This window comes from Megalops cyprinoides, chromosome 5 (assembly GCF_013368585.1).
Source record: "Megalops cyprinoides isolate fMegCyp1 chromosome 5, fMegCyp1.pri, whole genome shotgun sequence".
Lineage (NCBI taxonomy): Eukaryota > Metazoa > Chordata > Actinopteri > Elopiformes > Megalopidae > Megalops > Megalops cyprinoides.
Window position 1 is genome coordinate 31,166,633 of NC_050587.1, and position 126,063 is coordinate 31,292,695.

At 45.6% G+C, this 126,063-nt stretch overlaps 5 protein-coding genes across 9 annotated transcripts; 2 read left to right on the forward strand and 3 right to left on the reverse strand.

Annotated features, from left to right (window-relative positions):
• Positions 1-4,578: 4,578 nt before the first annotated feature.
• mcc (MCC regulator of WNT signaling pathway) lies at positions 4,579-81,631 on the reverse strand. Of its 4 annotated transcripts, none has more exons than XM_036529521.1 (19): positions 81,310-81,631; positions 77,775-78,019; positions 76,282-76,517; positions 41,952-42,065; positions 35,761-35,903; positions 33,513-33,655; positions 32,098-32,261; positions 29,427-29,633; positions 25,508-25,654; positions 24,728-24,817; positions 23,407-23,555; positions 22,040-22,180; positions 18,853-18,953; positions 17,528-17,711; positions 12,101-12,335; positions 10,422-10,628; positions 6,791-6,888; positions 6,471-6,593; positions 4,579-4,764 (listed from the first exon to the last, which is right to left on the reverse strand). In XM_036529521.1, exons 1-19 carry the CDS (start codon positions 81,435-81,437, stop codon positions 4,584-4,586), a joined length of 3,036 nt encoding a protein of 1,011 aa, XP_036385414.1. In that variant the 5' UTR covers positions 81,438-81,631; the 3' UTR covers positions 4,579-4,583. The 4 variants fall into 4 exon arrangements, with proteins under 4 accessions (XP_036385414.1, XP_036385412.1, XP_036385415.1 ...); XM_036529519.1 differs by having other exon boundaries at positions 25,508-25,657; XM_036529522.1 differs by lacking the exons at positions 76,282-76,517; positions 77,775-78,019; positions 81,310-81,631 and adding an exon at positions 60,025-60,516 and having other exon boundaries at positions 25,508-25,657.
• Positions 81,632-84,134: 2,503 nt separating this feature from the next.
• On the forward strand, positions 84,135-88,712 carry LOC118778432 (3'-5' RNA helicase YTHDC2-like). The gene is made up of 6 exons (XM_036529960.1): positions 84,135-84,192; positions 85,132-85,297; positions 85,647-85,737; positions 85,868-86,064; positions 87,482-87,684; positions 88,524-88,712. Exons 2-6 carry the CDS (start codon positions 85,138-85,140, stop codon positions 88,710-88,712), a joined length of 840 nt encoding a protein of 279 aa, XP_036385853.1. The 5' UTR covers positions 84,135-84,192; positions 85,132-85,137.
• Positions 88,524-103,372, forward strand: LOC118777491 (3'-5' RNA helicase YTHDC2). Its single transcript, XM_036528472.1, has 26 exons — positions 88,524-88,690; positions 88,894-88,996; positions 89,481-89,637; positions 89,987-90,094; positions 90,214-90,362; positions 90,675-90,810; positions 91,219-91,345; positions 91,569-91,634; positions 91,812-91,990; positions 92,761-92,857; positions 93,153-93,240; positions 93,329-93,409; positions 93,540-93,622; positions 93,921-94,026; positions 94,401-94,520; positions 94,826-95,098; positions 96,219-96,345; positions 96,935-97,140; positions 97,972-98,167; positions 98,687-98,793; positions 99,577-99,869; positions 100,448-100,619; positions 101,231-101,434; positions 101,949-102,131; positions 102,556-102,630; positions 103,296-103,372. Exons 2-26 carry the CDS (start codon positions 88,952-88,954, stop codon positions 103,326-103,328), a joined length of 3,411 nt encoding a protein of 1,136 aa, XP_036384365.1. The 5' UTR covers positions 88,524-88,690; positions 88,894-88,951; the 3' UTR covers positions 103,329-103,372.
• Positions 103,373-105,212: 1,840 nt separating this feature from the next.
• Positions 105,213-107,856, reverse strand: LOC118777490 (vasotocin-neurophysin VT 1-like). Its single transcript, XM_036528471.1, has 3 exons — positions 107,731-107,856; positions 106,056-106,260; positions 105,213-105,429 (listed from the first exon to the last, which is right to left on the reverse strand). The coding sequence occupies exons 1-3, from the start codon at positions 107,854-107,856 to the stop codon at positions 105,287-105,289; spliced, it is 474 nt and encodes a 157-aa protein (XP_036384364.1). The 3' UTR covers positions 105,213-105,286.
• Positions 107,857-120,769: 12,913 nt separating this feature from the next.
• Positions 120,770-125,065, reverse strand: LOC118777482 (FAST kinase domain-containing protein 5, mitochondrial). 2 transcript variants are annotated; one of them, XM_036528459.1, is made up of 2 exons: positions 124,987-125,065; positions 120,770-123,744 (listed from the first exon to the last, which is right to left on the reverse strand). In XM_036528459.1, exon 2 carries the CDS (start codon positions 123,730-123,732, stop codon positions 121,312-121,314), a length of 2,421 nt encoding a protein of 806 aa, XP_036384352.1. In that variant the 5' UTR covers positions 123,733-123,744; positions 124,987-125,065; the 3' UTR covers positions 120,770-121,311. The 2 variants fall into 2 exon arrangements, with proteins under 2 accessions (XP_036384352.1, XP_036384351.1); XM_036528458.1 differs by lacking the exon at positions 124,987-125,065 and adding an exon at positions 124,100-124,164.
• Between the last annotated feature and the right edge of the window lie 998 nt (positions 125,066-126,063).

Consider the following 126,063-nt stretch of genomic DNA (forward strand, 5'->3'; position numbering starts at 1 on the left):
TCCGAGGCGAGATGATCTTTTCAGTCTGTATCTAACGTTACGCAGCGGGCAGTGCCGGTATTTTGAGATGTCTGGGGCTCTGTAATTAAGTCATTCGGGTAAGACGAGCAAGACAATCCACAACAAGTCAACACCTTCTCTCTAGTACTCACAGATTAGATGACAGACTTCCCTCAAAGTCTGTAGCCTATGCATATGGGCATAGGCTTCCGTTTGAACTTCTTTTCGGTGAATGTGCATATTAATTCCCCCCCCCCGAAAGTGACCTCTTTTCCGTTGAATTCTGTAATGTGGTAGAACAATTACTCATGAGCTTCCACAATGATATTCTCCCAAAACCCACATTTTGTCATATACATTACTTCTCTCTCCTATCTAGCCTTACATCAGCATTGAGTAATAAATGTCCTATTCCTAAACATGTACCTTTATGAGAAATGTTAGCATTTAATCTGAAGCTGCAATGTCTGAACAACCTTGCCTATATGTACTTTTTTTAGATCAGGTTTTTAATTCGCCCTGTGCAAAGAAAAACACACGTCCGTGTTTCATGAAACACGAAGGCTGCCAATATATAGCACATATGTATGCATAGACACGAACAATCCAACAGAAAAAAAAGCCCTAGTATCACTTGACTTCTAGATTCGGCAACCTGAAGACAATTACAGAGACATTAACTAGCATTGCTGCCAAAGCTGCCAAATCACCATGGCAACCTCATACAGCAAAAACGACCAATATAAATACAACCCAAAGGTATCTTAAGTTACTGAGAGATTTCTCTAAAACATCCATTTTCAACAAATACTCATTAAAATGTATGAATACTAGATATACAGATGATGATGATGATGACCGATAACGGTCAGCACAATTACAAAAATATGGCCCACAGTATGTATGCACAAGGTTGTATCTGCTGGAGAGTGACAGAAGGGAGTATGGTATGTCTTGTCATGTGGCTAGAACACTGAGATGCACACTAATTTAGCCAACCATTTCTTTTGAAATCAGTTTATTTCCATATTATATAAACAAATACATTCTGTATTAAAATCAAAAAAATGATTGCAAAGATTTGATTCCAAAACAGATCTGTGCAAATTAGGTAAAGTCAACAACCCCCCACCCTCCCCTTTTCAAAACCATGTTCTTGTGTCATGTTCACTGAAGGATCATGGGAACTGAAATGACACGCAACACCAGTGGCACATCAAAGACACGCCATACACTTACTCGCATCCAGATGAGTGTATGACAAGTAAGGTGTGTGCCTTGGAAGCCATTCGAAAACCATTAGCACAACCGCGTGCACCTAACTGTAAGACATGCGAGTGATGCTAAGCACAGCTCGAGACTTGTCAAAGGGTCTCGTTTTGGTGAGATGAAGTCTCTGTATTCATCAACCACGATATTGGCATGCTCCTTAAGAGTGACGGATACTTTAAAAATTCTTAAAAGCTTCTACATCTTACATGGAAGGCAGTATTGCAATGGTTGATGAACAGCATGGTTCATAGCACACTCCATTATTTGCAACTCTGAATGAAAAGAACATGAAAAGAACATTCCTTTAAGAATTTTCACAACTGTAGAATGCAACAGTTTTAAAACTCTAGGAAACAGCCTCGGAACACCCAAATGTGTGTGTGCTAGATGGACAAGTTTTTTTTCAGTTTTTAAAGTGTGGATGCATTGCACATTCCTAACTAGAAACTGAAGCTTCAGTTGTAAGCATCAAACCATTAAATGCAGCTCTAACTGGAAAGAGGTGATTTTATCCTGTAATAATCCTGTTAGAATTATTAGGTGCTGATTCAGACTTAGACTTAAACCGGCAAACTTTCCGATCTCGCTTACAAGGTTGACTTCATTGATACACACTTTCACAAATTCAGTGAATAAAGGCAAACAACAAAGTATATTAAGAGAACTTAGGAGAAAAATCAAAATAATTACATCTCTGGAAAAAAGAGAGACAAGAGCAGCTATTGGTGCAGCATCTCAGATTGTAATGGTATTTTAGCGCAAGGTTGCATGTAACTTAGAACTGCAGAAGCCACGTCTGATAGCAGATTCAGGTTAATGTCTTGCAGCAAAAAAAAAGACCAGGCAGTGAGTTGTTCACCTCCATGTCCTCCATATTACGTGAATATAGATGGCAACTGGTTTGTGCATGAAGGTTCGGTTATGCAGCATAAAGGGTCAAAATAAAGTGCCCCTTAATGCGGGAGGCATACTGGGGCTTTCCCAAAATCGAACGCCTTCTCCAGGTCCAGGTCCCTGCTTTGGTGAAGACAACAGAGGCATAGAGCTGTCTATCTGAAATCGGTCCTGAAATTCATCATGTCCATCTGTTCAAGAGTGATCCTACGCTCCATAGAACCTGCGCATGTGACTATCACTTCATAATAGTTATGCCACTGTTATGGACATTGGCATTTTTCCTAGAGGACCCACCAGGCCCACCAAGGTTTCATCTCTCAGACTTTCTGTTTCTAATGCAAAAGCTTGCGTCCTGGCTCATTAAGTTGCTACATACAGCCAAATAATTTTCTGGTAGGATCCTGAAGGTAGATGTCAGAAGCTAAGAACTCTGGTGGAGCTGAAGGCCTTGTGGATTTTGTAAGCTTTTGTCCCTTGGGATGTCATTTTATTTACATGGTAATTAAACTCTTTGTTTAGTATGTCCATGTATATCATAAGCACATACTGTAGGTAAATATGACTTTGCAAAACACAGCATACCTAATTGCTTCAGTATAAAATACCCGAGTATTATTGATTTGCAGTTATTCATCATAGCAGTGAAGTATAATTGTGCTTTGTTGAAAATACAATCCCGCTCCAGTCTGGGTAAATGTATTTACATGTTTATGCATAAGCTTCAAAAATAACCAAGTATGCACAGTGATAATTGCTTTTGCATATTTCTTCATCTGAAAAATAAACTGATTGATGCTACATTCAAAACATATTTACACTGTTGGTTTGGAGCTTTCTTGTACACCGACATAACAGATTGACTGTTTATATAACATTATATGAATTATTCTAATTTGTTTATGTGCAAAGCTGAAGCAGAATTGTATTGAATTTTTTTGATGCAAATCATCAAACTTGGATTAATCTGACTGCTCTTCAGGCCTGGGAGGCGGTTAGCATGCTGTATTGCCACGTTTGCTGAAAGCAAAACTAACACTTGCAGAAAGACTTCTTTTCCAAGTGCACAGCTGACACATGCTTTGGTTAATGCATTGAAAACGGGGTTCAGGAGAGCTCGATGTGAAATGAAGGTAAGATGGAAAATGGAGAATACGGGGCCAAAAATAAAAGGAAATGCACACAGCTCCTGCTAGGATGCTAGGAACCGAGGGCGCCTCAGCCAGCTGACGCCTGAAAATGAGACCATTTCTGCGAGGCCAGGTTTTGCTCCCTGTGGCGGTGAATTGGTGCTGTTTGGGAAAGCCCCACTGGGCTGCCCCACCCCTTCATGCATACCAACTGATTCGACTACTTGATTCTGACTAGGAGGCTCAGATATTAAGCTCAACAATAACTGAAAATAAGATAAACAAAGGAAAAATACGAGGTACGGATGCTATTCCGTTAGGTTTGTTAGGCACTGTGTAAAAAAAAATCTCAAAACCATCACATCCAGAGTTACTTGTCCCATTGCTGTGTAGAGTAAAGACAGACTGCAGCCAGTTTATTGGAGTGACAGACCCTGTATATGGAACTGAGGATATTGCAGATGCTGATACGGCACTCATTTGTGAACAGGAGTGAAATAAAAAGTGTTTAAGGATATTTTGCAGTCAATACTTCAAATGCAAAGAAAAGAAGTTCAATTAAGCATATTAACATGGTATTGATAAGTATTGAAAGTAATGGAAAAAGTGGGGCACATTACATTTGATAATTACCAATACTAATAAGGTCAATTCACCAGGCAGCGCTTTCTACAATATGAAAATACTCTACCCACAGTCTTCAGTGAAACGGAAAGAGATGAGTACATAAAGTTAATATATTTAGTCTCCAGCAATGGTTTGGCAGCTGTAAAACGGCACTGCTGCCATGGATATGTGCAACCAAACTTGCTCTGCCCCTACCAGGAAGTGATGTAGAACATTCAGCCAGGCCTATGCGCCGAGAAGAGGCGTGCTGCAGTGGCAGCTTCCGAACTGCAGGGGTCAGTCTTGTGTGTATGTGCCCTGAAGGACTGCAGGGTGTCCTGGGAGTGGGGGGGAAGGTCCACAGCGTCACAGCAGGGGGGGAAGGGAGGGGACCGTCAGAACGTAGTCCCCTGGCGTGTGTGGTGGTCATGGTGATATGGTGATGCTCGATCTGTCCACCTCGTGGTGGACTAATACAGGATGAGGCTCCAGAGGAAGAGAGGTGCTTCCCAAAGCTGAGTTCACTTCCTGTAGTCAGGCGTGGGAGCTTTGCGCCGCCCCCCCTCCCCCTCCCCGCCCCACCCCTGTCCGTCCGTGTCACTGTTCTGTAAATAAGGGAACTGCTGTGCTGGAGGGCGGGTCTTCCCCCTGCCCCCCCTGCCCCCCCTGCCCCCCGGGCACTCAGAGTGAGGTCTCGTTGGTGTGGGGCCGCGAGTTCTCCTCCTCCAGCAGGGCGATGCGCTGCTTCAGCATTCGCACCTGCGTCTCGTGGCGCTCCACCATGGCCATCATCTGCGACTCCAGCTTCTTCAGCTTGTTCTGGTGCTTCTTCTTGGCCTTCTCGTAGGCTGCCACCAGGTTACTGCGGAGGGGAAATGCAGATTCACAGCATTACATTACATGCATTTAGCAGGTGCTCTTACCCAGAGCGACTTCCAGCGCAACATGTTTGTATCCATTCAGGTTGAATGAGCAAAGGTGGCAGAGTAGGCTAACAACACTCCCAGACCAACGTAAAGACAGGGTGTGTGACGTTATGCACCACAATGGGGGTTCAGGAATTTACAGCTGGTCACAATGCCAGCCTGAAAGTAACCAGATCCAGGATAACCTCTCACCACAGTGAGATCTGACAGGTTCCCAGCGGTCAATGCACGCTGTTCATCCCACTGAGTGAACACCAGATTCACAGCAGTTAGACACACAGACAGACTGAGCTCCAGACATCCCCTAGACCTCGGGCTTACAACAAGGATGGGCAGGGTTTATTGATGAGTACCCAATCTAGATTTAAAATCAAATGTGATCTGGACGCTGATCCAAAATAAGGATTGTAACTTGATAAAGGGGGACTTAATGAAACCAGAGTGATGGTGGCCCTCAGAGGCCAGAGCCGCCCGTCCCGGCCAGGGGAAAGATCGATGGGATTAAGATCAGATTCAATCAGGCTGACGAGGCCGTTCGTCTTTCTGGTTTATGTGTGGCAGTCATCTGCAAGTGCACTCAGCTAATCACAGTGCTGCCCCATCCCTTCAGCTTCCCTGGGGCAGGCCATAAATTAACATGGAAAGCCCTGCCTGGAGGGGGGAAAAAACAACTGTGGCTGGTAAAGAGGAAAGCATCCATCAAATGCTGCATTCCAATGATTAGGAAAATAAAGTCCATTACATAGTGCTGTTTAAAAGGCCGTATAATTCATAAGGGGAGTCTTCCCACGAGATGCCGATGACACCGCAGTACCATCAGCCTGCCAGTAGAGGGCTGGATTGCATAACTCACACATACGCATTCTCAAATTAAGGTGTTTTTGGTAAGTTCTGGTGCTTTGCAGAATGATGTTTTCCCATGTGCTGCAGTTGTGTTGGGTAAGCACCTTGGTGCACTCTCTACGTTTCGCCCTGCTGCTTGCCTTAACAGCACACAGCTATCACTCTGCGGGTGATAAATGGCTCAAACCATCAGTTCTGACAAAGTGTAATGATCTAACACCATTTGTGAGAATGGAGACTCTGGGGAGAAGGGGGTGGGGGCCGTCATCAAAACGGTGTGGACGATACAATCGCGCAGCCTGTCTGTGCATTTATAATAAAGATCTTCGGGTAAGGTAAGAAACGAAGCAGCTTTGACGAGGAGGGGGTGTAACAGCCGATAGCCGAGGCTCTACAAATAGCCCCATTTCAAGAATCTGCTTTGATTGTCGTTTGCAGATTGCATGTTCATAGCAACGGAGGATTAGGGCTTTATCGCGCCTCTTCTGTTGGGAAACATTTTGAAAAAGAAAAACGTTACTGCGCTCCTGATCAAGGGTGCTCAGTGAGGGGGCTGCTCTTATCTGTGACATCAAAGAGGGGGAAACACAGAGAGATGCAGTGGTCACGTCAGACGGATTAACGGGGTCGGTTTCTGCTGATCGCACGGCACACTGCTGGAACCACCGAGGGGGCTTCGCACGGGATCTGTCAGCCTGAAGCTTTGCAAAATGACGGCCATACGCGTTACCTGGTGAGAAAACCAGGGGCGAGTGTAGCACCGTTGGCCTCTCATGTTATAAAACGGGACTGCCCTTACCTGTTTGCTCTCTTCAGGTCGTTGACGAACTCGGCAGACTGCTGGTGCCTGACCTCACTGCTCTTGGTCAGTCTCTCCAGGGCGGCCACCAGCTCCTGCACCCGACTCTTCAGCTTCTTCTCCCTGAGGCCCACAAATGAGTCAGGTAAGAAGAAACACACACACACACACACACACACACAGACACACAGAGGAGTATAACAGACAACAAGACATTCATAGTCACAGAACGCAATCCTACATGCACACTTGTCAGGTAGTGAGAAACATTAACAGGTGGTGAGATATAGGCAAAAACACAGATCAGTCAGGGTCCTTACCGTCTAAGTGCGTTCGTGAGCTCTGCCGCCAGGTCGCTGTCACTGAGCGTCCTCAGATCAGCCAGCGTGATAGCAGGTGAGCCCCCATCCCCGCATTCCTGGTGAATAAAACAACACAGCGATGAAACGGCGCAAGTGTTCTCTAATCAGCCAATGCTAATTCAGGCAACAAACCCTGTAACCGCTGGCCTGGTGAATAAAACTACACTAAGAATGTGGCGGATGCACCGAACAGCCAATTACAGGACGCAGGCTGAGGTTAAAACACTCACAGGGCAGAGCCAGATTATACAGGGCAGTGCTACATGTGTCACAGTGTCGCAGCAGCAACTTCCTGAAACCACTTACCACGCAGAGGCCTCTGTGAACTCTGACCACCATAAAGACATGGGGCGTGATGTTATGTGCCACAATGGGGGTTCAGGAATTTACAGCTGGTTTCAGTCACAATGCCAGCCTGAGAGTAGCCAGATCCGGGATAACCTCTCACCACAGTGACATTTTACAGGTTCCCAGCGGTCAGTGCACACTATCTTTCCCACTGAGTGAATACCAAAACAGAAAACAGTACTGGGCAAAACTGCAAAGAGCGGTCACAAATCAACCCCATCATCCAGTGCAGAAACCATAAATGCGGAGCACAACATGTGCAATGGCACATCTCTTCCATGAGGTGGCACTGTGTAGCTAATTTTGTATGCTCGGAGCAGTTTATAAATGTGTACAAAATTCTAAGTGGTACTTTCAAATAATTAACTTTAGGATATTACAATCCCTATGGAGTTGTCCTTATCTATGTTCAAATTCCACTGAGGTATTATGGAATTCATTTAATGACAATACCCCACCACTGCTCAACCCATCTGCAGGAGGGCCCCAGTGCTGGTACACTTTTGTTTTTGCCAGGCACTTAACCACCTCATTCAGCTGATCACTCTCTTTATTTGGGACTTCTAACTTCTCTCCTCAGTTCTACTCCAGCGTCACTGGATTAAATGCAGCTGCTGGATTACCTCCCTGGAAGTGAAGTAAGTAAACCCGAACAGTGGATTTCAAAGTTTACAAATGTAGCTCACAGCGAGGAGCAAATGACTTTTTACAATGAGTCAAGGTAAAAGTGTGCGGCATGTTGTCCACATGTGCTGCAGTTGTGTTGGGTAAGCACCTTGGTGCACTCTCCACGTTTCGCCCTGCTGCTTGCCTTAACAGCACACAGCTATCACTCTGCGGGTGATAAATGGCTCAAACCATCAGCTCTGACAAAGTGTAATGATCTAACACCATTTGTGAGAATGGAGACTCTGGGGAGAAGGGGGTGGGGGCTATTATCAAAAAGGTGTGGACAATACAATCTCTACAATAAAGATCTACGGGTAAGGTAAGAAACGAAGCAGCTTTGACGAGGAGCGGGTGTAACAGCCGATAGCCGAGGCTCTACAAATAGCCCCATTTCAAGAATCTGCTTTGATTGTCGTTTGCAGATTGCGTGCTCATAGCAACGGAGGATTAGGGCTTTATCGCGCCTCTTCTGTTGGGAAACATTTTGAAAAAGAAAAATGTTACTGCGCTCCTGATCAAGGGTGCTCAGTGAGGGGGCTGCTCTTATCTGTGACATCAAAGAGGGGGAAACACAGAGAGATGCAGTGGTCACGTCAGCCGGATTAACGGGGTCGGTTTCTGCCAACCGTGCGGCACACTGCTGGAACCACCGGAGGGGCTTCGCATGGGAGCGTATCGAATTGCAGCCTGCCATAAAATATTCACTGAAAAGTGAGTGCAAAAATGCCTCCCAAATAAAAGAAAAAAGAAAAAAAGACAAGTCTTACTTCAGCACGTGCTCGACAGCACTGGCCACAAAGGAGGCGTCTGGACTGTGTGGTCTACATTCCGGCTTCCCAGATCCCCAAAATATACAGATAACCTGGCCAGCCATGGTCAGCACCTCTAGGGTTTAACCCTGGTGGGTTGACACAGGGTGATGCACTGCAGGCAGGACACACGAGTCCCTCCCCTTCTCGGAGGCTTCAAAGCAGCGGCCTCCCCGCCTTGAGGCCGCAGTCTCGGGGGGGCATCATATGCCTCTCCGACAGCTCCTCTAATTTTAAGGATGGGGAAGTGGCGTTACGGAGCAGCGCGGATGGGGGCACAGCGGGTCGGCCGGCCTGGGACCGGAGCCTCGTCAATGATTCATTTCAGCCGGTCGGATGCAGAGAGGCGCTTGGGAAGAGAGGAGGAGGAGGAAGACGAGGACAAGGAGGATGAGGACGAGGAGGACGTTTCGGATTTCTGAAATAGGAGCACAGCTTTTCCTGAGTCACTCTGCTACCATCCACTTGTGTGCATTTGTAAATGTGCGAGAGTGTGTGTGTGTGTGTGTGTGTCTGGATAGAGAGGGCAGTCCATAAACAGGGAACAAATAGCTTACTCTTCAATACTTATTTATCAAAATGTAAAAAATGAGAAAACAAAACATGGCTTTGTAATAACAAACCTTGGATATAACTCTTACTTTCACATTAAGACTATATTTGAAGAGCTCTGGGGTGACGGGAAGGAAAATCCTTTGTAATGGAGCACGTTTGTGAGGCATTAGGCTGAGAAACGATGCAATCGAACAGAACCTGAAGGCTGCGCATGCTGAGAATATTTATGGCGGGACAGATGAGCCACTTTGTCAGGGGTTTGAGCCATCTGGATCCTTTGTTATAATTCGCATGTTTACATTACGCTCATGACAGATGAATAACAATAACGGGGGAATCAATACCTCAGCGCTCGGCGTCAATCAGCATTAGCTTCACGGGACGTGTGATTGACGGCTAGCACTTTATCAGTCGAACAAACTCTCTCATTAGAATTCTGAGGATGGAGCCTGACAGCGCGTAATCCGCACCGGCCTGTCCTGTCACACAGTTCGCCAGAGCATATTTAGCCCTGGACGCGGAATGCTTTCACGGTCAGCTTTATATTGAATGCCCTTGGGTATGCACAGAACCCACAGCTTGACAGGTACGCAAAAGGCTTCGGGGACAAAAGTTCTTTTTCTAAATGGTTGTGATTCTGGCTGAATGGTCAAGTCGGTTTTGACTGGTTTGAGGGAAATGGCACTGTTTCCTGAAGCAGGACAGCCCAAGCAAATCCATAGCTCGATGCAGAGGTGACTGGATCCCCAAATCACTTGGATATGCATTTCCCAGCCCATTCCCTGGTCTGTTTACCTTCCAAACCAGTGGGCTAGTGAGGCTTCCAAAACCACTTACCGGGTGGCACTTCCCTGTGCTGTTGATCACTGAACGATCCGATCGAAACAACTCAGACTGGCTCAAATTAGCGAGTCACTGAAAATGCACGAAAGCTCACCCCCCCATCAAGGGCTTCCAAAGGCCTTACTCAACACACCCAAAAAGCAGGACTGGAAACACACATCTTAGTGAGCTTTCAAACTTCAGCAAATTAACAGATAAAGATAAGTAGCGGGAGGGTGGAGCAGAGGATGCAGGGAGAGTCCAGCAGCAGAATTAGGAAGAAGACTGAAGGGGGTAACACACAGCCCTGCTCTTGGCCTCCCTCCTTGAGGGGAGGGGCCTCTGCTGTATGGGAGGGGCCTCCGTGGTGTGGGGGCGGGGCTTACCTTGCCGCTCTTGTCCTTGCCGCTGGAGCCGGTGGAGCTAAGCGACCGCATGCGCTGCTCCTGGTGCTCCTCCACCTCGGACTTGAGGTGCTCGATATGCACCAGGTAGGCCTGCTCCTGTGCCTCGCGCGTGCTCAGCTTCAACTCCAGGGCCTTCTTCTCCTTCTCCAGCAGGTACAGCTGCGCCTTCAGCTCCGCCATCTCCTCCTGTCCAACAGGGGGCGCCGTGTCACTGGACAGATCTCACTGCTTTCTCGCGCACCGCAAAGGCGCCGTCACAACGGGCGCTCTCAGTACAAGGCAGCAAAGCTAAATGACTGCTTTTATGCTACATTGCAGGCACAGAAGCTAAATGAAAGGCCTCACAATATACCGAGCACGCATCGTTTAAATGACACCTCTCACTGTACACCACAAACACATGGGCCGCTCACAGTGCTCAGTGCCATTGCTGTTTAAATGGGTTCTCTCAAAATATACAGCAAAGACAACACCCAGAGCTGGGTTATGACACGCACAGCTCAAAAACAAACTCCAAACATCTGCATTCACAGCACACGCAGAGCATGTACCACTGCAACATACACGTGTGCTTTAACACACGGCCCAGAGCGACTCAGTGCACATTCATACACAACAGAGTCATCAATATCCCCACAGCCCACACGCTAAGGCATTGCTTTCTCCTGAGCTGAGTGATCTCGGCCGTGTATGTTCTCTAACCTTAAGAGTTTTAGTATTCCATATAGGAAGTTAATCTAATTCCTGACTGTGGGTCTCGGCACATGCGGTCTGCACAATCATTACAGAGGGGCGATCTTATCTCCTCCAGCGAAGCAGGGTAAATATTGAATACGCTGTCTCCGAGGTCATCTAGCAGTAGTAGACTTTAAAGTTTTGATTAAAAGAGAAGCATGGCATTAAAAAAAATAAATTGTCTCGCTCCCGCATCTACAACCCGAATATAATCTGCACCCTCTCTCTAGCGCTGAACGGAGCGATAAAAGGTTAGCGATAATGAAGAGGGAGTGGCGGGTGAAAAGCAGTAAACGAATTGCAGTGCGGCACCGCGTTCCTTGCTCGGATGAATCACTGCGGCCTTTCTGCCGAAAGGAACCGCGGCTCCCTTTTCCCAAGGAAATTCATCAGCCCCGTGTTCGGTCGCGGTGCCCGAACCTGTGGAGAAACGCTCCTTCTAAAAGTGGGACGGAGTCTTAATCGCTCAAAACGCACTTTAGGCCTCCTCACCCGGGCTTCCTTGTCGCTGCAGTATTCATAAGTCATGACTTTGCCTTTGCACTCAGGCCTCTCTTGTACGTTTCTTTGAGGTCTAGCAGGCACAAAACCCTGTGAGAATGCCTGTTCTGTAGCGCATCTATTATAAATGCTTGAGGATCCCATAGCCTACAGAAATTCAGTTACTGGATTCATTCTAGTCAACCGTTGTTCAAATTCATATGTTATTTTATAATGTATGAGAGCCTGATCCTTCATCCATGACAGATGCCTTTTGTGACTGTAGAATATTACATAGGTATCCCTGCTGTGTTCATCCATTCAACACTACATATTGGATGTAGCCTTATGATGCATATCAAATAGACTCCAACAACTGATCTATTGATCTATTATCTACAGCTTAGGAGTGCTTGGTATCCCACGATGCCCTGGGGCCTTGCCTTCATAGCCATGAGCTCCTGCATGAGCACAGCATTCTCCAGGTCCAGCCGCTGCGAGTCTCCGCGCGGCTTGACATCGTAGCTGAGCGGGTCGATGTGGATGCTCTCCAGCTCCAGCATGGTCAGCTTGACCGCCGCACGGTCGTTCTTCAGCTGCTGGATGTAGTCCTTCAGCCGCTGCTCATCTTCCTTGCTGAAGTCCGTGTCGCAGCTGCTGGCCGTGGAGCTGGTGGTGCTATGGAGACACACACACACACACACACACACACACACACACACACACACACACACACACACACACACACGTTAGGGTGATATGCTTCGTCAACCCACGGAGTGACATGTTTCTGTCTTTCCCCCCCATCTCTCTTACACATTTACACACATTACATTACATTACATGCATTTAGCAGACGCTCTTATCCAGAGCAACTTCCAGCACAAAAGGACATAAGTGTATCCATTCAGGCTGAATGAGCAATAGCATCAGGTAAACAACTTTTGCAGACCAAGTGGACTACCATACATCAGTCGCTAGATCACAGAACCCAAAACACATTGCGATGCTACATGTAAAGTAAACAGCAAGTAATACAATTAATACAAGTAGCAGTACAACAAGTAACACATATACATGTGCATGCATCAGTCAGGACGACGTGCTTGGTGAAACACATGACATGTAGCTGAAGCTGGTCTGAGTCCCTGATCAAAGCTTCAGCCTTGATACTTTTTTAAGGAGCCTGGTGTGTCCAGGAATGAACCTCACTGTCACGGTTTCAACGAGTCGACCCCAAGAAACCGACACTTTAAGCCCCAACCTCATCCCATCTGGTCTCAAGACATCAGCTTCAAATGACATGATTGTAACAGTAATATTGCTCACCACCACAGTTTGCATCGGTCCAAAGAATGTCAAGGACATTTTAATTGTCCTTGATTGTGATCCTTGATTGTGCAGTGAGAATGGCACTCAAAGGTACAATGTCCTGGTATTAAAGCAGTGTTTTGTGGAAACTGACCTTCATTTTGACATCATCCAGCTACTCTAGAGAAACTAATTCAGCAATACAAGCCAGGTTCTGTTTGCATTCTTTGGTGAAATAAATAACTGAATACAGTGAATATTCTGCTTTGTGGAAATCAGTCACAAATTAGACCAAACATCATGGCCACATGCTTTCAGAGGCCCTTAGTGTGCTGAATACCTAATTCAGCACACAGTTTGTTCTTCTAGACCTTGTTATTTGACATCAGATTTGTGTGAAAAGGGTAATGAATGGAGATGGCTGCCATGTTTTCACAAACAAAATGGAAGGGGGGGGGGGGGCGTCAGGGGGGTTTGGGTGGGTTACGCTGTTCCCTCCGGTGCATTAGGAGACCTTCCAGTCAGCAATCAGTGTGATGAGCAGCTGTGTGTGACCTAAGCCCTCTGTCATTACACCCAGGGCCCAACGCGGCAGAGAGCGAGGGGTTAAGTGCTTCCTGGGACTGAGTGTTTCGGGAAGAGTATGTAATCTCCCGGAGACACTGGGGAGGGGGATGGGGGGACTGGGAGGGGTGTTGGGGTTACAGATGTGCCTAATGTATCACGTCAGCCCCTCTCGCCTCACGCCGATACTAACTCACACACACATCAGCCCTGTACACACACCACCAAATGTAACGTATACAAAACATTGCTGTAATATTTCAGGAATCACAGCAGTGACCACATGATGGTATGTGTTAGATTAACACTGCCTCATAGTTTGACTAGTAAGCTCTCCCAGAGGTCTATACAGTTGAAGGAAATTTTGTTTCTGGGTGTGGAAGTGTTCCCAATTGTTGCCAATTCGTCACTTTATTCGGACAAAGAAGGTGGCCCTCACAAGATTGGATGATAAATGCTTAGCATGTCCCACCAAACACTTAACCTCAGCACCCATTTTTATTCCCTAGAGAACAGCCCTGGTTCCCGGGTACTCTGGGGAACCATTTTGGGAAAAAAAGACGAGTAGTTTATGATTATTTAACACATGCATCTAGAATGTGTTTGACAGTTGACAGTAATTTTGATTTTAGCAGAAGGAAAAAAAATCCAACATTTGCAAATGAACCCCAGAGAAATAAGCCAGATGGATGTAACAAGCGCAAACCAAGTCAACAGCCCCAAGGAAAGCAAGCAACTAAGCACTTCCCCAGGGTGTTATTTTAGCCTCAACAAACATGTCCATCTTTGCTTCTCCTTAAGACAACTGACAGACTGAGAATATTACTGCACTGAAGACGGACCTCTAATGTTCAGGAGAAAAAGCACAGAGGACGACCTTCAGAGCTTGCGAGAAAGCGCTGACGAGTAGATGCTCAATTATGCGCGGCACAAACGATGTGACTGCACGGTTGCTTTGTTTATGCACCCGAGGCCATATATCTCCGTTACCGTGAAGAACAGTATGCTGGTGGATGAGATGCAACTTTGATTTCCTGCGTTATCTAACAGAGGCATTCGAGTGATTAACTTAATCCCAGCCAGTTTCTGATCGCAGTGTGAGTGCTGTGTCCACGTTTTGGTGTGCGTGCTCCCTCTCTGTGACACACACACACACACACACACACACACACACACACACACACACACACACACACAAACACACAAACACACAAACACACACACACACACACACACACACTCACACACACACTCACACACACACTCACACTCACACTCACACTCACACTCACACACACTCACACACGCATGCGCACACACACACCTGCACGTGCACACACACAAACACATACATCACATGCTTGTACACCTGAATGCACACACACACACACCTACACACACAAATATATGTGTACACACACACACACACACACACACACACACACACACACACACACACAAAAACGAGGCAGTGTGACGTGGCCTGAGGAGAGCCGGCTTGCTGCAGGTTACGCATAGGGAGAGAGGGAGCATGAACAAATTAAACCGACCTCCTTTCAATTGGCAGACTAATCACAGCGCCAATTTCCCGAGATCCGTCCAACCAAACAAATGAAGAGCGACGTTTCTGACTGTGAGATGCTGCCTCCCAGAAGAAGCTGCTGATATTACACACACTGCGATGACTGACAATTGGAAATTAATGTTCTCCAAAATGCTAGGCAATCTATGAAATAAATCCGGGAGAGAGACTGAAAAAGATATTGCTTTCCACCATTGTCTGAAAAGAGGCTTGTATTTGACAGTGCTGCAAAAAGTACAAACACACACACAAAGAAATGGGAGGCACTACAAAGGCCAACAACGGAACAGAAGATAACGACCTTGGAAGAAATGACATTATTGTGACAAACGCTATACCTATACGTCAAATGCATTTACCAAGCAGGCCTCGTTAGAAAAGCTTGTTAAATTCCCCACCATCCAATTCTGAAACCTGTTGAGATGCACGGCAAGTAATTCAGAACCTGTTAAAGAGCGGGCGCGCATGCAATTCATTTCGGCCTCCTTTGTTACGTGAGGCCAATCTAATCCGAAGGACGCATTCGGCCTCCCCGGAATGGCATAGATTCTCCTAGGGGAAAAGAATTACTAAGTGCCTCTGACGGTAATATCTCGGCTGTCCATCGTCTCCGTTTCCAATCTCGCTTTCAGACAGTGCCTCGCTCTCCACGGCGTGCACCGGCCTGCCTTTCTTAACTGCCACCGTGGGCGAGACGGGAGGTCCCGTCACTGCCTCCGCTCAACGTCAGCCGATAACCGCGCTTCTGTATTTTAATGCAATTCCTGTCTCAACGAATGACAAAAATATGACAAATATAAAAATAGCAGCTGGACTCGGCAGTTATATTCATTTAGGGCTGAGCAATATCACACAGGCAGGCCACATTTTACAACAATCTGCTTTTGTCGGGTTTTACAATACCAAATCATGATTTACAAGGAGATGGACTGGGGAGGGAGAGTGAGAGCAGGAGAAAGAGCTCGAATGCTAAAGCTAAATGAAAAACAAATACCGAAAAGACAAAGGCTTTCTCTTTCCACCCCCGTTGGGAGCCTTTATTTTATTTTGCTGTTTCAAATCAGTGAACTCACGCAGCTGCAGAAGATCTACTTATTTTATTCTTTGAGTGCACATGCTGTTTTTTTCTCCCTCTGGACTAAACAAGCACCTGTTCCAGGGCTTTCTGTTCTCTGCGGCATGTCTATCCCAAATATCATGCAGTGCCTCTGACAATATTTATATTGTACCTCATGTATACGTTTACCTTGATGTACAAATATTAATAAAAGCTATTCATGTGTACGTTCATCTTGTGAATGTGAATAAAATAGTAATAGTAATGAATTTATAATGGACAGTTGACTTAATCCCACATTCATCTAGTTTGTTTGGTGTGAAACATTTCATTAGCCTATCTTGAAAGCTGTGCTTATAATATTACATCTGTGAGGAAATAGGGTTTGAATTCCCAATGATGCAGCTTATAAAGGGGTTTTCAGGAATGTACCGTGCAGTGAAACGCGTGAGCGTTGAGAGAAGCACACGGAAGCCGGGTTTCATGTGCTAATAACGGATGCTCAATGCCATGCCATGCCATGCTGCGTTTGGAAGCCGATGAGCAGGCTGTCATGCGTGACGAGCCGGCTAACTGGATTCCGATGAAATAAACATCGGAACCCACACATGGTTTTGGTTCTGTAACATGATTTATTACATAGACAATATTTCAATCTACATGCATCTCCCTCGTGTCACTTATGTGGTTAGAGACATAAGTAAATGATCCTTTTGGAAATAGTTTTAGAGCACGCAGCCCCCACTGTTTCATTCATTGACACCCCTGGGTTCTGCTCCTAAACAAATCTGTGATGCATATTTAAATATCTTCCTATCTTGAGTGCATTGTCAAATAGCAGAGCTCTACAGGGAAATTAAAAGAGCTGAATGCATAACAGAAACCTGAATACCCAACAAAGAATGAACTGAACACGGAACATCTTACAAGGCCAACATGCAGCATGGCCAACACTCCCAACATGCAGCACACCCAACAGAAAGAACACTCAACACATGCCCTTCACGAAGCATTTTTGACCTCACATTAAAAAAACATTTGTATGCTCATCACCAAATGCAAAGTGCACCAAACACTTGTACACATACTGCAGCCCTACGCACACACAAACACGCACGCACACACAGGCCTGACCTGATGCAGCTGTTGGGGGAGAGGCTCTCCCAGGGCTACACACACACACACACGCGTGCATCAACACACGCACACACACGTGCACACACACACGCACACGCAGGCCTGACCTGGTGTGGCTGTTGGAGGAGAGGCTCTCCCAGGGCTACACACACACACACACACATGCACAAACACACGCGCACACACACGTGCATACATGCACGCACACACAGGCCTGACCTGGTGTGGCTGTTGGAGGAGAGGCTCTCCCAGGGTTGCACGCTGCAGCCCGTCACAGCGAACGCCGCCCCACAGCTCCCATCTAAGCGCGTCAACAGGTCCTTGGCCGCGTTCTCAGCCGTTTTGCGGCAGTCGTGGGCCCGCTTCAGGATCTGAGTGATGCTCTCGTCGCCCGCCTGGTCACCTGGGACGAGTGTGAACAAGAAGGGGGTTACAAACATTCCTAACACGACAGAGGACAGCAGGTGTGGTGATAAGCGGAAGGGCTTAAAGCCCCAAGTTCTATCCCAGGGGGGGCACTACTGTAGTACCCCTGGGCATCATAGCTATTAAAACCGAGCTGCTTCATCCAACAGTATCAAAGGGCAAAACAGAAGCTATGCAAGTTGCTTTGGATGAGAAAACAATGTAAGGTAATCAAACAGACATGGGGCAGTGCGGAATGTTAGCAGGGGTTTTCTAAGGTTACCAGCCAGTGAGAGAGTGAGAACTGAGCTGGAAACATCTTGAACAGAAAAAGCTACTTAAAGGGGCGGGAGCTCACTGCGCTGCGGAAACACGATGACGCTGCACGGCAGGGTCAGCGGCCCATTAACGCAGAGCGGGGCTCAACACTGGGGCGGAGAGCTGGAGTTACGACACTGTCACAGTGTTCAGCTTGCAGACGGTCCCGAGTCCCTACGCTACAGGCTCAACGCAGCGATAAGGCAGAGGTTTACATCTCCCGCTACTGGGGACTCCAACTGTGCCTCTTACAACACACCTATAATAAACATGTTGTAAAACATCAATAGAGAAGTCAGCGTGAGAAATGTCTGACTTGGTTTTACATAAACCTCAAAGCTCATTACTTTTTAAGGCTTTGTCATCCATTACAATGAAATGAATCACCAACTGCTGCACGTAAGGAATTAGTACAGGGAAAGAAAGTCTTAAAAGTCTAGGAGAAGTTCACCTTGAGTCTGCAGACATTACCCATGGAAAAGTTCACCTCTGGAAAATGAAGGTGTCTGAAAACAAGGACCACTGGAGTGTGAAATGCTGCTCTCCATACTTCAAATAACTCTCAGTGCCTCGGTGCGTCAGGGAATAGTTTGTGTGGAAAATAAGACAGCAGCTGAATTCTAACACAGGGGTGCAGATAGTTCTTCAAAGTTTGAGATATGTTTTTTCCTACGCCACTGTTCCCCTTTGATCACTGTTATCCTGATGCAGGTTCACCCGCCGGTTACGCTGTTCCGAGACAAGCCAGCGCTGATTAAAAGGAGCCGGCCTGGGCAGTGGGCGTGCCGGCAGGGCTCGGGAGGGAAGGGGCAGGCACTCACCTACGGTCCCCACGCCCGCCGCCCGGAACTGGCCTAGTACCAGGCCCTGCTCGCTCTCCGCCAGGGCGAGCAGCAGCTCGTAGGCCTCGATGCACTGCTCGCTGTAAAACAAGACGGGAAACATCACTTCAGAGGGTGGAAACTTGCACAAAACTTCTGTACACACGTTCGCACACATTTGCACACGTCCGCGTGCTCACATGCTCACACACACACACATCCACACGGACACACACACACATCCACACGGACACACACACACACACACACACACACACACACACACACACACAGGAACTCAGGGGCCTCCTGTGCCCACTTAGCCGGCCCGAGCCCTGTGCTTTCATCAGGCATTCAAAAGCACCACAGTTGGAAGGTGCTGATGTACGCTGAATCAAAGTCGTGATGGCCTAAAACAAGCTGGGGCAAATAAGAAAGAAAGGGGAAAAAAAACAACAGAAAAACGCCACATTCTGTTAGTTTTAGTGGATGTGGCTTTGTTTAATCAATCTTTGATTATGCTTCTCCTAGGCCTCCGTGCAAAAAAATAAAGCCAATTAGCGCAGTCGCCAGACTACAAAGAACATGGCCCCCAGCTCCAGAGGAACATGCCTTCGGGAGGTGCAGGGGGCGCGAGGGGGAAACGTTTTATCTGACTGCCGCCCCCCCTGTCCGCGTCTGAAAGCCGACTGAAGTTTGGACTCTATTAAATATGTGTGATTTGTTTGGAGGCTGCCGCTACGGTTCGCAACAAGCTGAGACCAGCAGACCAGGTAACAAACACGGTGTAATGACTATTTACACCACTTGTCACAGCATTATTCACACTCCGTTGTGAACTGTACAAACTATTGTGGTCCCAGACAGAAAATAACCCCGCACGATTAAACTTGCGCCCGATTTTTTTTTCCTTTATAACGTGACTGTGATTTTCTCCGCTCTGCTCTGACCTGAACGGCCTCTTTCGCAGATGAATTTGTTGTTTGTTTCCCAAGCCTGGCGCCACCTCTCCCTCTTTAGCAAGTCTTGCGTAGGCTAAAGGGCGTCTTTAAAAGAAAGCCAATCTTTCCCCCAAGCCCAATCCAACAATCTTCCCTGACATCATATTCACTCGGGATGAAATTCAATCAAACGTTTGACCTTACCGCTTATTGCGGACGACAAACCAAACACAGATGCCGGTACCTGCATATGTGTGAGAGAGACGGGACTCTCAGCCCGGCAAACGAATAACTACATGAATAAATCATTATGAGGCAATCAAAGCTCTACTTAAAGTCACAGCATTGTTGTGACAAAGCAGAAGCATGACACAGTTACTGCAGCATCAGGAAGCTTGTGACAATGTTATCTGTTGTTAGGAGACAGTCGGCTGACTTCTGTCTGAATGAGATGTGGTAAATGTCATTAGTTTTATGTGTAGATTTTACGAGGCCGTTTAGCAAATGCCGATGAACCCGGTTTGCTCCCTTTAAAGATCGTTGTTAACATTGCAGTTCATAGCATGGCGATAGCTGATGAAAACAGTGTTGACTGCAAAGGCCCTTCCTTTTTAAATTCGCCAGATATTTATTTTGATTCAAAACATTTGCTGGATCTTGGAGCCATCTTATCACAGAAGAGCAAAAGCAGTTTCTTCTGATAAGATGGATTATGTTAATGGCATGCAAATCATTTCCAAAGCATGCATCTCACAAAGAGTCTTTGACCTTAGTGAATACAACCTAATTATAATTATAGGCTGCATTGGCATGCATCTTATTGCTACCTTTGAGGGAATTCGGCTGCCGAGGCTCAAAGGGCAATAACTCGGTTAAGGCTGTTTTGGGGAATGCAATCTCTGTAAAAATTGAGATTCTGACAGAGAGAGAGACAAAAACAATCCTCAGAAGATTATGAGTTTTGCCAGGTTTTTCCATCACGAAACACTGCACTCTGGAGACCCAAGTAATTGAAGAAAAGAAGGGGGTGAGAAGAAAAAAAAAAAACAGAACCAAAAGAAAAAAAAAACCTAAGGTGAAAGGATCGAACAGAGACGTCTATCCCTGTCACGTTCGTTGAAATGTGTGACATTTCGTTGCCGTGCTACCCAGGGAATCCTCATCTTGGGGCCTTTCCTGGAAGATGCGAGGTTAGTTGGTATGCACGGAGTGCCTTCACCTCTTCTTGCTAAGACGCAGAGACCTGTTTGAATAATATGCTGTGGCATGGGCTGGGCGGGGCTGTGTGGAGTGGCTTTAAATAAACCCATCGATAATACAGATTGGATCTCAGTCTTTCTGTCATAACCTCCCCTGATCTGAGATCAGAGGGGACCCATCTGACTGCCTCATGACTTGTTGACACCCCAGGAAAGAGATTTACAATTCAAACTCCATCAGTGATTCCCCCCTTCACCTCCACATCAACAACATGGAGGCAACATGGAGAACAACATGGAGGCAGTGTTAGGCCTATGTCACTGATGTGCCACTGTAGGCTCTTTGTGAGTGAAAGGTATGATACTAGTATGTCTTTTTATGTTTATAATCTCTCACTGGATCAAATGCATATTCAAGCACATTTAAAATTTGAGGAAGTCAAGGTGGAATCAAAGTTAGACACTCCAGGAAAAGTAGTGCACAATTAGCAGCTAAAATATCAGCCTTCTTTTTTGTTAGTTTAACAGAGCATACTGCCACAAAGAATGCTGGGAGCTGGAGTAAAAGCCCACGTGAGACTAAAACGGGACTCCGGAATCCACACTAAGGAGGGCAGGGTTCTAGATCTCTTTGACAAGCAAACATTCTCAGACCAGAAAGAGACTGGTTCAGTTGCTTCAATCCAAGTAAATACCAGCTGAACCTCATGAACAACAGGCACTCAGCTCTGGAAGAAAATAATACCCAAAGGAAAGAGTTTGGTTGGCCATACCGTGTCTTTAGCTGGTACATAAAAGCCAACTAAAGACTCTCCTTGGGGTTCATTTTTTTAACAGCAGGCATCTTTTCCCCAGTAAACCAGAACTGTTTTCAAGCTCTGATCCTTTATAGCAGTTAATAATAACTGTGAGGGAAACTGATGTTCTTTTTTCTGGAGCAGGGCACAGTCCTCAGGGGCCTTTCAGCCCCCCGAGGAGCGGGGTGCTGGGGGACGGGCGGGGGACCTCGGGAGATGAGGGAGTTCGGAACGGGCGGGCAGCTCTGACCTGTACTGCAGGGCGAGGCGGAGGGCGGTGGCGTTGGACTCGTACTTCCCCACCAGCATGCTCATCCTCTCCGCGTTGCTCTTGCACTCCTCCAGCGTGATCGTCAGCAGGTCATTCTGGGACTTCAAGTGCTCGATGCGACTGGAACAGATTAAAAACGGGCCGAGGCGCTGACGTCAACAACAGCGAGCGGGGAAGACCTAAAGAGCCGAACCAACACGAGAGCCACGCGTCGCGGCTCAGTCCAGGTTTCCTGCGGGGGGGGGGGGGGGGGGCTTGAACCATGCGCACTACAGCTCTGTGGAAATGAAGCTTTGAACAGTTGCATTTAAATCTGGTGTAGGAAACCTTACAAATCTGCACGTCCAATTTCTGCTCTGTGGTTATCCAGGAAACGGCATATCAAACATCCCAGATACCCCTGCTGAGGACTTAAATCCCCATGTAAGTCAGCGATTAGCAGCAGACACGCTAATTTTCTCGACTCAGTTCTTGCTTCAAACAAATTTCCAGAAAAGCAAACATTAATTGCAAACACACAAAAAAAGAAAACATAAAAATCACCTGCGTTCACCGCATAAATATTTCACCTCTGAATAAATACACTAGAGAAGAAAGACTGAGGGCCTCATTCATCAAACCACGGCCGGATGCTGCACGGAAGAACAAAACTGGGAAACTCTGTGCTGCTTAAAGCCGCATTCATGAAGCGCAGCTCATGGAAAAGTACCACAGGCCAGGCCTGCACTGTGAGCACGCATGTGGCTGAAGTTACAGCACAGCACTCCGTGTTTATTCAGGAGCTGAGTCCACGCCAGGTAATTAGCCTGCCCACACAAATGCATGCCTGTCAGAATGGTAAAAAACGAATGGCAATGCGTAACACTTCAAAAGACATCGGCACCTTGGCACCGAGTTTCTACACCACCGAGGCATTTGTAAAGTAAAATTAAAAAAATTTAATGATAGTAAGCAGGGGGGTGAGGGTAAGTCCATTCCCTGACTTGGCAGGTGGAAGTCTACCTGCAAATCAGGACCTGCACATCATTTAACCTACTGTAACACTACTGTTGTTGTAACGCTGCTGTTGTTTGGTATTAATTGCTGTCACTGTTATGCTGTATATAAGCACTATGAGAGACACTGGCACTGGAATCAAATTCCCTGTATGTGTAGAAGCATTCTTGACTAATAAAGTCTGATTCTGATTCTGATACTGTGTGCACTTTCAACTTTTTTTTTTTTTGAAAAGTCTGGGTGCCAGAGTCACGGCTGCACTGTTGTGTACACACTCCCTCACTACACAGTGCTGAGTGATACCGCAGTGGGCAGTGTTAAACTCATCAGCGCTCTCAGATGGGCCCCACCTGTTCAGCCGCTCCGTCTCCACCTCGAACTCCCGGATTTTGTTCTCTGAGATGGCGGAGCCGTGCGAGTAAAGTGTCTGGAAGATTTCCTGGATGTTAGAGCAGTCCTGCAAGGAGTGCGCCAAGTGCTCGGCCACGTTGCTGGAGACCTGTGGGAGCGAGCGCAGCAGTTAACAGGCTGAACGGGACAGTGCTGGAGGCACATCTTGACTCACACATACACATGCACACACGCACGCACAAATGCACATATACACAGGTACACACACACACACACGCATGCACACACACACGTACACGTGCAGGCGCGCACACACACACACACACACACACACACACACACACACACACACACACACACACACACGCATGCACAAGTGCACACACGCATGCGCGCACACACACACACACACACACACACACACATGTGCAGGCGCGTACACACACACACACACACACACACACACACACTTCAGATGATTCAGTGTCCCCAGTAGCGCATGCTGGGATGCTGGAAAAATAATACAAGTGAGGAGAGATCCAAGGAATGGCTTTGTTACTGTGACCCGACACTAATTCAGCGGACTGTGCATGCAGTGGGGGAGTTATATTGAACGCAATTACTTTTCAGTTCTTTACATAAGCAGCCGTCGGTGAGTCTCTGTGGAATTTCAACTGTCTGGCTCTCTTTTAAAATTTCTTCCCCTTTCTAAATGTGTAACGGATAAGCAGCGAGCGGCCGCCATCGTCAGCCGTGCTTTCGGTAAGAAAACAGCCCCGCAATCATTAGGATTGATTTTCTTTCACGCTCAGACAGTCAATTCGGCTGCCGCTGTGAACCGCTGGCCTTGGATAACATTCAGCTCATCAAAGAAACAAAGAGAGAGAGAGAGGGAGAGAGGCAGGGAGAAAGGAAGAGGGAGAGAATGTTATTTTCCGACAAGCGGTGCGAGCTGACCGACAGAGACGGCCGCTGCACCTGCTGCTGATCATCTTTTCCACCTTTGAGAGGGCCCTTTTTTTCCCCATCGGCCACGAAGGATTTTTTTCCCCCCTACAACCGAAGGTGGAGGTCACCTTTTGTGTCAAAGATGTCCGTCTGTTGGATCGCGGCCAAGAGTGGGATCGCTGCCGCTTGAGTGACAAGCCTGTGCCCTGTTCCTGAAATCCTTCTCCGCTGGAGAGATACTGAGCTATTAATATCCACCCGCTTGAGGGAGAAGTACTGCTCTTGCTGTGGCTTTGTCTCTCCCTCTCCCCCACTTCCTTTCTGTCTCTCACTGGCTCCTCTGGGACCTCTGCGGTATCTGCGGATCCTTACCCCGATGCTGCTGATCTCCGAGCCCAGGACCGGCCTCTCGGTCGAGGACGACTCGGACCGCGTTTTGGAGAGCTTAACTCGTTCAGCCACCTGTCACAACAGAGAAAGGAGGAAACTGAAGGGCCGCTTAGTGCACATCTGCGCACCTTTACCACAGATTATCTAGGCTTCATAGTGCAATATCCAGTGCAGCACAGTGGCAAGGCTTGTAACTGAAAGGTTGCTGGTTTGATTAAGTGCTGGGGCACTGTGGCTGCACCTTTGGGCAAGGTACTTAACCCACAATTGCCTCAGTAAATATCCAGCTATATAAATGGACAACATGTAAAAATTGCAACGTATGTAAGTCACACTGGATAAGAACATATGCTAAGTGATGATAATAATGCATAATGCAACAATAATGCATAATGTAATATCCCTCTTCAAATGTCCATGCATTGTCACCGTGTGAATGGTGAATCGTGAAAGTTTGCCAGGGCTTGAAGTCCTGTTACCAATCAGCAGAGCACACTCAAGAACATTTTGCTGTGTGTGTGTCTGCCTTTGTCGTGTCAGTGTGTTTCAGTATGACGCATATGACGCACTGTGAGTGTGTGAGAACGACTGTGTGTGTGTGTGTGTGTGTGTGTGTGTGTGTGTGTGTGTGTGTGTGTGTGTGTGTGTGCACACGTGTGTGCACGCATGGATGAGAAGGCATGCGGGCATGTGCGTGCGTGTCACCCAACTGACAGCAGCAGATGCGTGTGCCCCCGAGCTCGGCCAGCGGGACGCCCTCACCTTGGCGACGGGGATGTCATTGCTGCTGCTGCTGGTGCTGAGCTCGCCGGTGCTGGGGTTGATGGGCCGGCTGGCCGGGGTCAGTCGGCCAGGGCTGGAGGGGCCCGTGGCCTGGACGCTCTGGAGGCGGGTCTGCAGCTCTCGGACCTGCTGAGAAAGGGCCCTGATTACCAGGGATACACATGGAGCACCACTGGGAGCGCACATCCGGCAGCTCTGCCAGGTGCTGGCAAGGGCACACAGCGTACGGATACTTACTCTGCCACTGATGCACCTGGCCTGGAACCCACATCTCTAATTTCCCAACCCTTATATAACCCCTATATATAAACTCTAACTGTAAACCTATAAGTTCTGTGAAAACAGCAGGCGGTACAGAACGCGGTCATCTGGTAAAAAGCCACATCGCTGGGTACGCAGAGGCCTCTGAGAAGCTAGGCCGCAAAGCTACTAACAGGCATCATCCCTCGTCTCTAAAATAAGCATCCTGTCTCATAAGGCGGACCAAGAGGCAGTCTATGCATTTTGTGCTCAGGGTTGCGAGGGTTATGTTAAACTCAAAACAGACACAACTACCAGCTGCACTGCTTAGACTTAGGGGAGTAGATGGATGATAGGTTTAAACAGAATTAACGGGTCGCCGTACCTAAAGCCCTGCGTGAGATTCTTTATGAGTACACCCTGAGGGCTTTTTCTGCTTGTTGAGAGTGTCTCATCTCTTCTTTCTCATCCAACAACTCTTCAGTGTGCAGATTTTTAAATCGGCAGTCACTGAGGGATATTATGTTGTGGAGGGTTGAATTTCCTGCACTTGAAAAGAACGGCACAGTTAATTAGTTCTTTTTATCAGATATAAATTTTGCCGTCAAGTCGGAACAGCAGTTTAACCATTAGCTGGGACAGCTAGTTCGCTTGAGAAAAACCCGATCCTTGAAGAGCTGGTGGCTTACAAGCATATGCTCTGCGAGAAAACGCAAGGTGCACGGGTCCAAACATTTGATACACATATTCCAGGAGAGCGTCAGATCTCGTTTCAAAGGCAGAACCGTTCGGCTGGAAAAACACTGACGCAAGAGGCTTCTGCAGGGGAACCAGGTTGCGCGAACAGATTTCGCCACCGATATTTCCCCGTGGGCCAGAGCAAAAAAAAAAAAAATTTTAAAAAGCGAAGGATTCATTTCAGAAAGAGAGCTTTGGCAGCCACTTCACAACCGCTTATGTTCCAGGCATACACAACACTCCTGCCAAAGGCGCTGAGGCTGCCTGCTTGGCAGAGCGATTGGTTTTGAAAGGACAAAGAAAAGGCTGCCACTTTGCCATCACAAACCACGCACAGGGCCCGTGGTCCAACAGCCGAACGAAAACAAAAAAAGGAAATCATAGGTTCTGTACAGGAGAGTTGGCTCTGGTCAGTAATTACACAATTTAGGCTTTCCCTGTAATTTCCTCATTTCAAAGGGAAACTCTGCAAGCTACGGTATAACATTCTACTTACCATGTTTTCCTTTTGGATTAATGTACAATGCATGGTTTTGTTTAACTGTTAGACATCCACTCTCACTGATAAAACCACAGCTGCTGGGACACACCCACTGTAGACAGTGTTAATCAGGGCTGGGAAGTGGCAGCGAGAAGGTTGTGGGCACGAATCCCTGAGGGTTGATATACCCCAGGATGAGGTCCTTTACCTCAGTAAAATTCACCCCCATAAATGGGTTAAAGGGTAAAACTGTGCAAGCTTATATAAGCACACTGTATGTTGCCCTGAATGAGGGTGTGAGCTGAAGCAAAACAAATGGATACAGTTTAAAATATTTAAAAAAAAGGAGTTACGGATTTGCCATCTCCCTCTCTCTCAAAAACTTTTTCATGAGGGAAATCAGTTTATATGATGGCACAACTGGTTTGATAATTAAACGTGACAAGAAGAGAGATGAGAATTTGTACAGCATTTGTTACCAAATGGAGCAAGCATTATGTTATTACAGCTAAGGAGCATACAGGCACTGCAGAGCACCATGACCATCAGGCCCTTAGGCCAGGTCAATAGATCACATAACAGACAGCCTTCTGAGGTCAACTATTTATCAGTGAGAGCAAGACTTACGTCATCAGTGTGGCCATGTCTGATTATTACCATATTAATTATCTATATAGTAATAATCATGGTTTTTAATTTTAACGATACATTTAAAATACATTAAATACTTAATTAATGAATTAAAATGATTAGTTGCTCTACTCTTATTGGTTACTGTTAATTACTCTTTCAAACAAAGATTAAGTGACTGCAGCTTGAGAAAACTTGATAACCAAAAACGATTTTTACTGAATCCTGTTTTGACATCAAAGGACAAGCAACAACCAACTTCAGACAGTTTTACTGGCCTGTCTTGTCTACAAAGGATTCAATTAATCGTGATCAATCTGTCAAGGACATCACTTAATCATCCTACCATATATTCATTATGAACAGAAAGACTTGTATTGGGGATGCAGTTTTCATATTGGACATCCATGTTAAACCACAGCAACACATGTGCACAGAGCAGATCTTTTTCAAGGACAGATGATTATTCTCTGTAAAGCTATCAATTTCACCTTACTGTGAAAAAAAATTAATTTGGAACTTGAGCTCATTCTGACAGTTTCTGGAAAAAAAGGCATCAAGTCTTTGAAAATCAAACCTAGGAAAAATCCTACAGTTTAATTGGATGTACCATGCACATATCAAATCGATATCCTGAACAAAGCTGATTAACAGATACCGGGTTATGACCAACCAGTTACTTTCCTTGAATTTTTTTTTCTTTTCAAAGAACGACCTGTGGTTCCCTTTAGGGAGGAACCCTTGCCTGGGTAATTTAGTCTGCAAACATCAAGACTTTATTAATGGAAACTAGTGGTGGAGTGAAGCAGGACGACTTCCGGGGGTGACCAAACTTCTCTCTGCAGATGTTCTCATCAGTCGTCTCAATCTTAAAGGCCAGTCAGCAGCAGGGCCCACAGTCTAACTCTGAACTCTAATTCTATTATGGCACTAACCAGCTTCTGAGAGCCTATGCAGAACACAAGATTTGATTATGTGTCTAAAAGTGGCAGACGTATTGATTTGGTCCAGTTGATCTTATTTTACGCTAACAACAGAATACAATTCCAAAAAGGATCCAGAGGACATTCTTACAGCCTGTACATACAAATGACAGCAATGGTGGTGTTTGTTCTGGTAGCTGAAATAAACGCCTTGCAATTATGAATCCCATTCGGATCTGTCAGTGGTGGAGTGACACACCAAAGCGCATGTCTATATTTGAACCTGCTGACCACAAACTCAAAGTCTGACATCCCTGTGAAGTACTAATTACAGCCCGATCTTGCTCTGTGGTCTTTTTGATTTGGTCTTGGCCCAGGCTGGTTGGGTCGGTTCCTGGAGAAACCTTGATGCAGCATGTTTTACCGCCTTCTCTAAGTCACGTGGTCGTCTGGACCAATGAACCGATGCCACTGGGTTATTAAGAACTGGGCTGAAGAAGAAAGCAGTGTGATAAGTTGTGTTCAGTTTCACTGAATGGCTCTGATCCACAGCTGACCCCTTTCCCTCCTTGTGAACTGAAATTACTGTAATTGCTGAAAGTGACACCCAAAATAAGGACATTAGGGAGGCTTGGCCTACGCCTTCTCAGCTCTAATCCACGAGGGCTGCGGTCCAACAGGTTTTACTGCTCCCTTTTATACACCTAAAACGCTCAGAAAACAGAGAGGAGGGGTGATTTATTTTCGATCAAGACGATGATGACTCGAGTCAGGTGGTTAAGAGCCTGACTGGAATGGGAACCGGCAGGTACCGCGGCAGCACCGGGCCATGCTCCCGCGGGGGGTGGGGGTGGGTAAAGGGCGGCGTGGGCGGGGTCTGGCTCACCCGTCGCCGCAGGCGGTCGCGCTCCTCGCGGATGGCGTTCATGGTGGCCTTGGTGCGGTTCAGGTCCTCCTCCTTGCTGCACAGCATGGCGGTCAGGCTCTCGTTCTCTTCCCTCAGCCCCGCCAGCTCCTTCTCCCAGCGTAGGCGCTCCTCCGACAGGCTGGGGTAGAAGTCCCGGCCCAGGGCGCCCTCGATCTCCTCCACGGTCTGCGGGGGCAGGGGGGGAACCAGGGGTAAGACTCCAAACAACACCACGGACAACGGTGTGGGACGAGAGGTAAGACTGGCAAACGCACAGACTAGACAAGAGTGGCACGAATAATAAGATAAGGCAGCAGTGCAGCATTGTGGTAAGGAGCAGGAATTGTAACCAAAAGGTCACAGGTTTGATTCCCTGCTAGGGCACTACTGGTGTATCCTTGGGCAAGGCACTTAACCCATACTTGCCTCAGTAAATATCCAGCTGTATAAATGCATTACATGTAAAGACTGTAACCTATGTAAGTCGCTCTGGATAACAGCGTCTGCTAAATGATAATGTAATGTAATGTAAGATGGTAGCTATGTTTGTGGAGTGCAGAGTGCCAAGTTCTCAACTGCTCATTTCATGACCTGTCTAAGACCATCATGAAAATTCCACATTTTATTGGCGCCACAGGAACAGATTTGGCAACACCCATGAGAGGTCCGCTGTCTATCTTTATCACAAACCTTTTGATTTCTTTTCATTCCCCTGTGGCCACTTGCCCACATCCCTCTGTCTGAGAAAGGTACAATTATAACAGTGATTAACGCATTTAAGACAAGGCCTTTTGATCAGGGATATAAGTGTGTCAGTTTTCCGAGACTGAATTTAATGAATTGCTAATCGTGCAAAATCCCCATCTTTTCTGCAAAACATGTCAATTTGGGTGCGATCTGGCTAAGCAATAGGTCCTTTGGGAAGCCATTTTAAAACCCTATCTGTTTGGAAATGTAATCTATTGGATTTTAGTGAGCTTGAACACAGGTATATATCCCCCCCAAGACTTAGGGTCGTTATTATCTACATCCATCTCTCCTAATGCCTTGGACACTCTGGATAAAAAATTGACACTGCTTAAACACCTATTTAAAGGGGAAAAAAGAAAATCAAAGTCTGTGGCTTTTGCTGAAGATCAACCACCAGTGATCTCCAATTTAAACGCAAACTGAATTGATAAGTATCCCCTCACAGCAATGGAAAGCTCTCCCACAAGAATTGTTGAAATACGCTTATCTTGTCTAGTGAGCCAGTTAGCCTGGAAACCATACTTTCCTCCCCAAAATAGATTACAGTCACTGCAGAAACTCCAGACAGCAGGACCAGGTGTGGTGGGGGCTCGTCCGGGATATCAGACTTCAGATGCAGTATTCTTCACTTTTTTTATAGGCTGCCATGTTTGGATGTGCCGCAGAATGTAGGAATTGCTTTGGCTGTGAATGACAGCCATATGAATGCCTCATAATAAGAATGCCTCTCCTCTTCATGCATGGGTTAAAATGCTTCAGTCTGCCATGTTGCTTTTTTTAGGGGATCAGCACTGCTTTGCAGCCAACTTGCTCCTCAAAAATCTGCTCCTCAGAGGTGCCCGGACTCTCATTTCCTCACCACAAAACGTTAATTGGATTAGGATTAAGCACAGCCTGGGAGATGATCCCAGTTGCAAAAGATTCAAATATTAACAAAAAAGGCAGCAACACTTAGCCCCCTTGTTTGCCCAGAAGCAAGGTCTCTCCCATGTCATTGATTAGGCCTGCCCACATCCACAGGGGAATAAGCAAGTAAAGCAGGGAGAGTGAGGGGGAACCGAGAAAAGAGTGAATTCAGCAGAATCGGCACAGAGCCTGCGCTGGCCTCATTAGCATTTCTATAAGAGGTACACAGGTATGTGCTTAATGCATTAAAATTATTCAGCAGCATGAAGTAATGGGCTTTTTTCCCCCCATTCTTTTTCCTCTTGAACTTTGGTTTCATTCTTCTCAGTGCAGTCAGCAGAGCACACGCACACACACACACACACTTTGGATTTAAAATTGCTCAGAAGTCATCTGCTCACAGTCTTCTGCGAGACAATTACTCGTGAGGTGATGAGCAATCCACTCCCCCCCCCCCCGTGTATCAAGTGTTTGTCTTTCAGAAAGGGGGATATTGAGCTGCTCTACCGCCCGCCGCTGTGACGGACGTGACTTGCCGCCGCCTGGCTGCAGCGCTGCAGACAGATGAGATTTCCATCACCGGCAGAGCAAGGGCCCCATTATGACAGCGGCGTCGACACGGTCAGACGGCGCAATCTTTAATCCATCTCCGACGCGTGCATCTCACATATTTCAGCCGGCCTGGGCTGATCTGACTTAAAGCTTGCCGTGAATGACTTAGTGCATTTGCTGCACAGAGGAGCGTGGAGAGGGTGTGGGAAGGTGCCTGAAGAAATGGAGGGTGCGGTGAGTGGGCGTGGCTTACTTTGCCTCAATACTGAATCGTACGGTGGGAGGTGGGAGCAGTGGGGACAGTGATGATAGTCGTAACTTTTATAGTACATTTCATAACAATACATTGCATTCATTTAGCAGACACTTTTATCCAAATTGACTTCCAGCACAAAAGAACAGAAGTGTATCCATTCGAGCTGACCGGGCGGCAGTGTCAGACCTTGATGGCCAAGTCGCAGTGCTCGCTGGCGGTGGTCAGCTGCTCAATGTGGCGGTCGACCTCTGCAACGGACAGGCTGCAGGTGCTCTTCTTGCGGCCGCACACCACGCTCTCCAGCCCCGTCAGGACCCGCTGCAGCTCCGAGTTCAGGTCACTGCAGTTATCTGTTGAAGGTAAGGGAGGGGGGGCTTTAATGAACCGCTCAATGTTTGAATGCACCGGCATGGAAACCCCATTAAATGCACATCTCATTTCACAGCTGGGAAGGTGACTATTAATGTCTAACCACGATCTCCAAGGGGTTCGCTTCTCTGATTAAAAAGTTTTATCAGAATAATTGGGTGCAATTGCATGTATCGCCATTTCTGTGCGCAGGTTCAATTTCCTATAAGCAATCAACAACAGCTAAAGTAAGTGTAAGTCAGCAGACGAAAGTCAGTCTTAGTAGCTAAGAGGCTAAGAGGCGATAAGCCACTTGTATCTTTTCTTGCTAGGACTGTGACCTCTAACCCCTGATCTCTGCCAAGGTCACACACTTATGAGCTATGTTACAGGGAGTATTTGGGATTCTCACAGGGATGTGAATTGGCTGATGGCTGATGGCTGTCTTTTTTTCCTAAATCTTGATATGTTTAGGAATCCAACATGGCCTGTGTTCTGATTCATCAGATATTTAAAGGTCTGAAGTCAATTAATTGATGCTACATTCAATAAGGTCATTGATTTTCTGAGCTCATAAGCCTTATCACAGCATATTGAAATGCAAATTTTTTGTGGCAGATTTTTAAAAAGCTCCTCTTCTCACATTTGGAAAAAAAGAAGATGTATTTTCCAAACAATGTAAATGCAAATGCAATTAAGATTGTGAGTGGATGTGGTAATTAAAGAACTCCGCTCGCTGCTGTGAACACAATTCCTGTTCCTGGTCTAAGCTGACATCCTTTGTGTAGGAAGAATGCTGTTTGAGCATAAAGGATCTTGGACTACTGAGCGGTACTGCAGATGAAAAAGATATTAACCGCAGATAATGAAAAAAAGATAAGCCACCTTTTCACTCTGTTAGCAATTCTGCAGTGCAGGCACAGGAAAAAGTTCCAAATAGGCTACAGGCGAAGAGCAGTTTGAATAGTTTACTTGAAGTTTCTATGAACAACACCATTGTCTGCTGTGACACTGCTATTCAGATAAAACTCACATATAAACAAACAGCCCACCCTCACAGCTTCTCAACATGGGCAATGGAATGCAGATGTAATTGTGTCTGCTGCCTTTTCAGCAGCTAATCTCTCCCTCCCTGTCCTTTTTGTGGGCGGCAGTGTAGCATAGTGGTTTAAGATCAGGTCTTGTAACTGAAAGGTTGCAGGTTCTATTCCCCACTGCTGCTGTACCCCTGGGCAAGGGGGCCCCTTTCTCACCCATGTCTGCGGTAACCATTGTGGACTGGTTCTCAGGCATTGATACAGAGTTCTGGTCCTGGTCCACGCTGCGCCCGTCCTCGTTGGCCTCCTGCTGGCTGTGGCTGAGCTCGGAGCGAAGTTCGGAGAACTCATCCTCCTCTCTGAGGAACAGGCAACAGGCCAAAGGTCAAAGGTCAAAGGTCACAAGACAGCTCTCTAAAAGCTCTACAGATGATTTAGGTGTAACTATTAACAAGCATAAGTTATTTCACATCAAATCCAATACCCATTCAACAGAACAATCTATGATTACACCGTGGATCTGACAACCATCCAAAGCAACACGGCAGTTAAGATATTAAAAATTATGCCTCAAGGTACAATACAGTATAAGGTTTTGAATTGCTGCAGCAGTGTCCAATATGAACAGATTAATTGGTATATTAATCACCTAATGCCAATGAACAAATCAAGTAGAAGTGCATAAATCACTGTAATCAGCTGACAGCCCTTGATGTTGTACTCTACAAAGTAATTACAGCGCTTTAAAAACCCAAGCTTCAATTTATTGAACAAATTCATCAGCTGCCATCTATTCTCATTCAAAGTTACTCTCACTGAAGCTGCCGTTCCCTCCCTCTTGGCTGTAAACAAGACACACACAGACACACACACAATAAAAAAAGTGATGAGGTGCCAGAAATTAAATATAAAAAAAGCACACTTCATAAAATTTTGGATACCACATAATAAACCCTCTGAAACATCAGTTTAAAATTCTCTGAAGAGGTAGGCACATTTTTGGTTGCCACGCATGAGTTAACAATAATTAGGGATTTTTTTTTTTTTTAAGGTACTTGGCACTCAAAGCAGCGCGCGTCTGTCAAAAGAGCAATTTTCGGTGCTCATTGGCGTGTCAGGCGTCTGTGGAGAAAGCACTTTGACATGCAAAACAAATTGCGACGCCAGGGCACTTAGGACCCCTTTCTTATCGACCGTTTTTATTTCTTGGTAAACAATTAACTCCGTGCTCACTCACTCCGGGTCCCTTCATTTAAATATCTCACTCATGCAAAGACCCCGGGGAGGGGAGGGGAGGGGAGGGGAGGGTGAGCAGCTCCTCTGGTTTTTTTTCTGCGTGGACGACACAGCCTCGTACTGCCGCCTTTTAGGGGAGCACATAAATCAGAGCCCACTGCCCCTTATCCCGGTGCGAGAAATCCAAAGTCAATATTTGTAATTGAAGAAGGGGAGAAATTATTACGCTCCATCCCAAGTTATGAATGCCAATTCGCTGAATTTGTTACCCTAGCCATCAATCATGCCGCCATAAACAGGAGCCAGGCGTGATGCGGGACAGGGTGAGTATTAACCCGGCCCGCCATGCTAGCGCTGGTCTCACCACTGACCCGACCAGGTGCGAAAAAAAACAGGAATACATCATATCGTTGACACGTGTTCCTTACCACAGAGTGGTGTTTAGTATGCATGATGCCCCTCTGCTTGGGAGCTACTAATTAAAAGCTAGAGATAGCAACGTGCACGGCGACCTGCCGGGCCCCTGCTGAGAAGCAATGCTGATGCCGTTTTAATAAACACACAGTCTGCACCGCCTCCCTCCCGACTGCATTAATGACCCCCTCTTTAGACCGGATCCTCAAGAGGAGAAAATCCGCTGTGTGCCCTTTCCTGGGTGTTGTGCCCATTTGCAAATTTGCCAAATGTCTGCCAAAACTAAGCTCTTAAGCTCCCTGTATCTAAAATAACTAGAAAAAAGAAAAAAAATATATACTGCAGCAAAAGGTGAGAAAGCAGAGATGACTCCAAAACTGGTTTTAACAAAAGCGCATCAAAATTAATCTCATTGTTATTGTGTGCTTTTTTTTTAATATGCTATTATTACTGCTGCACCCAAAGAGGAATCCAATTTTGCCAACGTGATGAGATTCTTGAAAGCCATCGATCTTTTTAAGTGGGCAATTTATTTGTGTTTATTGTTTTGTCCCTATGACTGGCTATAGCAAGCATTTTATTCAATCACCAGTATTTTCATCAGTGCAGAACAAGCTGTACTATAATTAGCATCAGTACAGTCACCACATATGGTGCAATTTCTATCCAAAAATGCTATTGGAAGGGGGGGAAAAAAAATCTCTCTCCAGGTAATGAACTGGACACAGATCTTGCCCACAGGCGCGGAGACACAGACAGGCCCCTTGCCTCCGCCCCACGGCTCTCCCAGCTGTCTCCCGTGGCCGGGACAGACCTGATGGTGGTGCCCTGCAGCAGGTCTATCTTCTTGTTGAGCTCGGCGATGATGCTGTGCAGCTCCGTGATCCTCTCCTCGTAGCGCAGCGTGGTCCGCTCCTGTACCTCCTCATGCTCGCGCATCAGGTGGGACTGTTCGCACTGCGGGGACAGAGCACACACACACACACACATATAGCGGGGCTGCTGGCACTGCAGGTACTCAGTATAAATGCATGCACACAGTGACCTCTCATATTGCAGACACGCAACACATACAAATTATGACTGCTCAACAATCACACACAAATGCACAACAATCTCTCTCTCTCTCTCTCTCACACACACACACACACACACACACACACACACATTATGCACAGCAGACTGCTCCATCAGGTACACTCATGTGAGCCAAATGGCGATAATGACTGATCAAACAGTGTTGCTGTACCTGCCAATGGCTACAAACGGGACTATGCTACATTCCATAGCTCCCTCACAATGCCTCTATGCTACAATCCTGTTAGGTTCTGGCTGTCAGTACACATCATGACATGTTAACATTTACATTCAGCAGACACTCAGAGCAACTAACAAAAGTGCATTCGATAAAGTTAGGCGATTAGCTGCACAGATCCTCAAACATTGATGAAACTGTGAAATTCGGCACCATTTTGGGAAACATTGCCACAATGACATTAAGTACTGTCAGAGGGAGACCAACCTTAAACTTGACCTGCACAACATTAAATGCCACAGGTTTGTGGCATCACAAAGCATGTAAAACTGAAAATAAGCTGCTACAAAAGTCTGTGTGTCACCAGGCTTTCATCTTTGATCTTCTCTACATTCCAGCTCCTTCTGTCCAGCCAAATGACACAAACGTTCGTCAGCCCAAATCCATCACGGCTTCGACCGTGACAGCAAATCGGGATCTCTTACATTCGGTCACTGAACCCACAGCGGCTCACCCCAAAAACATCACTGAGCTACATTTACCTCATTACACGCAACAACCCCGCTACAGGACAGAGGAGCCCGCAAAGCGGCGCCGGGGCGCTGTGAAACCATCTCAAACTGCTGCCTGTGCCTGGAATCTCTGCAGAAGCTAAGCCGGGATCAGCGAGTCGCCGCGGAGACGGAGGAGCCTCACAGATGCAGCTCGTGGACTTTGGCTCAGATTAATGACTACATTAGTTACAGCAATTTGCTGCTATTGAATTACAGTGCACTTTGAATTAATTTACCAAGAGGATCGATCACACACACAAAAAAACAAGAAACAAAAAAAAAAAAAAAAAAAAAAACAACGGTGAAATAAATCAAAGGACATCGCACATGGCTGGAGTATACCATATGGAACTCAGCATTTCACAATGAATCAAACATGAAATACTTTTCCATTAATGTATTTTGTTTCATTTTGGAACTAAAAGCAGGACTGAATCAAAACATGCTTCCCAGCCACTAGTCGCAAATTATAAATCAATTCATGAGAGAAATTTGCGGTTTGTTTTGGAATCTGCATTTTTGTCCACTAAAATGTGAATAAGCCTATTTATGTCGGTTAGTATAAATATTTGATTAAATGATTTGATTGAATCCAGGTCTCTATTCTATGAAACAAAGGCCGAGTTCATCATAAGTTCCCTTCTACGTGAGTCTGTTGAAAGAAGTCAGAGAAATGAAGAATATTATATTGCACAAATTTCTTTGCTTGAAGCTAACGAGAAAGCAGACTGAACAGCGATATCTGAGACTGATATCGGATCAATATTCACCGCTGGCCTTTCAACTGTATTTTACTTGTAAGAGGCAAAAGAGTCAAAAGAGCAACTAAACTACCAAAACGGCACAGAGTAAAACAATACAACTACAACTAAGCCTTCTGCTTCATTCAGTGTGTTTCAAGGAGAGGAAGAGCAATCCTTTGACCATTTCAGGGAAGTCAAATCCACATCTCTCACACAGGCGTCGCTTTAGTGAGGAAGGAGTAAACGACCAAGGGATACAACTTTCAGTGTTATAAAGACGCCGTCCTGGTTGTCTGGACATTTCTGAAACACCCGTCCAAACAGCTGTGTAACAGGAGCCGGCAGGGGCCTGTGCGTGATTATCTCCAGCAGACCTCCGGCTGGGTGGGGGTGCCTCCACAGGACATGTATTGGAACCTTTGGTATCGACTTTCCCTGCAGTGCACTGTGGGTGTTTCAGGGGAGGGGGAGGGTGGGGGGGAGAGAGAGAGAACATTTGAAAAAAAAAAAAAAAAAAAAGGAAAAAAAAAAAAAAACATGCTTCCTGGAATGACCTTGTGCGGTCGGTATGTCTGCCAGTGTGCCGAGCGGGAGGTTCGATGTGAAAATGAGACAATGGCATACCGGGGGCAGGCCCGGCACCGTTCGATAATTGCGTGTAAATAGCGTGCGAGAGCCCAAATGAGCAAGCAACCAGCGGGTTTTTCCCTCTCCATCCGGAGACAGGGCGAAACACAATGGCCCTCATTCATGGAGCCTTTAACGTCACCTTTCATTTACCTCCCCTCTTCTCCGAAAAAGGGAGAAATTGGGTCACAGCTCAGCTGAATAGAAAATGGAGGCCTCCTGTTATTCTAATGAAGGATAAACGCGTATCCTGAACATCCTGTGTTCAAACAAATTGTACTTTCAAAAAAAATAAACCCACTGTACACTTTCTCTCTTCCCTCATTTTTTGGGTTCACAGAGATCAGGTGATGGTAAATTCAGACGGCGCGTGTTCAAGCAGGAGACAGCGCTGTGTGGTCAGGATCCGAACAACAGAAGCTTTGTCCCCACTCTCTTACACAAAGGGGACGATGGGATTGCTTGCCTGCCGCTGCTGCAGTGGCGTGGAGGGTAGCCATATGGGCACGCAGCCTGTCTGCCCCCTCAAGGGCTGCATTCCACACAGGTGGGCATAGCGTCACCGCCGCCAGTCATGAGGTCAGCCGTGCCCTATGACTCACGCAGGCTCCCATTCATGCCAACCTGCCCGGGTCTGGCATTATGCCCCTCCTCCTCTCAACCACAGTATTTTAGACAACAAAAGGTCAGAGTCACAGGAAGTGTATCTGTTGCTTGTAAACACGCCCATCCGACACACGGTGTCCTGTGACGTGAGCACATTGTTGTACCCTCTCGGGGGATGAAGGGAAAAAAAAAAGCCTGTTGCTCTACGCTGAGTCAAGGCAGCCTGGAGCAAAATGCCTGTGAGTGGTGATTAGAAAGGCTGACTGGCTTAACATGGTGTCAAAGGCGGGGCTGCCAGGAACCAGCAATTAGCACTAAGCTGTTTAGGAGAATTGCAGTATTTAACATGTCCATCACGCTCCCATCAAGCAGAAATCCTACACCACTCTGACAAAGTAGCGATAATATGGAAACAATGGTATTTAATGGTGATTTACAGGGGACGTTTGCACACCTGATTTATTTACAGGCAGGCGAGGTTCAAATATGACACACTGTATGTTTGGAGTTAAAGACTGTGACTTTTCCACTTTACTGTTTCAACTACCTACCTTGTAAAAACCCGCAGGACACTGATATGTTTGCATAAAGCTGCATGTTTGCTGTAGATGGACAGCCTGGCTGGAATTTCTCATTTTCCAGGAAAGGTCTTTCTACTGGGCTACAAAGTAATGCAAGTGTGCAATAGATCTGTGAGCCAGTTTGGCGTTTAGCCTCATGACGAGGTCAAGGGTCACAGACAAGCGCATTAATGGCGGCGTGTGTAACGTTTCATGTATATGATCCACGGATCCAACTGCCGCGTTTGCATCCTGAATGGAGTTAAAAGCCAGTTTTGCTTATAACCTGCTCGACCCTAATGAACTCAGTTGCTGGCCTCTTTAATAGTTGCCTGGGCAATTACTCTCACCCCAACAACTAATGGCCATGCAACTGGAATGAAGTGGCACTGAGCCCTGAAATGGATTCTGGGTAGTCTAGCTGGATGGGGATTTCTTTCAAGTTGCTCCTCAGTCAGTTGTCAGTTATCGCCAGCAAGATGCCCCGTGCCAGCGCTGCCGGGGGGTGGAAGTTTTAATTAATATTAAGGGACTGTAAGCAAAAATAAACAATTACATGCGCTCTTAGAGCCGCGCCGCTGTTGTCACTTGGAATCGCACGAAAGACCTCAACGTGGCCTGAGGGAACGCGGTTTCCAAAGTCTCCTCTCTTCAACCAACACGAGGGAAGTGTGGACCGAGCCCAAGCAGCTTGCTTCATGCATGTATAATGCATATCTCCACGAGCTGTCAAGGAGCATGGTACAGATTTCAGTGTGCGCCACCAGCCAGGGTGCACAAACACATACACACACACACACACACACACACACACACACATACACACACCACACACCCCATCACACAGACACACACACACTTGCAGCTGTGCCAAATCTAGCGTCACAGAGGCAGAAGCCACCCTGCTACAAAGCCGATACATTCCACATGGTTGGCATGGATACTGACGATTCCCATTACGCATGACATATGGGACACGCTTGTTCATGCCAAATATTCCACAGATCAATCTTGCCTTTTTTATTCGGAGCAGTCAGGCTCTGGGTGCCGGATTGGCGAGGTCTGCCATGTGAAAACGCCCCCACCCCCCCCCCCCCCCCCCCCCCCTTTGGACAGAGAGGAACACGGCGTCCTCTCTGTCCAAATCAAGGACGCCGCGGATCCAGAGTTATCCAGAGTTATCCAGACGATAACGGATCACAGACCACAGGAAATAACACTTCACAGCAGCGCTACGTTTCGCAGATGAATATTCAGCTGCACGACAGGAGTGGCGTTAAATATGCTCCTTCCTGTTCCCCTGTCGGCTCCCTCGGATAAAAATGCGAAGCACTTTTTTTTTGGCGGACAGGGAAAATCCATCAGAGTGATTAAAAGCACTGCTGCCAGGCGCTGATGCTGTAATGAAGAGTCCAGCCCCTCTGGTCAAACATGTCCCCTTGTCCCAGGACTGATAGCATATGGCAGCACTCATTAAGAGGGCCTCAGCTTTTGGAAGCATCCCCGGAAGGAGGGCTTCGTTAGCACTACATCCATGTGCCAGTGAAAATGACTGAGAGCATCTTAAAACACACAAGTGCTAAAAATTTCTGATGAGCACTGCACAGCTCTTTACAACACCTTCGAGTAATCTCTACCGAGAGAACAGTTTGCACGCGGGGAGGCCACGTCCTTTGACGTCAGCCAAAAAATGTCAAAAATCTATTATTTAATAAAGTTTCTCAAATACAAGTACAAAGTTTCCTCCATGGAAAAAGGCCAAGACAAAGAACTTTTTTATGTGATAAAGGCACATGCTTTACAGGAGGGGTGTGTTTGAAAAGTTATGTAATTGATTACTGGGACATGCGCCAACTAAACAAAGACTTGCATTATCTTATTAAAACTAAGGCTTTGTGTCATTAACGCTCAAGCTATTTCAATAACCTCAAATAAACCCCATCTGACAACAGAAGAGGCTAATAACTTATTTGTGCTAAAAAAAAAAAAAAAAAAAAACTAATCTTGGGTTCTAGGAGGAAAGGAAAATAAAGTCACAGGGCCAAAAAGCCAGACAAGTTCCATGACCTGCCGAGAGGCAAGAAATACATTTTAATGCATTTTAAATTTTTATACAAAGAACCAACCCCCCCAACTCCCTCCAAAGTCAAGGTTTTCTGACAAGCCAAGTTTCCACTTGAGTCCCACGTCTACGACTACCACATTAGCTTGCCATAAGCACATCTTCACTCCCACTGATATTCTCAAATCTGGTTTACGTGTTCAGAACAGGCTTGTGAATCTAATGCTGAACGTTGAGCTTCCATTGCCTTAAAATGCTATACTAGCATGACAATCAAAGAATTCATAAAAGTTAAAAATTACTTTCATGAAGTAAAACAAACAGCAATTTGTAGTTGGTTTTTGATGCTCAGACTTTCAATTTTGATATAAAGGTGATTTAAAAAGACGCACGTGCAAGTAAAAATTAGCTAGGAATGTTATCTAGCTACAGTGATCATCATTAATAACACACTGGTGATGACCACACATGATCAGGACAGTTAACGAATACATGAGAGTCGCACGGAAGCAATTTCAGGAACAGGTGGGTAAGTGGAAGTTCCCACGATGCCGAGTGGCCCTGGGGGGGGCGTGGTTTAAAGTGAGGGCTGTCTCACCTGCGCCTTGGCCAGCCTCTTCTCCAGCAGGTCCCGCTCCCTCTCGCTCTGCAGCAAGCGCTTGTTCAGCTCGACCACGTCCCCCTTCAGCGATGCCAGGGCTGCCAGGTGGAGCTGGGGGGACAAGAGAGTGGGGTCAGAGCTGCCACACATGTAGAGTACCACACACACACCCCCACCCCCCACCCCGCCACACACACACACACACACACACACACACACACACACACACACACACACACACACACACAGAGTACCACACACACCCCCATACACACACACACACACACACACACACACCCCCACACACACACACGGAGAGTACCACACACACACCCCCACACACACACATACACACACACACACACACACGGAGAGTACCACACCCACCCACACCCACCCACACACACCCACACCCACCCACACACACCCACACACACACAGACGTACCTGCATCCACACTCGACAAGAACACACACCCACCCACACAGACACTTGGTGGCTTGGCTCTGATGCACACACACGAGGCCAAAGCCTGCCCTGTGCAGCCGGTGCACTCGAGCAGGCCGACCCAAATCTAGCCTGCACAGATGGGCATGTGTGTGCAGGCACTCACATGGATACCACTCTCACACACACACACACACACACACACACACACACACACACACACACGTGCACTGAGGACAGCCACGCTGGCCGCGCTCTGGGAGGGGGAAACCCAGCCAGAGAGACTCAACATGTGGTGCACCGAAAGCTTCCCGCTGGGGCGTGCAGTCGAGATCTCTCGCTTGGATGCCTTTCAGCCATCTCTGTCATACAGATCTGGGACTTACTGCGCTGTTATCCTTCGGATGCGGGCTTAAATCAAGTTCCTACCTGCCACTGGGAACAAGCTGGACAAGGTGGAGTGCATCTGACTCATACAGTTAAGCAGACCAGGCCAACCCTCCATACACTACATATCGGCATTCAAAATCTGATCAGCAAATACAGCTGCAATCATTACCCACAAATTACGAGGGCAACACAAACAATATGAAGTTTGCGCTTCAATTTAACGTTATCAAATCATCAAGGAAAAGTACAAAAGGATGAACACCGTGAAAAATGACTGATGAAACATAAAGGGTCAATGACATTGAGCGCAACCTTCCAGCACCAAACTTTTGCCTCTCAGTGTGTTGCACTGGCTGTCTATACAGCTCACTGCTCAGGATATTCCGCTCAACACAAAGCCAAGGGGTCTTTAAAGGACTCACCGCATTCCTCTCTCCTTCATTAGCTGCATAGTCTTGTGTAGGGGGGAAAAAAAAAAAAACAAGCGGTGGAAACAAAATAAGAGTTTCAGCGTCTGCAGCAGGAACGTCAAGAGCTGAAATGCGGCTGGAGCTCCCAGCCAGAGACAAAGTGGAGTCACATGACGAAGGGCCCTGGCTAAACCGTGAGGAAATCATGAATAGAGGCTCACTTCCTCTTTGGGCAAACACAAGGCAGCCCTCGTGTAGAAGCCAGCTAATTTTCTTGGGGGGGGGTGGGGTGGGTGGGGCCAACGTCCAAAAATACCCAACCCTCCAACCAGAGGGCTCTTAACTTAGCCCATCGTGTAACTTCAGCCTACCCCTGCAGATATTAATGATATCCCAATCTGAATTATTTATTAAGGGAACGTCTTATTATAGACGTTCTCTGAGAGGATTTTTCGCATTGGCCATGATGTAAAATAATTAATGCTGATCGAAGGTTTTCCTAGCTCCATCCCGCTTTTAGCCCTGGGAACCACTTGGCATTAAAAAACACAGTAGCGTACTCAACAATAAATTCAACTCTGAATGATGAAAAATGTAAGACTGTTGTTCTTATGACCGCCAGCATTAACGAACCGGTCTACGTTGTGGGCCGTGACAAAGTCCACTGGGATTTTCAACCTATTTATTCTTTTATTTTTTCTTGCCCCTGTTCAAAAAAAAAAAAGAAAATAAGAAAGAGACATCAAAGAGGAGGAAAAAAAAAAGATGAAAATTTGTTCCCAACTTGAAATGTGCATAATCGCGACGACCGCGGCATGGAAGTGACAGTTTCATTTCACAGGTAGTAAACTGCAAAGAGAGCCCAACAAATGAAAAATAACGAGTTTGCCGTTGTGGGCTTCGGCGGCACCAGCTGAAAAAAATATGGAAATTGTTTTCTGGAGGACAACGAGCTAGGACAGGGCGGAAAACAACAGAAGCAAACTGACAAGCACACGCTAATGGCGGGCGGGCGGGGGGGGGGTAGGCCGTGGGGGAACGGCCTGCACAGCCCAGACAGTGTCAATTAGCGGTAGCATTCACACGCGTGACCTCTGACCTCATTAGCATGGCCAATGGGTGCATCACGGATAAGCCCTGACAGGGATAGGCCATTTTCCCCTCCCTCCATTAGGTCTTCATTTAGAGTCCCTGCATCTACTGGTCATGTGAAATGACAACACGAGATGAGATTTTCCCCCGAGCCACGCGATCCTATAAGCCGCAAATTGGGCACTCTGAACAGTTACATCAATGCCAGCCTCAGGTCTGTGACAGAATACCTGTGCTGCATCTCAATTTAATTAAGCATGCAAAGGCCTCCAACTGCATAAGCAAATATTTCATTTTGCTTTGTAGAATATTCATACTTATCTGCGTGTGCATTTCATTTGGTTTTCATGAATGGGTTAACCATCCATTCCACTTCAGTCATTGTAATAAAGACTCGCCTTACCTATTACGTCACAATTATATTAAACATGAATCCGTAACATCCAACACATCAAACATAAAATGTGAACATATACGACTACATTTCTGTGCTCACATAAGTATATAAGCAAACAATTAATATGCTTTCATTAAAAATGGCAAGCTTTCATACCACTCCACAGCAGAGTAGAGAAGAGAGGTGCTTAAGGTTCTACCACAGGTCTGACCATTAACCTTTTCCCACAGGGCCTTGATTAATACCATCTTTGTAGTGTAATAATGAGAGCCCTGTGGTGGCCCTTTCATTAGAGATGCATCTCAGATCTTACTTAAATGAGGCAGTGAAGAAACACATTTGCAGAGATGCTTCTCTTATTATTAACCTGAAAATGAATGTAAAAAAATACAGCCGTCCACATTCAGAACTTTGAAACCGAATGCAGTGAATGCAGTTTTTCCTTCCCCTCCTTTAATCCAACCCCTGCGCTATGCCAGACAGCAGTCAATAAGTATCTGAAAGTGATGTCCTGAGTTCATTAGCCAGCTGCATTCAGCGGGACGTGGCCTGCAGTGACTGCCAGCAGAGAGAGGAGGAGACAGTGAGCTTCAGAGGCCTGTTTTTTTTTGTTTCCACGGGACCCCTTAAATCTCCTCCACAACCAGCTTTGTGATGTCTGCTAAGGAACATAAACCACCCTGAGAAGGCTGGTGGGCTCGGGGCACGGGGCACGCTCTGACACAAGCCCCCCTACTCCCTTCAGCAAATAAATCTCCTGCCTGCCTGATGCATTCTCTCCCGGGATTGCTTCTCTCTCTGGGAGAATGATATTACAGGCCTGTAATGCACTTCCATTATCTGTTTGGGGGCGGGGGCCGGGACGTATTTTTACAGATGTTTCGCGGGCTTGCGGGAATTGCGGGAGGGTCTGTTTTTGGAAGAGTGACCCTCAGCCTCCTCCATCGCAGTTTCTGTCTGGCCTTCTGGGGACCTTCCGCTTCACATGAAGGAGCGACAGATTGCATCACCCAGAGAGGATGGGTGAAACCCTTCGAGGCTAACAATAGATGCGTTTCTTTTTTTGGGGGGGGGGGGGGGGGGGGGGGGGGGGGGGGGGGGGGGTAAGGGGAGTAAAGGTGGAAATAATATCATCTGACTGCTCTCTGACAGCGTCTTATGTTTTAGGAAACTAAAAATGCATGCTGAAGGCAACTGTTATTATTACAAATTCATATCCCGTGTTGTAGGGGAAGGGCAGAGGAGTGTGCCCAAACAGACTGCATCATGGGATATGCTTGGAGCAAACAGAGCAGTCCTGGCCTAGAAATGCAACTGCAAGCGCTGGCTCTCTCTGGCACTGTTTGAATAAAGCCATCAGCACGGAAAAAAAAACGAGAAACACAGCCCAGATGATTCTGCACACTGCTCAAAAACACTCTCATTCCTCACGTTTCCTGTTTCTGAAGACTTGGATTGATTTTCTGAATAGAAACATCATGCCTGAACGGCAGTGTGGTAGAGTGGTTCGGCTTAGCCCTCCGCTATTGTACCCTTGTGTGAGGTGCTTGACACAAATTGCCTAGTAAATATCCAGCTGAATAAATGGAGGTTGAAAATGGAGGCCATTTCAGTCCCCTCGGAAAAGGGTTTTTGTTATAGTATAAATAATGTAATGCTGACCAAGACTGGATCCTAACTGGAGTGTAATATAATGTTATACTTGGCCAAAAAAAGGCCACACTGACCCCTGAAAGATAACAACAGATGTGCATCAGGCCATAAATCGCTCCGCAAACATCATCACTAATTCGCTTCTATGGCAGATAATGTTCAGGCGGCCAAAGGCGCGGTTTTAAAGACCAGCAAACTCTGTTTTCCACTGCCAGCTGGAAGTGGCCTCACCAGCCCATAAAAACGATCTCTGCTGATGGCATTATGTGCTCATCGGCTCCCTAACCCAGGGACACTCGCAGTTAAAGCGTGGACATTCTATAACTGAAACGCAGACAGATTTTAAACGCGGCACCTGAGGTATGGTGCCTTGCTCCAGGCTACAACAGCACCAAATCACCAGGGATAACTTCCAGCGCCCTAACAAGTGCTCAACACAGCTGCTGCTGAAGCAAAAACAAACAAAAGCACAGTTATTTTATATATTACACACATACACACACGCTAAATAAACTGACCAATTATTTATGCCTTCAGTTCCTTCTAAAGAAAGATTCAAGAAAGTGGGATGCAATTGTTTCAACCTCACAGGCACTAAAAATAGTTTACTGCTCCAGGTAGAATGACACGACTCATTTATCTAATTCTGCTATGGCCAAAAGACTGTCAGAGATGAATGCGTCACATGGGAACCATTCAATACCAGGCTAATTGAATGCATTAGAGGCAACACTGCTCCTCCTTGTCTGATAAATTGTTTTTGAGGCAGCAGCGTTCCTGCCCTTCTTCCAGCACATTAAAACTGTTTTTTTTTTTTTTCCAGGCCACTTTTCACAGCTCTCTGCCTGCAAACACTGAGTCACAAGCTCTGCCGTTTGTCTGTGAGCGCAGGGCCCTTTCTTCAGATGGAAAATGGGGCCAGGGAACGGCCTGCTCTCACGCTGCCGCCGAAAGGTTAAACGCTGCGTCACTCATACAGCGGCCGCGACGTTAAAAAAAAGGGTTTCACGACGCCCCGCGGCGAAGGAGGAGACCCGTCAATACGCGCTCCTTCGCTTTAATGAAATGCGCTCCCTCGGTGTGCGGTGGCCTAACCGATGGGGCGTGCCCCTCTTGGCGTGCTTCAGCCATACGTCACCGTCATCTCCCGGCGGAATCATAATTATGTTAAAAGCTTCTTGGAAAGACTCTGCCCCCCCCCATATATCGTGCTTAGTCGTTCTCACACCCTGACCCCTCCCCTTACTCATAGAGTAATTCCTCCCAGCGTTCTACAGATGACTGACACCTGGCCTGTGTGTGGCCCAGCGAGGGAGGGAGGCGCGGCTTTGGCCACGGACACCTCTGCTGGGGCGGGGGGACGTGGTGCTGACGCCGTTCGAAATACGCAGAGGCCAGCACTTCTCTTTCCGTACCATTAACCCAGTGTGGAGGCCGTATCGACAATGAGGACGGATTCAGGGCCCCAGTGCTAACGCCACTGGAAAGAAAGCAATGACGTACCTTGACACAGCAGTAAGAGAGAAGTGGGGCTTTACCCACACTACAGCCCTACAGACAGCTCCCCTGACCTTGTGGGATGGAGCCTGCGCTTACATGACTAATTATGCAAACAAGTTCACTATTTTTAAAACAGACTAAAAACGAGAATGCCAAACGCCTCCGCTTTTGCCTGGACTTCTCCAGCCTTTTCTTCCTTTTATCATTTATACTTCTACTGGGCTTCGGGGGACATTCAATTTAATGGGCTTCTCCTTAACTCTAAGCAACGGCTTCATGTGTTACTATTTTTTGAGACTCGCACGTCATTTTAAGTTCAGCGGTCACTGAAATGACTGCAAATTACTGTGCACTGCTTAAATACTTGCTTTAAGTCAGAATTAACTCAGACTTAAGGGCACTGTAGCTTGAATGCACCCCCTCAGTGGAACACAATTAATTCATGAACACTCTTATGAACTCATGTTCTTGTAGGACTTTTTGCAATAGTTTTTAGTCTGTGAAAGACAAAGAAGGGTAACTTAAAAACTACGTTGTACTAAGCATTATTAAAAACATTAAAGAAGCCTGAAAACAGAGCAAAACTATGCAAACTAACCTATATCAACACAAACTCAAAGGAAGTGTGAGAGAGAGAGCGAGAGAGAGAGAGAGAGAGAGAGAGAGAGAGAGACAAGAAAGCCAGTACACATCCCTTTAAAGCAATTAAGCGCTGTGACACAAAGGAGCACTAATATACATGCTTACACAAGCAAGTTGGTGGTGCTCGTAAAATCAAATGGAATGTCAGGAAAAATGTGTCCGGATCCCCCCCCCTCCCCCCCCACCCCCCACCCCCCCCCCCCTCCGCAGCGTACATCCCTCCCACAGCATATTTCTCTCAGCTTTGTGTCTCCGGGTTACCCACATGACTGCCCCAAGCAGGAACAGACTCACCTTTCAGCAGAACACACTCAGGCCCCTGTGGAAGAGCCCCTGTCTCTCGTCTCCTGGACCGAACCCCCCCCCACCCTCCCCCAACCCCACACCACCACCCTGCCAAGCAATGTCCCCTTTGTTCCGATGCCAGGCACTTGTCCTTGACTGGAGTACGGTCACAGGAAAACAGACCGGCCCAGAGTAAAAAGTCTGTATTCACCCGGCGCAAGACCAAACAACCGGATAGACCTCTCGCTCCCTCTTCACTGCGAGTTAGAGCGTCCGACTGCCGTTTCTTCTATTTGCCAGACGGTTTTGAGGCTAGCCGCGTGGCGGCTTCTGTTTTTTTGTTCTCCTCCCCACCCCCATCGCCCTTTTCCTTCCTGTGGGGTCGGAGGAGGCCGGTCGCGGAGTGGGACGGTCTCCACAGAGCGCTCGGCTGCCTGCAGGGGCCTGGCTCTGCCTGGAGAGTTTGGCCTGCATTGGGACGTACCCCCTCCCCCCCCCCCCCCCCACGCGCACAGAGACGACAACACAAACACGGTAACCTGACCCCTGCAGCAGGCGCAGGAATGCAGGATCGGAGCTCATGGGGGGGGCGCGGGCCCGGAGGAAAAGCGCAGGCTGGGGATGGCGGGAAGGCCCCGGCAGGGACGGGACGGGGGGGAAGGCAAGCACCGGCGAACGGGACCACCTGCTGACACGAGATGCGTGGTCCGGTCTGAGCATTCACATCAGGTACTCCAGAATCCTGCCCAGAACAGGGGCTACCGAACCTCTGAACACAGCTGGCAATGACGACGTACTTCACAGCATCACAACGCAGCGTGATATTAAAGCATAGCGACTTTCACAATACACCATCCCACAAAACAAGTAAAAGACACCACTTATACAAGTCACTGCATGCACACTTTACCATTTACATAAGGCTTATTTCCAGCATAATAGGTACATCTACACTGTTGTACCACCACACCTTGGCCTCCACAATGGAGCTCTCACACAAACAAAGACGGCAAGAACTATAGCTCTCTCAACAGTACACAGCAGTACATCTGGTTTGAACCAGCTCCAAACAGAAGAGATCATAACAGATGTCCTTCAAGCCTTGAGTGGGCACAAAACACACCCAAGTTTCCATAATCAAGACCAAATACAAAAGGCAGATTGGTAGGCAAAGGTAGATAGGTCTGTGGCAGACATACTACATTCTTCTGTGTAAACATATTTTCCTGTGGGTGTAGAGGTGCCATGTATAGACACACAGTCAACATCCTAACATAATCTCGAAATAAGCACAAAACAACACAATTCCAAAATAAGCACAAAACTCTAATTACTGCTTTAAAACTCAGGAGACTTACCTAAATAAGCTACAAAAAAACGTAGGTTTTGGGTGGTATTTAACCCGCAACTCGGACAGACGGCATTTCTGTTGGAAGTAAACAGTTGGAAGGGAACGGCAGTCCTCCTTCCCGAAGACTTCCTGCAGGAAGCAGAACCCCACCCAGTGAGCACGAAGCCGCGCTCAGGGTCAAAGGCCTGGCAGATCCGCTCCCAGACGCAGGAAACTCCACTTTCTGCCCAACAATGGCTCCTGCGGCCATCCCGCCAGAGAACGCCAAGGTGCACGCTCTGTTCAAACAACGTTCCGCAAATACAAATAATACACGCCTGTGGCTAGGAGAACAAAATGAGGAAATTAAATGTACCAAGTGCCACAATTGAAAACATCCTGGTTTTCGCTCAGGCTCTAGTCACTCTACTTTGGTCTACAGATAACAAAGGTTTTGTAAAGTCTATAGATACACACACACAAATATAAGAACATGCACCTGTATGTGTGTAATATTTAAATATACCGTTACAAATCCTGAGCGCAGAATGAACAGTAGGAAGAGTTTTCACCATTTATGTGTTACTTAATTTATATTTAATTCTAAGATCGTGTTTCATTTTATTTTATTAGGCCGTCGCCTCAAATTAAGTTTTTGCAGCAAATTTTCCCTATTGTTGTGGAATACTGTGCCATGCTTTTCTCCGCTCTTAAATGACATAAATCCTAACTGAACAAAGCTGGAAATGGAAGATGTGAGTATGTCTAAACAAAAAAAGGCATGCCTTCTTGCTTTTTGCTGTTGATGGCACGGATTGAATAAATCAATCAATGCAAACCATGGATCCTATGATTACATTAAACATTGGAGCTTCCATACTGATTCCTCACACATTTTGTGATGTTTGAATTTATAATGCTAATATTTGCCTTCAGCTAGTGCTTTCTGAAAATGTTAAGTACTGGACGTGAGCATTATCTGATGACAGGCTATTCTGAAGGCAAAAGTAGACCTTGAAACAATATTCTTTCAATCATACAAAGCATCTATTGAAGCACTGTCATGTATCTAAGTTTCCGAGATGCTACCGCATACAAACTTCTAGGTGCTCATTCCCACTCCTGTCAAAAATCCAGCAATTACCAGACCTGTAGGACCCTAGGATTACTCTGTGAGGCAACAGCATCAATGTCAACACCAACCAGTCTGTCAGCTATGCTATTGAGATAAGAGCCCATTACCCCTTTTGGGAAAATCCACCCACATGCAGCCATCATGTTTCCCTCTTCTACTAATCTTTTACTGGATGCCTTTTTTAAGGCTTTATTATTTAAATACAGTTCTATAAATAGTCATAGTTCATTTTCGCTGGAGGAGAGGGGCAAAATTTGGACCCACTGAACCTCTCGTTTTCCAAATTAATGGACTGTGAAAGGTGAATTATCTTCCTGCGCTCTTTCAAGCCCTATTCCAAGGGTTTAATGTTCTGGCCCCATGTACACACTGACAGCTGATGCAGTCCTTCGTGACGTTTACCTTCACTGGCAGAGAGAGAGAGAGAGCAAGCGAGAGAAAGACAGACAGAAAAAGAGAGAAGCCAGCCAAATGATCAGATATTATTCTCCTGCTGTATCAGTGCCGCGGTACAGGTATTCCTCACTAATTATTCACCAAAGACCTGTGGAGACGCTAACGAGCTTCACTTCGGGTAAATTAATGATTTCAATTCAGGGTTTTCTAGTAGAGTCACTCTAACACAGGAGTCCTGCGGCTTCAGGATAAAGCCCTGCAACAGGGTTTATTAGTCAAGAGCAGGCTGGCCGAGTCTCGTATTTAAGATTATTAGAGAGTGCACTCGACTGCTAGCGGCCAGGTCATTTCTCTAACCATAGGTAGAATTCTTAGTTGGACCAACTCTCAGCAGAAAGCAGTCGGAGACAGAGAGGCAGTCGACACCCGGGTCTGGTTTTCCGTGTTCAAACCGAACTTGCACAATGGAGAATGGACTTCACTCCACGTGGAAGATGTGCAGCAAAGTCGTCCTCACAGTGTACGTACCACGGCAGAGGATAACGACATCTTTCAATATCATACGCCCTTCTCCTGGCAGAGCCTTGAGCTGGTTTGAAAAGGCAGTCAAGATGTACTGCAAATGAATACAGGGCGCTTTTACACTATAATGACACACTCTGTCATGGAAAAGCTCCTCACCCTTTCCTCTTCAGGCTGAGAGCACCCATTTCCGAGTCAATGCTCGGTATAATGGATCTCAAAAACAATTTTGAGATGGTGAAAGATTAGAGAGGTTATTTATAGAGGTCATATAAAAAATAATAACCATCTCTCAACATGAGATCAAAAAAAAGAGCATGCTCAATAGCACCTTTCTTACAATTCTCTCACATTTTGTCAGGCAACAGAATAAAAAGAACTAACACGGGTTTTTCCAATAATCTTCTTCTGGTCTTGTCTTCCTTTCAAAACATATTAAATTAAGGATTTGTTCTTTCAAGGTTAGCATTCTTATTTCGTACTGACATATTTTTAATAATGTAATTTTGTTTTAGGAATCATCAGTGATCAACAGTAATAAAAAAATCAACTAAGCACTTATATATGTGCAGTAAAAACTGGAAAAAAAATGACCTAAATAAAGGCAAGAAGAAGGAGCAAGCACAAACAATCCCATGACCCCTGCTGTCTTGTTAAGGGTCATTTCGATGTAGCCATATGACTGTCAATGAGTAGTTAAGGATGAAGAATCTTGTGAATTCACTTCACGCTCGACGCTAACAGAAACTGGTGTCCTGAAATTCCCGGGGACATGTGATACATCCATGCCTGTTATTCTAACCAGCGGCCACTCATCTTAAGAATGAGGAGTTTGTGCTTGCACTGTTATAGGGTCAACAGAGTACAACACGTTGCAATGTGACCTAACATGGAAGGACTGGAGTCTTTCGAAAAACACACTGATATTCCCTTTTTTTTTTGTCTGCACATTTTAGGGGAAAAAAAATCTGGAGCCCTGGAATGGCAAATGCACACTAATCTTACCTCTTATTTAGTCTGTAGCTATAAAATTGTGTTTTCCCTTAAACTTTCACAGTTTAAAGGAAACAGTAGACAGTGCTACAAGTGAACTGCTTATGTCGTCTGCTGTCTCCCACAGCACTAAAGTCAAATCTACACAGTCAAATCTAATTTGTTATATATATGGGTTAAGTACCTTGCCTTACCCAAAATAAAGTTTTGTCTTGTTCAGCCCACCAGGTCTGTTGATCTTATTTGGATGCTGAGTTGTCTCACACACTGCACTGGGTTGCCCAAGCTGCACACTACGTGGGAGCTGCTGTAACAGAGCGTAAGAGCTAAGAACCTATGATGACAAAGTGTCTACGAAGCCAGCGTTCTACTGATCCTGATTGGTTGTGCTCTAAATGGACATCTGTGGCTTCTTTTTTTCTTTCCCCCGGCCCAGGAAAACCGTTTTGTAATGACGGCAAACCGGACCGCATCGTTACCAGTGCAGCTACGCTGGCAAAATGTGGACGCTCCCCATAAATTGTCAATAAGCGCAGCCCAAGGGCAGAGAATCATTTGCGCAGTTCATCACGTTATTAATATCACCGCACGGAAAGGAAATCCACTCATGAGCCATTCTCTCCGGCCGCATGCAGATGTTATGATGGGCATTTGTCAATGTTGGTCAACCAGTAAAAAACTTCCACAAGTGCCGACCGCGATGCCAAAAACCACGTATTTCAAGAGCAAATGTTTATCTGTAATGCCCTGAAGGAGCTGCTCTCAAATCTTTCAGCAAGATTTCAATAGCAGCCATAAAACAGAGAGGTCAAAGAGCTGCTGGGAGATTAAATGCTCAACAGGGGACCCTAGGAGCAGGAAGTCTGACAGACAGATGACAGATTTTATTGGGAGGAGGAGAATTCTTCAGATTCCATCAGACGTGAACTCAAAAAAAAAAAAAATCAGACCTCTCCCTACCCAAACTGTGGCACCCCCAAGGCACTGCGACTCAAACCCTGAACAAGATCCCCACAACAATAGCTTGGCCTAAATCCTCAGAGTCCACAGCTTGTGGGTGGGGAAAGGGGAGCATCTGTCAAACGAATTAATGTAAAATGTAAATGTAAAATAATATCACAGGTTGTGTCCTTTGGCAGAACAGAAGCCTGTGAGTTTACCACATAAAACAAACAGCCCAGAGAGCTCTCCCCCATGAGCAACAACCCAAGCCAGGCCCCAAACGCCACGCTCTGAGTCACTGTTCCTGCTACGGTTTTGAAATTAGCATTTTATGTACTCATTTCCTGAAAAGCAAAAGTGCTCTGCACTCTCATCATACTTAAGAGCAGAACAAAATAAATTCCACATCAAGAAAATGGGGGATAAATCGTTCCCTGAAGAGGCAATAAATCATTCGGTGAATTTGGGCCGAACAACCGTGAGCGCCCCCGCGTTGATGTGAAACCGTGCGCCGAAAACTTAACCGACGACGCCAACAAATATACACGGGTGAGCACACCTGCAAGGCCCCATCCGCTTAAGCTACTCATTCTGAAAATGAGGCGAACCCTGGCACTACGCTTGCCCCCCAGGGGGACACGAGAGGGGCTGCCTGCGGCTCTTGTGATAAGAATGGCAATGGCACTTGCAATACCTCCCTCCGTCTTCAACGCTGCCCGCTTGTTTATGCATGACGGGTCGGATGAAAGTGTAACGGAATCATTTGCGCTGGTAATTACAAACAACCGCATGAATATCAAAGCGGTTGAGAAGTGGCACATTATGTATGCAGCCTGAGCATCAACAGCTAACCCCCCACCCACCCGCCCCCACGCCACCTCCCAACCCAACCACCTCTGTCAGGTTTCCAGGGGGACCGCGCAGGACCCGTGCTTCGGAAACAGGATTTGCTCGCTGTGGCCTCAGAGAGACCACGGCAACGAATTTAATTTTCAGGGCTGTGGTGACGCCGGTTGTTGGCTGACCTCCTCGAGATGAAAAGCTTTTCGCTATGTTCGTTTGGAACCCTGCGCTGCACCTGTGCGGCCCCACTCCAATATGCGGACTGTCGACTTACTCCCCCCTCTGCCCGATACCCTGGCTCCACAGGTCCAAACCGTACGCAACACACCATTCAAAATTGCCACTTGATATTCAGCAGATCCCAAAACACTTAGTGGTTTTTATGAAACCGTTTTATATGGAATCTAAGTAGTACCATGTAATATGCTCTTTGAGGTGGATTTTTAAGATGTCTTGTATTGCTCATGGTGTAAGAGAATCTATTGTCCTCCAGGGCAAAGAGGTAAACTTCCTTCTGAAAAATAAGTAATGGCTCTGTCAAATATTTAGACGGAACCAAACTTTCGATTTACTAGATGGCTCCATGAGGAAAAAAAGTAGGGGGGGAAGTAATAAAAAGATATGCTGTAAAAATCGTGATGGTCACTTCTTATATCAGGACCAAAGAGCCATTTTAAAAGCCACCTACAAGATGAACTCTACCATGAGACCACATTCCAAAATATTGGAATTCAAAATGTGATGTAAGAAGATAGTGAAATGTTATTTGAGTGTGGAAGATTGCGCTTATTTTTGTGGCGATATCGATCAATGTTTCTGCCCTCTGCTCCATGGTAGTCTTCCTCGCTTTATTTCAGTGAGCAAAGCAATGAATGGACTTTGCAACGTAAAACACAGAACTGAAGAGACCCTGGAGCTTACAGAACAGACCAATAAATACTTTTAGGAGAAAAATGAAATGCCTTATTTGGAGTCACATTGACAGAGGGCCGTTGTTTTAAGCTGGGCAAGCAGAAGCCAGTAAATTCTACTTCAAATCCACTTCTTTCTTTTCCACCTCAGTAGGTTTGAGTTTACCCCTCGGAGAGGTCGTAAATCAAGGTGCCACCCTGCACCAGTGTGGAAAATACAGCCAGTCATCTTCGGCATAATGCAATCTTTTCAGATCTTCCCCACATCGATCTCTCAGTGTTGTTTATGAACCAAACTCCTCACTGGCGGTATATCAGCGGGTCCAACGATGACTGAGCTCCAGAGCCCGCCCGTCTTCTGACTGCTCGGTTGGTCTGATGTATTCAGCCTGCTTATCATAACAATAAATCTGAACGTTAGGGCTCCACACATCTGCACGAGGAAAACATTTCTGCAGATAAGAAAAATCCCTTTGTAGTGCGAGCTAGCAGCTTTACATTTTGATAAGAGGGAGGGAGGAAGAGGGGGAGTGGGGAAAGGGGGAGGGGACCAAAAAACGGCAAGCTCTTCTTGACATTCCTGAGAGCCAAATCGGAAAGAATGCGCTTCCCAGGTCAGTTTTGATCCAGGTTTGCAATCTCTGATGCATGCAGGAATGAGCTGGGATCAGGTACCACACGCCACACCAAAAATAAGTCCTCGCTTTATGCTGCTTGCTGGGGGCTGTTGTGAAATTGAAGTCCTGAAAGTTTCCAGTTTAACAAGGCTCCGAGTTCCTGAACTTTGAGCAACGGTGGTTTTTGTTCCAGACAAAACAAATTGAACAAAGAGAAAGTTTACAGTCTTAATGCAACCTTTCCCCCTCAACCCCATGTTGAAATGGTCTCAGATCAATATATATGTAAGATTGAAGATGGTTGCTGGAGGGGTAAGCAACATTCTCACAGGAGGCTTAAACTCATAAGGGCATCAGGGGCATTTTGTATTAGGTCTGGATCCTACCTCACCACCACAATCACTCAGTGAACCTCATATTGTACACATAAGGCTGAAGAGATGCAGGTGCTTACAGACCAATAAATACTTTTAGGAGAAAAATAACAAGCACATTCCTGAAGTCACATCATAGGTTATCATCTAAAGACCAAAAAAAATTTTACTAGATCGAAAGACCTACATCTTTTCTTCCCTCCACTTGAGTAGGTCTGAGCAGTGATGAAGTGAGCAGTCAGTCAGATAAATCAAGTAAACGTTAAAGAGGTAACTAATCCTTTGAAAGGAATCGATTGATTGGGTTTGACCCTGAGGTGTACATTCTATAAAACAATGTCAGGAGGGTCTCCGCTCAACTGTCTGTTTGGACAGACAGACAGTGACCTCAACTGACACTGATGATGGTGTGTGATTTAAATAGCTTACAAAAGGGACACTGTTGGTTCACTTGCAATAACTCCACAGAAAAAATGTCATATGTCAATACGTAGATCCAAATCCCCCAAATCCAGGGTCATGAGCAAGCAAGCTTTTCTGCAAGTAGTTTTTTCCCATGTCAGTGCATAGATGACTGGCTTGCCGTATCATTTACCTATGGGTAAGACTAGTCACATAGAAAAATTAAGCGCTGGCATGAAAAACAGGCAATACCACTGCCTTTGTACAATTCTGCCAACCTGATTTCAAAATCTCAAAGCCAAGAAATAAAACCCAGTCTCTCAAAATTTTTTTTTTGTAAATTGTATATTTATATATATATATTATATATAGAATAAATACATAAACACTGTACACTGTTTGTATATTTATTTATATACATATCCTGCCAGCTGGCTTCAAACTATGAGTTAGTCACTACGGAAACACAAATAAGACTATTTCTGCTCAGAAACGAGCTGTTAGTACTGTTGACTCAAAATGCGTGTTTTTGTTCAGTTGCTGTGATTATAGGAAAAAAGCCAGAAAAAGCCAAAATGCCAGCTGGCTTTTCAATCCCACAAGTCAGTGCAAAATCAGCGGCAATTCAGTCAATTTGGCTGAAAAAGCCAAGCAGGCAGCCCTGCTCATGCGTCAAGTCAAAGAAGCCTTGAGAACAAGATAACAAAAAGCCCTCCCTGCTGCAATTGATATCTGGGCTGCGTCAAGCAGTCCAACAACCTCCAATTATTTTTGCTGACAGCAATGTGTTGCAGACATATCAGTCTCCACTCCCATAGTGCCTCCCACAAAAGACGTTTTCAGTATGTTCACCTACACAGCAAAGAGAGGTTTTATTCATATAATGACTAGTCAATGAATTGGGGAAAAAAGGGTTATCAACTGTTTTTGATTGAATGACAGCCCAAATACTCCCACATGAGACTAAGACACAGTATCACAACATCTGATACCGGGTCTGGTCTCCACCCAGCTACCCCCAACAGCTTCCCCTATGACAGAATCTCTCACCAGCAGAACAGAGCTGTCAAACCAGACAGATGAGCAGCGTGGGTGGGCTGCTATCCGCCAGGTTCTGGCTGCAAGTAGAGGAGGAAGATCTGCACAACAAGGCAACCCTGCCCAAAGCAAACACGTCCACAAAAGTGATGCCCTTCTAACTCCAGCTGACGCAAGGTTTAGGGTAGGGGGTTGGGGTTACGTACGTCACACCTGTGGGCAAGACTGCCCGCAGCCAAGCTCCTCACATGCAGCCATCACTTAGATGGCATGAACCGGACACACGCTCCAGCCTGCAGCTGGACCCCTTGCATGCAGCAATCACTCAGCTACCATGAGCAGGAGACCCGCTCCACCGCTGGCCCCACTGCATAAACCCAGCGCGTGGATCCGCCCTCTGGGCATCTCCGCCTACCACACGCAGCGCAGAGTCTCCTCCGCTCAGCCCCTAACAGGCTGACGCAGTCGCTCATTTCTCAAGCGATAATGACTCCGCTGACTAAAGCACACGTGGCTGTCTGAGTGTGACGGGACACTTTTACAGGCCCGGCAGTGGCGGTACCCCCCCGACCCTCCCCCCACCGTGATTCAGGCTCCCCTCTCCCTGACTCTCTACTCTATGACCCCAGTTCACTGGGATCAATGCCAATACCAGGGTTTTACAGGAACTGCTCATGATGACTATGATGATGATAATGGTGGAGATGATCACAGAGATGAAAGTCACGGTAGTGACAATAAAGACCGAAAGTGGTGAGCATAGAGATGAAGGTAAATATGCTAACAAGCAGGAACAGTGGTGATAATGACAAAGAAAAAAAAATATGGCATTGACGGTCGCTATGTAAAGGTCAATTCAGGTCATCATTTCCACTTCAAACTATTTTTCCTTTTGTGAAGATTTTAAAACAGCTTAAACTTAACTATGACAAAGCAAGGTGGAGGACAAGGAAAAGGGGAGACATGCAACTACAACAAATAAGGTGGACCACCTGGTGAGAAATGGAGAGATATGAAAAATCTTGTGACCAGAATGGAAGACTCCCTTCAGCAAACAAATACCACCCCTGCCCTCTGTCCAGCAGAGAGATGGTTAAAAGCACGACCATGACAAGTAACTCTACGGCCAAGGTCTCAAAACACGACAACTGGAGGTCGTACCTCTTCCCCCCTCAGGGTTTCTTAAAGAGCCACGAGCACCAGGACACACGCTAATGAAATGAAACGCATATATGGGGGCACGCGAAGCGTGAGCCATTCAACAATGCTCCGCTATTCAGTGCCGGCTTCCTGTGTCTCCTCACCGCACGGTTATGGAAGCCCAGAGTGTAAAGTGCTCTCATCTGTGAGGATGCAGCTAGGAGCCCCTAAGGCACAGACCCGCCTCCCCTCCCACAAAAGCGCATGTACAAGCACTCCAGCGGGCTCCAGCGTCTATCAAACTCATTTTTACAAACTTTACTTGGCCGACCCGTCTCGGCGCAGCTCAGGCGCGAGAGAGGATTTTGCCGGAACAGCCCGTGTCTCTCTGGCTTTCTGCAAGTTCACTCCACATGCAGAGGTGCTTCACCTCAACCCCACCTCCTCCACCACCACAACCACCTTGACTTAATACAAAAACTGAGAAAGGGTGGAGAGGGAATAAAGACACAGTGATTAACATGCCTTCCAGGACTAAGCAAGCCATGAACCTGACTCCCAGAAGGTAGCTATAAAACCAGCCTGTCTCCAATGCCTGTCTGTCACCTTACCTCACTAACTTCTGCTGGGGGGTCGCTCCCAAATTTCATAGCTGCTCCAGAGTTCATGGTTACAGCTCAATGTTTGAATTTAGATTCCAAGTGCCCCTCCCCACAAAAAAGGTGGAAAGGGGAGGCAAAGAAAGAGGGTGGGGGAAAAAAAAGCAAACGGTCTTCTCTTAAGCTTCGGCTATCCTTCAGCCTCCAGCTCTGTCCACATGGTGCGGTGGCCGGCCATTTTCATCCTGAAAACACCCCCCCCCGGTCTCCTTTTCCCTGAACCCCCCGGAGCGGAGCAGGCGGTGCTCAGATGCGCCCGGCCGTCAGCGCGGATCCCATGCTCTCTAATCCGGAGAGGCTGATTAGTGTCGGAGCGGGGGGCTGCGCGGACGTCTGGCGGGCGATCCCGTGGCGGCGGGGGGAGAAAACTGCCAGAGTCTCCAGGATGCGTCCGGAGTCTCCGCTCCCCTCGGCGCTGCCCCTCTCATCCCCGCACGCCGCCGGAGTGTGTGTGTGTGTGTGTGTGTTTTGGGGGGGGGGGGGGGGGGGGGGGGGGATCGCTGCTGCTGCTGTTGGAGGCGTGGGGCGTGTGGCGTGGGGTTTGTGGAGTCCTTCCTCTTGCGCTCGCTGGCGTGTCAGCCTCTCCGCTGCCTGGCGGATTCCTGCCTGAGGGAGGCTGTCTGTGTCACACACACACATACGCGCGCACACACGCGCACACACACACACACACACACACACACACGCACACACAGCCCCCCCCTCACACCCCCGGCTGAAGTTTTGTGTTGCTCTCTCTGGCTCTCGCCGTTCCTCTCTCAATCTCAAATCACCTCTCTATTTCTCTCTCTCACACATACACACACACACACAGACACACACAGCCACTCTCCTGGTCTGTCCCTCCCTCCCTCTCTATCGCTCTCTCGCTCGCCGTTCTTCTCTCGATTCCTCTCTCTTGCACACTGTCTCTCACTTCTCTTGTCCTCTCCTTCTCTACCCTTCTCTCTCTCTCTCTTTCTCTCTCTCTCTCTCTCTCTCTCTCGCCCTATCCCCTCTTCTCCCACAGCTGTCTGGCTGCTGGCTACAGACAGCACGCTCAGTGGGCGGGGCCACGGTGCTGGTGGTATGTGCAACAGAGTTAGCCCTGTCTTTCTGCCTCAACTCAGAAAAATCACATCTCCCTCACAATCCCCCCCAGGCCTCTCCTGCTTTTGATCAACCTTTAGGAACTGCTTTCTTCCAGCACTTTCCTGTCTCGCCCTCATGAAGGCAGTCCAACTATTACAGCGCTCTTCCAGCACTGTGGTTCACTAAACTGCCTTAATTATAGGGGCTGTATGCACCATGACAGTGCTTTTCATTAACAAGTCTTTCAGACTTCATTAAATATGCATTACAGCTGATCTCTTGATTAACAGATTTATGACCCTTACTTACTGCAATCGGGTAAGAATATTTCGAAAACATCCTGCCAACATTGACTTAGTACTCAGCTTATGTTTTCATGAAACTAACAGAAATGCAGTAAAACACAAAGGTATTTGTTTCTAATTACAGCGGAGGAACAATTAAGCCTACTGGCCCTCCTTTTTGTGAACACATAATAACATCAACAGCACCCTCTATTGACACCGGCAGTTTATTTCATAACCATTTAACCATTTTCAGAGATCTGGTACTTTACCTTAAAACACACTTACATAGAGCAATGTTACGCATTTATTGTTATTGTGATGTCCCATTTATATGGTCAGCTATGCAAGGTCAGTTAAGATTTTCAAACCAGAGATGTCCATTCACCTTAAGCCACCTTAAGAAAGTTAATGCTAATTTAACAGCTTCAAATGCCTCTTCATCATCATCATCATCATCATCATCATCATCATCATCATCACCACCACCACCACCTTCTTATTCTTACTCCGAAACGAACCAAGACCAGACAGAAGGAGCAAAGCTGGGTTTTATCTGCTGTGTCACGAGGCAATAAAACGTGTGACAACGCTTCAGTGCAGGGCCTGATTTAGAGCTCCTGTGCATATTAATAAATCATAGCCTGTCTACAGGAGGGCAGCCAGACTCCACAAAGTGCTTAGCAAACTTTGCGGTGAGAGGGAATCTAACTTTTAGGGCCCATTATGCTGATCCCACAGGAGGACAGAAGAGAGCAGTGTTCCGAGTTTCTCTGAACCGTACAACAGTGCTGGTCCTGCCCTGGCAAAGGCTGAGAACAATATTAAATGACCCGCAGTACAGCGTGGTAAGTGTCTGGTTCTCCTGACGGTCTCCCTGTGGTCACTCCCTCGTTCCCCCGATGCAGAGAGGTCAGCGCAGCAGAATTCAAGACGATGACTCAGCCGGGATTACCGAAAATGACAACACTCTCCCCTGGACCGCTGTGAAGACGTGCAGTGTTGAGTCTCCTTCTCCCATTTTAATTCGCTGTGGGAACGTATTGCTATGGCCAGGTTTTATTATTATTATTATATGTTTTTTATTCGTTCACACACACACACACACACTGCATGTCATATGATTTCAGTTGTTATTAATAAACCCATCACATTTGAAAGACTACTACTCAAAGCCCCCAGGCAGTCACGCTACTGGAGGATCTCATTAGATCTGCTAACCGACATGCCACAAGCCCTGTTTGTATATTCTTTTCAGAATTTAATCTTTCATTCATCAAATAAAAAAAAAAATATATATTTATATGGCTCGATTCCATTTTCCCTTAACTGACTACACAAGGGCTTATTAAATGGATATTAATGAAAAAGTTCCCACTCTCACTATAAAAATGTCACCAACACATCAGATTATGCGGAAAGTGAAGCAGGGTACAAATTGATATGTAGTCTGAAAGGTGCTGCATGCAGCCTATGCCACTAGGAAACTATGAAGCTCATTTTGCTCTGCATTCAAGCTCATCAGCCTTGGGCAAATCAGTGCAGAGACACATTTCCCGGTCCCTGCTGCCGTTCAGATCCTGCGCTGATTGAGGCTGATTACAGGTGAGCTCGGGATGACGGCTCGGTGTCTGTGTGACACCGTGGGTGGGGGCGGCTATCGGAGAGAGCGATGCCGGAGGGCCAGCCAGCGGTGACGGGCACCCGTGTCACACGATCTGCCTCCTGTCGAAAACGTTGGCCGCGTTTCCCCGCCTGTCTCCTGACCCCGATGGTTTTGGCCGAGCTGCAGGGCACGCTGATAGCCCTACGTTACCACCATGCATCATCAACAAGTGCAATTAAAGCAATCACTGGTAATTTAACGGCACACACATACACACACAGACACACACACACAGACACACACACACACACACTACAGCCCATGTAATTTAATGACCCATCTCTCCTTTCAGTGATGCCAAACAGGAACAGAATAATAAACAAGGACACAAGCTCAGGACGTGATGTTTGCATCTTTTCAGCATGAACTTCTCTATCATGCCAGCAACGAAACCTGTAGCCGGCAAAGCTGTTTACAAATCGACTGCTGCAGAACAAACAAGGCTTACTCTGCAAATGTTTGACCAGGCTAGCGCATACAGTGAAAAGCTCAAACAATACGATCGGTGGTCGGTCTTAGACCTGGGGCCGACATCTCAAATTAATCAACCTCTTCTCAGAGGGAAAAAAAAAAAAAAAAAAAAAAACACTTTGGGCATTCCAAGCTGACTTCCACAATCCAACTCAGATCATTCTGAGGAATCTTTCTATCTCATTCACAAAGGCTGAAATCTGATCCCGAGGCGCCTCAGGAGGTGGCGCTGCATGTGGGAGGTACAGCTCAGCGGCGCTGGCCTGCACATGCACCATAAATAATTAATGGAGAGGAAAACAACTGTGAAAGCACAGCTGCACCACTGCTTTGATGACATGCGATTTTAATACTGCAAGGGCAAAAAAAAAAAAAGAGAGTAAAATATCTGCACAAATTTTACAAACATATCTGTGCAGCTGAGCTATGGCACTGCACCAGTTTTGCTGTGTTCAGAGAACTTGGCAATTAAGTGGGAGGAGAAAATCACTGACCAACAACTGAGGTCTGAAATACAGAGCGCAAACTAATCTAGTCTGAAGGTGCAAAGTCATGAAAATGGCTGATGCATCTGGGGTGAAAAATAGAGGAAAAACACAGGATTACATTGACAGATAACTATTCACCACCATCTCTTTCAGTTCAGCAAGTACAAACTTATTATGATACTATTATTTGAGACTTCTGAAGGCAATGCATGCATTAAACAACCAAATACACATAGCAGTGAATACATTACTTGTGTTAAAAGCATACTAATATCAGTAGTACCAAGAGTGCCTATTGCTATATCCACATCTTTTTTTACTGCATTGAGACTAGATATATATTTGACATTAACATCCCAAGAGAGAATTAAGATTTTGAAACAAGGAGTATCAAACCATAAAGGAATACATACAAAGTTCTCCTGCTCTTGTAGAAAGCACCTGGTTAGTTTCCTACTTTCCAACTTTTCAGAAGGAGAACATCAGAAGCCACGGGTTTTGAGAGACAGAGACATTATACCGGAGCGGCTCTGCTCCAACGCCGGGCCCTCATAAATGATTCATGAAGGTGGCATACACTGGGAGTTGGCGCACACTTTAATTGAAAGCCACTGAAATCGTATAGTCTCTTTCCAGCACACTGTGCAGACCACATGTGAAAAGTGATCTGATGGTTTGGGAGGGTGTGGTCTTCCCCCCAATCCCAAGCCTCCTTTTGCCCCAACTATGCCTAGCTTTCCTACATGGACATGCCATCGACCACCCCCCGCCCCCCCCCCCCCCCACCGCCCCATCCCAAGCCTCCTTTTGCCCCAACTATGCCTAGCTTTCCTACATGGACATGCCCCCCATCCCCAAGGCGGAGCTGTGACCCCAGCAGCATGAGTGGAGGGCAGCAGTGAGATGAGTCCTCTGCTCTCCAGCACCTATGAATCATCCACAGCAGCAGCCCGCACTGACTGGCATACAGCTCCGTGCTCACACAGCAGTGAAACAGAGCAGGTCTATAAAAAATTGCTACATGCTGTCACGTCTATCGTATAAAGCGGAGCCGCTACAAAAAAAGAATACAGTTAATTGTGCAAAATAATTAATCTGCAGGACCCCCCGACCAGACATCAAGCGATTAAACAGCACTAGAAATCCCGAGACAGAACTCATTTTTCAGCCCTTCACAGATAATCCAATCGTGGACTTCTCCTCGTTTTATCTTGGTGCACAATGAAAACCCATAATTACAAAGCACAGTGAGCACCCATCATTAGCGCGCAACAATGAGACTTTTTTTTCCCCCACATGGGCAGAAGAAGAGAATATTTGGAATGTAAAGCAGCCTGTGATGATTTCATGGAAAGCAGTTCCATGAAATCAGGGCTCAAATTCCTATGGGTTCTGTAATTCTTTCCTCAGAAAGTCCACAGTGATTTCTGTTGTGGCAAATGGACGTTGACACAAGTAATTTTCAATGCTCCACTAGGGTGACAGACAGAGGTGGATGACAAGTGAAATGAAAAGGCCACACAAAGAGGCTCAAACACCAACAGCTGATCCCCCCCCCCACTTTAAAAGGGCAAAAATCCCCCAAACGGAGCAGAAAGCAAGTGAACATGTAGTAGTTGACAGCAGCAGCTCAGCTCTGCTGTATGAACTAAGGGATTTAGGGGGGAGGGGGGGTGGGCGGTGGGATCAGGGAGTCGGTTGGGGATGTTGCCTAACTCTAACCCCAAGGGCCAACAACAATGCCCACCACACACACCGGTAAAATTACATTACCATGTTCACAGCAGTGATATTTTGACAGGCTGCATCGACGTAGCCCTTTCGGAACCAAAAAAAAAAAAAAAATGGCCGGCTTTGCAGGGACCCGGGAGTGATGCTTGTATTCTCATTAGTATGCTGCTAAAAGGAGCTCATCCCCAGCTTGGTGCAAAATGAACTCCATCGGCAGCGGGAAAAGGTGCACCTCAGAGCTTTAGGCAGGCTAGGGGCACCCTGCCAATGGTGCGCTAATCCGATAATAAGAATGCCATTTTGTTTATGGCAGCCGAGAGGGGAAAAGCGGAGGCTGCTTGAATCCCAGCTCGTTAATAGATGGTTGGTAGCATTTGCAACAAAGTTCAAAGGGGAAATGCCATCTGAAGGGAAAATAGTATTCTGTATAATGAAAATATAGTATTCCAAACCGTGTCCCATCGGAGGCCTTCTAGCCAGAGTTTGTCATTAAAGTGAGCAGACAGATACAAAAGTCTGTTGAAAAAGCTTTTTTTTTTCCAGTGGATAGCTCTCTGATCACTTCAAAACAAACCATGAAGAATCATGCAGATAATCTTTTGCTAGCTTATTCATGTGCAGTTCGTGTACAGAGACTATTTCATGGGTAAGAAATTCAGTAAAAATTGAACTATAGGAGAGAGGAAACCAGGGGAGAAGAAATAAAGGCCCTAAAACATTGAATGGCTCCACCTTCTACTGCAGACGGCTTGTCTCATGTTGTGGTCACCTGAACTATATAACATTGCCTCTGCACAAATCCATTTACTCACAAAGTTTCAGTGTTGAGCTTTGTAAGACATACAGAGCAACGGCATGTTTCAACTGATCAACTGAACAGCGGGGTTGACACAGATTTTAAATTCAGATACAACCCTGGGTCATTTCACTCTCACTTGACAATGCCTGAAATATGAAAAATCACAAGTGTCACAACACACTTCAGTTTGTTTACTTCAAAATGCATCAAGTTGGTAGTTGCTGAAAAAAAAAAAAAAAAAAACTTAGGAGAATGTAAAAAAAAAGAGAACATTTAAGATTCTGTGATACAGATTCTTTAAAAGCAATGTCTTCATTTAGTCATTGTCCCTATATTACATTCAGTCAGTGCCTCTTTTGCTCAATAACTCGCTTGCTTGCACTATGCCAGTAGATTCAAGCTTTTCCCTTTTGAGTTTAAATTAAAGTAGCTGTTCTCTATAATCTCTGCCTTGGGTGGATTTTGTTATAACTCTTCCGAGTACAATGTGCTGCTATAGCGAAAACGAAATGAAGCCACTGGGGGGAAATGTAAACTTTCACTGCGTTAGAACCAAACGTCCTGCGACATCAGAATTGTCAGATGCAGTTTGTCTGCATGCGAGCATCGGAAGCCAGAATAGCCCTGGCACCCTTGCTCTAAGCTTCGCAGGGGATCAGCATTCTGATGGCTGATATCCCTCCGCCGTCGCCATTTGAGAGGAGCACGCTGTTGACGGTCTGATAAAGAAACGTAACGAGCGTGGGGCGTACCAATGAGACACTTGGCAAAGAGCCAATGGCTGCACACATTTCAGTCTGTCCCCGGGCCTTAGGGATCCAAATACGATCAAAACGCAGAACAGTAATATTGACATTTGAAAGATTTAATGTAGAAAGGGCATATGCAATTTGTGGGTCGCCAACTATGGAAGACACGCACTTTTGAAGAGAGATGCACGCATCAGAAATAACCACGTGACTTTTGACCAGCATGGATTAAATGATCTACTTTGACTTACAGAATCCTTCTATTACCATGCTTGGGCCTACTCATTTCTAAGAAGGCCACAGATTGCATTTCTTGGTATTGTGAGATCACACCATCACACAAACATTTTGCTGATTTTAATATTTTGATATAAGAAAACAATAACTGACTAACTGAACAGTATACAAATTTACTCTGAGGGCTATCAGTTTCTTCACAGTACTTGTGAATCTAACACACCACTGCCTGAGTGGCGAGTGTTATTCTTCACGCAATCCCTTAGCACCAAGAGGCTAATCTGAACACTCACTGCTTTGCAAAATTCTACACCTAATCTCCAGGTTTGCTCTGGTAGGTGCTTATGCCTATGGCCGGATATGGAACAGACATTATTACAACTCTGGAATCAAGAGAGGCTGAAGTTCCGTAACAGAATGCCAAGGGAACATGGTTCCTGAGCTGGTCTCATCAAAAAGTTATGGATGGACCAACATGTCTGATTTCACTCCATATAATGCCTTCACTTTCTCCCTACAGTGAACACGCGGCAGTCGCCGTTCTCGTTTCGTGGGCCGCAAAACAAAGTGACGATCAAGATGGACAAAGTCGAGACGAGTTACCCTGCCGTTCAGTGCGGTCCGCTCCTCCTACGTCACTGGTGCTTGCCCCAATGTCTTCTGCTGCAGTGACCAGGGAGTAACTGCAGAGGCAGGTTCCGAAACCATCCCTTACCCCTCGTTCGTTTGAGACCTAAAGCTCCGGTTGTCCCAGCACACGTTGAATGTGCAGAGGTAAGCAAATGCCTCTTGGTTGGGGGCCGTGGAGCTTCATTAATGCTCTTCTGGGCGCTTTTCCAGGGTAAACAGAGAGACTGCCGGGATGGGAACCTCAGATAAACCCACCAGTGTAATTTTGAATCTGTCATTGTGCAGACAACTCTTGCGCAAGCACCAGGCTCATGAGAGGGTGTGTGTGTGTGCGTGTTTTTTTTTTTTTTGTTAATGGCAAGCAGCCCGCGGTGCGACCAAACTGGAATCGTCACATTTGTTTCTAATTTAGAGTCATTTATAACCAGCACTTATGGGCCCTTTTTGGTCAAATTGCCTCTGACAGGACATCACTGTTGAGAAATTTACATGACAGTCAAAGTGCAAGCCATTATCTGCCTGCTTTTTTCTAGGTTTACGTTATTGGCAGGGTTAGTCCTTTTGTTCTCAGTGTCAAATTTAACCCTCTCATGCAGTGTGTACAGATTTGTGAATAAATAATCAAGTATTATTTAAGAAAAAAAAGATTTTTTATTTCTATATATTTTCCGGTTTGTTTTATTGTTATGAAAATATGACAGCTTATTGTGCTCAGTGAGTTTATCAGATTTTCCCAACAGACTATTTGTTATGTCAGTGGTTGCTATTTCCGTGCAAGCCCTTGAGCGGCAATTTTGAAAAATGTAAACAAATAGGGAACAGCACATTCATTTAATTCGTTAACCACATGAGGTAAAAACAAAATTCCCTTTTGTGAAATCCTGTTTAGACCCAACAAGATATAAAAGCCAGACTGATTATTCTTTAATTACTTTTTAGGGTGAGCGTGAAAAGATTAAAGTGATTGGAATTTACCCATAATCTCATTCACATGAAAGAAGCTTCAATTCAAATTCACCACTGATCAGAGAGATTAATCCAGTATTAGCCCATTCATGGTCACTCACAAAAACCATTACAACTCGCTCAACTTGAGCTATAAGCTGTAAGTACTGAGACATACTGCACCAAATTAAATTCCTTCCTTCAGTCTGATTTTCCATCTTCTATAATTTTAACCGGTGATAATAAACGCGCTATGGAGCCGAGGAGATTCAGCCACTGGTCAGCTTGGAGACTGACCTCTGAACTGTGGAGCACCACCGAAATGCCTCAAATTGCATTATCCTCCACATGTAATGGAACAACATCTGTCATCAGATGCGGAGCTGCGCCGTCTGCTTCTGTTTGGCTAACACGAAATGGAGCACATTAAATGGAGCACATTGAGGAACGCAGGCAGAGCTCAAAGGAATTTTCAAACAAGTGTGACATGCTCTTGTAACTACAGCAAGTAATGAGTAAAAAAAAATACACCAAACTACTCCCCAACAACGTGCTGGTCAGGCATTTCACCCTGAAAGAGTGACTTCTTGTAACTGGGAACGGCAGAGACTCAGTGAATACTGTTGCTGTGTGTGTGTGTGTCTGTGTGTGTGTGTGTGTGTGTGTGTGTGTCTGTGTGTGTCTGTGTGTGTCTGTGTGTGTCTGGCCTGGGGCAGGACAGGAAACAGGAGGTGCTGAATGCACATTCCTATTCTGGATCACTCCCCGGGTGGCTGCATTCCCCTCTCCGCTCGGTCTCTCCCTCTAACGGGAACACGTGGCAATACTGATCAGCCGTGCATCCAGTCCTTCCGCGCCGCGTCTCCCCTCCCCCTCGGAGCACCCCTGCTTCCCTACGCAGTACCGCCACTCTTCGTCACTGCATCACCACACTCATCGCAGGAGCGCGGTCTTCCTCCATGAATCGCCGCTCTCCCTGCTAACATCAACTATCCCCTCACCACGTGCTGTGGCTCCCCAACAGCTAGTCTCTCTCCTCCACCCTGCAAGCACCCCGTGCAACTTTCACCTGGAATTTTCACTAATCAAAGACATTCTGCAAGATACAGTGTTCACCGTTCCCACCCGTCTCTGAGGTCAGGCGAAAAAGAGGTCGCCATCTCTGCGCTCATCAGTATTCACGACGATGTAGGCCTGGAATACTTTTGATCGCGAGCATAAATTAGAAACAATTCTACACATATAGTGATTACAATCAGACTTAAACAAGAATCCTAACAGCCTCGCTAATGAATATTCATATACACCTGCATTCACCTGAGCTATTTAAGTTCAGAACTGTGGGGACAGGATGTTCAGTGTAATGTACAGAGAGAGCAATAGCTTGCTTGCGAATAGAATGGCTTTGATTTAATATTTCACCAGCCTGAATTAAGCCTGGCAGGGAGAAATTGTTTCTTATGCATTTTGTGGCACATCTGAAACATTTATTTCAAAAAAAAAAACCAAAGGGGAAAAAAGTTCTGTGAAAATGAAAAACAATTCAGCATCCCCGTCATCACAAACAAGACCATCCTGCATAAGCATCCTACCAAACGTTGAGATAGCGTATAAGTACACAAATAATGAATATACAAATCTATACAAAATCAGGTTTGGGGGGGAAAAAAAAATCATTGTCCTTGTTCTTAATTGTTTTTGTGGGCAGCAGTGTGGTGTAGAGGCAAGGAACAGAACAGGTAATGAAAAGGTTGCTGGTTTGATTCCCCAATGGGGGACTGCTGTTGTAGCCTTGGGACAAGGTACTCAACCCACAACTGTCTCATTACATATCCAGCTGTATAAGCGGATGAAACTGTAACCTGTGCAAGTTGCTCTGGATGACAGCATTTGCTAATTGACAATAATGTAATGCAACACATCTGTTTTTTCTGTTTTCAGCAGTACCATTAACAATATCATTACAGTGAATGTCATTAAACTACCAGCAGAGGTTTCGTAATTCCCACACTCTGACTTGAATTTAGTATAGTGGCACTGCAGAGCCCAAGTGGGAGTTGACCAAAGGGGTAACATCTGGGTAGGGGATCTTTCATTTCACGAGCACGGCCCCCACATGGAGAAGTGGGCCGAAGCCCGAGCAAGTGGTAAACAGCTCTACGGTTCTGTGATCGAGGAAACCACACTTGTATACTCAGAGGAATCCTGCACATCCATAATCTAGCAGAGACGGGGGTAAAAAAAAAAGTTTCTGACCGCTTCTAAAAGACTGAGCAGCAAGTCCATCCGAATGTTTTTAGAACAGCAGCTTGTCGGAAGGGGAACCAATCTTAAGCGGTATGTTTTTAATTAGAGCTTCCAGAAAACCCTCACCAACGTGAACTATACATCATTTCCTCACATACGAGGTCTTTTTTCACCATCCAATCTGTGGTCTCTGGATATTTATATTTATATAAACTACACACGGCCTCTCAAGAAAACCAGACAAGCCAAAGGACCAGGGTCTTCCATCACAAGAACTGGGCTTTTTTCCACAAAAAGCTAATGGTCTTAAAGACTCTATTCTGTGGAAGCGCCTTATCTGTACTAATCAGTCTGCCCACAACAGACCCTCTTAGGAGAATGAGAGTAATAACGAAATTGCACTGGAGTCCCAGACGTGTATAAATCAGAGGAGCGATCAAAGGGAAGATACACAAATGTCATTAACGAGATTATCCTCATCTGATTTTTTTAAAACACATGCATCGGTCCTAAATCAAACAATCTTTCGCATTGTCGTTTCAAACCGTTTCGTTCATGCCTCCCTTTTAGCTCACCCAAGTGAAAATTTCCTAAGAAATTCAGAACAAGACAGACCCAGCTGGACTGAAAAAGAAGTACTGCATGACACATTAGCATGAGAAAGCTTTCATTCCAGGAATAAAATTACCAGTACAATGCAGAGCAAAATATAAAAAAAAAATGAATGCATAAATGAAAAAACCAGAATATAGACTCATTTAATCCTGAGGTGCAATTCTAGACTCAATGTAATACATTCAACATTATCATTAACATATACATTACGTGCTTGCCTTTTACGTTTTACAACATTTTCATCCTTGAATAGAATGTTAACCTCCGAGCACAGCTGCTGCTGGATATTAGCCATGGCAACAGGGTTGCCGCATTCCAGCAAGATCCCCTTCACTGCTCAGTGAGATGGAGCCAAATGAACTGTGCTGCGAATCAAACTGCTGAAGCACATCATCAGCAAATACAGGCACTTTTTTTGGTCTTTGAAAAGCAAAACATATAGATGTACTCCTTAAGTCATGCTTAACAAGGAAACCCACTCACCACACCACACGTTTGGACAAGGACTAAAAATACAATCCCTCTTTCGCAAAGACTGAATAAGGTAGCTCACAGCAACTGTTAATTGCCAGTTTTCTTCACAATAGGCCACTCAGACTCAGCAATATTATAAGTAGGCAAAGGCAGCTGGGTAGCAAGACGCAAGGTTGAAATATTAGTTGTATGTTTGAAACACAGAAATGTGCCATCTAGCTGGCTACCTAAACAAACATTAACTAGATGGTCACAGGAAATACAGCCACATCATACATTTGCCTTATTCTTTAGTTTGTTGGAGAGCACTTAAGCTACAGAGGCAGAATGCAAAACAAATGTCCTCTTGTTTGAAGACTCTAGCAAGTGAACATTATTTATCTGAACATTAATATGAACATTATTTATTTGAGAGCATATATTTGCCGTTATGAGTTGTCAGTGGGTCTGTACAGCCAACAGCTAGCTAATCTGAATAATTTTTAACGTTTTCATGATATCTTTTTCAAGCAAGTCTCACATGAAAAATAAATCTACACTAATAAAATAAGTCTTCCTACACACTGGTGTAAAATAGCATTTGGCAATTGGAATAAATGAATACAACCTCTCACTGTAAATTCAGTATCTGTATGTTTTAACAAGTACTATTTAATATTTCCCCCACGTAAATTTCAGTCAAAGGTAGGTCATGCCTTTAATAAGATTATCCTTAAGGCAAGAAACCTGTGGTGTTTCAAAAGCAAGTGAATTTAAAGAACAAGAGAGATTTAGAACATAAACACACATCTTCTCAAGTTTAGACATTCATAATGTCAACTGCGCATTAAAAACAGACAGACAATTAAGCCTGGCTGGTATACATTTTAAGTGCATGAACAAACACTGCCATGTAGTATTGGGTAATTTTACATATATTGTTTCAGTGTGATTAATAAGCTTATACCACAGCATATTAAAACTCCCTTTTAATTTCTCAGAGAGGTCTCCTTGGTTCATTCCTGACTGCTCTGGTCTCGTCAGATTGCTGTCTGACTGCGAATCAGATCATCAACAAGCTTCCTCTTTTCAATCTTGGCCTTTGATTTCTCAAGAGTAAACAGCAGCAAGCAAACCACAGCCAGCCCAGGATTCTGACACCAAATCCACAGGAGCCGCTCAACCCGTCTCTGCCTTTTTGAAAAGCAAGGCAACCATCAATCTGTCTACTCGCAGGAAAAATCCCTCCGGAATGAGGCAGCGGGGTCAAGGCCTGCGCAGGTGACGGTGTGGCTTTGCGACCTGTGCTGGAAAAGCAGGGAAGTCTACCTGCTGTGTAATGAAGGCCGTACCAGGGGTAAAGGGCTGCCCCGACATGGCCTCAAACAGCACTCAGAGTGAGAATCTCAGGCGCCTGTAATGGATGAGGCCGATGACTACAGTTAAAGAGCGGGACAAAGGCATCCGTCTCTGTCGGGGCCCATATCACTTAACCTCAGGCCTGCCAGTGCCCGTGGTAATTGGCAGATGGAATTTGTCACAATGATAATGATAATAAACCACTCAATGATTTATGGAGTCCATAAAAGCGCAGGCCGACTAAGTGTGCCCTTGAAACTTGATAGGGAGACATGACAACACATTAGATATCCAGGCGATAAATAATAAATATGGATGAGTTAATGAATGTGTGTGATCGATGCTTGGAGATGGGGGGGAAGGGTTGGCCGGCATGGGTATGGCAGGGGGCTTGAGAACCCCAAGAGAATTTTGTTGAATCACTCAAGAAACTGATGGACCATACAAGTCAAAAACATAACAAAATCCTGTTAGTGTTATTTAAAACATAATACAGAAGAAAACATAAAACATCTTGGTTTTGATTCGCAACAGTGGCCTATGAGCAACTAGGACACAGGATTTAAATCATTCTTGAAAATCAAAATGCATTATGGTCAAACTGTATAGTTTATGGTCTAAAGCCCACAGATGTTTAGCGAGGATTTAGTATCATAAAAAATGTTCCAAGTTTGGTTGGGAAAATGCAATGTCAAGAGTAAATATGCCAGACCAAGTGCTTCCTACATAATATGTTATGATGAAGAAGTATTATGACAATTTCTTGCCTTTCTTTACATACCATAACAGGATCAACCACAACAGCAGTTTCTAGGATTTTTCACATATGAGTTGTCATGTATTTAATTCTCTTTGTGTACATAGTTTTTAATCAACACTCATTTCAGAAAGGCATCAGCGATAGAGATATGCGGCACTCCATAGAAATGTAAAATGTGAGAACCTGGTGGCCACCACTCTGACAAATACTGCCCTCCTCAGCACAGAGGCACACATTACATCTTTACCAAAACTCTCGCAATCCTCTTACTACCTCTTCCTGCAAAATAGCAAACTGAACTTCATTTTTGACATTCTGACCAGGGCATCTGATTTTTCCCTGTTATGCCTCTTCAAGATAAATTGCCCCTGAGGTAGTTTAAGATGATGAATTCACTCTGAGACAGTGTTTCATAACCCTGACCCCAGGATTCTCTGTATATGCCGTTTTCTCCTCAAACAGAGCACAAGTAGCATTTGAATCAGTTCTTAATTGAATACTGATTGGGATTTGACTGCCGTTTGATCCTGTTTGACAATTAACTTGTTCATATGCTTCTGTACCAAACTGGTAAAGCAGATTAGCATTCAAGTGATTAGATTTCCATCAACTTTTTACAGTTTGTTCAGAAATAAACAAATAATACTTAAATGGGACAGAGGCCAAAGGATTATTTTTGTTAAAATCTACCCCTTTTAACAAATTGAAGGAAATGCCTTTCTGTATTTTTAACACAATTACACATAACTCACTGGCTCCCTGGGAGCAGGATTGGAAAACACTGCTCTGGGTATCTGAGCAGGCCCTCCCCACAGTTGATAAAGAGCAGCCCCGACACAGAGCTCATTCATCAATGACTGAGACAACACATACACATGTGAGCACACATACACACACATATACATACATTCACACGGACGTACATTCCCACTACACACACACACACACACACACACACACACACACACACACACGCTTATTTGAGTTAAGGAGAAAAGCCATGCCTCCCTCTTCCATTGCTAACATTACCTCCAAAGTCATCAAAACAGAATTAAGACCATTGCCTCAAGCAGGGTCACAAGAGGAAATTTCAACAGGGCTTTCTTTCTTTTTCCAAGAAGCCAATTCCCGTTAGGCCAAAGAAATTGGCCCATCCTTGCAATATTTCTATATCCTGAACAGAACATTTGAGCAAAACTGCACACCACTCAATTCCATACACAAATTAGCAGATTGATTTTCCCATTTAATGTAAGTGAAAGTAGAGTGGTCAGCTGGGAATGCCACAAAATCGCTGAATTACAGCACATAAAGAGCTAAGTCAAACTTTCGCTGAAGAAACTGCCAATTCACGGAACCATTTGGTTTGAGCCGAAGCAAACACATGAATGTATAAACATTTCCAACCACAGGCTGCACTTTGGCATTCCCTCAAGACAAAATGTAAAAAAAAAAAAAAAGTAAATCCCCCTACTGATGACAGAGGTAGACCTAGAGATGTCACACAGCACACCTGCCATTTCACATCCAGAGCTGAATTCAACTGACGCACAACAAATTTAATTCACCGACATGAAACGGCGCAGGGTCCAGCACAACTCAGGAACCTTCCTGCACAGGCATACAGGCATAATCCACCTTTTTCCACCGCTGCATAACCAGCGTTGCTGAGCTGTTAGAGGCGCAGTGAGAGGAGTGACTCACAGTGTTGGCCAGCTCCAGGTAGTTTCCTCCCAGCGGGGCGCAGCGGGTGCCGGTCTGAGACATGAGCTTCTGGAGGGCGGCCTGCTGCTCCAGCGAGGTCCCCCGCTGCTCCAGCAGCTTCTGCAGGGCCGGCTGCTGCTGCTGCTGGGGCGGGGGCTGCTGCTGGAGGTCGGGGCTCTGCAGGTCTCGCGCTCCGGAGTCGTACTCCCAGCTCTCCCTGGCCCCCGACAGAGCGCCTGCAGAGCAGGGACATGGGACAGGAAGGAGAGCTCAAACCAGCTGAGACGGACACAGACAGGCGGGCACGCTCGCAAACACACGCAGACGGGGCTGCGCAAAAAAGGCATGAAACCCCCCTCGCCCCCCCATCTTGGACTCGTTACGCGTTAATTCTTTGGGCCTGTGATGTTAACGATAGACACTGGGAATGAGGTCTCAACAGCATCCTTTCAATGTCATAATGCACTTACACTGACACCTAGTGGCAAATTGATGGAATTATTGAAATATCAGCCCATTAAAAAGTTGCAGTGTCACGCAAGTCCTTCCTATGGCATTTAAACATCAATGGATTGACTGATTGATTCATTCATACCTGTTTTACAAACATGCAGCCCTTAACTGTGAATCATAAACATTTTACTGTGCACCTTTTAATGCATGCATATTTTGGCACTGGTACTGGTTGTGCAACCCATCGGCAGCAACAATGAAAGAATGTCTTGAGAAACTTTGCCGCAAGCACAAAAACAATTTTGGAATATTTTCAATTTGCAAATTGTGTAGAAGACCCTTGAGAGAAAGATGACTGTGATGAGAACTACAGAATAAGGCTTCTAATGAGGCAAGATCAGAAAGGGTTCAATGGTAAATATTTGTTATCTACCCTGTTTTTCTGTCACAAAGCATGAGGTTTATGTTTAAGGGATATGCTTGTAGCTTATTTTGACATCAGTACAGATTTTATAACTGTGATCTTCCTGACATCATTGTTGTGTTCAAGGGACAGAAACGCCGCCTGCGTTACTTGTGTGCAAAGTTCTGAATCTATCGGTTTAAGGCTTTAAGGTCACAGTCTCCTCTCCTTTTCTTTGCCATAACGGTGTGACACTTTTGTCTGTAACTTCTCTCTGTAAAAGCTCCTCTGCTTCTACTTAGAGCTGTGTCCTTACTCACCTTTCTATGCTACTGAAACAAGGACAAGGACATGTCCTGTATCAAGTGCGCGCTTTTCAGTTCAGTGTAGCAAGATAGTCGCTATAAACCAGCAAAACATGTTGCGCAAGCATGAATACACCCCTTGTCATCAGCTGTCCGTTAAATAAAACAAGCAGCATACTGTTTGGTGATTGGATGGTCCTAAAGAGACAGCTTAATAAAACATGGAGGTCACATAAAGAACATTGATGTAGATTTCACAACTTTGCATACTAAACATATTAAATCTTAGACAAGTGGTCTCCTCCCGTGGCCTCGTCTGGCCTCCCACTCACCCAGGCTGTTTTCGCTGCTCGTGGGCCAGGAGGTGATGCGTTCCCGGAGCTTCTTCTTGTCCGAGTCGTCGGACCGGAGCGACAGCGCCCCCTCCTCCTTGCGGATCTCGTTGACCAGCTGCATGCGGCAGCGTGTGAAGTCCTCGAAGGAGATCTTGCCCCGCTCGTCCGCGCCCAGCTGGTCCATGATCTCCGCCACGGACTCTTCCATGTTTAGCTGCCTGCACACCATCAGCAGATCATTCCTGGATGGGGGGGGGGGGGACAACATGAGAATACAATAAAGCAAGCCATCTACCTCAGCGCTCAGTACGACCAGACATATCTTTGGCTGTGGATGTATGTTCAAGATACAGTGGACTGCAGGAACTACACAAAAATGTTAACACACATTTTGTCTGTGGCATAAAATCAAACTGATGTATTTGTAATTCACCTTCTTTTAACATTGTGGTGTAAACAGCAAAACAACCCCCACTTCATAATCACTGTCAACATCATCATTATCATTACTACTACAACATTACCCCTATCAGGCCCAATTATTCATACCTTAAGCCAAATGTACTGATTACCGGTGCAGAATCAAACAAGATGTTAAGGGTACATCAGCAGTGTCCACATGGGATTCAAACTTTCTACCCCATCACCCAACAACTACACTCTTAAGCAACATAATGCTGGGAAAGCAATTGCTATGACGCTGAATAAGAACAAAGTTACTGGAATGTATGTAGATGAAGGTATTTTAACTTTGGAACACACTACACAAATTCAGCAAAGCGGATCTTGGCCTCCTTTTTGCATCTGAATTATCTGACTGAATAATCTCAATATGATATTTAATCTCTGAATAAAGCAATACCAGAACAAAGATTTTTCCATGTGGAGCCAGGCTAATATAAAAAGGACAATTCCAAGGGTTTGGCAAAGTACCAGACCTGAATGAATGGATTCAAAAAAATAAGAAAGTTCATGAACATAATGCATTGCATTTGAGAACAATGTGCAAATTTTCTGTCTAGAGACCAGTGTTTAAATCAAAACAAGCCGTTATTCATTTTAAATGGTTACTAGGACTGGGCAAAAAACGTGTACAGTTGCATGCACCATACATTTATCAATCGGCCCACAAAATGGCCCTTCAAGAACATTTTCACCTTAACCACAGATTCAGGATTATTTCACTAAGCCCTGCCATGCACCCCTATCAATGTATGAAAACATCAGGAGCTGATTCAGGATCAGTAATACTTGTAGACAGAATTTATCTGCAGTTTAGAGGAAATATGCTTTGTGTGTGCCGGACTTCTACAAACAAACAATATTTGGATATTTAATGTTCACATAAGTATTTGCTTTTTATCATAAAACGCTGAATACCTTTTAAGCAATCATGCTGGATTGCAAGACAGAGTGCAGATAACTCTGGTTCAAAAATAATCTCCAGGTGCCCTTCCAAAATATACTTTGCATAAATACAGGGTCAAACTAGTGAGCAAAACAAGGTGGGGGGGGGGTCAAATAGGCAACGACCTGTTCATCAGTGAGTCTATTTCCCTTGATCCAAGAACCTACACAACACACTACAGGAAACATATCTGATCTCCTCCAGGAGTGTCTGCTGCCACGTGACGAAGCCGCGGGAACACGGCAGCTCGTGACGCACAAACAAAACGGGAACCAAAGGGCACCGCTGAGAAAATTAGCCGAGGGGCCAGCGAACACCTTTGATGCCCGCCCTGCATCAGATGCTGGGCCGGAGATCTGAGCAGAGATCTCCCTCCGCTAATCGCCGCCTTCGGAGGCCGCGGTGCGGAAACGTGTGCAGGGACACTCTCCGGCCATTTCCTTTGTTGACAGGGACAGTCGAGGAATGCCGGAGCATCTCCACACACAGTGGCCCCTGGAAGGATGTTTGGAGACACAGCCACACAGCTGCAGAACCGTTTGCAACCGAAACAGTCAACATGTTTGACTTGTGTATTTCCTTCATGCCATGCTAAATCTCTTTGGGGATGGAGTGCTGATACAGACAGAATGTGATAAGCAAAACAAACCACTTGTGGTGTTGGGAGAAGGGGCCCCATCACAGTAAACATAATCAAAGGAAGATCATTTCTGGAAAAGTCCAAAACAAATGTTCACATGTCCATTACATGATATGTACCCATGGACATGACAAACTTGGATACAAGACAGGTAGCAATTACGTAGTTATTACAACGGTAAAGCCAATTACTTTGCATTGTCAACAAGACCTTGCATTTCAGATTCTTTTTAATCAGATTTGATTATTCTCTGGGCTGACAGCATTAGTCGCTGGTTTAGGTCAAAGGTTATTTTTAAATTCAAAACATTTCACAGATGATTTGTTGCAAAGGTGTCGAAGGTCTGGGCAAACAATCTCAGCAGTATGTACCTCAAACTGAAGCTTGTACTTATTGGACTCAAATGTCTGTAGGTTGTTGGTGTTTCAGTTCAAAAAAAAAAAAACGAATTCAAAAGATTCATATTACCTGTTTATTAACGACACCACGTGTCCATGCCAATTACTTTTGCCTTCGTGTTTGGGCTGGATCATAATACCAAATCAATACTTTCTCCGAGTATGTATTTTAAAACTTGTTTTTAAATGAACAAGAAGTTCATCCATTGCGCATCGGTGGACGGTCTGCAGTATCTAATGCAAATGAGCCGACTCAAAGGTCATCGCAGCATCTGTTGAGTGATGATTGCTCGCTCGACCTCTCCAAGACTGTAATTGAAAAGTCCATGGATATGAATGGATACGTAACTCCCACTGTGTGTGGAGATAATTGCTTGAGTGTTTTTTTTTTTTTTTTTTGGCTAGCTGGACGCATCTGGTTGAGGCACGCTTCAGCTATGCCAAAATCATGCTAACTGCGTCTTGTGATCAGTTTAGCTTGCTAACGAACCTCAACAAAAATCTGTCTGTGGTCGAGCATGCGGCTTCTGTGGTTAATTTTAGAAATCTCAAGTAATACGATTTAGCCACCTTAGAATGCTGTTTCTGATGCATTTATTCAACACAAAGGAATCTAATGTTAGCTAGCTCGCTACCTTTGCCAGGACACGCATTTAAAGGTGCTAGCCAGCTAGCGATCTGAATTAGCAGGTTAAATTCTTGCGACATTTCCGCCGTCAACAGACTGAATTCGTTATGATGGGTTATTACTCCAGCTAAAAGTTTGTCGGGTGCGCAATTTTCAGAATCGTAAAGTAGTAGCTAACTGGCTATGATCGCTATCAGCTCAACCCCATTACAAACAGTTCAGAGTTTCGAAAACTCTTGGGCTGTTTCCAATTTGACTGTCCCGAAGTTTGTTCCAACTTGTTGAGGCAGATATTTACATTGCATTTAGATGTAGCAGGCTAGTTGGCTTGTTTGCAAACAGTGTTTCAATGATTTCAAATAGGGGTCAGCTAAGTGGCTAGTAGTTTTGTTGTTCTAGCGTACTCTTTTTGCAAGGTTCCCTGGCTGTTTTGGGGGGTGAAGCATTTGTATTGTTACCTGCTAATATATCCGTCTCCGTCCCCGTCGCACGTTTGGAACAGCCGCCTCATCCTCTCCTCTTCGCCGGTGCTCGATGTGTCACTACTGCCGCTACTCGCACTCACCTCCACCGCGGCCGCCGCCATGATCTCCCCCAAAATGCGAGCTGCTCCTACCCGTCCTCCCGTTCTCCCGAAGTCTGAGATCTCAGAAAACTAACTGTTGCGCTATCAGATGGCCATTCCTTCCCCGGGCATTGGTGGTTTACAATGCGGACGAAAGTACGGGCACTTTAATCCGAGAGCACGCAGCGTGCGCATAACTCAATCCAAAAAACCTGGGTGGGAGCGCTGAGTGCGCGGCTCGGTAAACTGTTGATGGAATGGAAGCGAAGTGGGCTGGTCCTGGACTGGCTGGCAGGGATTCCAGCCAGCTCCGTTTCTGAATCAGACCAGCAAGACTTTCTCGCGTTCGCAAACACTGTTTAAGTACCGTAAAAAAGACGTCGAGGGCATGTTGCATGTACCTCCTCCCTCCGTAACTGTCCTTTGTGTTCATAGAGGTCTTTATGCTTCTACTTTGCCTTGCTTTGTAACATTTATTTACACAGTTCATTGGCTCTCATAATAAGAACTGAGGAATCCCGATGCAGTTGCAGTTATTTCTGAAGAACCGATTGTCGATAGACGGAGTTGCTTGTTAATGTTAGTGGTTGTTTTCATGGATACATACAGGGACGCAATGGATAGATGGAGGAAATCACTGAAACAGCTGTTGTCATAGTTGCAGTAATCTGCATCTCCCAAGAGTCGAAGGTGTACCCTACGGGTGTTGATCATCTCAGTTACCTGTTTCAAGACATCTATAAAAATATTTACATTTTAAAGTTTTCTGCTCTTTTCAGAATACTATCAGTGTACTGAAATCAAATTGTTACATTAATGATAAAAGCAATGTCAGACTTAAAAAAGTTTGGCACCTTGGTTGTCCACGAGGGCCATGATGAGTCATGATTCCCTGGGTTACAGTTAACATACCTGGCTGCATCTTTGACAAATACGATATCTTTCTATACATTTTAAATTCTTGTTCCTGATAGTGCAGCCTGTGCCGTTTAACATACCATCCTGAACTGGAAATGTCTCCATCAATACATGTCTCGCTCATTCCTCTATTGAGGGGTTTTGAATTAAATGCAAGCCCACAACTGAAAAACAGTAGTTCCTGGTGTGATAGTTTTGCCAAAAGGAATTGCCATCCACTGCTGATGTGGATGTGGCTGTATACATTAGTGGTTGTTGAGGTAAGTTACCCCCGCTCATTGGTAAGTTATATTTTTGTTCATTGGTTTGTAAAACAGAAAGCTTTTTGTTTTGCTCCTCCAGTGAGTGCTGAAATCCATTCTGGACTGCTGTATATGCTCATGGTGTGCTTTTTGACATATGTGTCCATCAGCTAATTAATTCCAGGACTGGTTAAATGGGGAGGTGGTCCTTTGGTTGAAAAATGACCTCCAAGGATCAATATATCAATACGTGTAATGATGAGCTTCATATAAATTCCAGTGCTAACCACTCTTTCCTCCTTGACTCTTTCTGGCCAGACTGGGGAAAAGCTTGAGTGGATATGACAAATAAAATGACTTGTTTGAGACTTTTGATGGGCACAACATGTAAAACATCCATTTATATGCATGCCCTCTCTGGCTCCATATAACTCAACAGGTGGATGATTTGCCATGTGTCAGAGACATCTACATTCTCATTTCAGCGCTAGGGAAGACATTGGGCAATGGTTAGGCAAACATTTAGCCAGTCATTTAAATGTAGATGCTACAGATACTTTGATAAATGTCACTGTCTTTATTGTGATATGCAACCCTCAACCATCAGGTGATTATAGAACAGTGGATACAGTCTTGATGCATTTTCATCTAAAACTCACAGAAACTTCAGATAAAATAATCCTTTGTCCCTTTTTGGCTTTGCATCTCATAGCCTTGCCAACAAGTGATGCGAGTTTTGATTTTCCATTTCTGTCAGTTTTATGTGTAGTTTATGCGAATACCATCTGCAGTGCAGATTGGAACTTAAATGAAAGGGGTCCAACATTGCTGCTGGGCTGAAAAGAAAAAGTAGAACATCTCTTAAATTCACCACTTTGGTGAAAGGTTTATTGACAAACCCTAAATCTCTTAAAATAAAACAGTTCATCTGATGAAAGGATGGGGGGAGGATATGCTGGTCTGTACTCTTTGACTAGCCTCTAAAATCTCTTTAACAGCATGTATCTTTGTTACACGCGTTACTTTCAAGTCTATAGAGCATGGGGACCTGGTGTGTGACCTCTTTGGGCTATTGACATGGCACAGAAACAAGGAACATTGTTCTGTTTCTTCACTGTTTTATTCAACCTCGACATTTTTATGAGGGGCTTTAACTTTCAACTTTGTCATCCGTTTTTTTTAGGCAATTGAGTTAATTGAAACCCAACACGACTGAAACACACACAACTACACGTAGTTCATGACCACAGCAGGGAATGGATACATACATACTTTTTTCCAGTGCATGCATTCTGTAATAAATGTCCTGGCCGTATCCAAGTAGTGCATTAGATAAAGCTTCTAAGATTTCAGAATACGTAATTCATGCGCTATGTAATTCATCTGCACCAAAGAGTCGGTGTGTGATAGAGTCGCACGTAACTGATTATGTACAGTTAAGGCAGGGGTTCACTGTAAGTTTGCGGACGGTGGTTCGGGATTGGCTGTCCCCGACAGAGAGGCGGGAGAATAGCGAGCATCGGCGATGACGTTATTGCCGGGTTCCTGCCTTCGGTTTTGAAACCGAGTTGAGAGACTCTCTGAGCAGGGTATCGCCTGGTCGGGACACAAGAAAGGTTATTATTCTTTTCCAAATAACGACATATTCTCTCTTCTGTTACGTTCGGTACAAACATAATTTCCAGTCATACTGATCCCTTTGCAAGAAAATGCCTTTGTAGGGTATTTTAAGGCCTTGTTAAGTGGCTAGCGTTATCTGGCTAACCAGCTAGCTAGCCAGCCAGCCAGCGACAGGCTGACTGTGGTTAATGATAGATAGCTACTTTGTTAAAGGGCTAAATTAGCTAACGTTAGATAGCTAGGTTAACATTTCATGGCGGAGTGTTCAGATAATTGGGATGTAGCGTTACTGTCGGCAGCATAAGTATTCACTAACTTTGCTGTCAGTTGGCTAGCTGGCTAACGTACACAGGCTAACGTTTGCTAAGTTAGTCTGGTTGTTTTCGTATGAGGTGAGCTATTTTAACAATCGATTTTAGCTTGTGTGAGTGAAGATGTAAGAGCTAGACAGTTCTTTATCTGCGCTGCGGAGCAAGTTGTAGAAACGATGCTGGTGTCAGAAACGCTAGCTGACATTAGCTGGTTTAAAAGCCGGCGCGTCATGGAAGTTAAATGTCCAGTTACACTAGTACAGTGTAATTTCACATACATACTGGTTATGATCTTATGACGATGCTCGTTTTTAGGAAATTAGACAGCTGACTACTTTTGTAGTTGTCACACAGTTGTATTCAAACGACGTCTATTCCCATATTTTCCAAATGACAACGACAGAACCACACAGTTACCTGTCATTAACGAAGCCTTCTAGCTACAGCGTACAACGAAAGTTCGCTATCCAAACATTCAGACTTTCCACACTTCTAAGGTTATCTATCACCAGGTGACTTATTCCTACATTTTTGTGTACACGAAAACAAATGAGACCCGAAAGACGATGCTACCGCTAACTGTTTCTTGATCAATGATCAATGAATGCCTTTTTCTCCGTGCAGAGCACCATGTCGCGTCCCAGCACCGCGTCTCCCAGAAAAGGCACGCCACAGTCCAAACAGCCCGGTGTCTCCAAGGCCAAAGGCCTGAAAGACATCCGTATTGGTGAAGAGGTTAAGATAGCAGTGAACGTTGCCTTTGAGAGATTTCAGTACAGTGAGGACAAAGGTATCACGTCTTATTTATACTTGTTCTGGGGAGAGGAAAAAACATTTAAAAATTGGGTATGGCTAGATACAACTTTGATGTTAGTTTTAGTACCCATATCTTGCATTATTCTCTCTGTTTCGATCCCTGGTAGTATGCATACAGCATTTGAGCACTGCATGCTGTGGGTTCTATGGTGCATAATTAATTATGAATTGGTTTTCAAAAACCTTGTCTCATTTGGATTTCTCACTTGGATCACACAGCTCAATCTCAGAAATGAAACACTGTGATCAAAGCAAAAACAGGTGAATGAATTAGTCATTACTTGATTATTATTTGATTTCTTTCATGCACTGATTATTTACAGAATTGGAGTTTCCTTCCTCCTTGACAAGCACTGAAAGAGCCTTCATACATCGCCTGGCACAGTCCCTGGGCTACATTTCCAAAAGCAGAGGGTAAACATACCACCAGTTCCAAAACATTTTCATGTGTTCTCTTTCTTCAGCATCACCATCAGTCACTTGTGGAAGTAATCGCCACGCATTTAGTGTGTATTATGGTAACGAACCCGTGTTGCTCTTACAGGAAAGGATCCAAGAGATTTCTCACCATCTGGAAGAAGGATGGCACAGAGACAGCCCAGTCTGTAATGACCTTTAACCTTTCCCATAATGCCAAGCATGTGGTACGCAGCCTGCTGCAGAGGTTTCCCATCACCAACAAGGAGCGCACTGACCTGCTGCCCCGCACGGAGCGAGGGACGTCTGTTGCCTCAGAGGCAGGTGAGTGTGTGGCGGCAGGGATTGTGGGACATTAACATGCTCTTCTGGGACTTGTGGGACATGGATGTATGTCAGTCCGCAAGTTGATCTAAGCACGCATTATCTCAGCATTATGTTTGGCGTTGAGGGTTGTTCATATGTGGTTAGTGGTGTCGTGTTTGCGCAAATTTGCACGCCACTGTAAGATGCACTTTGTAAGTCACTCTGGATAAGACCGTGAGCTAAATGTAAATAATGTAATGTAATGTACTGTCAGAGTTCTTACTCTGAGTTGATACTTAAAAGGCTTGGTTGTAGAAATTGCGTAAAGAGTCCACGTAAAATATATGCAACATTAGCCACATAGCACGAGGGTATCTTACTAAATGAGGAATACAGTCACTGGAATGTAAGGAAACTAATATGCACTGTCAGATTCTGAAGTGAATCAGCTCAGTTGATTCTCCACCTGCACATATGTTTTGAATCCATTTGTTCTTTGAACATAGTGGAAGAAGGAAGTATCTGTGCTAGAGGCACACATATACTTTATTACCACTGTATTTGTGATAAGAGGGCAGGCAGCAGACTGCATGGAAGCAGATGTACAGTAACAGATTTTTAAAAACCTATTTTGCAAATTTAATTTTTTGTCCTCTGCTCATTTGCCTTAAAAAGGCCTGCGTATAGGCACGGCACGGTTCTAGAGACATTGCAATGACTGTCATTTCCACAGGGCCTTTCATCCAAGGTTCACGAAGAGCTTTTCATTGAAAAGGTGGCTTGTCTTTGTGGTGCACATCCTGATAAGAAAACATCTGATAATTGTCACATCAATTGTTCTGAAGAAGCCTGCATTTAAAAAGTCAGTCAGCGCTGAAGTGGGCATTGGTTTCTGTTTGGTTCAGGGTGAAGGGTGCCCTCTTCTGGCCCCTCAGCAGAAACCTGGTGTTTTAATGTGTGCAGAAAACTATAAAGCAAGAGAGAGCTTCAAGGTGGGATACCTGTGGACAGCTGCATTACAGTTACTGCAGTACAGGCTTCTTAGCTTAGTGTGACAGTGCTGATAGTCAGTCAGAGAATGAAACTGATTGTTAGAGAAGAATGTGAAAGAAAATTCATTCCTTGCATAAGCGATAGTCTCTCAGAATGGTCAAAATGGAACTTGTGCTTGTATGTGCATAGTGTGCAGTTGGCTTAACTCTACAGCGACATATGGCATCTAAGCTAACTTTCATAAATCAGTGGTCCAATTGTTTTCCCATGCAACTAAATCTGGAACCTTTCCTGCATGCACATCCCTTTCTTTCAATGGACTGTATGCATTGTGTGAATGTGAAAATGTTTTCTGACATTATTGCTCTCAAATCAGTCTGAGCCTTTTTATAGGGTGATAGCGCATAATGTCTCGATACCTTTACCCCTCTGGTTCTAATAGACAGCAGCCAGGACAAGAACAGGACCAGTGGAAGGCTGAACAATGGCATCCCCCAGGTGCCCCCGAGGAGGGGCCCGTCGGAGCTCGACTTCTTCCGCCGCTGCCTCCCTGTGTACGAGCGGCAGGAGGAGATCGTGAAGATCATCAAGGAAAACCGGGTGGTCCTGGTCGTGGGTGAAACCGGCTCTGGGAAGACCACTCAGGTGAGAGAGACTTTTTCTCCACAGCCTTTCTAATGAGTAGAGTCAGAGCATATTTCTTTAGTCCTTACTAACAAGAAGCATGATCTAAAGGCCCACATTACATACAGTACATTATTGTCATTTAGGAGGCTTTCTTATCCATAGCAACTTACACAGATTACAGTTTTTACTTGTTATCCGTTTATACAGCTGAATATTTGCTTGTTCAATTGTAGGTTAAGTACCTTGCCCGCGGGTACAACAGCAGTGCCACAGTGGGGAATCAAACCGGCAACCTCTCAGTTACAAGCCCAGCTCCTTACCACTGTGCTAGACTGCCCACCTTCCATTAAGTACATGCATGCTAAATACTGAATATCTTAAGTTGGGATGAACCTGCTTTCTTCTGGCATCTAGACATCCAACTCTGTTGGGTTTACGTTTATGCATTATTTGTTTGAGGGACAAGTTTATTGGTTTCTAGGACACTGAGGGTTAGTCACAGAAATAATTTTCAGGGCACTCTTCAGGGAAAAAAATCCCTCATTACAGGGGTGATTTGGGGAAATAGGATACACTAAGCACCAAGCATTTGTCATTCTGTGCCTTTGAGATGGTGCATCCAGTCGTTCATGGTAAGTACAGAAATGAAAGTTATTTTTCAGAAGCTAGGTGCCTTTGAATTCCTGCCTGTGGCTCCGTCAGAATGTCTTACCACATGATAATGACCAGTTGTGAGCTCTAACAGGCAGAGCTGGAACCAAGGTGGAGCCAGCATGCTTGCAACTTCCAAAACAGTCCTCTTTTGGACCAGAGAAGCCGTGGACAGTAGTTTTGAAGCTGCTTGTCTTGTACCTCAGATCCCCCAGTTCCTCCTGGACGACTGCAGCAAGAACGGGATCCCCTGCCGGATCTTCTGCACGCAGCCCCGTCGCCTGGCGGCCATCGCCGTGGCCGAGCGTGTCGCGGCCGAGAGAGGGGAGAACGTCGGCCAGACCATCGGCTACCAGATCCGCTTAGAGAGCAGGTATGAGCCGTGGAAGGGGTGAACTGTGACCCATGGGCGGCTCCAAACTCTCACAGCGGTTCCGCTGATGCAGTCTTTTGCATGATGTTCTGGCCCCACTTCATAGCATAATCTATGAAATTCATGATTGTGGATAATCGTGAAACTAACTGGGACTGGGTGTGTGTTTTGCTGAGGCCGTGTTATTTTCGGTTGGTCCTCAGAGTGTCCCCCAAGACGCTGCTGACCTTCTGCACCAGCGGCGTCCTGCTGCGCACGCTGATGGCGGGAGACGCCACCCTGTCGACCGTTACTCACGTCATCGTGGTGAGGAGGGGACACTCCACGTCATGGGCAGTGTCAGAGGAGTGCCCCTGGTTGTCTGGTCTCGTTTGTTTGCTGGGTTAAGAACAGTCAGCTTGAAAAGCTGAGAGAAGCTTCCACTGAAACAAGGCTGCTCCACTCTCTCCACCTAGTGTCACAAATGATCACATTTCTCCCCAGTTTTCTTTGAATCCCTTGCCCTCTCAGAACTAAGGAGGGAAACAGCTTGGTAGGGGCTTGGTTGTAGTGAAAGTCTGCCGGCACCTTCACCCTCCAGGGCTGGTTGAATTGCAAGACGTAAAAACGTGTATACAGTATTTGTTTAATAGTGCCATGAACACTTGTGATATGTAGTAAAATTTAAAGCGTGTAAGCTGGGGCTGTACTCTGTTGCCAGGGACCAGACAATTGACTGATGCAAGTATTCGTGATGCTGTGAATTGACAGGATCTCCTCTGAGTTTTGTTTGTGTTGTGACTCATGTCAGGATGAGGTCCACGAGAGGGACGGCCTGAGCGACTTCCTCCTGACGAAGCTGAAGGACATGCTGCAGAAGCTGCCGTCTCTGAAGCTGATCCTGTCCAGCGCGGCCCTCGACGTCGACCTCTTTGTCAGATATTTCGGCTCCTGTCCTGTCATTCACAGTGAGTTAGCTAAACCCCCTCCATTTACTTCCAAAGGCAGACGCTTTTAAAATGGAGCAGGTGTTGTTGGAGCAGACTGTTTGCTCTTGTTTCAGTAACATCTCCTGTTTACGTCCTTAAAAACGTGATTTTCAACATCTCTTTTCAGACACCAGTGAAATTGTGAAGTTGTGTGAATAGAGTGTCATATGTGTAAATTTAATTGCTAATGCAATTATTTGATGGCTGGTTTTGCAGTCACAGGCTGTTGCTTTAATCAGTGCGCTGAAGTTGTTTTTGTGAGTAGTCTTGTAAGAATGCAGAAAATGTCAGCACTTATAACTTGTATTTCTTGTGAATTTCTCTCTAGTTAAAGGGAGACCTTTTGAAGTGAAAGAACTCTTTCTGGAAGATATCTTACGGACGACTGGATACTCCAATAAAGACATGATCAGATACAGAAAGGAGATGCAGAAAGGTAAGTGGTTGCAGTGGCTCAGCCTTCGTATGGTCGGCTCCTTTCTGCTGTTGCTGAGCTGCCACTCTGGCACATCTTGCGCATTTCCATTCAAACATGCTGGTTTTTCTCCTGCTCAGAGGAGAAGCAGCAGACCTCTCTCACGGAATGGTGCAGAGTGCGGGACAGCGGCTCCTGGAAGGAGCCCCAGAGGGACAGGACAGCTGTCCGGGCCCTCCAGGAGAACGACCTGCTGGACGACACAGCCGACAGCGTTTTCAACCAGCTGGTAAAGCGGCTTTTTGTGTAGGAGCTTCATATGGCGAGACAGTCACTATCTACGGATAGTTGTCTGGTAGCTTGGTGTTGAAGTACTCTCTTAAATAGTTTTTTAATTGGCATTCCTTTCTTAATGAGATTTAAGCACTGGTTTGTCATTAGAGTAAAATGTAGACCTTTAAACCTTGAAATATACACTGTGGGTTTGGAAAACCAGAACATTCTGTTACTTCTTTCTTTGGTGATTTAGTTAAGTGATAGTTGAGTGATAGGTCAGTTTTCTTGGTTTAGTCCTAACATTAACCTCTCCACAATTGAGCAGACTGAAAAAGATGTGGCCTCGCTGGACCCATGGTTACTGAAGGAAATGGACGCCTGTATCTCTGACATCTTCCTCAACCAAGATGCCGACGCGTTCGTCCAACTGTTCAATCTCATCCTGAGTGAGAATGTCAGTGGTAAGATGGCTACTTTTATTTACATTACATTACTTTATTAGCATTTAGCAGATTCTCTTATCCACAGTGACTTACATTGGTTACAGTTTTTTACAATGTCATCCATTTCGATAGCTGGATATTTACTGAGGCAATTGTGTAGGAGGCAATTGTGGGTTAAGTACCCTGCCCAAGGTTACAGCAGCAGTGTCCCAGCAGGGAATTGAACCTGCAGCCTTTTGGATATGAGTCCTGCTCCGTAACCACTATTCCACACTGCCACCCTGTTTAGATGGTTATCTGAGAAATAAGCTGCAATGAGAAGTAAAGCAATACCGATTAATAATTGCATCCCTAGTTGCATTCATAACTTACATTCTTGAGTGATCCTTTCCTGATTGTCGATACCTATCCACCCCCTCCCCGCAGTTGATTACAGGCATAGTGAGACCAGCGCCACTCCGCTGATGGTAGCAGCAGGAAGAGGCTTCCTGAGTCAGATCGAGCAGCTCTTGAGCATGGGCGCCAATGTGAATCTGAAGGCCTCCAACGGCTGGTGAGCATGCGTATAGATATCAGCATCTTAGCTAAGTAATGCAGCCTCTGACACAAAATTAAATTGTGACAGCTCTGTTCACCATAGGTTTGCCCGTTGCATGTAACTTCTTCAATGTTTTTCTAGTAGGAGCTGGATATGTTTAAAATGTCTCTTAAATGCAATGAGTAGTGTTTTCCCACTGGTTTCTGAGTCCTGATGTCTGTCTGTCTGTCTGTGGTAGGACTGCGCTGGACTGGGCCAAGCACTTTAACCAGACTGAGGTGGTGGACCTCCTAGAATCCTACATGTAAGAGCACCATCCAGCATGCTAACCTGCTTGGACACAGTCTGGAGTTTTGGACCTGTCTGCAAAACTGTATATACCCTGTAAAAATCTGTGATTGACACGCCTAAGAGTGTTTTATCAGTTCATTTTAAGTGAACTGAAAGTCAAAGTCTTGCCTTTTTGTTCCTGTGGTTCTAGCTCTTCCTTGGAGTCTGGCAAGCTGGACGAGTCTTCCCTGGTCCAGGCGGCCACCACAGAGCTTAGTGCCGAGGACCAGGAGCTGCTCAAGGTTTACCACCACAGCTTCGACGATGAGAAGGTGGACCTGGATCTCATCATGCACCTTCTCTACAACATCTGCCAGAGCTCTGATGAGGGTGAGCAGCTGGCAGTGTCCTTTAGGGGGCGCAGTTTCTACAGTGCTGTAGTGCTGGCTGAAGCTGGCACAAGCAATGAAAGGGCTTATTCGTCTGAGCTACTGTTAAGCCTGTGCAAATACCAGCTTGGATAAAGTAATTATTACATATGATAGTGCAATAGCTTTCCACTAGGCTACTCCCAGGGGCAATCAAAGGTCAAAACTGGTGATAAGTATGGTGATATTTTAGTACAGGGAGGTTATTTAAAGTGGTCAGACCCATCTTGATACATTGACAGTCACTGCAGTTAATCACGTTTTCAAAATGATACAGTTTTTTATTGTAAAGACACTATTTATTAGGTACTTTTTTAGTATACTATTTTACTTCCACGGGTACCTCAACAATAGAAATTTCTCTGCCACCTTCCCTGCAAATGAGAGAGGGTCATATCAAAATTGCTCTGTTTGCGCTGGGAATGAGCTAGCGATGTTAATTAGACATACGGGTCTTGTGTTAGTAGGCACAGATTTTCTACCAAAGGGTGGGTGGATTAATATGATGGGGAGTGAAATATCAGAGAAAAATGACTGCACTGTTACATCACACGGCTGTAACATAGAGAGGCTGTAGATGTGCTGATTGCGAGACTTGTTTGTTTCTGGGCTTCGCATATCATTTTATGTTTCTGTGTTTTGGCAGAAAGAGGCAAAAAAAAAGGGGTGACAGGAACCATTGGCACTCTTATTTTGTGTCATCCATTTAAATAGTATTTATTTCCGATTTAGGCGCAGTGCTGATCTTCTTGCCTGGATACGATGAGATAGTAGGGCTTCGAGACCGCATACTGTATGATGATAAGCGGTTTTCGGACCATTCTCAAAGGTAAGGACTCCCGTCTGCAGCAGAGCACCATACGGTTGAAACGGTTTATCCTACACTGTGAAGATACTTTTTTTTTCATAGGTATGATGTCATATGTCATAAGAGTTGTTCAGTTCTTTTCAGGTGCCCACCAGATGTAATTGGACCATAGTCGTTGCTACATACGGTCACTGTGTCGTTACTTTACTGAGCTGCTTCCTGGTTTACTCGTTGCTTTCTGTGTTACCCTTGCTGCGTGCAGCTCACTGGATGCTGACATCATCAGGATGCCAGAGTGACAGCTGCTTTGTTTCAGGTACCAGGTGTTCACGCTCCACTCCAACATGCAGACCTCGGATCAGAAGAAAGTTCTGAAAAACCCATCAGCTGGAGTCCGTAAAATAGTGAGTGGCGGTATTCAGATATGCAGCATGTCGGGAGTCTCAGCAGCAGCAGCAGCGCTGAACCAATGACGCTGTTTCCCTCCCTCAGATTCTCTCCACCAACATCGCAGAGACCAGCATCACTGTGAACGACGTGGTCTTCGTCATCGACGCTGGCAAAGTAAAAGAGGTAAATCTTACTTTTGAACAAACGTCTTCTGTAGGAAATGGAACTCGGCTAGCTGGAACGAGCAGTCAGCTGGAGTGAACACTCAGCAAGCAGGAATTTGTTTGTTTCCCCAAACCATTTCCTGTTGCAGAAGTCCTTTGATGCTCTGAACCACGTGACGATGCTGAAGATGGTTTGGATATCAAAGGCAAGCGCGCTACAGAGAAAAGGAAGGTACTGAAAACTTCACAGTACACGTGTTTACAGGCTCAGGTCCTGTCAGAATAGAACTCTTCCACACTCTCTGGTAACTACGGCAACTGAGCCATATGATGGCTGTCTGTGAAAGTGGAAAACTGAATCTGAAGGTGAATCCATTACGTTATTATTGGATTGTTTCCAAGCGATAAGGTCTTTTCCAAAGCAAATATTAGTAACGGCACATTAAATAAATTGCAATTAAAGAGGTCAGGCACTCAGGCCCATTAATCTGATTGGCTGAAGCTGTGAGTGTGTCTGTTGTGTGTTCTAGAGCTGGGCGCTGCAGGCCAGGAATTTGTTTCCACCTTTTCAGCAGACTGAGGTTCAACAACATGCTGGAGTACCAGGTCCCTCAGCTGCTGCGCATGCCTCTTCAGGTACACACGCCCATGCGTGGACACACGCATAAACACACATAAACACACACACACACAAACCTACAACAATTATGACAGCTGCATTGTCCAGTGAATGCCCTGGAAAAATCTGCATTAAATAAGTATACATTTTAATTACATGTGCATTCATATTGTTTTGGCTTGGGCTGCAGGAAGGAACTCGCTCATTCACACACCCATTGACTCTCTGACAAACTTGGTTGTGTCAGTACCACATTGTTACCACTAGATGCCGAAACACTCAGAGAATAGGTGCAGCCGTGGAGCCGTACTTGTTTGGTTCATGTTTAGGTAGGGTTCTGTAAGGGAATGCAGTGAGTGTTGACTCTTCTCCTTCTTTCTCTGTCTTAAAGGAACTTTGCCTTCACACCAAGCTGCTGGCCCCCATCACATGCCCCATCGCTGAGTTTCTTTCCAAAGCTCCGGAGCCCCCGCCCATACTCATTGTCAAAAACGCTGTGCAGATGCTCAAGGTAAGCTCCTTAGTTCAGCACCCACCCTGAGTCCTGTGATGCTTTGGGCAGGAAAACAGATAAGAGAAAAGATCATCAGAACTGATGTGCACGGCTTTAAATCTTAGTTGAGATGCTGAGATGCTGTTGCGAGTGGTGTACTGTTGCTCAAGTAAATTTAGAGCAGTGCAAAGTGAGTGGCCAAACGTCAATCAGCTTCAACAGCTAGCTAAAATTTCAGTTAAAGTTGTTACGGTTTTGTTCCCCATCCAATGGGATGCCTGGAGTAAATGTGAAAAAAAAAACTGCATTTTGGCTCTCCTCAGACCATCGACGCCATGGACCAGTGGGAGGATCTGACGGAGCTGGGCTACCACCTGGCTGACCTGCCCATGGAGCCCCACCTGGGGAAGATGGTGCTGTGCGCCGTGGTGCTGAAGTGCCTGGACCCCATCCTGACCATCGCCTGCACGCTGGCGCACCGCGAGCCCTTCATCCTGCCCGTCCAGCCCTCCCAGAAGCGCACCGCCTTGCTCTGCAGGAAGCGCTTCGCCGCCGGCACCTTCAGCGACCACATGGCCCTGCTCAGGGCCTTCCAGGTGGGCGCAGCCGAACACCAGCACGGTCTGTTCCTCAACTTAGCCAGGGGTCGTCTGCCAGTTCCCGTCTTTGCCACGTATTTGCCACGTGTCAGTCACTTGTGCCCATGTGGCTGTGGTGTATGAAAAATATACCCTGTACTGCATTCTCAAATGCATTCATTGTATGCATACCTACCTACATTTTAAGACACGTGCTGCTTCATGTTAAAAGGTCATTGCAAAGCAAATTGATGGTTTTTATTTCAGAAACTATTGCTGCGATCAAGCTCCCATCTTGTTCACAGTAAAGAACTATGTACAGTTTTGTCCTGGTCAGGGTTCTGAGCATGTCATTGTGGCAACAAATCACTCAATTTACTCAATTAGTCGATCAAATTAGCCTCTCTGACGATAACAACAAGAAGGAATAAGCAATTAGTATTTCTGCTTGCCTGAATGCATGGATGTTTGTTTCTTATTGATCTGGTACATGAGAAACCCTTCATAGCACTCAATAAACATGAATTAGAGAGTCACGCATTCAGCTGACCTAAGACCTAGCATAGTCAGAATATTGATCTCAGAAATGAATCTTCCCTTCTGTATTCAAGCCATTATCACTGAGTTGGCATTTACATTGCATCTTTCCATTTAACTTATTCTTTGTTATTATATGTTGACGCAGACTCATTTTGTTTCAGTCTTGAAATCAGCTGCCCTCTGATCATTTGCCCCTGTGCATATTGCTTTGTAATTTACTCTTTAGTCCTTAGTAATGTGAGGTTTAACTATTATAAGGAACAAACGTCAAACCTCAAATAAAAGCTCCTGTGTTTTGTTACTGTTTTAAGAAAAGGTGATGCTCTCTAAAAATCTCATTTGGTGATAAATACTTATATTCTGGCTCTCTCTGTGCCTTTCTTGTGCTCTGAAGAATTTTAAATGTCCACTAGGTATGTATTTCACCAGTAAGTCATGAACAGCTTGATAAAAAACATAATTCAACATGACATTAGCAACAGGAAAAAAAACATTTTACAAAAAACAGTGATACATAAAGTATTTTCAGGGTTACCAAGAGTATGTTGACCCTCTGTAAATTCAGTCATTCTTCTCGCTTGGGTGTCCGTCATGGTAGGCGTGGCAGAAGGCGCGTGGCGATGGCTGGGAGAGGGCCTTCTGTGAGAAGAACTTCCTGTCCCAGGCCACCATGGAGATCATCATAGGAATGAGGACCCAGCTACTGGGACAGCTCCGAGCCATAGGTGAGCACGCCTCCAACTCCTAGCCAGCTGTCCCCATGTCACCCTGAGAAATAGACGAGCCTGTCTTCCGCTCATTGTAGTCAGCCATCTCTCACCTCTCTGGGAAATGTATGAGTATCTTTTGCTCACTGTTGTCAGCCATCTGACAGCTCTCTAAGAAACAGATGAGTCTGTCTTTTGCTTGCTGTACTTACCAATTTCTCAGAGAGCTGTGAGACGGCTGAGTCTGTCTTTTACTCACTGTAGGGGCACCTCTTTGAGCCATGTCTTCTTCCCGCCTGTTTGTGTACACATGCCATAGCCAAGCCCTCATTGGTCCTCTCATGATACAGCTTATAACTGAAATTCTGAGCACAGTTTTTTTATTTTTCATTTGGCCAATGCAGCAAAACACATGCAGCTAGTAAAATAGTAGTGGATCACTCCAGGTTAATGGTGCTCTCAGCGCACTCTTCATTATACTAATGTCAGTTCTGTCTTTACTCGTTTTGCATCATTCCTCTCAAGTGTGGTTACAGCCACTTCAGTTTCTTGGAAATAGAAGTGCAATGCAGGGAAATTCTCAGGATCTGAACCCTGATTGGTCCAGGTTTTGTGCGAGCGAGGGGCGGGGGAGACATTCGGGAAGTGAACCTGAATTCAGAGAACTGGGCCGTGGTGAAGGCTGCCCTGGTGGCTGGCATGTATCCCAACATCATCCATGTGGACCGGGAGAACGCCTCCCTGGCGGGCTGTAAGGAGAAGAAGGTCCGCTTCCACCCCACCTCCGTGCTCAGCCAGCCCCAGTACAAGAAGGTGAGTTCAGCGGCCCCGCTGTTCCTTCTCAGATGACTCATGGAGCCACATGTGGCGCGCCTTTGGTAGCATTCTGTTTTGTTGTGTTTACAGTTCTGCCAACATGCACTGGAAATTACAAAGTAATTGGAGAGCTCACAAAATTAAAGGCCTGATCTGTGAAAATGTTTGGTAATTTATCACACAATTGTTATTGAATTGGGGCAATTAGAGATGTTTTGATATTGACGTAAAGCAGACGTATGTAGACGTAGTATTGTCTTTGTAACTAACTTGGTGACCTTTCAAATGGTGACAAATCACCTGCAAAAAGTGTTTTGGCAGCTAGCAACAAAGAAATTACACGTCATGCTTAGTAAAAGATCCTCCTACATAGCAGCAGTAGATTGAAATCGTTAGTGAAATTTACCTCATGGAAGCCTTGACATTCACTTTAAGACTGTTGAAAAAAATAAAAATATTGGGGGAAAAAGTATTAATGTGTTCCTTTAAGAGAGCTGTAGCCTTTATGTGGGATGCATGTATGCATGATGTCTGGTGTATGGCTTGTATGTACCTCACTGGCAAACAATGATTTGTACATTATAAAACAAAGCTTACATTTTAATGCTCCCGGGTCAGCAGGTTATATGGAAGGATGATGTTTGTTTGTTTGGTGCATCCAGACAAGCTCTGTCATTGGGTTTCCTCCTGCTGCATAACTGCTTTCTCATTTCCTGTGAACGTGGTTACATACACAGAACAGTCAGACCTCAGCAGTGCAGTGTGACTGCGGCTTTGCAGCGTCATCAAGCGAGCTCTCTGATTGGACCGCGCTGTTTCTGTTTCCAGATCCCCCCGGCCAACAGTCAGGGCGCGGCCGTCCAGGCCCTGCCCACGGAGTGGCTGATCTACGACGAGATGACCAGGGCCCACCGGATCGCCAGCGTAAGGTGCTGCTCCGCGGTCACGCCTTTCGCTGTGGCTGTGTTCGGAGGCTGCGCCAAGCTGCCCAGCACTGCCCTGCAGGAGCCGGCCGTCCAGAAAGGTACGCCTTTTTGCGTTGCTCTTTCCGTTATCGTTTAAACCGCTGTGGGAAGCCAAAGAGGGACATTTACATCAACAGTACCAGCTTTTTTTCTTTTTTTTTTCCCTTTCACAAAAACACCACCTTGGATGCTTCTTTGAGGGAACTAAACACAGACAAGATGTTTGTGTGTACATGCCTAGCAGCCTTCTTAGAGGCCTTGATCTGACGTGTCCTTTCTGTACGCTAAGGAATGTATTCATTTTGAAGGCAGTTCTTTTAGAACGTTCCCTTTAAGCTTGCGTTTGACAGCTACAGAGACTGCTCATTTATATCAATATTTTTCAACCTGATGTTAATTTACTGTGTTACAGGCTGTTCTGTATCTCTGCTCTTGTTCATACGACTCCTGTTATATGCATGTCAGGAACTATTAAGTGCATATCTTGATACCCGTGACATTCTTTGAAGTTTCTCTGGATAGGGGCATCTGCCGATATAAATTCTTAACAACAATAATAATAGTGTGCTCTTCGACAGCTGATCCAGTGAATGACACGAGTGACAGTGAGACAGAGGACCGCTCCGTCTCCCAAAGGGCGCAGATGAAGATCGATGAATGGCTGAACTTCAAACTGGACCGCGAGGTAAGAAAGGCCCGCGTTGCTTTTTTGAACTGTGGTAACCTCAGCCAATCTGCTAGGAAGGGTTCAGAGCATGGTTAATGGGGCCGCTAATATATGAGTGTGATGGTCAATATAGGAAAATGGCATGGAATACTCTGCTGTATCAATCAACCCTCTCTGTCGTCCCTGAAAATGACAAGGACATACATTCATAACGTTAGTGTTCCCACAGCCTCCGAGAGTCCTTGAAGATGTTTTCCTGGAAAAATCCTAGAAAGGAGAGTTGGATATCTTGCTGTCCTTGATACGTTATGGAAAATTGCCCAAATCAAAAATATAGTGCATCCTTTTCTTTAGCAGCAAGTCAAACACATCCCTCTTTCTTGCGGACCCATTGGCTTGGTGTCATGAACTGTCTCCTGTAGTAGTCCCTAGGTGCTAATGTTGCCAATACATTGGCGAGCTCACTGGCTTCTACAATAAACCCCCTGCTAGTGATGACTGGTATTTGCTGCTAGAAACATCCACAAATGTGTGTTTGCTCAAATTCAGAACGATTTGAAAGTGTTTCAAAAGTGTCTCAAAAAGTATCCCCCCCCCCCGTGTACCATCTTCAAAGTAGCCCAATTTCAGGGAGATTTGGCAGCAGTAAAATAGATTTATCCTGGATTGTTGCCCGTGGCTCCTTAAAATGTCAGCGGGAAGTCGTGATGAATGTGAATGTCATATGAACGAGTGGGAGCCCGGCAGCCCTGATGTGCTTGGGTGCACTGTGTGTGTCTCTCCTCCCCACCCCCCTCCCAGACGGCCAGCCTGGTGTTCCAGCTCCGGCAAAAGTGGCACGGCCTCTTCCTGCGGCGCATCCGCGCCCCCTGCAAGCCCTGGTCCCAGGTGGACGAGGCCACCATGCGGGCACTGGTGACCGTGCTGACGGCCGAGGAGCACGAGGCCGGCCTGCAGCAGCCGGCGGGCATCGGCCAGAGGCCCCGGCCCATGTCGAACGACGAGCTGCCGCAGCAGTCCTCCTGGAGGAACGCCAACAGCCGCAAGAGCTCCGCCGACGCTGAACTGGCCGACGACCATCCCATCGTGGACAGGTGAGGGGGGGGTCAGGCCTTGCTGTTATAGTCTGCAGTGGCTCACATCTTCAGTGGCACACCACAAACAGTCAGTCAGTCGGTATTAAACAGAGTACTTGCTGTTGTCACGGTCTGATAGTGCTTTATTATCACAAAGTATCTGTGTGGTTGGAGTAGTGGTCAGAGAACTGGGCTTAGCCAGAAGGCTGAAGTTTGAATCTCATAAGGTCTCAGTGATTGTACCCTTGTGGAAGTTTCTTTGCCATATGCTAAGCAAATAAATGATGTAAATGTTAGGTAAAGGAAGGCTTTCTCAGGCTTGTCCAGTTCTTCCGTTAGCGCTGGATGCCGCATCTTTTTTGATTCTGATTTAAGGCCAGCAATGATAACTGTCTTCTTTTTCATGTTTGAGATGCTCTCAGTTTAGCAGAGCTGTCCGCAGAAATGCATGACCACAGCGTAACTGTAACGTGTTGGATCGGTTTGGTTCAGCCATGGAAGTGACGTTTCAGCTTGCAATCATTCCTGCTCTTCTGCGTCCTGCCCCCCCGAGTGTGTCTCAGGCCTCTTCCTGCTTTTCCACTCTTCACCTGCAGGCCTCTGAGGCTGTCGCCATCCCTGGCACACCTGCAGTCCAAGGGACACAAGGAGAAGGGCAGCCTGCACCCCAAGCACCCAGGGGATGACTGCTCAGACCAGCTGTCCGTCAGGTCCACTGACAGCAACAGCTGCACCAGTGCCAGCCCCTCTCCTCCCTCCTCTGGAAAGGTACAGAGCCTTAGCATCCATGCCGGGTTCAGCGTGATTCCCTTTGAATAGCACACAATGACAATCTCAGTAGAGAAACGTAAGCTTTTGGTGTTAACGTTGCTTCTGCGTCTTAGCTGCATGTAGCAGTGACAGGTTCAAGGAAAGCAGTGTCACTCCTTCAGATTCACATAATCCATATCAGTGGTACTCTCTGTTACTGTCACTGTTAATAATGCAGCCTAAACTTAGCACATAGGGAAAACTGAGAGACAGATATTAAATGCATGTAAAATGGTTTATCCATCTATTTAGAGCTGACATAAAACAAATGAGACCAGAGAGACAGCACAGATATTCTGTATCTGGCACAGATAATCAGCTCAACTTGCTTTACATTGAAAGCTCTGTCTCTGCTGTCATTTAAACTGTAAGTATTCTGGTCTGATGACTCGTTAGGAGCTTTAATGACGGAGGGTGGTCCTTACCGGGCCATCCATTGCTAGAGCAGCAACACAAAGACAGAGCCTCCTGTTACCAACCAGAATCTCTTACACAGGGAGGTATAGGGGGGGACAGAAAGAACGCTGGAGTCGAATATCCAGTCCCAGTGTAGACTATCTGTGTTGCAGTGCTCCAAGTCACCGTCTCCAAGGCACAGTGCCCCGGTGCGCTACTTCATCATGAAGAGCAGCAACCAGCGCAACATCGAGATCTCCCAGCAGAAGGGCATCTGGTCCACCACGCCCAGCAGCGAGCTCAAGCTCAACCGCGCCTTCCAGGAGAGCAGCAGCGTCTTCCTCATCTTCTCTGTGCAGGGATCTGGGCACTTCCAGGTAGTGTAGCAGCCTCCGGCGTGGTGCTCCAAGCAGATGCTGCCTTCCTGGAACAGCTCACATGCACTTGCAGTTTTTATGTTTTTTAACTCTTCAGGTTTGTTACCTGCTGAAGTGGATTCTAGCTACACATTTATATTTAGATCTGCTCATTTGGCAGCCACTCGTCAAAAGTGACATACAAGAAGTGCACTCAGCAGGGTTATGTCTGTAGGTAGCATTGATTCTGAATCATTGGTACTTTCCTTGAAATAGTGCCATTATGGGGAAATGTTGCCACAAAGGAAGTGAGTGCTGTTGTAAGGCTTATAGTCTTGAACTACTATAGCCAATATCCATCCATTGGGCTTGTACCAACACAAGTTTGTATTGCCACATAATGCTTATTGCTGAGCTTATTCTCCCTGTAGTGTCTATGGGGAGGTGCGTGGTGCCAGTGCGTGCCTACCTTGACAGAGGGAGAAGGTGGCAGTTTAGCGCTAGGGGTTGTAAGCTGGAGGCTTTGGGCTTTCAGGGCTATGCCAGGATGTGCTCGGACATTGGACCGGAGCAGTGCCAGGACTGGGGCTTCATGGGCCTGGGGGGCGTCTTCAAGGTAGAGTGGATCCGCAAGGAGAGACTCCCCTTCCAGTTCGCCCACCAGCTGGTCAACCCCTGGAACGACAACAAGAAGGTGCAGATCAGCAGGGATGGCCAGGTAGGCAATCTTCAGGGTGACGCTTTGTAAAGCCTTTTTTGTGCAGTGTGGTATATCCAGCCCAAAAAAAGGCGTCCCAGCTTGCTTTAGCTTTCTGCTTGCTGGATGTTGTACACAGAAGAGTAGCCATTTACTGTGCCTCACTGAGCTACCTGTCACTGGCTCCATATGTGGTCCCTGAAGATACCAAAAGGCCTCATCTTTTGCTGTTGCATGTCTCTGTGCCGTTTATATATCCCACATTTATTGGGAAAATTTCCTAGGATATTTTTAAAACGTTTTTGTACGTTTTATATGTCGGGGCGTTTTTTTTTCTTGCACAGTGGGAATTGTGCTCCCATCCCTGGTGCAAAGCGAATCAGCTGATAGAGCCCATTCAGATGCGTTGACTGATGGATCTTTCCTCCGCTTGTCTCCCATGCAGGAGCTGGAGCCCCAGGCTGGAGGGCAGCTGCTGCAGCTGTGGGATCGCCTGCCAGGGGGGAAACAGCAGCATGAGGTAGAGGCAGCTCAGGACCTGCTGGGTGGGGCGTGAATACATGTCACTATGTCACATTCAGTGATGTGCTCATTTCAACAACAAAGTGTGCAAAAATTAATGACTGTAAAGAAACACCCAAATGGATATAAGTGTGTCATAAAGAAGCACACACAAAAAGAAGCCCAGTATAGTAGTAATTACATTATCAGTAGTAAAAAAAAACAACACTTAAAGCTTTTTAGCAGCATTTGCTGGTGAAGGCTTGTTTTGTATTTGCTGGCTATGCTTTTGTGTTTGAAGTGAAGGAGTGGACAGTTGTGTGGCAGTTTGCAGGACAGTATGTGCTGGCTCAGGGTAAAGAATAGGTTTGTAGGCAGTTTGCACAGACTAATGAGAAGGGGGATGGTACTGCAAGCCTACAGAACACAAATTGTTGTACTTATTCATCAGGCCACATGACCATTTTATGTTGAGATTCGCATGATTTTTTTTACATTCTTTTCAAGGCGGCATTTTCTTTGCTGTCTGCTTTCTGAACGTTCAAGAACAATCGCAAGGCAGTTTCTGGATGACTTTCAAAATGGCAGTTTATTCTACGATTGCTGTATACTTAGAGAAGCTTTCAGAAAGGTAGTAGCTGGACTAATGATAAAAATCTGTTCTTTTTTTCTGTGGCCCTAAAGGTTGAGAGCACCGCTGCTGGACCAAGGCCCTGAAGACAGAGTTCCTTGACTGAAAGACCATGTTCCATTGTCACAAAGCGGACTGAAAAAGAGAAATTGAAAACGATATAATGTATTGCACTCTACAGTATTTAACTAACCATTGTTTTAATGGACATGAAATGAGTGTTGGAGTGTCTCCTACTTGAATGTGTATAAGTACTTATTTATAACCACTTCAAGCAATATAAGTAGCTTTTTAGACTCTACCAAGTGCATCTATGCAGATGTCTTATATTGTAGTGTATCACATCTGGAAACACTGAGTTTGGTTGTCTGTATCTTTTAATTAATAGTGTTTGTGTACAAAGGTGGTTCAACTTTCAGGCAGAGTGGTTTTACATTTGTTCATGAAGTACATGATTCTGCAAGTTCATATTCATTTACACCAGCTGATTTGTCTTTCAAGACTGATATGCTGCTTTGCTGTGAGAATGCATCTCAGCTAAGTGAAGTAATATATAATACACACAATCTTAGACATTTTCTATTGTAAATCTAAGCACAGTGCTGATCATATTGGAAAAAAAATCACACTACTTATGTAGATATGTATATTAAAACTATATCTATGAATGTGTGTTGCCTGTAGAGTTCTGTCTGATCTCTGCAGTGGAATGATCTGGGCAAAAGATCCCATTCTTTATGACTCTCAGTCTGTGAAAGTTGCTTTCTAATTTCAATAGGTTTTGATTCATTGACTTAAAATGAACTTTCTTTCAGAAGCTGTATGCTCAGTGTAAGTGGGGTTGTGGGCGGAAGCTGCTCAATACTTCCCTTCAAAAAATGAATTCCCACCACCTTTGAGTATGGGACAATGCCAAGAACCATAGAACCTCAATGGTAAAAAATGGTAAAATCACAGGCACTGACAATTACAGATGAAGTGTGATGGAATTTTCTTTTTTGCTGCTTGGTAAAGCGCAGACTGTTCCTGTTTTTTTTTTTGTTGTTCATGTTTACACTTTGTCAAATGAAAGTCAAAAAAAGCTGCAAAATTATCTATGATCCTGTTGGAGGTAAAGATTTTGTTAATTTTTTGTCTGTTAATTTTATTGATGTTTACGTGGAAGATTTTGAATGATCTGCTGGTTTACTTCGTATGTTTTTGGTGTTATATTAACTGAATAAAACAGACATTCCAGCACACATTTTCCTTTATCCACACATACTACATGCTACTCACTGTCTCTACTCTACAAAAGAATTTCGTCATGTCTCATCACTTCACTGCAGGTGAACTGTATTTTGCAAAGTGTGTTGATAAAGTCCATTGATGGCTGTAGCATGACATTTAACACCACAATGATTTTTTTTTTCCAATGCTGGTGTGAAAGGTATAATGAAAAATGGACATAACCAGAGCCCATTCTGTTGCAGCAAGGGGTGAGTACTGCCTCATAGGCTGAGAAAAAAAGACACTAATTACAGTGCAAGAAAAAAGATTTATTTGCTACATATTTACACTCGTTCCACCTTGGTTTACAGTATACAATGCATATTTGCAATTAAGCAATAAAAATGACAACATACTGCTGGAGAGTTTCAGCACATCGTAAACATATGGTTTAGAGCTGGTTTTTTGTTCTGTTTGAGCAGCTCTTCTCCACTCTTGTCTGTGGTCAAGTAGTCTGATAGGATTGTGTGTGTGAGAGAGTACATGTACAGTGTGTATTTATGTGAGTTGTCCCTTTACAAGAAAGCCAGTTATGAGACTGAATGTCGAGACATGGTCTCCAGCTGGCAAATAAAGTTAGAAATAAATAATTCTTGCAGGGCCAGGTATTAGTCATGAAGTCAATCACTGGTACTTTAATTTTCAGTTCCAAATACATCAAACTCTGATTATTTGTATATGGAATCGATCGTGAGGTGGAGAGTTTTGAGTACACATGGAGGCCCTGCGTTTGCCGTGCGTGTGTCCGTGAATGCCTGTCAGTGTGGGACAGTCATTACTGACTTCGCCCCCTGCTGGCCATGTGGAGCACTCGCAATAGAAGTTCTCCAGGTGAGCTGCCCATGAGGGTGATGTTCTGTTCCGCTGGCGGCTGGCGTTTGCTGTCCTCCAAACAGTCCGGGTCCAGCACACAGCTCTCTGCAGAAAAACGCATAAAAACGTAAAAAAATTAGATGTGCACTGTACGCCCGAGGTACACAGTAATTTACGTGGAGTACGAGTTTAAGGGTAATCAAATTTTATTAACTCAGAACCATGAGTTCCCACCAATGCTAAATAGTTCCATTTAATGCAATTTCCACATTTTACCCTAACAGTACCGAGGCACATAGTTTGCAATGTAGGCTATTTCCTACCATTTTAATGTAAAGTTATTTGTTTATCAACCATTTATTGTAAGCAAAGAACCGATCACTGGTAAAACACGTACGGCCATGGATGCCGCGTATATTGAGGTATATTGAGGTTTAATGTATGTCATGTAGTTTTTTTTCCATTGTTGAGTATACTATTGTGTATTGAATGCGTATTGGGTGCATTTTTTTGATTAATGTCACCTACATAATGTAAAAATCTAATAAAATTATTTTAAATAACAATAACAAAAGAAACACTCTTCTCTTCGAAAGGCAATGTGCCGATAGAGGCACTAGAAGGCGTCTGAACATATGTGCATGTTGGAAAGAGACACATCAGTCATTTTCACATCAGTCTCAGAAAGCCAAGTCGTAAGCCGTCCGTTAGCCTGTCGAACATAGCCTGACCTGAGTCACAGCAAACTCCCGGCGCGGCACAGCGTCCTGCATCGGATCCGCAGGGTTTTCCTCCGGCTTCACAGGGGGACGGTAAGTAGTTCTCCTCCACGCAGTGCGTAGTCTCCGGAGAGCCCACGTAGCAGCCCAGCTCCTCTCCGCAGCAGATACTAGGGCCAAAGCAGCGGCCCCTGTCCCCCGGACCACACGCCATGCACTGGAGTGGATCGACGGAAAATAATCGGTATAGACTGTATTCATCGCCGCCTGTTCACAGTATACTATACATTACAACACTATACGACAGGACATTCTCACAACGTTGCATTCGCATTTTACACTTCGCTGTCATATTATGCAACTTTGACAGCTGTATTTAAACCCGGCAGAGCTGCGTTGAAGCCACCATCCAGCGAGGTCCTTCAACTATACCGTATTCATTACTGTGTAAACGTACCTAAGACAGAGTATGTTCTAACATATTTACTGTGTCGCACATGCGTTTTATTGATGCGTAAAAACGCAGCAACAGGTGCCAAAAATCACATCGCCTGAGAGACTCGCACCCGCCTATATCCTGAGTTTTTGTCTAGTTTAATGCGTGTATGCCAATATCAGTGCTCTTTTTTGACTTTATCAATCTGACGAATATTTGCAGATGCGTCTTACTCTTGCAACGAATGAATCCTATACAATTTCGCAATCGAATACATTTCTTATAAGTAAAAACGTGCGTTTACTAAACAAGTATAATTTCCCAACCTAACTTCAAAGACAAAAATCTTTTCATAAATCTGCGAAAAGTAATTACATGCAACTTTAACCACAAGTTCTAATATGTAAGTCGTGTGATATGATTTACTGATGCGTAAACGCAAAGTAATGGAAAAAGCATTGCTCGGCAGACCTATTCCAGGATGTAACCTTTCTGTGTGTTGTAATTAAATACATTTTTGCATATTAGGTATTGATGTGTATTAGGTAAATTCATTAATCTTACTGTCAGTGCAAATAAAACCACTCGTTTCTGAAACACGCGTAATAAGGAACTTACACATCAAAGACAGGACAAATTCAAAAGGTAAAGCGCAATTTCGATGAATAAGTTGAATTTTGCAATTAAACTCATAATTTTCCAGTAAAATAACCCTCTCTAACAAACCTGTGGTAAGAAAAACACATAAGTTTAATCGTGAGATAATCCATTACAACGTGAGCTCTGATCATAGTAACAAACTGCGACCCGCGTTTGGATCAAAGATTTCGCGTTCACAACTCTTGCTGGAAAATTAAACGAAGTCGTGGGTGCGCGGGTGCGAGTGTGTTTGGAAAGCGCTTTGTCTGAACGAAGTACTCGAAGTAGAAGAAAAACAAGTATATACAACTTTTTTGCGCACACAGAGCGGACGCGAGAGATCGCACCAAAGTTCTCCATGCAGCAACTTTCCAAACCTAATAACCCATCTGAGAGGATCCTTGATAGCTAGTGCTCTTGAATTGGGATGAGACACTGATTATTTACTGTTAAAAAGAGTTTGCGTAAAATGCTGCACAGACACCGAAGCGGTGAAAACCAGTCGGGCCAGAACACTTTCATTCACACTTTAAAAACTGTAAAATTGAATGCGAAATCTTTTCTTTGGTGAAATCCCCAAGCAAACCATCCGTTTGCATGAAGCCACGTTACCTGTCTTGTGGTCCCGGGGTCCGGGAAAGAGCGCTTCCCCCCTCGCGGACAGTTCTGAATGTAGCAGGCGGACGACAGCGCGAGGAGCCCGAAGATGCAGAGCAGCGGAAGCGTGGAGTCTGACATTGCGGCTGTTCTGCAGTTTACTATGCGCGCTTAAATTCAGGCTGCTCTCTTGCTTTCCAAGTGTCTATCTCTTCCCCAGGACCATGCCCTATTTATACAGACCTGGTTTTACTTATGCCAACGATGTTCCTTCCCTTCAACGTCATCGCCTTTTTTCAGAATGCCCCCTCCTCACTTTTGTCCCTGTGTAACTAATATAGGTGAGTCATCGTTCAGCCACTAACTAACACCTGTCTTTTGAAACTAAATAAATAAATAACCGTTTCTGTCAATGCAGAAAATGGTCGAATACGTGGTAGATACGAAGCCTTTCAGAAATCGACGGACATTTTCTGTAGACACTGGTTACCCTGGTCGTACACTTCTTGTTTAAACCTTTCCCGCCTCAAACGAGGCCTTTAAAGGGCAAAATTGTTGTGGTATTTTCTGTTTAGAAAATGAATTGAAATGAAGCGATATCTCGCCTCTGGTGCGTTCACTGAAAAGCCACCAAGTAAACGTGAGAGAAAACGTCTCGCAGGCTATTATTGTATGATGAAAACCTTACCTAGTACATAAAAAGGAACATCCTGCGCAAACAGGAAGACATGTGTATACCGTAGTACCATATACCTGTTCTGATAGTGTACAGTTCTCTACTGTACTACACGGTTCTTCAGCAAATTTTTCATAGGGGCCATCATTTCAAAATGGTGCAGACTTGCCACACAATTATGCGTCCTACTGGTAAAACTGTACTAGTAAGCAGCATATCTGCGTATAAAGAAAACAGACGCAATACTAAGATGTGCATCGCCGTAATTTCAGAATACAGCACCATAGTTGCCTTCTCTTTGGTTCTCATGTTTGGTAACAGTTTCAGACCAGGTAAGTTATTTTTTAGCAAATAAAAATAGAAAAAAAAAATGTATTTGAGAGCAGAATGCTTCAGATGCTGAAACAATAAAATTAAGAAAAGTTGTTTGTTTCTTAGGTCTCTTTAACCACTTGTGTAGCATAGTGGTTAAAGTGCAGGACCGAAAGGTTGTAACCGAAAGGTTGCCCGTTCGTTCCCCCATTTCCCTGCTGCTGTACCCTCAGGCAAGGCACTTAATCCACCCCTGCCTCAGTAAACATCCAGCTGTATAAATGGATAATATTGTGTAAAATTGTAATTCGCTCTGGATAAAAACGTCTGCTAAATGCCAATAATGTAATATGATGTTTCTTGGTGGGTCGGCTGGAATATCTATACCAGAGCTGCATGTATGTATGCACTTGTATACTTGTATGGTGGCCAATTGGAACTACATACAATGAGGTCTTCTGTGGGATACAGGCACAATGAAGTTCACGCTTTATAACCAACAGCCCGGGGTACAGCTAAGTTGTGTCTCAGGTGATTGTCTTCCTTAGGTGTACTTGGAAGACAAGTGGAATACATTGTATAACAACAACAACAAAATACTTACACCACAGATATTTCTGTGTGAAGGTAATACAAAATGGTACTTTGTCTGACCACCTGTGTCCTTTATGAAGGTCACAATACAGTAGCAAATCTATAATCAATATTCTCCATCTTTTTGATTAAAAAGGATTAATCTACTGTATATATAAAAACACTTAAGCTATGTGAGCAGTCTTCCCTCTGTCTACTCATCTCTCATTTCCTGCTCTCACTGGCTGGACCTGCCAGAGCTTTCTGTGCATACTGATGAGAGGATGGAGGGAAAGGGGGAGAGAGAGGGAGAGCAGGACAGGTGAGGAAAAGAGGACGGATGGAGACGGGAGAGAGAGAAAGAAAGAGTGAGAGGGCTGAGCTGAGAGGCGGCAGCTCAAAGCGGTGGAAAAACACTAAGACGAACGGGAAAGGCAGCAAAGGAAAAGCGCGGACGGGCGCTCTATTGCTCAAATTGTGTGCGTTACGCGATTATGTGAACGCGAGCGCAGCGCCCGGTCTGTGATTTTGCAGCGGCGCGAAGATGTCTGCGAGAGAGGCGTGGAGTTAATGCAGAGATCAGAGCGAGAGAGCGAGGTCAGATTCAGAGCCCGGTGCTGCATCAGAAATATCCCATCTTGTTTATCGGGACAACAAACAGGCCTGCGCATACGTACTGAAGTGCCCGTCAGTTATTTGCGGCTAATTTGCTTGCATATTTATGAATCCCAACTAAACCACTGATAGACATGCAAGGCGACGCTGCAAGAAATAAAAGGTGGCAGTCAACAGGACACCAGAGATCTGGAGCAAAAAAGGAAAATTCATTTCCCACGTGGCTGCACATGTGGTGACAGCGAAAAGGTTAGCTTTACTCAGACAAGGACTTTGTTGTGAAGGCCAGTTCCGCAGGTCCTTCTCCAACAGGCAGCCTTTACTGAAAAGAAATAGTTCGCCTTGCACGTATTATTTCATGTGGTCATCTAACTGGAGCTTGAATTAAGACTGGGCAAGGTTGAAAAGTATTTGAAAATGAAGAAATTATTTAGCGGGACTCGTCAAGCATGCATGGAGTTAATGGCCCTCACAAGTGATTTATCTGTGAATCAGTCCAACACGTCACTTTTTCATTGAGTTTCATACTCGTAAAGAACAGCTCTAAATCTGGCTGAGCACAATTGAATTGTGGGGGAACAAGAGTAATTAATTTCCAGTGCTTTCGCTGTGATTTCACTATGCTTTGTTTGACATTAAATGCAACACTATAGAAAGTGTGCCACCAAATAGTGAGAAACAGCAGATTTTTTTTTTTGAACACAGTGATTGTTTTGATTGTCAGGAAGAAAATCAAGATCTTGCCAACAGACTGAGAGCTCAGTGCGATGTGTAGCTCAACACCTTGAGTGGTGGAGAAGGCCGGTCCTTTGGCAAGGGGCAATCAGTCAGGGTGATCGTTTGCAGAGAGGGGCCGGTGGACCAATGGTTTCTACAATTAGTACAGCTGTGACCACTAATGCATAGCCAAGGGACTGGTATCTGTTGACTGGAGGAGTGGGGTAATGCAGGCATGTCTGCAACTGGCACAGCATTTAATCATTTAAATATTTTAAAAATTTAAATGTTATGACATTTAACTGCTTTTCCGTTTAGTGATAAATCAAACCATTTTAATTTCAAACGGCCGTTTAAATGAGCATTAATTCCGTTTTCGTTAGTGAATGGCTTATTACAAGTCAAGCTTGTGTTTGAATAGTAAACCCTTATTAAGAGCCCAGTTGAATCAATTAAACCAGAGAGACAACAACGCAGCTTCGACAACGACAGCAACACAAGGTTGAGAGGTGAGTTACACGCGGGGGCTTCAAGGGACAGAATATGCTTATGTAGTCACTGCTGTGTGGGGGGGGGGCATGTGTGTATGTGTGTGTGTGTGTGTGTGTGTGTGTGTGGTCTGCACTCTCTTCACTAAAATTACGTGGTTTTCAAACCCATCCAGGTTGTAAAATCAAAAGAGTAAAAAAATAACTATTATTTTAAGGTTCTGAAGTCTTAGACGTGAGACCTTTTTGACACCTACCATTGAGGCCACAGTGAGCACAGTTCAGCAATCAGCAAGTGCTTTCCAAATGGATGTTTGTTGATGCTAAATGTAGACTTTGTGCACATCAGTCAGATTGACGTGTGCTTGAATATCTCTCTCTCTCTCTGATTGTTACTGTGACAGAGAAGCAAGCCGAACCCCTTTGGCAACCACCAACAACGGCAGAGGATAAACCAAACAGGACAAGGTTTCAATCTGAGCTGGATCTTTGTCAGGATCCAAAGGTCCTCCTTGCTTCAAAACATCCTTTGTACTCCACTAAAGTAAATTTTTTTCATGAGCAAACAGTGCACAGACATTTGGTTCTTTGTTTTTTTCTGCGCTGCAGATGTAATTTTTCTTTACATAGCATTAAATACATATACCTATGTGAGCCCTAACGTAGTTCTTCACCTAATGATCAGGAAACTTGGGTGCACTTTTAAAACCTTGTGGGCAAGCCAATCTGCAACTCCCACTATCCTTCAGCATTTGTAATAGCATACTTCTCTCATCTGAACAATCCACTTAGCAAGGAGTGACCTCATCTGTGTCCTTTTTTTCTTAGAAGGGCAGAGGAAGCAGGGTTTTTAGGTGTTGGGGTAATTGAATGAGTGCATCCAACCTTACCCTAAGCCTGGGACAGGTACTAATGAAGCTCCCTCCATCTCTGCGCCAAGGACCAATCACAGGAAATCTGGGGGGCTCTTGAACTGGAGCTTATAACCTGTGAAACTGACAGATTTATTTCAGTATCGTATGGCAAATGATGTATGATTTTACAGAAACTGTGCTTTCCTGCAAGCCATTTTGCAGAGGTTAACAGAAATATAGAAGCTTGCAGTACGGACAGTCATGTCTTAAGAATATTTAGCAACCTCTCCTATTGTTGATGCAGTTTTCCCCCATTTGAGACTCTTCGAGGCTCCAAAAAAAGCATCTTGTGTTACCCGTCAACTGATGCACAGGAATCTCAGTCTGAGATATTAGCCATTTAAACAGCTATATAACAGCTGTAAGTGCGTAATGTATGTTATGCAACTTGCCCAAGGGTAAAATGGCAATGTCCCACCAGGGATTCAGACCTGCATGTTACTGGGCTACAAGCATAGTCATTTCACTGCTGTGCCACACTCTGGAGGCATACAGACTCAAATCCACTCTGACTCAAGTCAGTGAATAACAAACAATGCTTCACAGTTACATTCAAGCCACCCCCCCATCCCCCCCGTCCCCATTCCTTGCCCTGAGGTGAACAGAGCATGGTGCAGAAATAGAAGAGACTTTGCAATGTTGTTTTGTCCCCTTTCTGTGCTGTGTCCTTCCTATTCTCCGGGCCTTTGTGCTGCACAAATCTCCATGTGCTGGCCTCCAGCGGTCTGTCAGGCCCAGGGACCCATTCTTTGTTCTCACACAATCAACCAACAACCTTCTCCTCACCATCATCACGCCCCTCTCTCTCTCTCTCTCTCTTTCCTTCTCTCTCCCTCTCTTTCTGCGTGGACCACTTTCAATTCCATTTAGAATGACGAAGGCTCCTTCAAGGCTGAGCCCCCCTTGTAGCAGAAGGTTGGAGACCTCTGAGCTGAGCACATGCTGTACCTCATGCACACTGAGAAAGGAGGATGGGATGCTTCACCATGATACCAAACTTAGATCCTGAACCATAAGCGGATGCGATAGCTGTCTTTGTAGCTTCAAAAACAGCTGAATCAATTACTGGGCAAATGTGAATACATGTGACAATGAGTGCAAGGTGCTCAGTATTTCAATGCACTCAGAAGCTCAGAAACACGTGTGATTATACCACTCAAAGATAAGCAGGAAGTGAGGAAAGGTGTTGTGAAGGTAAAGGCCCTGTCCTTCTATTCAGAAGCCTTGATATATCCTTTACCACCTACAGCTCCTGTGCCAGTCCCAACTCTATCCCCATCTCCACCTCCAGCTCCCGCACTACCTCCATCTCCATCTTCCACCTCCATCTCTATCCTCCACCTCCAGCTTCATCCTCCACCACCAGATCTTGCACTACCTCCATCTCCATCCTCCACCTCCAGCTTCATCCTCCACCACCAGATCTTGCACTACCTCCATCTACGTCCTCCGCCTCCAGCTCTATCTTCAGCTCCTGCATGACTTTCATCTCCATCTCCAGCTCTTGCACTACTTCCATCTACATCTTCCACCTCCTTCTCCGTCTTCCACCTCCTTCTCCATCCTCCACCTCCAGCTTCATCCTCTACCTCCAGCTTCATCCTCTACCTCCACCTCCAGCTCCAGCTCCAGTTCCAACTCTGCCTCCAGTTCCAGTTATGTCTCACTGTGAACGAGGGCTCAGAGCCAAAATCCTGAGAGCAGTAAACACATGTAATTTAACCTCTCCAGCCACACCATGACCAGAGTCAGAGCTACTAGGGCAAGGGTTGGCTCTCCACTTTGTCCCTCATCCAACACCACCTCCACCTCCACCTCCACCTCCACCTCATGTTCCAGCACTTCCACTCACAGAAAACTCAGACACAGCATCCCAAACGGAAGCCTGGGCTTTAGCTCCACCTCCATCCCCGGCTGCCACTCAGCTCAGAAACAGTAAACACTCACTCCCCTCTCCCATCTGAGCCAGTCTACAGAGCATACCAGGCAGAGGAGGAACTCAATTAACAGTTGGGACCTATGACACATGGGGCTGTGGATAAAAAAGCCCTGCTTTTTCTTACTTTTACCCGAACTGGATGGCTGCTTCATAGACTAAATAGTGACCCGAGTAATGTTTGTGTCATGTATGTGGAATAACATCATGGAATTCAAATTTTACATGACACTGGAACCACAAAGAAAGAGATAATGTGTTACAGAGATATTATGAATAAAGCTGTAAATGAGCTGTTGGATTACGAGAAATCACTATGGCAGCTGTACTAAATATACAATACAATACACACACACAGACACACCAAAAACAGCTCCTCTGCCAATCACATGAGCTCCATTTGGTAATCTCCTTGTGCCACTGCGAGACACAGAGCACTTCCCTGGGTTGTCTAGACTTTAAGGGGATACAAGCTTTTTTTTTTTTACTTGAGAGAAAAAGATTATTGGTAATCACGTTTGGCTCTTAGTCATTTCCTGGGCAGTGCTATTCCTGAGCCAGACAGACCTGCAGCTTGTGTGACTTGTTCCCACAAGGACACACAACTGTCTCTAATTACTGCTTACACTGGTGCCATTTTATGCCAAGCTAGCATGTAAGACTCTCTCAACTTTTATGTCTCATTGTAGCAGTACCATCCATCTGTAACACTGAGCGAATGTTATTTAATCTTTACGCTTTATGCCCCCTTTTCTCCCAGTCTGGAATTGCCAATGGTACTCTGAGCTCACGCTTTCACACTTACTTTGTGTTTGTGCAGGAACACTGAAGTGATGTGTGTGCAATCCTCTCATATGCTTGGTCGCAGGCAACGGCTGATTTTCTCATTGCAAGTCCCACAATGCACCACAGTGAGGCAGGCGCCAATTGAAAGATGAGCGCATGCCTACTGACATCACCCCAGGGACTTTGCAGGCTCCTCACAATGGGGAAATCGCCATGGTAGAGAGATGAGAGGATCTTGTCAGCTTGGCCTACCTACCCCTACTCAAGTGGACACTGTCTGTTATTCAGGTGGTTATACAGTAATTCATGCAACTCGCAACCAGACAGTTTTGAGTCCCTTGTGAGGCATTGCTGCAAAGTATTTGTCAATATTGAATTAATCTTAAAAAATAGCTAGTACCAAGGGGTAGCAGTGCATATGGGCAGTACCGTGAAGTTTTATTTAACAAATCACCATCACTGGAAAAACATACTAAAAACTTCCACGGCGGAGTTTAGGAATACTTCACTGCAACTGAAATGTACTGCTATGACTTCACTTTGAACTGATACTTTTATGTAAATGCATATATGCAAGCAACAACTATTGCTGTATTTTGTGTTATTTGAAATTTATACAGGGTGGTCACAGCCACATCTGTTTGGTTGAAAAACACAGAATTCTTTCAGCATGACTCAAAGTACATATGTAAGTGGTAATACTCTATTTCAGGTATAATCCAAAGGGACCAAATATAGTTTGTTGAGTTCATTCTTGGACATGCACAATTAATAATATACTTTTGTACTGAAATAAACTTCATGGCCACCTTGTATTACATTATGATTCATATTTATCTTTCCCAGAAGCCCCATTACACTGCATCTGTATCACCATGAAGCATTTGTGCTGCACTCCATTCAAGAAAAAAAAAAATTTATTTGCTAACAAAATAACAGAAGCGACTATGGAAACATAAATGGCATGTCTTCATCTTGAGGCATTGGCGTGGGCCAAATTTGGAGCTCCTTGCCCTGCAGATCGTGTGCATCTGTTGTTATTCCTGTTTCTCAACAGCCTGTCCGCGCTGAGGTGTCTCAAAGGGCTGACCTCGCGTGGTCCGCTGGGCATGCGGAGGTGCACGATCCCGACCGTGGTAGAGGAAACGGGGAACTCTAAAGAGCGTTTTGAGTCACGCCATGCTCGGGCCAGCCCTGTATCTCATTGGACAAAGCAGCGCTGGCCTTGTACCCAGTTATACGGCTGTGACCTGCGGCTCATGGTTCAATGACATCGTCATCATCGCTATTGTAATCATTTGTATTACTACATGACGGCCATTCATTTTATGGAGAGATATTGTTTGTTTTCAGGGCAAGGTTAGATTAGAATTATGGATCATTTTTTGGTATTATACACATTGTTTTGAATGGTATATACTTCATCTATGTTATGAGAGTATAATGTTTTCTTTTGTGATTGTTCTAGGGACTTTGTGACACTTTTAGTTGTATGAGTGTCATTTTTTTCAGCATTTTGCTCTACAGTTGATGAACTTGATGAACTGATTACTTGCTATTCTGTACCTCTGCCTTTCATGTTCATATTCTTGATAAAATAGGCATAAAACATGATAAAATAGTCAATATTAAAAGAGGTACAAGGACAAGCAAGATGCACAAATATATCTTGCCACTACAGTCTGTAAAGAGGATTGGGAGGCAAGTACAAATCCAGAAGCACAGCTGGAGATCTCCAAATCAATGTGGCATCTACAGCATACGAAACAAAAAGCACGATCTGATGTTGCTTGCACTAATGTGGAATGCATGGAAAAGGATGCCGTTTCTTAAGGCAAATCACAAAAAGAGGCATCTGGAATTTAGAAAATATGAATGACAATTGGAAGCATGTCTAATGGCCAGAGGAAGATAAAAATGTACCTTTTTGACTTGCTTATGAGTGTTCTGTTTGGCAAAAAGGTGAAGGTGAAAAAACCATATGCACTGTGGCAGAGGGTCTATTTTCTTTTCTGGTTGTGCCACATTTATGGGTGATGGAGCTGTTGTTACCATCCAGAGAGTCATGAACTTCAACACAACCAGAACATTTTAACCGAAATATGGTTACTTCTGAACATGCTTTGCCAAAACTGAACTTTCTAACATGACATTGCTTCAGATCTGCAAAGATATCATTACCTGAGCACAAAATGAATGTTCTCATCCGACCATCTCCATCCCCAAAGCTCAACCCAATGGAAGATTTGTGGTTCAGACTCAAGAAAGCAGATCATAAATGAAAACCAAAAGATGTTAAGACTGTTAATCCGCAGGAAAGAATAATCAAAAATGCTCTCTCAGAAGTGTCAAAACCTCACAAAAACTGCAGGAATCTGCTCTGTGGCTATGACATTTAAAATATAACATTTTAAAAATGCACAAAAACGATTCAATACATATTTTTCCAGGGGGTATGAATAAATAGTGACAGAATCGTATATGTACACAGAAAAAATCCAGGGAAACTGTAAGCCACCTACAACACATGTGTGGGATCACATAACCAGACAACAAGTCCGTCAGTGCTTGCACAAGAGAACACAGGAGGTTCATGAAAAATCGTATGAAACACAAGGACAAACGTAAATGAACACAACGTGCAAGCATGTACGCTCACGCAAACACACACGCACAGACCTGGAGGGCTCTGCAGAGAAGAGAACATCACAGCTCCTTTCAAGGACAACTCTGACTCAGTCTGCCCTCCTCCTCCTCCCTCTGCTGCGCCTCATTCGCTAACAAAGGGAAGGACACGCAGCCAATGGGAAGACGGGAGCAGGGCGACAGGGATGCAGGCAGTGAGGAACGGGCACTCAGTCAAAGGACACGCCCATGTATTCCTGAACACTTCCAGATTCACAGGTTCACACGTTCAGGTGCGCAGAGGTCCTGTACTGGAGCCTTCCATCTGACACCACGGCCCTCCCTTACCATAAACGTGTGGATAAATGAGAAAAGACTGGCTTCCTGTTTTACACACACAGCTGTTGTACATGTAAACTAATAAGTGCCACTTTCATATGCAGAGTTTATTGTTGAACACATTTGAAAATGTAGCTTCATGTTTCAGTATAGATACTCTATTTAAAAAAGCAGTTTGCCTGGAAAACTGGACAAGAAACCTTGTGCTGTCTCTCCCTCTCTCTCTCTGTATCTGTGTGTGGTACTGCCTTGAAAAATTCCAAACTGCAGACATGAAGAGCATACAAAAAACACTATTATAACTGATGCAGAATCAACTGTGAACCGACACAATTACAAAACCACAGTTAGTAATGTACCTTTTGATCATGATTAGCTAGCCGGAACTTACTGTAACAGAGGATATGTGTGCCGAAACCACTGGTCAAAGAAGATGAATTTGCAATCAGAAAAGTGAGTTTGTTGAATCATTTTGGAATCCCTGAAAAAACTAAAGCCGAGTCAGTGCAGGCCATGGCCAATGCATCACTGTGGCTACTCAAATATTAATTTGTGCAAGTTTTTTGCTTTTTACAGGAACATGTAGGACAATCACTGCATGTGATGAGTGACTGGGACAATTTAAACCTCTGTACTCTAAAAATGGACATTACTTTTGGCTTCAAGGTATGTAAAGGTAGTGTGACTAGAGCAAAGTAATTAGCTTGTGTGTGTCTATCATGCAAAATGAGCTAATATCTCTTTGCATCAAGCAAACATGCAGAGTCTATGACAGGTTTTCTTTAAAATTGTTCTGCCTGACACAAATTTAGGTATCCATTTTGGTCATTATCCATTTTCATATTATTAATTGTTTGGACCTAGTTATGTCATTTTATTTTGAATATGACTGATGATAGATTTTGAATATGACTGATGATAGGTATGAAACTAAAATGAAAAATTTTGTCAATATGTTGGGCACATATCTGTCAAAGCTGTAAAAAAGTTAACCTTGATGAGCCTGAACGTACTGCGAGAATGAGCCAGGTGAAATTGATTTACATAGCCCTCAGAAGCACTAAAAGCCCAGTCCTCTTAGGTTCTTGGGGACTAACTTTTGAACAGAGCATGACGACTTTTGCATTCAGAGTTGGGAAGGTGCTCTTTCTGTCCAAAGTAAGAACAAACTGGGAAAAGTCATTTTGGCTGCAAAATTACAGGTGTTCAGAGCATTACGTCTTCTTCCAAGCTGTGCATCACTTCTCAGTGACCTTTCTTACCTATTAGTCACTATAACCCATTTCCATCTGGCTGTAGATATCAAATGCCTTGAGCAGAGACAAAAAGAGCACTTACCATCTTTACACTGAGGAGGATTCAATTCGTGAACAAATGAGTTGATCGATGAACTGCACAATTGCTCTTTTGGGTGAAGTTGATTACCCTGTTGGAAGGCTTGTCCCACCATTGTGTACATATGTGTGTGTGTGTGCTTATGCTCAGACTCACGAGCAAAACAGATTCCCTTCAAGGATAATAAAGGTTTCATTCACTGATCCAGTGAAAAGGCCTTGCTTCACAGACTAAGAGTGAATTGTCCCCTGCCAAGTGGATTTAGTGTGAATGGGGGGGGGGTGGGGGGGGGACTGAACGTCTGGGCACTGAACACCTCAACTGCACAAGGCTTCTTCAGACAAGCTGCTGTGAAAGAGGGGTGGGTCACAAAGAAGAAGGACAAGGAGAAGAGAGAGGGAGGCGCGAGACAGAGTGGTGACGTGGACCACACAGTGGTGGTAGCCTCTCTGCTCCCCCCCACACCTCCGACGCCCTGGTCCCTTTCGGTCCCCTGGCAGCTGATTCAGGTTTGCCCCCCCCCTGCACGCCTGATAAAGAGCTGCCAAGTCTGGTCATGCAGCCCCTCTCTCCGCTGATTATTTACTTGCGTTTTAATTGCGCAAAACATGGGGATCGAATTAAACGCCTGCTCAACGCTAATCACTCAGTTATGAAAACGGAGTTTTCTGCGCATTATTGTGCTGTGTGGGGCTGGGAAAGGGGAGATGGAAATGAGCGTACTGTTCATGAATATTTGCATTCAAATGTATTTTCATGCCAGGGGGGGTCCGGGGAGGTGCAGAGGGAATCTGACGTGCAGCAACACTGACAAACAGGGCAGCGAGGTTTAAGGTCCGATTCCTCCATTAATATTACAGATTTTCTGCACAATATTTTCACCCTATAAACGCAATGTGAACAGTGATGCATCGGTTTTTTGTGATTTTTCTTAAGCTCCCGATTGTATCTCTGCAATGTGGTGTTCCGGGTTTCTTGCAGTTTATAGTGAAGGAAGCCTCAGCCTTGAATTCTTATTTGTCACACCCGCTTGTTCCTGTTCCTTTTCTGGAATAATCTATGGCTCACAGCCTGTTGTCTACCATCCTTCAACCAAAAACACAACACAGAACATAACCAAAAGTAATGTACACGTGTAACATGTTCAGCATTCTGTCAGACTAAGTAACAGCTTTGACACAATGTTTGGCCTAATATTAAAGTGGGAAAAAGTGTCTAGTAATTTTCATGAATGACATTTCATACATTTATGCATGTTTATTTATATTTTCTGCAGTGTGGTCTTCAGTGTTTCAGGCACTACTTAAAAATGTCTTGATACTCCATGAAGAAAAATCAAACATCCCTGTGTCATGACTTGTATTACTTTACTCCTTGTAGTATCATGTGTTATGAATATTGTGATCTAGTCACACTGAGATACAAGGTAGTGTATTTACTGGATTTCCCTTAGTTTTCTCAGCTGTCTAGTTTCAGATTAGCGCAGGTTAACTTGTGGTAGTGCGTGAATGGTGTTGGGCTCACACTCACTGGTCTGGGAGTGCTGTTAGCCAGGTCTGACACTGTTGCTCATTTAATCTGGATGGATACACATCTGTTCTTTTGTGCTGGAAGTCACTCTGGATAAGAGCATATGCTAAATGAATGTAATGCAATGTAATTTAACACAAGTAATGTCCAGACCTTCATGAAGGCATTTTATTATTCCATCAACAAAGTGTCTGCTGACAGATGCCAGTGCACAGGGCCGGCCTCTACATATGGAAATGTACCCTCATTTTCTGGTATTCACCCTTGATGTAAACCAAGCCATTTCTGCTTTATTTCATGCCTCAAACCATACAAGAACCAAGACCCACTTCAGTTGGCTGTTAATTTCAACAGTGTAATCCGTTCTTTACCTCTGATTCAGAGCTGAGGAACTATACAGTATGCTCTCAAATGATCCAGAAAATACGGTCTAAAGGTACCTCCTGGAAGGTACTGTACTGCTGAAGGTAGAGTGTGTGCAGGAAGGGTTTTATCTCAGTCCAAACTGCAGAGGGCATTACAATGACCGTAGCCCCATTTCTCTGCTGGAATCCTCATTGTTAGCTTGTTTCTCAGTCCAGACTGAGGAAGTCCTTACAGCTTAAGTACATCAGTCTTAGTCCAGGCTGCTATAAACCTTACAGTAAAGGAGGGCCTGTTACTGAGTGCAGAACAAGGAGGATCAGTACACATAGCCCTGCTTGTCAGTCCGGGTTGTTGAAGATCTTAATATGCAGAGATGGCAGTTTTTCAATCCAGGTTACCAAAGATTTTAGCATGCAGGTAGTCCAGTTTCTCAGCGCGGGATCGGCGCAGCAGTGGGAACCACTCCCAGGGAGGCAGCTCCACCACCCTGTAGCCGGCCAGCACCAGCTGCCTCCTCTTCAGAGCATGCAGCCCCAGCAGCTGCTGAGTGCGATAGCAGTACTGGTTCCTGTTGCTGACCTGCACTGCCAGCTGCAGGACCCTGTTGCTGGTGGAGCAGGGTGGTGGCTGCTTGGGACTTTGTGGCCTCCCTTCTGGGCTCCGCAGGGCATCCATAAGCCCCTCGGTCAGGTCCACCCCGCTAAGGAAGGCCCCTACCTGCTCCCTCTCCGGGATTCTGTGCAGGGCGGGGGAATGCGGTGGCTTGCCTGGTGGCTTTACCGCAGCCGGTCTGATGTTAGTCAGCTGAGCCAGCAGGTCCTCGGTGATTGTTACCCCAATGTGGCCCCCTTCCCAGGTCCGCTGTGGGGCAGAAACGCCCCCCAGGATTGTGCTGGGCTGGTCAGGCTCAGAATGGAGAGGCAGGGGGTGCCCCTTGGAGTCGAGCCGCACCTCCAGGTCAATGGAGCGGGTGTGCGGCAGGATCATGTGCTTGCGCACAAAGCCCTCCCCTCCCAGCAGGTCCTGCAGGAGCTGCTCCGCCTCCAGCACCTCCGGCTTCCTGCATACATCCTGCAGAGCGAAGTTCCACAGCTGCTGGGTCACCTCCTGCGCCAGGGCCCGGCTGACCCTCGGGCCCGTCCAGCCGGGCAGCTCCAGGCCCACCGACCCGTCCAGGGTGAACAGGTCCTTCTTCAGCTCCAGCTGCCGCGAGCTGGCGGCCAGGCTGACGAAGTCCGGGCTCAGGGCCAGGGTGAGCAGGTCGGTGGGGAACAGGCCGGCGAAGGCCAGGCCCAGAAGCCCGGTCAGGAGGTGCTCAGGGAAGCGCTTGAACTCGGCCTCCCGCTGGCGCAGAGCCTGGGTGAGGCTGGGGAAGAGCCGGGGGGCCTGACTCGGGGGGAAGCCCAGGGTGCCGAATGCCCACAGCAGCTTGCCCGCGTCCTTGCTCCGGCACTGGGGCGCAAGAGAGGGCAGGCAGTCCGCGATGGCCTGCAGCACACGGTCGTCACGGTAATGCAGGGCCGAGCAACCCAGGGCCACGTGCATCAAGCCCTGGATGCCCATGTGGGGCGCGCGGCGTGGGATCTCCTCGCCCAGGGTCCCCAGCAGGCCGAGGTGGTCCAGGTGGCTGAAGCGCAGCAGTTTCAGCACGTTCACCAGTGCGTAGTCGCTCATCTCCCGCACCACCTTCCGGGCCCGATCCACCAGCCGGCGCACCGTGCCCTCCGAGAGCACGCTCTGGGACTTAAAGAGGCCCAGGGAGACGGCGCCCACCTCCTCCGGCGTCAGCTGCTCCAGATGCCGGAGCAGCTGCAGTTCCAGGGGCAGCAGCAGGGAGGCGGGGCAGTGCCGGCCCTCTCCCATCAGGTAGATCAGCTGGACCAGCTCAGCCGGCCCCAGCTGGGCCCAGGCCCAGGTCGCGGTGCACCTATACAGCTGCTCCAGGTACTGCGGGACCGACCGGCCCAGGCAGCGCCAGAGGTCGGCGGCCAGCAGCAGCTGCTGCGGCTCCATCTCCTCGGCCCGCCGCACCAGCTCCGCCTCGTACAGGCCCAGCATGCCGTGGGTGGCGGGCAGGCCGAGGAGCACGAAGGCCCGCAGCGCCTCCAGCAGCTGGCCGACGGAGAAGCGGCGCAGGCTCTCCACGCCGTAGCGGAGCAGCATGGAGAAGCGCGTGTCGGCCCTGGCCAGGGGCAGCTGCTCCGGGGCCAGACGGCCCAGCTCGCTCAGGACGTGGACCACCTCCGCCGGCCCCAGGCTGCCCTTCAGCACCTTCACCTTGTGCAGCAGCAGGAAGGCTTCCTCTGTAGAGATGGCGGGAGGCCGCTGGGAGAGGTCGTGGCTCACGGCGGCGTACTCCGGCCGGCACTTCTGGAAGGCACGGGGGTTAAAGCCGGGGGAGAGATCTTCAGCGGGGGACAAGGGGGCAGCCGTTTCCTTGCCAGAATCGTCTCCCCGGCTGAAGGCCAGGTCCAGCAGGGTGTTCTTGGTGCTGGAGAGGTGCCGCGAGGTGCAGACGCTGTAGGGGTTGCTCTGCTGACGGAAGGGTGGCGTGAGGCTGAGGCGGGGCAGCTCTTCCTCCTGGTCAGCCCCCTTTGAGGGAACCCCGCCCTGTCGAACCTGGTACGCGGCAGGGTTGTACTGCACCAGGTAACCCTCCACCCGGGGGCCTGGCTGTACCTCTTCCTCTTGCTCCTTACGATGCCCATGGTCCCAGTGGTGAAATTTAGCCCTCTGGACCTCTTTCCGTGGGGGGAGGGCTAGGAGACGGAGCGCTGCAACTCGGCATAGTGCTCGTGCAGACATCAACCTCAGACACTGGAAGACATGGTAGAATATTAGCACAGGGGCAAGCTGTCACACACACAAATATACACTGATAATTTCAGGCTTAGCCTTGTTTGACACTGTAGCTCATTCAACTTGAATGAATACACTTCTGTTCTTATCTGATGGAAATTAATGTGATGTAAGGTAGTGTAAAGCTTAGTAATGGATGAAAGCAGCATGCTTTCTGGCATGACCTCAGATTTACTTCACAGTTTCGAAAGGATATTTGACGGGCATGGGCTTTCTTTAAATATGGATCTTAAGATACAGCTGACATAGGATTCACTGGAGGAGTCATCATCTGATATTTCTCTGTGTATATAGGATGCGACATGGTGCATACCTTTTGTAGCCAGATACTTTTCATATCAATACCAGCCCCTCCTATTTTCCATTGCATTATGCAGTGGTAAATGACAAAAAACAAGGACTTTCAAATATATCAGTACTGATACCAATAATTCACAGACCATATGCCAACCCTGAAGCAGCTTCAGAGTGTGGTTTTCAACCATTTTTGAGAATATTAACTGACTGTCCAACGTTGATACGTTTTAGTACGTTACATAGGTCACACAATATCTTCGACAAAGTGAATAAATTTATAACATAAATTTTTGTCTGTGGCCTACACAGGACATATCCTTTTAGAGGTATCAACGCTGCTTTAAGATAACTAACTTACGTTACCACCTTGCCACAAAAAAGCAAGTATCCATGCAGAGTGGCTCATGTCAAGCTCCCAATTACTACACCATTGAAGACTACCGGTATATCTAGGACATACAGAATATAGACAAATTTGTTCACTAGCAACACGGTTAACAATGTTCCAGTTAGTAGGGCCACTCAAAGGTCAAAATCCATTGCTAGGTAGCTTATGTTAGTGATTAATTTCTGCACTGTTTTGCCTGCTAGCATTGATGTTTGACCTGACAGTGGCACTTGCTCGCGGTTTAAATTTAACGGTTGGCCGAGAGCAAGAAGAATCTCTGATAAGATTTCGGTGACTGCCACCTATCATTCAAATAATTTAGCGAGCCACTTAGCTACCAAGGTAAAGTATTTCGCTGGACTAGCCAATGGCATTAATGTACAAACCGCAGCTAGCTAGACAGTTAGCTACCTCGCTAGGCAGCAACATGTTCCGAAGCGTTAACTACCAAGCAGTAATTACCTATACATTTCAGTTGCGTTAACAACATGTGCTATTGTGAAATATAAACCCACCAACTCTGTGGAAGTCTCCACTTAAGCGACAAAAACTACCACACGGTCATTTGGTCTGTGCCATGCCGGTGTCAGGACTTGCTTGTGGGTAAAGGAGTAAAAGAAAGGTCACGGTACACATGAGCCTACAGCAAGAGTACAGGGACAAACAGAGCCGTTATGCGAAACGTTGTCGAAGTGAAACTAACAGCATGCAACAACTGTGTCAAAATTTTTCCATCGAATGTCCTTGGAATAAGTAGCTGAAATAGGAAATATGTCGCCAAATCGGCGTGTGCATGTTGTTTTCCCTTTTTATGAATGCCGGTGTGTAAAAAAACACGCTGCAGGTAGGCGTGGAGCAATTGACTTCATGTTAAAATGATGAAGGGAAAGGACCGATTTACTCGTGGAAATAGCGCCACCTGTTGTTCTTTGCAAAAAATCATCCCAGGAGCAATTGCTTTGAATACCATCTGCCGATTGGTCGGGTAGCAACGCGGGTAAGTGTCATTCAACTTCGACTGGTATGGTTGAAAAGTATTATAAAAAGTATTTAATTGAAACTAAACTGAAATTAAACTTTAATTGCATATTTTCTGTTAAATGAAGGGACCACAAAACTCAAAATATTGTAAAAAAAATAATGAAAATGAATAAAACTCATTTCATTTATTTCAACCTTTTAACTTTCAATTAATTTAAAACTTCAATTTAAAAAAAAAAACAAAAAGCTGGATATTTAGTCAACTGTGCCTGGGATGACTTGACAATTAAACTAGTATAGTTGTTGTAATATAACTGGTTAAATTCTTCAGTGATATACTATCACTACAGAGACTTGCAGAATGGTCTATGTGCCACTGCGATTCGCTCCCTCTACATCCTCTACATCACTGACAAATATGCACAACCAAAACATCACACACAGAACTCTGGGAAATGTAGTTTTATTGATTTATTCACGTCTTTATTATTTAAATTCATTTTTGCTAGGGTATGCTTTCCATCAAGCCATTACAGTAACATAAATAAAAATGATAAAAATAATTATAAAAAAACATTGGTAGCATTTTGTTCTCTCAAACATTACAAGAG

Coding starts and splice junctions, on each gene's coding strand:
- mcc (XM_036529519.1), bottom strand. CDS start 81,437: ATGGCGGCGGCCGCGGTGGAGGTGAGTGCGAGTAGCGGCAGTAGTGAC. Junction 76,518..77,774: donor GAGCAGCGAAAACAGCCTGG/GTGAGTGGGAGG, acceptor CCTGCTCTGCAG/GCGCTCTGTCGGGGGCCAGG. Junction 33,656..35,760: donor CTGCAGGGCACCACCATCAG/GTCTGTCCCGGC, acceptor CCTGTTCCTCAG/AGAGGAGGATGAGTTCTCCG.
- LOC118778432 (XM_036529960.1), top strand. CDS start 85,138: ATGTCGCGTCCCAGCACCGCGTCTCCCAGAAAAGGCACGCCACAGTCC. Junction 85,298..85,646: donor TCAGTACAGTGAGGACAAAG/GTATCACGTCTT, acceptor GATTATTTACAG/AATTGGAGTTTCCTTCCTCC. Junction 87,685..88,523: donor GCTCTGGGAAGACCACTCAG/GTGAGAGAGACT, acceptor CTTGTACCTCAG/ATCCCCCAGTTCCTCCTGGA.
- LOC118777491 (XM_036528472.1), top strand. CDS start 88,952: ATGGCGGGAGACGCCACCCTGTCGACCGTTACTCACGTCATCGTG. Junction 91,346..91,568: donor CTGAAGGCCTCCAACGGCTG/GTGAGCATGCGT, acceptor TGTCTGTGGTAG/GACTGCGCTGGACTGGGCCA. Junction 94,027..94,400: donor TGCTGCGCATGCCTCTTCAG/GTACACACGCCC, acceptor TCTGTCTTAAAG/GAACTTTGCCTTCACACCAA.
- LOC118777490 (XM_036528471.1), bottom strand. CDS start 107,856: ATGTCAGACTCCACGCTTCCGCTGCTCTGCATCTTCGGGCTCCTCGCG. Junction 106,261..107,730: donor ACCCCGGGACCACAAGACAG/GTAACGTGGCTT, acceptor GATCCACTCCAG/TGCATGGCGTGTGGTCCGGG. Junction 105,430..106,055: donor GGGAGTTTGCTGTGACTCAG/GTCAGGCTATGT, acceptor GTTTTTCTGCAG/AGAGCTGTGTGCTGGACCCG.
- LOC118777482 (XM_036528458.1), bottom strand. CDS start 124,156: ATGCAATGGAAAATAGGAGGGGCTGGTATTGATATGAAAAGTATCTGG. Junction 123,745..124,099: donor AAAGTATCTGGCTACAAAAG/GTATGCACCATG, acceptor CATGTCTTCCAG/TGTCTGAGGTTGATGTCTGC.